This window comes from Mustela nigripes, chromosome 9 (genome assembly GCF_022355385.1).
Source record: "Mustela nigripes isolate SB6536 chromosome 9, MUSNIG.SB6536, whole genome shotgun sequence".
NCBI classification, from domain to species: Eukaryota; Metazoa; Chordata; class Mammalia; order Carnivora; family Mustelidae; genus Mustela; species Mustela nigripes.
The window spans coordinates 1,213,766-1,321,036 of NC_081565.1; the positions used below are offsets into that span (position 1 = coordinate 1,213,766).

General features: G+C 62.5%; 8 protein-coding genes across 24 annotated transcripts in view; 7 read left to right on the forward strand and 1 right to left on the reverse strand.

The window, feature by feature from the left end:
- The window catches only part of NOTCH1 (notch receptor 1), a 42,984-nt gene extending 37,321 nt beyond the window's left edge, over positions 1 to 5,663 (forward strand). The window contains exons 32-34 of the mRNA XM_059410296.1: positions 1,082 to 1,229; positions 1,318 to 1,415; positions 2,513 to 5,663. Coding sequence (XP_059266279.1) covers positions 1,082 to 1,229; positions 1,318 to 1,415; positions 2,513 to 4,033 — 1,767 coding nt within the window. The 3' untranslated portion in view covers positions 4,034 to 5,663. The remainder of the gene's footprint in view (positions 1 to 1,081; positions 1,230 to 1,317; positions 1,416 to 2,512) is intronic.
- Positions 5,664 to 14,144: 8,481 nt separating this feature from the next.
- Positions 14,145 to 47,003, forward strand: SEC16A (SEC16 homolog A, endoplasmic reticulum export factor). Of its 10 annotated transcripts, XM_059410313.1 has the most exons (33): positions 14,476 to 14,642; positions 18,239 to 20,774; positions 21,486 to 21,884; positions 23,692 to 23,828; positions 27,126 to 27,223; positions 28,279 to 28,405; positions 28,892 to 29,066; positions 29,165 to 29,339; positions 30,434 to 30,576; positions 31,136 to 31,197; positions 31,302 to 31,440; positions 31,817 to 32,062; positions 33,072 to 33,169; positions 33,803 to 33,884; positions 34,090 to 34,207; positions 34,389 to 34,500; positions 34,688 to 34,793; positions 35,376 to 35,516; positions 36,380 to 36,493; positions 36,699 to 36,891; positions 37,413 to 37,658; positions 38,139 to 38,221; positions 39,024 to 39,167; positions 41,113 to 41,193; positions 41,346 to 41,402; positions 41,508 to 41,619; positions 42,008 to 42,145; positions 42,355 to 42,449; positions 42,993 to 43,067; positions 43,555 to 43,614; positions 44,480 to 44,539; positions 45,065 to 45,262; positions 45,372 to 47,003. In XM_059410313.1, exons 2-33 carry the CDS (start codon positions 18,303 to 18,305, stop codon positions 45,438 to 45,440), a joined length of 6,555 nt encoding a protein of 2,184 aa, XP_059266296.1. In that variant the 5' UTR covers positions 14,476 to 14,642; positions 18,239 to 18,302; the 3' UTR covers positions 45,441 to 47,003. The 10 variants fall into 10 exon arrangements, with proteins under 10 accessions (XP_059266288.1, XP_059266296.1, XP_059266287.1 ...); XM_059410305.1 differs by lacking the exon at positions 14,476 to 14,642 and adding an exon at positions 14,145 to 14,227 and having other exon boundaries at positions 18,239 to 21,884; XM_059410304.1 differs by having other exon boundaries at positions 18,239 to 21,884.
- A 292-nt stretch (positions 47,004 to 47,295) lies between these two features.
- Positions 47,296 to 60,332, forward strand: INPP5E (inositol polyphosphate-5-phosphatase E). Of its 4 annotated transcripts, XR_009406197.1 has the most exons (12): positions 47,296 to 47,381; positions 48,181 to 49,229; positions 52,929 to 53,052; positions 54,262 to 54,359; positions 54,902 to 55,026; positions 55,138 to 55,257; positions 55,503 to 55,610; positions 56,165 to 56,326; positions 56,407 to 56,522; positions 56,968 to 57,104; positions 57,415 to 57,841; positions 57,964 to 60,332. XR_009406197.1 is itself a non-coding variant. In XM_059410315.1 (11 exons), the coding sequence occupies exons 2-11, from the start codon at positions 48,424 to 48,426 to the stop codon at positions 57,545 to 57,547; spliced, it is 1,929 nt and encodes a 642-aa protein (XP_059266298.1). In that variant the 5' UTR covers positions 47,296 to 47,381; positions 48,181 to 48,423; the 3' UTR covers positions 57,548 to 60,332. The 4 variants fall into 4 exon arrangements, 3 of the variants coding, with proteins under 3 accessions (XP_059266298.1, XP_059266300.1, XP_059266299.1); XM_059410315.1 differs by having other exon boundaries at positions 57,415 to 60,332; XM_059410317.1 differs by lacking the exon at positions 57,964 to 60,332 and having other exon boundaries at positions 57,035 to 57,104; positions 57,415 to 57,504.
- A 104-nt stretch (positions 60,333 to 60,436) lies between these two features.
- PMPCA (peptidase, mitochondrial processing subunit alpha) lies at positions 60,437 to 69,694 on the reverse strand. 2 transcript variants are annotated; one of them, XM_059410318.1, is made up of 13 exons: positions 69,583 to 69,693; positions 68,354 to 68,556; positions 67,866 to 67,945; positions 67,544 to 67,626; positions 66,577 to 66,671; positions 65,429 to 65,529; positions 64,738 to 65,001; positions 63,991 to 64,083; positions 63,792 to 63,910; positions 63,605 to 63,695; positions 63,412 to 63,474; positions 61,735 to 61,879; positions 60,437 to 60,737 (listed from the first exon to the last, which is right to left on the reverse strand). In XM_059410318.1, the coding sequence occupies exons 1-13, from the start codon at positions 69,657 to 69,659 to the stop codon at positions 60,568 to 60,570; spliced, it is 1,584 nt and encodes a 527-aa protein (XP_059266301.1). In that variant the 5' UTR covers positions 69,660 to 69,693; the 3' UTR covers positions 60,437 to 60,567. The 2 variants fall into 2 exon arrangements, with proteins under 2 accessions (XP_059266301.1, XP_059266302.1); XM_059410319.1 differs by having other exon boundaries at positions 60,642 to 60,733; positions 69,583 to 69,694.
- A 136-nt stretch (positions 69,695 to 69,830) lies between these two features.
- ENTR1 (endosome associated trafficking regulator 1) lies at positions 69,831 to 76,161 on the forward strand. The gene is made up of 10 exons (XM_059410321.1): positions 69,831 to 69,982; positions 70,129 to 70,278; positions 70,910 to 70,978; positions 72,025 to 72,140; positions 72,418 to 72,831; positions 73,356 to 73,429; positions 73,752 to 73,863; positions 74,077 to 74,139; positions 74,482 to 74,621; positions 75,167 to 76,161. Exons 1-10 carry the CDS (start codon positions 69,913 to 69,915, stop codon positions 75,261 to 75,263), a joined length of 1,305 nt encoding a protein of 434 aa, XP_059266304.1. The 5' UTR covers positions 69,831 to 69,912; the 3' UTR covers positions 75,264 to 76,161.
- Positions 76,162 to 77,287: 1,126 nt separating this feature from the next.
- Positions 77,288 to 96,910, forward strand: SNAPC4 (small nuclear RNA activating complex polypeptide 4). Of its 4 annotated transcripts, none has more exons than XM_059410324.1 (25): positions 77,288 to 77,357; positions 77,998 to 78,136; positions 78,859 to 78,905; positions 79,817 to 79,984; positions 80,133 to 80,258; positions 80,778 to 80,856; positions 81,215 to 81,296; positions 82,056 to 82,160; positions 82,246 to 82,318; positions 82,668 to 82,832; positions 85,381 to 85,528; positions 85,689 to 85,795; positions 85,912 to 85,978; positions 86,330 to 86,402; positions 87,590 to 87,684; positions 88,610 to 88,689; positions 89,003 to 89,479; positions 90,352 to 90,435; positions 90,571 to 90,811; positions 91,213 to 91,283; positions 91,739 to 91,849; positions 92,531 to 92,555; positions 93,096 to 94,756; positions 95,699 to 95,816; positions 96,698 to 96,910. In XM_059410324.1, the coding sequence occupies exons 2-24, from the start codon at positions 78,007 to 78,009 to the stop codon at positions 95,807 to 95,809; spliced, it is 4,326 nt and encodes a 1,441-aa protein (XP_059266307.1). In that variant the 5' UTR covers positions 77,288 to 77,357; positions 77,998 to 78,006; the 3' UTR covers positions 95,810 to 95,816; positions 96,698 to 96,910. The 4 variants fall into 4 exon arrangements, with proteins under 4 accessions (XP_059266307.1, XP_059266308.1, XP_059266305.1 ...); XM_059410325.1 differs by having other exon boundaries at positions 77,297 to 77,378; XM_059410322.1 differs by lacking the exon at positions 77,288 to 77,357 and having other exon boundaries at positions 77,853 to 78,136.
- Positions 96,911 to 97,724: 814 nt separating this feature from the next.
- Positions 97,725 to 106,611, forward strand: CARD9 (caspase recruitment domain family member 9). The gene is made up of 13 exons (XM_059410326.1): positions 97,725 to 98,751; positions 99,919 to 100,116; positions 100,291 to 100,428; positions 100,985 to 101,289; positions 101,361 to 101,540; positions 101,705 to 101,848; positions 102,131 to 102,256; positions 103,603 to 103,794; positions 104,268 to 104,309; positions 104,514 to 104,559; positions 105,772 to 105,848; positions 106,233 to 106,309; positions 106,404 to 106,611. The coding sequence occupies exons 2-13, from the start codon at positions 99,933 to 99,935 to the stop codon at positions 106,501 to 106,503; spliced, it is 1,611 nt and encodes a 536-aa protein (XP_059266309.1). The 5' UTR covers positions 97,725 to 98,751; positions 99,919 to 99,932; the 3' UTR covers positions 106,504 to 106,611.
- A 168-nt stretch (positions 106,612 to 106,779) lies between these two features.
- The window catches only part of DNLZ (DNL-type zinc finger), a 1,843-nt gene continuing 1,351 nt past the window's right edge, over positions 106,780 to 107,271 (forward strand). Inside the window, exon 1 of the mRNA XM_059410327.1 lies at positions 106,780 to 107,023. Coding sequence (XP_059266310.1) covers positions 106,823 to 107,023 — 201 coding nt within the window. The 5' untranslated portion in view covers positions 106,780 to 106,822. The remainder of the gene's footprint in view (positions 107,024 to 107,271) is intronic.

The window sequence follows — 107,271 nt, forward strand, 5'->3', positions numbered from 1 at the left end:
TCCGGGCCGGCGACTAGGCCACGGGGCACCAGAGCCCAACACTGAGTGGAGCCCATAGTATCCCGGCAGCCCTGCCGCTCCGAGTCCGGCACATGCGGGGATGGCAGGCTGGAGGGGGCCTGCAGGAGGCTGACGTGGCCCGGGGCTGGCGGGGGGGCCGGGGGGCTGGCTGGAGGCGTGGCTCGTGGCAGTGAGAAGGGCCGCACGGCTGTCGCCTGCAGCAGCGGCCCCAGGGCGTTACCTCGCAGGGAGCCCAGGGATGGGGTGTCCCTGCACAGACTCCCTTTGCAAAGCCACCAGCGGATTCCCTGCTACGAGTCCCCAGGCTCTGGGCGTCCTTGCCCCGAACAGGCAAGGTTGGGCACAAATGGGGGGGGGGGGCGGGGTCGTCACGAAGCTGTTACCGTAGTGGTTTGTGGTGCGTTCTCTTCCTGTAGAAGTAACGGAATGAGGCTGTTGAGGGAGCACCGGGCAGACAAGCCCCTGGACTCAGGCTCTGGCTGTGTCCACTCTGACGGCCTCTCAGGCGTGCGGACGTGTAAATCCCGTGGGCGCTCCATGGGAGTGAGGCCAGCCCTGGTGCTGCCCGGCACCCTGCCCCTTGCCCCACCAGGGAACCATGACCCTCCTTCCCGCCTGGGACCCAGGGCACAGCAGCACTTAAGGGACTGCTGGTGCTTCTGTGTCCTGCATCGACACAGTATAGCTCAGCAGTTCTCAGTCCGTGGTCCAGGCGTGGCTCTGCCCACTGTGGCTGGGCAGGGATTTAATCCTTCCGTGTCCTGGGGTGGGTGGGGAGGCTGGCAGCCAGGCGCAGGGTGAGGATGAGACGTCCTCACTTGGGCTTCGGGGGGACGGGTCCGTGTGGGCAGCATGGCCAGCGCCCCGGACCCTGCCCCCCTCCAGCTGTGGCCAGTGCAGTTCCACTCTTCCTATGCTCCTGCTGCCGTCTACACTGGCTGGGCCCGTGCGGACCCCAAGAGGGGCTCTGTGGCGCTGCGGGCTGGTTCCCAGGCATTAGTTCCAGGCCAGCAGCCTCCGACCCTGGTGTGCCAAGCCTGAGCCCTGCCCTGTTGTCTAGATCCTCATCCGGAACCGAGCCACGGACCTGGACGCCCGCATGCACGACGGCACGACGCCGCTGATCCTGGCCGCCCGGCTGGCTGTGGAGGGCATGCTGGAGGACCTGATCAACGCGCACGCGGACGTCAACGCCGTGGACGACTTGGGTAAGGCGGGCTGCAGCACGGCCCACGGGGGGGCGGGGGGGCACCGCCTCCAGGGCTGCCCCAGCCTAGCCTCTGCTTCCCCGTGCAGGCAAGTCTGCCCTGCACTGGGCCGCCGCGGTGAATAACGTGGAGGCAGCCGTTGTGCTGTTGAAGAACGGGGCCAACAAAGACATGCAGAGCAACAAGGTAGGCTCGCGGCCGGGGCCGGGGCTGGCGGGTCCCTCCACCCGGCACCACACCTTTCTTCTGAGCACGGCAACACCGCACCCCTTGTCGTAAACCCCTGGGCTCTGACTTCCAAAGCTGGGAGGGCCCCACGACGAGCCCTGAGCTCGGGGCCTGTGCACAGCTCACTCTTGGGCCCTTCCCGACGCCTTCCAAGCACTCGCGTGCTCAGCACGTGGCATGGCCATGGCTGTCCCGCGTCGCTGAGATCGGCACCACACCTTCTGTCCTCGGCGGTCACCAGGGTGTGGAGGTGTGAAGCCGAGTGGCCCCCTTCCTTCTGGTGGTACCACGGCTCCTGGGGCTCACCATTGCTCAGTATGTGCCCAAGGCTCAGGAAAGCCCATAGTCTGAGCTCTGGGGCTCACAGGGTGCAGGCAGACACCCCAGCTCCCCGGCAGCTGAGCCCTGCCTGCATCTCCCTGACCCCCCAGATGTCTCTCCTTCCTTCCTGGGGGACACAGCAGCTGTTGGACCCTGGCATTCCTGAGTCACCTGTGGGTGACATATGATCCCTACCCTCCCACTGGGGAGGCTGAGCCTCAGAAAGGCAGGGTCTGCCAGAGGGCATCAGGCTATGGCCAAAGCCTTATGTGAGCCAGGGAGGCACTATCCGGCCATGCAGCAGCCTCCTGGGGACGGGTGGCAGACAGGGAAACGGAGGCTCCAGGAAGGGACAGTCCCTTGGGGACTGTCTGGGATGGGGCACCCCCACCCTGGTGCCCAAGGACACACGGTGGGGTCCCTGAGCCCCTGAAGCTGGTGCACTCTCATGGCTGTGCTGTGCGGGTGGCCAGGGGGAGGTCCTGGTTATAGGCTCCCACAGGGTCTTTGTTCCCTATGCTGCTGAAGTCCCGGTGACTCAGGACGCAGGGTCCCGCCGACCGCCTCAGAGCGGCTCAGGAGATGGACTTTAAGGCTATTTGTAAGACCTGACGTGGGCAGCTGACCGTGGGGTTACAGGACAGGCCCCTCGTGAGCGTCTCTCTGCCTTGATCCCTCTGGTGACGGGGCATGGGTGCGGGTGACCCCTTCACCTGCCTGCCTGTCTACTCCAGGAGGAAACACCCCTGTTCCTGGCTGCTCGGGAGGGCAGCTACGAGACTGCCAAGGTGCTGCTGGACCACTTCGCCAACCGGGACATCACAGACCACATGGACCGTCTGCCTCGCGACATCGCACAAGAGCGCATGCACCACGACATCGTGCGGCTGCTGGACGAGTACAGCCTGGTGCGCAGCCCCCCGCTGCACGGCACCGCCCTGGGCGGCGCGCCCACCTTGTCCCCGCCGCTCTGCTCCCCCAATGGCTACCTGGGCAACCTCAAGCCGGCCGTGCCAGGCAAGAAGGCCCGCAAGCCCAGCACCAAGGGCCTGGCCTGCGGCGGCAAGGAAGCCAAGGACCTCAAGGCGCGGAGGAAGAAATCCCAGGACGGCAAGGGCTGCCTGCTGGACAGCTCGAGCGTGCTGTCGCCCGTGGACTCCCTCGAGTCACCCCACGGCTACCTGTCGGACGTGGCCTCGCCACCCCTCCTGTCCTCTCCGTTCCAGCAGTCCCCGTCCGTGCCCCTCAGCCACTTGCCCGGCATGCCCGACGCCCACCTGGGTGTTGGCCACCTGAGCATGGCTGCCAAGCCCGAGATGGCAGCCCTGGGCGCGGGCGGCCGGCTGGCCTTCGAGGGGGGCCCGCCCCGGCTCTCCCACCTGCCCGTGGCCTCCAGCACCAGCACGGTCCTGGGTGCCGGCGCAGGCAGCACCGCCGTGAATTTCAGCGTAGGGGGTGCTGCAGGCTTGAACGGCCAGTGCGAGTGGCTGTCCCGGCTGCAGAACGGCCTGGTGCCCGGCCAGTACAACCCGCTGCGCGGGAGCGTGGCGCCCGGCCCCCTGGGCACGCAGGCCCCCCCGCTGCAGCACGGGATGCTGGGCCCGCTGCACGCCGGCCTCTCCACCACCGCCGCCCTGTCCCAGATGATGAGCTACCAGGCCCTGCCCAGCACACGCCTGGCCGGCCAGCCGCACCTAGAGCCGCACCTGGTGCAGGCGCAGCCCGCGCCGCCGCAGAACTTACAGATGCAGCAGCCGGGCCTGCCGCCGCCCGGCGTCCCGCCCCCGCAGCCCCCGCCCCCGCAGCCCCTGCCCCCGCAGCCCCCGCAGCCGCACCTGGGCGTGAGCTCCGGCGCCGCCGGCCACCTGGGCCGGGGCTTCCTGGGCGGCGAGCCGAGCCAGGCGGACGTGCCGCCGCCGCTGGGCCCGGGCGGCCTGGCGGTGCACACGGTCCTGCCGCAGGACAGCCAGGCGCTGCCCACCGCGCTCCCCGCCGCGCTGGCCCCGCCCATGACCACCGCCCAGTTCCTGACCCCGCCCTCGCAGCACAGCTACTCGTCCTCGCCCGCGGACAACACCCCCAGCCACCAGCTGCAGGTGCCCGAGCACCCCTTCCTCACCCCGTCCCCCGAGTCCCCGGACCAGTGGTCCAGCTCGTCCCCGCACTCGCACGTGTCCGACTGGTCGGAGGGCATCTCCAGCCCACCCACCAGCACGCAGGCTCACATCGCGCACGTGCCCGAGGCGCTCAAGTAGACGGCGCGGGCGCCTGCGGGCTCTGCACCCGCACCCGCACCCGCACCCGCACCCGACGGACCGAAGGGACGTTTGCATAGGAAACGAGTTTTTATACAAAATAAAAGGACAAGGATTTTAATTTTTTTTTAGTATTTATTTATGTACTTTTATTTTACAAGGAAACACTGCCTTTTTATTTATACGTAATGTTTTCTATGGCTCCAGGTAACAACTTTTATCTGTTCCAAGAAAATAAACTAGTTCTCAGCCGTGGTTTTCCTACTTGTGATAAATATGGTTACGTATTTGTAAAATACAAACAAAGATTCATGATTTATAGATGCCATTTATTTATTGATTTTTTTTTTTTCCCTTCAAAATCCCAAAAGAAACAATGCTGGAGAAGGGAGGTTTGAACTGGCATGGTCCAGACTGCTGCCAGGGTGCCTGGGCCCGCTGCCATGACCCCGGATGCTCCCCACCCGGCATCCCCTGCTTTGTGGGAGATGCATCCAGACACAGTAAAAACCCTCGTCACACCTTGGCACATGGATTAATTTGCATCTAAAATAGGGACATAAAATGTCAAATGATGGGGTTTATACATTTTGGTGGCTTTTTTAAAATGGTTTTTTGGAAAACATGCTTTTAAAGATGTGTTCTTGGGGTATCCTGGAGCACACTTCCTGGTACTGATCATGAATCTTTGTTTCGGGTTCAGTATTATTGCCTAGTTGTGGATTGGTCTTGTGAGTTCCTGTTCCTTCCAGAAGTTCCTCTGCCCCCACGCCTGGATGTTCAGGCATGTGTAAGATGAGGAGTCCGGTGGCCGTGGGGCGCTCACCTGGGGTGCCACGTGGAGGAATCCTAGCCTTTTCTGGGGAAAGACACTGCCTGGATGACCCCGATGGGCCGGCGGCACCGGTGGGCCTGGGTTCAGCTCGCGGCCCGTTCCATTGAGAGACTTCCCAGAGCGACCTCTGCCCAGGCTTTGGAAAAAACGGCTGCATCTGGCCTCGGTTCACAGAGGCGGCTCATCCCAGGGCCCAGCGTGGCTCAAGGGTGCAAGCAGCTGAGACGGTGCCCCTTGGGGCACAGGAGCCAGCAGAAGGACCACCCCTCCCGGTAATGGGGGGGGGGGGCATGTGCCTGGGGAGGGAGCAGATTCTTGCAAAATCAAGTATAAGCCTGTGGCAGAGTAAATGTCTGTAAATACATTGTCAAAGGTGGATTTTGTTTAAAAAATCTGAATGAACGAGTCTGTCGGGGTCATGCTGACGAGGGATGTCAGGACATGGCTCTGCTTGCGACCCAGGCCTGGCGACCTGACCTGCAGCCGCCTGGACTGTAGCTCCGAAGAGCAAACCCAGGCGAGGCTCCCATGGCCTCCCCCAGGCAGCCTTCCTGGCCTTGCGGGGGCCAATGTTGTGCCATCCCTGGTGGGCATGACCAGACACGCCCTAAGATGTCGATTCTTGTTGTGTTTTGTAAAAATAGAGTGTAGTTCACAGAAAAAAAAAAAAAACTTTTTAAAAGTTATTTACGTGCAAAACTGTAGGTGATGAAAATGCTGTATTTTTTTTTCATCTTTTTTTGTTAACTGATATGCAATAAAAGTAATGCTGATGGTCATCCCAATTTTGCTAAACCTGGTGGTGGCATTGGCTCCCTTTCTTGGAGGAAGGGAGGGCAGGCCGTTCTATTCCAAGGGAACCAGCAGTTCTGCCCCCTCCGATCATCCAGCCCTAGTCTCTTAGAGGTTCTACAGTGTCTCTGCGTCTGTGTGGGCCGTGTGGGCCGGGCCCCCCTGCAGGGGCCTCCTGGGTCTGGGAACGTGGCTGTCATGACAGCAGGCTTGATTTAGGCTTCCCCCATCTGTTTCAGTCAGAGGGACAGGGTACCGCTTACCCAACCTAGGGATGGCAGCCAAGAGCCCACTGTGGGCAGGAGGTATACGGGGAGGGGCCCAGAGACCACAGTGGGAAATCCAGACCCCAGTAGGAGGGCAAAGGGGGCCACAGAAGCGTCCGAGCAGGGGCACCACGGGGGTGATGGGGGGAGTGGGGAAGGTTCTGTGAAGCCGAGGGAGTACCACCGAGGAGGCCTCCCCCTGCCAGGCACCCTCAGGGGCCTCCCCTTCTCCCTCCTGCCTCCACCGGACCCCACCCCAGCTGGTGGATCCAAACCAGATTAACAGAGGGAAAGTCTGGCATCCCCTTCTGTGGCAAAGTGCCTCCCAGCCTCCGCAAGCCCAGGTGCGAGCCCAAAATCTCCTCGCTGAGTTTGGAGGCTTCATTCCCACCTGACGCAGTGTCAGGCCCCAGGCTGTGTAGACTGCACAAGAGGGTCCAGGAAATGGAGTCCGGTGAGCAGCCCAGCAGTTGTGCACGGAGGAAGTAGACCCGGTCTCAGATCTGCCTCAAGATCTCCCAGCACCCCGTGACACAGATCCTAGGTGTACGCGCAAAAGAAACACCAATGGGCCAAACAGGTCCACACACGCCCCTGTTCACGGCAGCATGAGTCAGAGCAGCCAAGAGGTGGGAACGGCCCAAAGCCCATTGGCTGGTGCATGGGTCAATGATGTGTGGTAGGCCACGCCGTGATGGCTCATTTTATGTGTCGGCTTGGTTGGGCCATTTGGCCAAACATGAGAGTGTTTCTGGATGAGATGAACATTTGAATCTGCGGCCCTCAGCATGGGTGGGCCTTGCGCCATCAGCTGACGGCCCGCACAGCCCAGAAGGGCTAAGGAGTCCTTCTGCCTCACGCTTGTCCGGGAACACAGCTCCTTTCCTCTCTCTGATGTTGGACTGAAGCATCCGCTTTTCTTGGGACTCAAGCCTGCTGACTTCCCAACAAAAACTTAACTGTCAGCTCTGCCAGTTCTGAGGCCTTAGGACTCAGGCTGGAAACTCCAGCACCCACGGTCCCGGGGCGCCAGCTTGCTGACCGCAGACCTGGGGACTCCTCGGCCTCCATAACCTTCTGAGCCAGCTCCTCATCAGAAATCTCTCGATACCTACGTGCAGCCCTGCTGGTCCTGTTGGTCCAGAGAACCCATGCTGAGCACACGGCAAATACTCTTCGGCCCTGGAGAGGAGGGAAGGCCTGACTCACAGCGTGGAGCAGCCAGACCCCAACACAGGAGGACAGGAGGAGGCTGAGCCGGACACATCACTGCCCCGGACAGGGGGGCCCAGAGAGACAGAAGGTGGACTGGGGGCCCCGGGACCTGCCTGCAGGGTCTGGGGAGCGACTGCGGGGCCACGAAGCGTGGGCTCTGCAGAGCTGCAGGCTCTGTCCTGCCCTGCCAGCCCAGCAGTCTCTTCCCCAGGGACTCATCCCCACCCACCTGGCTCAGAACCACTGGCTGAGCTTCCCACCCGTTTTTCTCCCTGGGGCCCAAACCTGCTCCCTGACTCGAGGCCCCCCGCACCAGCGGGCTCTCCCTCTACCCTGCGGTCCTCCTTCCCCGATGTCCGCGCTGAGCCAGCCTATTCTCAGCCAGTCCTCACCCTCAGAATGATTCCCGTCTAGACACCATGGTCCTCCCCGAGAGGACACGGGCCCTGGCTTGGGGCATCTGTTAGGGCTAAACTGTGTCCCCTGCAGAGTTTCTCAGTGAGACCCGAGATCTCGGAATGTTGGGACGTGGCCCTATGGGGAGAGCGAATGAAGGTAGACTGAGGCCATCCGGGTGCACCTCCTCCAGTCTGGCCGGTGTCCTCAGGAACAGAGGAGGACAGAGACACGCACAGGAGACCACCAGGTGGGGACGCGGGAGCACATGGCCATCTACAAGCACAGCAGGGAGACCTCAGGAGGAGCCGCCCTGACTGCGCCTCATCCCAGATGTCCAGCCTCCGAGAGGTGAGCACATTCACTTCTGTTAACCCCAGCAGACGATCTGAAGGGCCAAAGGCACATGCCAACGGCCAGGGTGCCGGGAGCCCCTGCCCGCGGGTCCCCTCCCTCCTCAGGAGGCTCGCACTCTGCGACACTCCAGCACGTGAGACCAGCACCGGAGCCGCCTGCCCGTCCCTGAGCCTTCCTTTGCGGGTTGGAGCGGGGGACCTTCTTTGGAGCTGCGTCTTCCAGCAGAAGTACAATGCAGCCCACAAACGCAATTTTAAATATCTCAGTAGCCACATAAAAAACAGTGAAAAGAAACCAAAAAAAGCTTATTAGTACATCTTAGATAATCCAATATATCCAAAATATTAGCATCTCAACGTGTAATTGACATAAAGAGTTAACGAGATCATTTGTGTTCTTCTCTCTCTCATACTACGGCTTTAAGACCCAGTGTGTTTTGGTCTTTCAGCACACCTCCGTGTGGACCGGCCCCATGCTCAGCTGCCCCGTGTGGCTCATGCCCGCCACACTGGACGGCACAGGTTCCCAGGGGGCCTCCCGGCACCTGTCGGCACCCAGGAAGCCCGAGACACGGCATCGGCATGGTTCTTCCAGCGCGATCCCCAGATGTGGCTCTGCCCCCTTCTGGCCAGAGCAAGGAGGGGACGGCATCCGTGCCCAGAGATTTAACAGCCCTGCAGGGTTGCCAAGGGGCTGAGCTCTGCTCCATGGCCACTGACAGCCTCCAGAGCATATTGGCTGGCCAAGACTGGGCTCGGTGCTGGAGCCCATCTTCACGCTGGTGCCACTCGGGTCCCACTGCAGACCGGTGACGGGTCTTTCATGGGCTGGCCTGATCTAGAAACCAACCCAGAGCCCCGCAGGAGGAGACAGCGCTGCCGGCACAGACGGGCCGTGGAGGGCATCCCGGGGCCACTCCTTGTGGGACCACCCCACAGTGGGGGTCCCTGGCACAGTGCCAAAGAGTTAGTCTGTCCAAGTGCCTCAAGCAGGAACCTAAGCAATGTGGTCCGGCTGGACGCCAGGGCACACGGAGACCATAAGCCCCGCATCTCAAAGTGTTGCCTGGGGTCACAGTGACGAGTTTGGGAAGCCCTCGGTCGGGCTTGTGTGTCCTGTGGGTCTTGGAGAGGGCCCCCACACCCAGCGGGTCCCGAGCGGATGCAGCCTGAGGGGCCGCCCCAGGTGAGCCCAGGCTGCAAACACGGCTGCGCCCGCCTTGTGTGCCTGGCCCCACTTCCCGATTTGTGTCATTTCGGTTTCACCTTCCTCATGGCCACCGTTGGACCAGAGGCGGGTGACTCAGCACCTCTGAGCCTGGGTGTTCTCAGAGGTAAAGTAGGAGCTGCTCGCAGCCTCCCTCCTGAGCATGTGGAGGGGACCTGTGAGGTCGCCGACAGAAAGCTCCCGGTGTGTGACTAAGGACGCAGAAACGGCACAGCCGCCGTTATGATGAGTTCTAAAACCGTTGTGCTCCCCACGCTTGCACGCCCGTGTGGTCCTGAAGCCCAGCGGCAGCCCCGGGTCGGGAGCCCCGGGTCGGGAGCCGAGGTCCTCCCCATCTGGCATTTGCACTACAAAAACGTCGCTCTGGGTGCGACAGGGCGAGCGTGCAACGGGTCTGGAGGCTGGACTGCGAGGTTCTCCATGCAGCCCTGGGGCTGCTCCTGGACCAGAGAGCCCGTGACATGTGCCCAGTGCTTACTGCAAATCTAGGCTTCTCTGTGGTCCTACTTACTGCCCATCCAGTTTTATGTTTTCGATGACATCGCAGCGTGTCCACGGTCAAAGTGCCTCTGGTCTCAGAGCAAACACACCACGTTAGACCTTCAGTCACCCTGTCTGGACGTTGCTCCTTCCTAAGCATTAGCCCCAGGAGAGTGTGGCCTGAAGTGAGTCACCTGCTCTCTCCATGTTTCCTTGTCTGTAGGACAGAGGAAAGGGAGGCGGCTGGCAGCACCTGGCGAGGGACAGGGTAACGCAGAATGCAGGGGCTCTATATGGGAGAGAAACACTTTTCAGCCCCCGGATGAGGATGAAGTCGGTGCGCGCAGCCGGAGAAGCACAGGCTCTCTGCCGTGCCACCAAGCCCAGCTCTGGGAGGACTTACGGGGAACCTGCTGTATTCAGCCCACCAACCCCCGCTCCCGGGGCCAGGGGAGTCCAGAGAGGAACAATGCCCTGGAGAGGGCCGCGGTCGGGTGGTGATGTGAGGAGCCAGAATCTTTCATCCTGCTGCACCGGGGCCAGATCCCACAGGAGCCCGAGGTGCCCCTGATGCCCGCACCCTGAAGCCGGAGTTCCCCTGGCGCAGGCGTGCAGGGCCCGCCGACTCAGAGGCGGCTCTCTGCTTCCACCTGCTGGCAGCGTCCAGCTAGTGCCCCCTCGGGAGAGCAGGCGGTCCCACCGGGACTTGACTTCTGCTGCTGCTCACAAATCACTCACAGTCCTCCCTTGAAACCCCGTTTTATGGAGAAGCTGAGGCTTAGAGGGGCAGGTGACTTCCCCAAGTGCACCCATCTGAGCCAGGGTGGGTGATTCTCCTGGTCCATGTTCTCATAACCTTTCGGGAAGACCCACGGCTCAGCCACATCACTTGTAGACAAGAACATGAATGCTCAGGAGTTAGTGCTGAACCCAGCGTGGAACTTGGCACCGGGCAGTTCTGGGCGTTCTCCTGTGCTCTAGGTCAGCCCTTCTGTCTTCCCAATCCGCAATGCCCCAGGCCTGAAAGTACTCCCCACGGACGCTTGGGGCTCTTGCCCTCCTGTCTTGCATGCTCCTTTGGCTGACGTGTGTGCTGGTGCTGTGCAGTGGGCCGCAGCCGCAGCCGGCAGCGAGAGAGCTGGGTCCTGCCCTTGGGAGTCACCAGTCTGGCCCAGCAGCCTAACTGCTCCCCTGAGGCCCCAAGGCCACCTCCTGGGCTTCTGGCTCTCAATAGCACCTTGCCGGAGCCAGGGAGAAGCCAGACTGATGATGTCATCCCTGGTGGGGAGACCCCGAGAGCCTTCTTGCTTTCAGAAATCAAGTGCAGGACCTGAAGAGCCCCGGGCAAGGCACTCCCGCCTGAGGCCACCTCCCACTGTCTGTGTTCCTGCCCCTTGCCTCTACAAAGCTTCTGTTTGCTTCAGCCACAAATGCACCTTTTCCTCCATCTCTGGCTCTACCCTGTCACCAGCAGTTGGGACCCAGGCCTTGCCAGGTGCGCCCACACTGAACACGTTGGCAGGTGCCCAGTGTCCATGCTCCCCAGGGCAGAGGCCTGGCCAGTCAGTCCCCCAGCCACAGTTCCTAGCCATGCCTGGCACACAGCAGCTGCTCAGCAAACGACGCATACAGTTTTGTGAAAAAGGTCTCTTTCAGTTTTTCCCCAGGGCCCCACGGGAGCTACTGGGACACGACTTACTTTCTCGCCTGGCTCTGTGGCCTGCCTCGCGTGGATTTAGCGTCCTTCTTGCGCTTTCTAGGACACCCCTCTCACTATGTCACCTTACATGTTTAGTACTTGGCTCAACAAGAAAAGAACGTTCTCCGAGGCTTGCAAGGTGCCAGGAACGTTTGCAGGTGCCAGGGAGGAGAAAAGAGAGAAGGTGCCATGCTTGTGATTAGCCAGGGTCTGGATTTTTTCCTGCGAGGTGCCCCCTGGGGTCTGGGGTGGCTCTACTCCTGCTGACTTTCTCCCCTAGCTGCCCCCACAGAGGTGCTTCCCTCTCCTTATACTCCTTACACACCGCCAACTGGCGCTCCACAGCATGGGGGCCACAGAGAAGGCGTGAACACCCAGCTCTCTCTGCCCCCCGACCTGTACACTCCTGAGGGAACGAACGTCCCCGTCCTCTGCATTCAGACCTGCTCAGCTGTGCGGCCTTCTCTTCCAGAAGCCCTCCCTGCCAGCTCTTCCCACCTCTGCAGCCCTAACGTGCTTTTCCCCTGGACCTCTCAGCTGGCCCTGTCTCACAGGGACAGCCCCTTGCTCTCTCCAGGCTGAGTCAAGCAGGACCCCTCCTGTGCCCCCAGCCTCAGTGCCCAGGACCAAGGGCTGGAGTCAGAGGCTGAGCAGAGCACCTGGTAGGAAGCAGAGCTGCGCCGCCAGCACCCACTTACACATCGCCCTCCTGCAACTGCTTTGTGCCCTGCAGGCGTGAGGGGCAGAGGCTCGTGGCTGTGAGCCACCAGCCTTCAGCTGCCACATGGGGGGCCCCTGACCCCCTCCCACAATGTGCTCAAGGTCTAGACCAGTGTTGTCTGATGGAAATGGGCCAGGCACGTGTGGAACTTCAAACTTCCGACAAGCTACATTAAAGGAAACAGATGAAATAAACGTAATGGTTTATTAAACTCAATATACCCCAAATGCTGTCATTTTCATGTGTGACGGAGAGCCGCCAGCGGGCTCTCTGTCGTGTACTCAGCCTCTGTCGTGTCCTAGAGCCCGTCCCCGCTCCGCCCAGCCCCGCTCGCAGGTGCTCAGCGCAGCCTTCTCTGGACCGCGCAGGCTGCTGGGAGCGGAGGACGGCTGTGCTGGCCAGCGCGGAGCCCTGGGTCCGGGCGCGCTGTCCACAGGGCTGCAGCTCGTCATGGAGCTTTGTGTGAGGAACTAACGACCACTCAGGAAGGGGCGACGGACTGCAGCCCCCACAGGCGGGCTTCAGGGAGGCGGCCTCTGTGGGCCAGGAAGCAGGAGGAGGGAGAGAACAGGGACACGCTGCCGGTCGAGGGAAGGACTGTGCTCAAGCAGCTGTGGCCAAGGCGGTGCACCCCCCTACCTGGCGCAGGCCCCTTGCCCCTGACGGGCCCGGGACAGTCCAGTTCCTGCCTGCTGCTCGGCTAAAGCACCAAGAGCACGTTGTACAGGTGCTCACCCCGCCGGGACTCCCGGCTGGTGAGGACGGGATGGTCAGGAGCAAGGAAGCTCAAAAGCGGCGGACCTGGGGCTCAGAGCCCAGGCTGCCTGACCTTTGGCTTTCCTGCGGGCCCAGATCCCTCTCCTGCACACCAGGCCACGAAGGGCCAAGGCCGTGAGGACCTCTGCTCAGGAGACTTAACAAGAGGGGGAGGGCATGGGCCCTTCCTGCACCTCTGCCTCTGTTTCCCCCTTCCCGGGGAGTTAACAGGGACCCCGGTCTCTGCGAAGCCGCTTGTTGGGACAAGGTGACACAGCAGGAAGTGAACCGAGGGCGGCCGGGGCTGAGTTCCAAAGCACGCGGACTCTGTGTTCAGATCGGTTGGGACCTTGATTTCTGCAAGGCAAATGTTAGCTTAGCAGCGTGGCCACGTCAGATGGGCTGAAAGTCCCCCGGCAGGCCCCGGGGCCCTGACAGCGTGGCCGCTCCCGGCCAACGTCACAGCACGCAGGTGGCTGAGGCACACTCCTTCCTCCTTCCCAGGCTCCCGAGGCCCACGGGTGACCAGGGAGTCCTCCCGCCCCGGCAGGCCTCAGCGGCTGCTGCTGCACGGCTGCGGCAGGCGGCGCGGGCTCCGGGGGCTGCTGTCGGGTGGGCAGCGGCGCGCGTCTTCCCGCCCTGCGGACGGAGCCGGGGCAGGCGCGGGCGGAGCCGGGGCAGGCGCGGACCGAGCCGGGGCAGGCGCGGGCGGGCGGCCGCCCTCCGCACCAGGCAGCGATGCAGGTGAGCGGGCGCGGCCTGGTGCCTGCTTCCCACCGACCGCCCTCCCCTCCTCGCGGGGAACCGAGGACACACAGGGCAGCACCGCCTCGTCCCCGCGGGCCTCCACGCGAGGGCCCGGACGCCGCCGTCCCCGGGCAGGAGCGGCAGGCCAGGCGCGGCGGCCGGTCCCGGGGCGGGCGCGCGCAGCACGGGGCGCCGGCTCAACGGCCGCGGGACGCCGAACCCGGTCCCGGCTCCCGCGCAGACGGAGCCGGGGGGCCGCGGCGGGCTCGGAGGCAGGGGACAGGACGGCGCCAGGGTCGGGCTCCCGAGGCCGCGCCGACCGAAGCGAACTTCCCGGGCCCAACTGGAACCCCGAGCCGCCGGCGGCCGTAACCAGGCAACCCGCGAGCCGCCGCGAGGTGCGCAGGCGCGGCCCGCCGCGTCGCCGGCGCATGCGCGGCCACCTCCCGCCGGCCTCCAGCCTTGGAGCAAGTCCAACGGCAGGATGGGAGGGTCGCGCCTGCGCCAGGGCGCCGCCGAGTAGCCGTTGTCGGCGGGGGCGCCCGCTGGCCTCGGTCGTTCAAGGCTGGTTCTTCGCCTGCGTCTGACGGAAGAGCCCCGACTCTCCTCCCACCCTAAGACGAGAAAAGACTGGGAGAAAGAGGCGGCGGAGCCAGCGCGACCCCTCCGAGCCGCCCGCCGCGCGCCCGGCCCGGCCCGGCAGGTGGGCGAAGGGCGGGTCGCAGGGGGGTGGGGCCAAGGGGCGAGGCCAAGGGGGCGGGACGAAGGGATGAACGCCGAAAGATTGGTCGCAGGTGAGGGGCGGGGTCAACGGGGCGGACGAATGGGTGGCCGGCGAGGGAGGGGGCGGAGCGAACGTACGGGGCGAAGCGTCCCGGAAGCGGCTGCGATGGGCGGGGCTGATGGGCGTGGTGGGCGGGCGTGGCGCGCGCTGACGTCGCGGTCGGACACGTCGGCGGCGCGGCGGCCGGAGCCGGATGTGCCAAGATGGCTGCTGCGGCTGTCGTGTCTGCGCTCGTCGGTGCAGCCGGGCCGGTTTCCGCCGGCGGCTCCTGAGGGCTTGGCCGGGGGGTCGCGGACGGGCCGGGCGGCAGCCCTGGCAGCCCTGTGGCGCGCCGGTGAGGGCCGGGGTCGAGCGGAAGGGGACGGCCGGGCCGGGCCCAGCCCGGAGCGGACAGCGCGTCTCCGGGTGCCGCCGGGGGGTCGGGCCGGGGGCGGGTGGGGACCCGCGGGGCCGGCTGGGGCCGGGGGGGCCGGGCGCGCGGACCGCCTGCCGCGGCTCTGGCGCCCGCCTCGTCGGACTCGAGGTGGACCCCGCAGGGAGGGCCGGCGCTGTGGCGGGCTCGGCTGTGCCGACCCCTGGCTTGGCCCCGGAGGCCTGCGTGGAGGCGGTGTCGCGATGGCTGGAGGGCAGAGCGGGCCGGCAAGTTTGTGAAGAGTGCCGGCGTGTCCGGGACTTCTTCGGTGCCGAGCGGTGCTGTCCGCGTCGGTGCTGGTGAGCGCGCGGGCTCGCAGCGCGGGTGCCCGTCGGGAGCTCCGTGGCGGGGCGACCGAGCTGTCGCGGCGAAGGCCGGCCCCCGGGTTTCACGCCGAGGCTCAGAGGGCTGCGGGACAAGCGCTTCACAGCTCTTGGGGCGCAGACGTCGCGGCCGCGGGTCTGCGCGCGCCCCAGCCGCTTCGGGTCGGTTTTCGCCGCTTCGCCTGCAGACGCTCGGAGACCCTCGGAAGTGCCCGGCTGCCGCAGGTGCGCGGACGTTAACGAGCGCTGCCCGCCGGCCGCGGGGGCGGCGGGCGCGAACCGGGTCACGCCTGCTGTTGCTACATGGGTGCTTGTGCGAGTTGGGCGCCGCCGGCTCCCTGCAGGTGTTCCTCCCCTGCCGCTTCCTGCAGTTCGGGGGCTGTTGTCTTCCAGAGATGAGGCGGGGGCATGTTCCTGCAATACAGTCGCCCTAAGTAGGAGGGATTCCCCAAATCGTCCGGAAAGCACTCTCTAGCGTAGCCTGTTGATTTTAATGATTCCTTCTTGCTCTGTAAAGCTCCTTCCTGAATGTCAGCGCGTCCTTTAGGATCTTTGTCACTTTTTTAAACTTTTTTAAAAAAAGATTGTATTTATTTATTTGACACAGAGACACAGCGAGAGAGGGATGACAAGTGGGGGGAGTGGGAGAGGGAGAAGCAGGCTGCCTGTCGCGCGGGAGCCGGATGTGGGCCTCCATCCCAGGACCCTGGGACCAGGACCTGAACCAAAAGGCCCATGCCTAACGACGGTGTCCCCCAGGCGCCCAGATCTTTGCCATTTTTAACAGTATTTAGACTCCCTCCTCTAAATGTGTTTGATCCTGTACTTAGGAAGGTTGGAGTTTATGGTGTCTTTGGGTGGAGTGTCCCAGAGTCTGACAGGGCCATCCACACTCACAGTTGCCGAGAGGGAGATGGTAGGCAAAGGGTGGTCTCCCAGGTGCCTTCTGGCACTCCTGTGGGTTTACACACTCCTTGCCTGAGGCAGCAGCTCTGAGTGGATAGGTGTGGGCTTCAGGCATCTCGGTCCCACAGTCAGGAATTTGTAGTTATGCCTCTGTAAGAGCAGCCCCTGGTGCCTCTGAAATACTGCCTTTTTAAGTCAGGTGACCCGAGGTTACAGGATGACTTCCTGGAGGGAGTTGAGCCCCCTGGGGTCAGGAGAGAATGTTGACGGTTGTTCTGGATGCAGTCTGCATACTGCTTAAAAAGCTCTCAATTTCAGGCTTGGCGGGGAGAGTAGGGGATTCTACTCTATAGGGAAGTGATAGCGTTTGCTTATAAAATGGTTTTTAGTCTGGGAGAAAATCGTTTTTAAAGAAAGTTTCTTCAAGGAAAGCGTGTAAGTATAAACCTGTGCAGTTTACATTTTTGATGACATTTCCCTATTAAACAACAGTAGGGATTAAGGCATCCCAGAATCTGCTGTGGGTAGAACTTTGCAAGATAAAACTCAGAAGAAACCTTGGAAATTGTCATATTGCCTCTCTCACTTTACAGATGAAGAGACGGGTCACAGAAAGGGAGTGTGCCCAGCGCCATTCAGCTGGGCAGCCAGCCTTGCTCTCCCAGTCACACCTCCGCTGGGTAATCCTCTGGGCCTCTGCCATGTGTGGTTTTTCTCTTCTCTTTTCTTTTCTTTTCTTTTCTTTTCTTTTCTTCTTTCTTTCTTTTTCTTTTTCTTTTTTAAAGAAAAGCTTTAAAATGCTGCTTAGAATGGCCGAGGGTCCTCTGCTAGAGCCTTGCGAGGAGGAAGTTGTGTCTTGGAGGGTGCCTGGGAGAGGCTCTTTTCCATGGAAAGCTGAGCTGTAAGCGTTCTTGGTTTTGAAACAGCGGCTTATAACCCGGTGAGGTCTCCAGTGCTGATCTTGATACAGTGCATTAAATGTGAGTGAGTTTCAGCGTGCTCTTCCCCAGGAAGGTTTCCTGTTGGCCTGGGACAGGGCATGTGTGGGCAGCAGTGGTAGTGGACTAATGGATTCCTGGGACTAGTTTCCAGAGAGACATAGGAGCTTTAACTTGTAAATAGCTATATTTAAGAGACTTTCATAAGTGCGTTCTTGTATCTGGCTGCCAGAAAGATTTCCAAGAGCATTAATGTTGTACCTCTGCAGAAACATGTGGGTTAGGCTCTGGAGTCCTTCTGCGGTTTCTCCCTCTGATGTTGACTTATCCCCGTGATAGGCTGAGCGTACCCTGTTTGTTTGTGAGGGCGGTACTAGGGGGAAGGACTTACACATAGAAAAAGACAGTGACTGGGTTTTTGTCTTAAAAGTACAGGTTAACTGTTCAAGATTATGCTTAATGTATTTTATTTAGAAAAAAACCCACCCCAGCAAGAAAAAGTACTGTAAAGATGAGTTTGGTCCTTTGTTTTCTATAAAAGTTTTGTTGGCATTCTGTTATTGAAAATTTTTGAATGAAGTCAGTTGGGCAGTTTTAAAGCTGCTTTAAGTTTACTTGGGGTTTTCACCCCGGGCATAGTTGTTACAGCTCTGGTGGGCAGAGGCCACTTGTCCTGCTGATGCTCTTCTAGTAGTCATCACACAGAAAAGGAGACCTTTTGCACAGGGGCATAAAAGGCGTTTTTATTTATTTTGGATTTTGCAGCTTGTACTGATTTGTGCTCTATAATGCTCTTTCGTTAAAATGGCAGTATAAATCTGCAACTTGTGTTTTCCAGATTTGACGTTAGCCTGTGTGAGAAGTGTGATGTGCAGTGTTAATAGAGGAGGAGGCTCTTTCGGGGTCTGGTGGTCATTTGGGGAGTTACCAGCATACCTGGTGGTAAGACCAGCAGTCCACTTGTATTTCATCTCTGCCTGCTCGGTGAGGGTGTCACGGAGGCATCAGGCATTCTGCGCTGGTATTCAGTTGGGTTACGAGCCACAGAGAAGGCAGTGACTTGTGTGAAGTCAGTCCAGGAGCTCCGGGCGCGGCCTGCGTTTGCACCCGGGCTGGTGTTGTCTGCCTTCTTGCCTGCTCACTCAGTGGCCCTCGCAGCAGCAGCAGCCCCTCCAGGCCGCAGTTCTGGACAGGAGGGGGTGGGAGCAGAAACAGCTGGCCTCGGGACCGAAGACGCAGACTCTTAAGTGGTTTCCAGCCTCTTTCTGTTTTTTTTAGTTTTCCTAATTCTGTCTGGGAGTTTGAATATATGGATTTTATGCTAATTTCTTCTTTTTCTTTTTCTGTTCAGATTAAGGAAAACCTATATCCTGCTTCTTTCTGTAAGCAGCATCTAATTGTGCAGAAGATCAGTCATGCAGCCGCCGCCGCAGGCAGCCCCGTCAGGCATGGTTGGGCCTCCTCCAGCTGGGACTCCTCAGAGCATGTTCTGGTCCAACAGACCGTACAGGAGACAGGCAAATAATAATGCACCCGTAACTCCGATCACCTGCCCGCTGCAGCCGGTGACGGATCCGTTTGCTTTTAGTAGACAGGCGCTACAAAGTACATCCTTGGGCAGTTCGTCCAAAAGCAGCCCACCCCTTCTGCAAGGCCCGGCCCCACCAGCGTTCCTTCAGCACCCTGGTCTGTCTGTGGCTCACACGAATGCTGAGGATACTCCCCAAGGACCGATGTCGCAGCCCAGAGCAGATGGCAGTCTGTTTTCCGGTGTGCTGACCCCTTCAGTACCATCAGATCCCGAGGGGAACAGGAGTACCACAGTGGCTCCCAGCTCAGAACCTGAAACTCAGACTCTGCCACATCCTCAGTGTGTTCCAGGAGCGGGTGTGGACAGCTCTCATGGGGGCCGTCCGCATACGAACACGCTTGGGCCCGATTGGCCCCTGAGTAGGCAGAACCCACACGACAGTGCCACGGCATCAGCACCATCCCCTTTCTTCCCTCAGCCTCGTCAGCAGATGCCAGGGCAGTGGGGACCAGGGCAGGGAGGCGCACAACCCTCAGGTCAACATTATTGGCCCCGCCCGGAAGGACCTATTCAGAATGCGCTGCCCCACACCTCCAGCGTTTCTCACTTCCCTGCTCCGTCTACCCTGCATCATGGTCCCAGCCACGAGCAGCTCAACCCACTGGTGTCTTTGCCAGGACCCTTAGCCAGTGATGGAAGCAATGAGGCAGCCTGCCTGCAAAGTGGAAACCGTTCAGCAAATAACTTTGATCCTGAAAATGTGTTCAGGCAAAATTCTAAAGCTGGGAGTACTCGGGCGAGCCAGGAGCTCAGGCCAAATCCAGGAGTGAACAAAGAGCAGTTGCCGGACCTTGCTCTCAGTAATCCCCTCACTCAGGGTACTAGCCCAGAAAGCCATTTGCACTGCCCCCCAGGGGCCGGGACCAGCCGGGCCGTGTCAGAAGTGGACTCCGGGGCGCTCCCCATGGTTTTCCAAGGAGGGGAGACAGAAAATGAGGAGAACCTCTCATCCGAAAACACCGGCTCTGCTGGTCGGTCTGACTTTGGTGGCTTCTCCCCCAGCCCCGCACTTGGTCACCCTCCTGCACACGTGGGAGCAGGTGGCATCTACCAGGCCTTTCCCAGAGGTTCCAACAGCGAGGCCACGCAGCAGGGAAGACACCCGCACCCTTACCTTTATCAGACCGCAGGCGCCCCACCTGACCACCCCCCCGCAGCAAGTGCTCCCGGGACCGCGTGGGGCGGTGCACCCGGCGCAGGGGTGCACGCGACCAGCAGCACGCAGTCTGAGAATGTAGAAGACCTTGAATTCATTCAGAATCAGGAAGTTCTGCCAAGTGAGCCTCAGAGTTTGGACCTTTCCTCCCCCAGCGATCAGGTCAGATATGGGCCCTTGTCCGGGCCAGCCGTTCCCAGGCTCGGCGTTGTGGGCCACTCTGGGGGCGGGGGCCCAAATCTCGAGGCCCCAGATTCAGCGCCGCACCCCGTGCAGTCTGATGGTGTGTCATCCGGTTACAGCAGCAAGAGCCACAGGAATCTCCCGAGTGTAGCCAGGCCCCAAGATGTAGGCACTTTCATTCAGCAAGAAGTTGGAAAACCTGAAGATGAGTCTCCAGGGAGTTTTTTTAAGCAAATTGATTCTTCTCCTGTGGGAGGAGAGACCGACGAGACCACTGGGAACCAGAGTCACCACGGCAGCCTGTCCCAGCCCTCAACCCCAAGCCCCCCAAAACCCACTGGAATATTTCAGACAAGTGCAAATAGTTCTTTTGAACCAGTGAAATCCCACTTAGTTGGAGTCAAACCCATCGAGGCCGATCGCGCCAACATGGTGGGTGAGGTGAGAGGGGCCATTGCCCACCAGAAGCAGCGCAGACCCGCTGCTGCCCCGCCTGACACCTCCCCCGGCAACCTGGAGCAGCCCCCGGACAACATGGAGACCCTGTTCACGCTCCAGGCCTGTTCTCCCCCCTTTTCTGTACCTGCGGAGCCGGGGCACGGGCTCATGCACACCGGGGGACCACCCCTGGAAATTCTGCCCCTGGCAGCCGAGAAAAGGCCTTTGGCCAGAGCCCAGGGGGTTGTGAAGTGTGAGAGCCCAGTGACGACGTTGTGGGCGCAGAACGAGTTGCCAGATTTTGGAGGCAACGTCCTTCTAGCTCCAGCTGCTCCTGCGCTGCACATGCCTGTGAAACCGCCGCCGTCGGAAGTGATTCAGCCTCCAGATGAGGGCGTGTCCGCTCCGCAGGCCCGGCAACCAGGCTCCGGCCTTCTGCAGAGTGGGGACAGCACTGGTGCTTCTGAGAACCTCGAGAACCCTCCCAAGATGGGAGAAGAGGAGGCCCTCCCGTCCCAGGCAAGTTCTGGCTATGCCAGTCTCTTATCCTCGCCGCCCACTGAATCTTTGCAGAACCCACCAGTCTTGATTGCCCAGCCTGATCGAAGCTATAATTTGGCTCAGCCCATTAATTTTTCTGTGTCCTTACCGAGTCCTAATGAGAAGAATCATCCCTGGAGAGATGCTTTGGTCGGGGATAAACCCTTGGCAAGCAGCTGGGCTCTGGGGGGGGACTCTGGAGACAGCACCCCTGTGTCTGGGAACACAGCCGGCCCTCTCACCCGCTTGCCTTTGCCTAACAGTTTTGCGCACAGTGGTTTTCCACAAGTTCCTGGTACTTCAGAAATAGCTTCTAATCAACCTGCTACTTTGCTGGTTCAGCCACCACCTCATCCAGTTCCAAAGAACTTGGTTTCAGAAAGCCAAAATACTGACAACGCAGAGAACGGTTTTCCCGAGTTGGTTAGTGGCCCTGCTGGAAGCACAGGCGTGACGTTGGTGCCGCCTGCGAATGCTGCCACAGCACCTGCTGGCCATAAGGCAGATCGCGCCAGTCAGCGGGAAGAAACTTCTGGAGCCCTAGACCTCACACCCAGTAGGACTTTGGAAAGTTCTCTAAGAATGTGTAGCCCACCCCATTCTGACAGCTCCGCGTGTCAGCACGCCGCCAGCAGTCATCCGAGGCCACCTGGGCCAGGGCCGCGTAACTCAGACCATTTCTACCAACAGGTGATGAAAGACACTCAGGACCAGCGTGGCCTCGAGAGAGCCCAGCAGGAGCCAGCACCGCCTCCTCCACAAGGGCCCAAACTGACATGTTCAGAACCTTCAGACCCGGGAAGTCCACCTGTGCAGGGACAGCCCCAAAACTCGGTCCCACCACCCCCAAGTCCAGCTCCGGCTGACACAGGTCAGCCGCTGCCACCCCGGCCACCTCGGTCTTCCAGTGCATCAGTCGCGTCTGCCAGCTCGAGCCAGGCAGCCGTGCGGTCGGACCAGCCCTGGCTGCAGCCGCCGCCTCCAGACCTGGCATCTTACTACTATTACAGAGCGCTGTACGATGGCTGCCAGTCCCATTACCCCTCGTCGTACCCGCTGGAGCCTGGCGCGGCCCCCCTCTATTACCAGGTACGATCAGGCGCTCGCACTTGACCCCTGCGACCAGTGGTTCCTTTCTCTCGAGTTGTGGGCCCTGGTGGGCTTCTGTTGCTCAGTTCAGAAGTGATCCATAGTGCCACCACCGTGCCGAGTGCCAGCTCCAGGCACGGTGGCGGGGGACGAGTGCGCCTCTCACAGATGACCAACGCAGCCTGTCTCTTGGGAGTTTACTCTGCGCAGCTGTGTATTGCGTCATAAGGGGTACCTGATTATCTATTTCACGCGGTATCCTCCGACTCCCATGGCTGAGAAGCTGTCTGTCTCCTGTCCCAGTGGCGGCTTCTCTGTGGAGAAGCTTCGGGCAACCGGGATAGCCCCTGCGAGCTTCAGCGTGGTTTTGGCGTGGAACACCTACCTGGCGAGTCGCAGGGATCTGTAGTCGTTGAGGTCCCTCCTTGAGAATAAAAACATTCAGAGGTAAAAGTGAGGTCTGGAATGGCATCCTAGTGAAACAGCCAAGGGGGGTGAAATCATGCAGACTCGGAGGCGTGTGGGGCCCAGCAGCGGGGTGGGGGCGGCCGCCGTGCCGCGTGGGAGCCTCGGCCTTCACGGTGGCACGCGCTGGCACGTGAGCCTTGCTGCAGTTGGGTTCTGCCTGGTCTGTGTCGCTCTGCAGCGCGTGCTTCGAGCACACACATTGGATCGCTGTCTGTGTCTCGTGCCGTCTAGTCGCAGCCCGGCATCACACAAGGTTAGCCGAGTTCAAAGGGGTGTGCATTAGAGGTTTGGAAAGCATAGTCCTCCTGGGCAGGGGCGGGTGGCCCTCCTGGGCTCTCGCAGTCAGAGGCCGATGGGGTTGGGCCAGGCGGCAGCCCCCAGCGACAGGAGGCTTAGGTCTCCTTAGAGGGCTTTGAGCATCTTTGGAAATGTATGGAGAGCGCACAGCTAACCACCGAGAGCAGCAAATCCTAGATCCTGGAAGGAGCCCATAGGACTCCTGTTGCCACACGTCGAAATTGACTTCCAATGCGCCCAGAGAGAGCCCGAGGGTCTGGCAGAGTGTGAGGGGGTCAGTGTACCTGCTTTGGGTCCTTTGTGCAGTGGCTACGTGTGCATCCCGGGAGCTCCAGCCAGAGCCTGGCGTCACCTCTGGGATCCCGCTTCCTGGTGCCCTCTGGCTTTGTTGCCACAGCCTGTGGCAATGGTCAGGAATAAGTCCGTTTTACATGATTCCTCCTCTTTTGCTGGGTGATGGCAGAGAGTCCGGCTTGTAGACCAGAGGACTGGTTCCATCTCCTGCCGGGATCCCTTCATTCCTGCCCCCGGTCTTTGCACAGCTGCCCCTTAGAGACAGAGCCGTGGCCATTCATTGGTCCGCAATGGGGCTGAAAGCCTCAGGAGAGGAAAACGTGATCCTCTCTTGGAGGCTTCCTGGAGCTCGGGGACGCACTGAGGTGGAACCCTGGGTAGTTTTCTTAGCTAAGGTGGCATCTGAAACAGCACAAACTTAGGGGGTCACAGCACCTCCACTTTGGAGACCTCGGGGACCAGAAGCCCAGTGGGGCCCTCTAGAGTCTCCGCGGCTCCATAGGGGCTGCTCGCTGACACACTGGTTATCTGCTGAGCAGGCCCAGGGCGGTCCCTTCGAGGAGGATCCTGCCGCCCAGCGGCGGCCGCAGATTTCTGACTGTAGGCTTTCTGTTTTGCATGAAAGAAGCCCCACGTCTAGTGCTCCTCCTGGAGGGCCGTCCCTGGTGCCGTTTAGAGCTGGTGCCAGTGGCTTGATGCATTGTCTCTTTACTGGTCTCTGATGTTACGCACACCCTTCTTCCAACAGGACATCTACGGCCTGTATGAGCCCAGGTACAGGTCCTACGACAGCACGGCGTCTGCCTATGCTGAGAACTACCGCTACTCCGAGCCTGAGCGACCCAGCTCCCGAGCAAGTCACTGCTCAGACCGGCCGCCTGCCAGGTGATGGGCCCCGTGGCGCTGGCTGTGGGAGGAACGCGGTGCCCTGAGAAAGACGGCGCTCGTGAAGAGTTGTATCAGCGTGTTTCTTCTGTGTGTAATCAGCACGGGCAGAGCGCACAGGCACTTTGGAATGGGACAAAGCCCTCCCCTGCGGCTATGCTGTGCAGTCAGCCAGTGCTTGGGCGGGCAGACCCTTGGCGGGGTCCTCTCGGGGCCAGCTGGTCACCCCACTGCCGAGGCACGCACAGCTCTGGCGTTCGGCTGCCAGGGTGTTTGGGGCCCTTAGACCGTGGCAGCTTTGCCCTCGTGGCAGCTTTGCCCTCGTGCTGCCACGCCACTAATCACCGACGTGCTTGGTTCTTTGGTCAGGACGCCTGCCCATGTCCCTTTCCCAGCCCTGCCCCGTGTGCGGAGGCCCCCGTACACCTCTGTCCCTGTCCTGCTGCTCTCTCTCTCTTTTTTTTTTTTTTTAAGATTTTATTTGTTTATTTGTCAGGTATAGAAGGAGAGAGAGCCAGCGGGCAGAGGCAGAGGGAGAAACCGGCTCCCTGCCGAGCAAGGAGCCCGATGTGGGACTCGATCCCAGGATACTGGGATCATGACCTGAGCCGAAGGCAGCTGCTTAACCAACTGAGCCACCCAGGCGTCCCCCTGCTGCTCTCTCTTGCTGACCAGGCACATCTCGGCTGTGGGGTTATAGATGAGGGGTTCTTTCTTTCTTTCTTTCTTTTCTTAAGGTCTGTTTATTCGAGAGAGAGCAAGAGTGTAGAGGGAAGGGTGGGGGAGGGAGAATCTCAAGCAGATTTCCTGCTGAGCGTGGAGTCCGACGCAGGGCTTGACCTCACGACCCGGAGATCATGACCTGGGCTGAGATCAGGAGTCAGATGCTTAACCAGCCGAGCTTCCCAGGCACTCCTGGATGAGGGATTTTGAAAGATCCCTGACTTAGCCAAGCAGGACCTCAGTGGGTCCCGGGGCTCCCACTCAGAGCCACGGGTAAAGCCGCAAGGGGCAGCAGGCATGTTTACAGTGTGGGGTGCTGCCTGCCTTCCAGAGCCTTCCCCCGTACTCGCCCATCATCAGGTTATGGGGGGACAAATCACGGGGGTAGGTTTTACTACCAGAGTATGTGGCTTACTTGAACTTAGAATAGAGGAGGTCTGATTGCTGGTGGAGACCTCATGTGTGTGCTGCCTTTCAAAATCGTGGGGTCCTTGATAGCTTGTCTGCAGATGAGGTTCTGTCTCCGTGAGCCTTTGCCTTTTGAGCTGCCCTCTCCTTGCACCACTGACCTGCACATGGCCCAGCCTTCTAGGAACTTCTGTAAGAAAGTTCCCGAGGGGTTAGCTCTTGGATAAGCACTTGGAAGGAGAGGTTTGAGGTTAAGTATTCCGACTCGGGGAAAGCCGTGGCCAAGTGATTCCTAGAAACCCGTAGGCATGGAGGAGGGCACAGCCAGGGCACAACTCGCCATCCCGGTTCCTGTCTGCTTGCCCACCTGCAGGTTAACATGGAACCTATTCTGAGACACTGAAGATGGCCCCGTGCTGCCCTTGAAAGTCGCCCAACCGGAGGCTGGGCCGGGTTGCACAGGAGTGGGCCCGTCCCATCTCACAGTGTCTCTGTCCTCTGTTCCTTCCCTGCTCTCCTGTGCCGGCTCTGTAGAGCAGCCTGTTCTTCCTGCCCTGCTTTGGTTGGCGGATGTGTGTGCGTGTGTATGTGCACTTGGGCCTGGTATGAGCACGTCCCTGCACGGACGTGTCTTTCGTTCTTGCGGCTGTCTTTGCTAGTGGATGAACGGGCTTGGGTGGTGAGGGCAGCGAGGAGGTGGTGGGCTCTTGGTTCTGCCCTGTGTCAGGTCATTATTCTGAGCCCACCACTGGTGTCCTTGGGGGCCTCTGCTCTGCAGATGGGTGGGGTGGAAGGTTCTCCTCCAAAGCCCTGGGAAGGGGCCTTGTTCCTACAGCTAAGCCATGGGAGGGTGCTCCTCCTGGGCCGCCCGGCCTCAGCTGAGTGAGACATTCCTGAAGAGCCATGAGAAAAGTCACGCTTTAAATATCAGATATTGTCTAAAACTTGTTATTAATAAATACAAATGGGCGCCTGGGTGGCTCAGTGGATTAAGCCGCTGCCTTCGGCTCAGGTCATGATCTCAGGGTCCTGGGATCGAGTCCCGCGTCGGGCTCTCTGCTCAGCAGGGAGCTTGCTACTCTCTCTCTCTCTCTCTCTGGCTGCCTCTCTGTCTACTTGTGATTTCTCTCTGTCAAAATAAATAAATCTTTAAAAAATAAAAAAAAAGAAAAGAAAAAGTCAAGGCTTTTAAAAAAAAAAATAAATAAAATAAATAAATACAAATGCTAGCAAGTGTTCCCGAGAGTCTGACTGCCCCGGAGGGTGGCTCAGTTGGCTCAGCGTCCAGCTCTTGATTTTGGCTCAGGTCTTGATCTCAGGGTTGTGAGATTGAGCCCCCCCCATAGGGCTCTGGGCTGGGTGTGGAGTCTGCTTGGGATTCTGTCTCCCCCTCTGCCCCTCCCCAGTGCTCCCTGTCACCGCGTGCATGTGCTCTCTCATTCTGTTGGAGGGAACAAAAAGGAATCCTACTCTGTGGAAGGTCTGACAGCTGACATCACTACGTTCTGCTTTCTGTGCGCTGAGTCAGACTAGTAGCTTGGTTTGCGAGGCCGGCCTCCATCAGGTGCCTTTTCGGCCTCACAACAGTCACTTTTAAGAGGCCCACGCCAGAGGCTAAGCCAGCCACAGCCCCGCACCTGGATGCACAGCGTCATGCGTTCAGAGGACAAAGCACATGGTCTGTGTGCGTGGGTTTAACGGCTCCAGGCGTTTCGCTCCCGCTGAGTGCGATCCCAGGGGCCCGAGAACTTGTTTGGCCTCGGCGTGCAGGGCCCAGTGCTGAGCACACAGAGGGCGGCCGGCTCGTGGATGCCATGTGGCGCTTAAATAGGTACCCCAGGGGGGTTTTACAAATCCTGTGCATTTGTCAGAGAGCACAAGCCAGGGGGGCAGCAGGCAGAAGGGGAAGCAGGCTCCGTGCCGAGCAGAGAGCCCGATGCAGGACTCGATCCCAGGACCCTGGAATCATGACCTGAGCCGAAGGCAAACGCTTCACCGACCGAGCCACGCAGGCGCCCCGAGAAAAGCTGTGTGGGAGGGGTCCCAGCCTGTCCCCGTGACTGTTTGGGATTTCCGGCTCCGCGGCAGTCGAGTGCGTGGCCCGACGTCCCAGCCTCATCTCAGAAGGGAGTAGGCGGTTGCTTTAATGGTGCTGTGTGCTTTCAGGCACGGGTACCCCGAAGGTTACTACGATTCCAAAAGCGGATGGAGCAGCCAGAGTGACCACTATGCGGACTACTACTCCGGCCAGTACGAGTATGGAGGTGTGTGTGGGCTTCTCTGTGGCCCCCGTGGGTGCGGCCCGGTGCTTGGCTCTGCTCTGCGATCGCTTCTCAGGAGACTGTTCCGTTTGTTCTCGTGTGTTTTTAATCCAGGTGCCGAAAGTAGTTGAAAGTAAGCTGTGTCTGGAAATACTTACGTCGGTGTCTTTCATTAGGAAGTGATGATTTGATTCTAGCGTGAATGTCTCTATCACGTTAGTCGTTTCCTTTGACTTTCTAGCAAAGCGTGGTGATGAGTAGTTCCAGAGCAGCCTTGTCTTTATGTGGTTACTTAACTGATTAAAATAAATAAAGTGGGGCACCGGCTTCTGGATCGCACTGGCCATGTCTGCCGTGGCCAGGGGCCTCCTCCTCGTGTGGTGCAGACATCGGGTGTCCCCACCGTACCAGGTGCTGTCTGCTGGTCTTGGTGTGTTCCTGCTGGGCCTCACATGCCCTTCAGTGGCCCTGCCTCTCCCTACTGTGTGGTGCCGGGAAGGGTCCTGGGCCCACAGCCTCTTGGGTGTCCCAGCACGGCCACCCCGCCTGCTACTCCCCACAGGCCTCTTTCCCTCCTGTGTTTGTACCGTTGGAAACTCACACCTGGCACAAGTGAAGTGGCACATGTAGTTTACAATGTTAACATGTTTTGTTTTGTTTTGTTTTGTTTTGTTTTCAATTTTTGGGTTTTGGAATATTTCTTAAAACTTCTTAGGTCATGTTAGAAGACTTGTAAGGGAAATTTGTAGTCATGGGATTAAGTGTTAAAAAGTCGCGACTACAAATAAAATTTAACAGAGATGTCTTCTAGCGGTTTTTAATCGTGTGTGGCGAGAACACCCAGTGGCCAGCAGGTGTCACGTGTATAGGTGGGACACCACCCAGGCCTCACAGTTAATGGCCTCCAAGGTCATGCTGATTTTGGAGAGGAAAGCTGGGTTCCTTTAAGAGCCTAGAGGCATTCTTCAGTCCTGGGGTGGTGTGGTTTCTCTGGCTCGGCTTTCTGAGGAGTGTCTTCTGTCTCCTGTTGTCATAAACCATGAATCCCCTGCTTACAGACCCAGGTCGCTGGGACCGGTACCACTATGGTTCCAGATTCAGGGATCCCCGCACCTGTGACCGGAGGTATTGGTATGACGCTGAATACGATGCGTACAGGAAAGAGAACTATGCTTACGGCGACAGGTTGGTACAGCGCACGCACTTGATGAGAAGGGCTGCTCGTAGTCAGAGCTTTGCTTCTGCGTCTCTGCCGTCGTGTGTCAGTTACCCAAGTTGCCATTGTGTTTGGGATCCTGGTGAGCAGCTGACACTGGAGTCCCTGTCTGAAAGAGAACCAAGCCCTGCTGGCAGTTCCCACCTGGGCTGTGGGGAGGGGAACTGGCCTCAGCACAAGTGCTGGAAGTCGGCTCCTCCTCTTCTTGGGTCTGGGAGAGGCGCGGCTGCACGCAGCATGAACTTGAAGGATGTTTCTCCAGATCTGAAGGCAGGGATCTGAACTTGGGCTTGGGAGGTGGCCGCTTTCCCGAGGGTAGGGCCTGACTGGTCTTTTAAGGGTCACGATCCCCACAGGGGGTGACGACACAGTGCTTGCTGTTGGGTGGCAAAGGGCTGTCACCCTGGCGTCACCTACCCACCGTCCTCTTTCCTTGCCTCTGTCCATGGTTCCAGCAGGTCCGAGAGGTATGATGACCCCTGGAGGTACGACCCTCGCTTCACGGGCAGTTTTGACGACGACCCCGAGCCCCACAGGGATCCTTACGGGGAAGAAGCGGACAGGCGCAGCGTGCACAGCGAGCGCTCGGCCCAGAGCCTGCGCAGTAGCTTCAGCTCCCACTCGCGCCAGGTGGGGGCCCTCTCCCTGTCCCTTCGCACGTGACCGTATGCCTGAGTCCCCTGTGTTCCCAGGAGTTGATTTTTTCTGTTTGCTTGATGTTTTCCCAGAGTCAGATTTACAGAAATCACAGTGTGGCTGCCGCTCCCTATGAGGTCCCACCTCCTCCCGGCTCCTTGCCTGGCGATTATGCGTACGGCGCCTACGGCAGCAATTTTGGCAGTGCCCAGGGCTTCCCGGAGTACGGCTATGCTGCCGAAGCGGGCTGGCCCACCACGGAGCAAGGTGTGTGTACGCACGGCACCCTGTGCTCACACAGGTGCAGAGGGAGGTCGAGTCACACTGCCGGGGTAGCCTCTCAAGCCTAGGGTAGTGGAGGGAATGGATTGCAGCTTGTGGGAATTGCCAATGGCTTGGCCTGGTCTTCTGTGCAGAATAAGGACTGCTGTGAGTCCCAGAGCTTGTGACAGCAGCCAAGAGCTGCCCAGCCTGTCCATAGTAGCCACATTAGTGTGGCTTTGAGGACAGGCTCCCTGCCAGCCTCTTGGGTGCAACCGCACTGTTTACCAGTGCTGGCCACTTGGGTAAGTAGTTTGCATGGGAAACTCCCTAATTCCTGTGCAAAGCTCCTGTGCACGGACTTGTCACCTGTGCCACGTTCTCAGCCCCTCTTGGAGACGATCCATCAGACGCTTTTCCTGGGAGCCCTCGACGCAGCGGTGTGTGTCAGCTCCTGTGCAGATCTCTGCGCTTCGGGCGTCAGCTGTTGTCGTCCTTGTGGGTGTCCGTGCTCGTCGCTGCCGGGTGAAGGAGGAGCTGGGGGCACGGACGCTCTGGGGGGGCCTCTGGCAGCCAGCGGCCAGACCTTGCTTCCAAGTAGCGTGTGCTCGATGCACGGGGCTGTTTTACAGGAGTTTTGTTTCTAGGAGAGAATAGTTCTCGTTCTCAGTTTTTACAGTTGAAACATTTTCGGGCACACACCTGAGTGCTCCTTTTTTTTTTAAGATTTTATTTACTCTTCTGACAGAGATCACAAGTAGGCAGAGAGGCAGGCAGAGAGGAGGAAGCAGGCTCCCTGCTGAGCAGGGAGCCGCTGAGCAGAGAGCCCGATGCGGGGCTCGATCCCACAAACCTGGGATCATGACCTGAGCTGAAGGCAGAGGCTTAACCCACTGAGCCACCCAGGCGCCCCCTAAGTGCTCCTTTTTGATGGGCTGTCTCATGATTAGCGCCTTCCGGTGGAAAGCCAGGTGGTTGTCATCAGTCCGACCTGGGGTGCCAGCCATATGGGCACTTGGAAACGCTGGACTGTCAAATTGGTCCAAAAGCAATAAAAAGTGGCAAGGTGATTGTTTGTTTCTCCCTTTATTTAAACGTAGCTCCGTCGAGACCAACTTCTCCGGAGAAGTTCTCAGTGCCTCACGTCTGTGCCAGGTTCGGGCCTGGGGGTCAGCTCATCAAAGTGATCCCGAATCTGCCCTCGGAAGGACAGCCTGCACTGGTTGAAATTCACAGCATGGAGGTAATTGTGTGAGTGGAAACTGAGTCACGGGACTGTGCTCTGAAGAAGTGACCTAGGAAGATGCTCTCTTCCCACGAGTCTTCGGTTCGTGGTGGTTGTGTTGTGCCGGGCCGTTTCTGCGTCAGAGGGCGGGGCGCCGAGTGCCCGGCGGGTGTCCCCTCCAACTTCGTTCCATTGCAGATTTGTTTTGGCTTTATTTGTGGCTCTGGCTTGGCAGGAAGGACCCTGCTGTGTTCATCTCGTGGCTTTTGGTCACGGGTAGAGGAGCTTTGTGATCTGGTGGCAGGTGGGGTGGGGGGCCCGTTCCACGGTCCTGGCAGGCCTCTTGTGAGCACGCGTGAGGGCCCTGCCTCCATTGGAGGGGAGACCTGGTTCTGAGTGCTCCAGAGAGAGTTTGAAAATCATGGTGGGACAGCAGACAGGCCTGCGCGGGTCGGGGGCTGGCGGGGATGGTGCCAGGGCCGGGAACTTAGCCAGTGCCGCCGCGGGCACGGGCGGGTGTCGCTGTGCGCCTGCCCCCCGCGAGCTGCTCTCTCTCTGTGCCCTCCGCCCGCCTCAGACCTTGCTGCAGCACACGCCGGAGCAGGAGGAGCTGCGCTCATTCCCGGGCCCGCTCGGCAAGTACGTTCCCCGCCGAAGCGTCCTCGGCGTCCGCAGGGAGGCGGCTGCTGCGCTGGGCCTCGCAGACCCGGGTGTCGCTGCTCACGGAGCGTGTGTCCTTGCAGGGATGATACCCATAAAGCGGATGTTATTAACTTCGCACAGAGCAAAGCGACAAACTGTTTGCAGAACCAGAATTTAATTGACAAAGAGTCTGCGAGTCTCCTTTGGAATTTTATTGTTCTCTTGTGCAGACAGAACGGGGTACGTTTCTGTAGCCTGCGGCTTGGTTTCCCCAGAGGACTTGGGTGGAATCCCGCGCCACACAATGTGTGGAGGACAGCGGTGCTGTCCAGGGACTCGCTCGGGGAGACTGTCCTCGTGGTGCTTTGGGGAAGCGGAATTCCAGGGCGTGGGGTTTGGGGTGAGGGGAAGTTCGGGTCTGCGTCTGTCTGGTCACCTGGGGTCTGTCCCTCCTGCTCCCGGCTGCGCCCCGACGTGGAGTTGAGGGGAGGGTGCTCACCCGAGGAGTCCTGTTCGGGGCCTCACCGGACCTGGACCAGCCCCCACCCACTCCCCGCCACAGGAAGTTCTGTGTGGAGTGAAGCACTTTGTTCTTCTGCTCCTGTGGCCCCTACAGACCGTGGTGGGAACAGACCTCGCCGAGCTTTTGTTACGAGACCACAGAACCGTGTGGCTTCCTGGGAAGTCACCCAACGAGGCCAACCTGATCGATTTTACTAACGAGGCTGTGGAGCAGGTAGAGGAAGAGGAGTCCGGGGAGGCCCAGCTCTCGTTTCTCACCGACAACCAGGCTGCTGGCAGCAACACCCTCGAGAAGGAGACGGAGAGATTCCGGGAGCTGCTGCTGTATGGCCGCAAGAAGGTGAGTGGCCACGAGCCCCCGGGATCCCCGGGTGGCCCTAGCGTGTGCGGTCCTGCTTTCGGGAATGGTGGCACCTTGACTGCGACCCAGGGCTAGTGTCTTTGGAGTCCAGTGTGTTCCCTCCTGGCAGCAGAGCCGTCTTCCGAGGGTTGCCGGGGTCGGAGACTTACCTGCCTGTGCACAGGTACGCCCCTGCTGTGTACACGTCTCAGACAGACTTGTGCGCGGGACTGAAGTCAAACTGTTCTCGCTCGGTTAGGCATGTCCTCGCTGTCACCTCAGGGGCGCAGGTGCCGGGGGGGGGGGGGTGCCCTACAGTGGCCCAGCGCCAAGCCCTGGCCATGGAGGGAAGCTCCCCGCGATCATGCAGGGGAGGGCTGCGCCTGCGCTCTGGCGGCTGGGGTCTTATGGGCCCAGAGTTCTTGGTACTTTGATCTCGTGATGGCAGCTGGAAAGCTCATATTTGGTAAATAAACCATTTTTCACGTGGACGTTTTACGACGGATCGGAGCTGTGGGATCTGTCAGCTTTGCTCAACGTTTCCCTCTGCTGTGAGCCGTCCATCTCTGTGAAGATGCTGTCCTCTGAGTGCTACCCCAGATGATTCTGGACGCAGGGGGGCCATATTAGTAAAGGCTCTGTCCGTGTGGAGGTGGTCATCGTGGAGAGCACAGTTGGAGGCAGCAGGACCGCTGCTCGCCCGTCTTTGTTCCTCATCCGGGCGCTTGCTCCGGACGCTGGCCGCAGGCAGCCGACCCAGCAGCACGGGCCTTCGCAGACTCGCTGCCGCAGCAGCTTTCTGGCTCAGGCAGATTGGGAAAAGCGGGCTATTGCTTCGTGTCTGAACTGGGCGCGTGTGTTGGCAGGCCTGTGACTCATGCACTCTTCAGTGCGCTCCGGTCCCTTGCCCCTGCCGCCCACCATGCGTGACGACCCCTGGGTGTGGCTTCTTGCTTGCGCACGTCACCGAAGTTCTGGGGACGTCGGTAACTGCTGACATGCTTTGCAGGATGCTTTAGAGTCTGCGATGAAAAATGCCTTATGGGGTCATGCTCTGCTGCTTGCAAGTAAGATGGACAGCCGGACACACGCCCGCGTCATGACCAGGTAGAGAATCTTGCTGTGTATACTATTTCTGGGCATGTCCTGCTGGCCTAGTCGTGCTGCCTGGTCAGCTCTTGGAAGCACCGTGACTTGCAGGGCTTGTCTTGGAAAGCTGGGGCGTGCCCCCTGCACCAGGCTGCTGTCACACTGGCGTGGGCATGCTGGGCCCTCTTCCCTGCGGTTGTACTGCTGACAGCCTGGTAACCGTTTTTTACCACAGAGTTTTCTGTGCTCTGTGAAACCAGCACGGATTCTTCAGTCTTTCTCAGTTCATTTGTCAAACTGCTGGGCTTTTTGTACACTGGGCTGGGGTCAGGCCCGCGACAGTCATCAAAGAACCAAAATGAAACCGGCCTTGTTTCTGTTTGTCATTTAAACAGAGTCAGCTGGGGCACCTGGGTGGCTCAGTGGGTTAGGCTGCTGCCTTCGGCTCAGGTCATGATCCCAGGGTCCCGGGATTGAGTCCCGCATCGGGCTCTCTGCTCAGCAGGGAGCCTGCTTCCTCCTCTCTCTCTCTGCCTGCCTCTCTGCCTACTTGTGATCTCTGTCTGTCAAATAAATAAATAAAATCTTTAAAAAAAAAGTTTAATAAAAAACAGGGCCAACTTAGCTTTTTCTCTCCTCGTGTCTACCTAGGTTTGCCAACAGTCTTCCAATCAATGACCCTTTGCAGACAGTGTACCAGCTGATGTCAGGGCGGATGCCTGCTGCGTCCACGGTCAGTGAACAGGGGCTCTCCAGGGTCCCCGTGGCCTGGCTTCCCGGCTCACTCTCGTGAGAGCTGGCCTCCAGGGCCACAGAGCCTTCGCTTTCTCTTGTCCCGGCTTCTGCGCTGTACTCTTGGATCTCAGCCGTGACGAGATGAAAGTGGTGCCCCCTTCTGAGGATAAGGGTTGGTTGGTTTGGCTTTTTTCTGACCTCAGTGTTGTGGAGACGAGAAGTGGGGTGATTGGAGGCCGCATCTTGCTATGGTTTTGTCCAATCTGAGCAGCAACGTGGATGTGGAGTCCAGGGCCATGGCCACCATGGGCGACACTCTGGGTAGGTCAGGTGTGGGCACGGAGGTTGGGGAGCCCGACACGCTCGGGCGTGAGAGCCACTGTTGGGTGTGGAGGGCCACGGGGTTTTGCCACTCGTGTGGCCCTTCTGGCGGTCGCTATGTGTTGAGGTTTTGGGGAGAACTCAGAGGTCCTGAGCCTTGGCCTGCTGTATGTCTCTTCAGCTTCCAAAGGTCTCTTAGATGCCGCGCACTTCTGCTACCTCATGGCCCAGGTCGGATTGGGGGTTTACACAAAGAAAACAACAAAACTTGTTTTAATTGGATCGAACCACAGGTGAGGACCATCAAGGTGTCTGTTGTCCTTTAGAAAGGAAGCAACCCTCTGTGAGCTGACCCAGAAACCCGTGCGCGCACACCTGGCAGCGGTGGCCTCCGGTCTTGGTGGGGTGCTGTTGGTCACATGGTGGGACGTGCTTCTGGGTGCCTTGTTCGGACACTGAAATTATTTCTTTTTTCAACAGTTTGCCATTTTTAAAGTTTGCAACCAATGAAGCTATCCAGAGGACAGAAGCCTACGAGTACGCCCAGTCTCTTGGGGCGCAGACCTGTTCCTTCCCCAATTTCCAGGTGTGCAGGAGCCACACCAGCCCGTGGTTTGAACGAGTGGGCGGTCAGTGCTAGCAGATGTTTGTTCGTTGAGGGCTTTTGAGCTCTTCCCCCCAAAATAATAGTTTTTGGAAATGCTGGGGAGTCCTTTGATCTGTACCTCTTGAGAAGTAAGTCCTATCGAATTGAGGATTTTCTTTGCATTTAAAATGTTTCCCAAGTGTTTGGTTTCCAGTGCTTCCTGTGCACAGTTTGGAGCGTCGTGGGGTGGGTGTTCTGTGACCCAGGGGGCGTGTGGGTATAAACACTGTAGCGCAGGGTTTGTGGGGACGACTGTCCCACCGTGCTAGCTGCTGGCTGGCCAGGGCACTTGTGGTGACGAGCCCTGCGTGACAAGCCTACAAAGTGTGCTAAAGAGGAAGAGAGAGTTTCTGAGAAGCTTAGTTGCAGCTTTCATGAGAAGTCCTCTGGGGAGGGGCTCAGTGCTGCTGGGTGGCCGTGAGGCACACGGGGCATTGGAATAGCGCCTGCTTTGGGGCTGTTGGGTGACACGGGGGCTGGGGAGGTGTGTCAGGACAACCGTGCTACACTCCCTGGTCCCAGGTGTTCAAGTTCATCTACTCCTGCCGCCTGGCTGAAATGGGGCTGGCCACACAGGCCTTCCACTACTGTGAGGTGATCGCCAAGAGCGTCCTGCTGCAGCCACACAAGCACTCGCCCGTGCTCATCAGCCAGCTGGCTCAGGTACGTGTTCTCAGACGCCCCCGCAGCGGCGGCGGATCCCTGCGCTCAGGCACTGAGGGGTGACCGTGTAGATGCTGGGGACTTTTTCTTGAGCAGCTTGTGGAATTCAGGCATCCTTGGGCAGGAAGTGGGTGTTTTGAACTTTTTGGGGACCCCAGCCCGCAACCGAAGCTGGGCCTTAGCTTCAAGAGGAGAAGGACAGCACGTCCAGGACGTCTCGCTCCGTAAAACAGACGCCTGCGTGCGGCCTGCGGGGGAGGTGCGCGTGGATCAAGGCTGGTCGTCGGCCGGTGCATGCGGCCAGTGCACCCTCCCCCCAGGACCTTCGTTCTAGGGAATGCGCTTCCGTGACCGCTGAGAGAGTGTCTTACTGTGGGGAGTTTTCGGCGTCCACGGACGGACACAGAACAGTCAGCACGTCCCCGTTCCTGCAGCTTCGGCAGCTGCTCCTCAGGGCCTGCGTTCCTCACACCCCCGTCCCGCACGCTCCCCGCCCTGTCCCTGCGCCCCCCCCAAGGCCTGTCAGAGTGTGCACGTCCCGGGTTAGTCAGTGTTTTGATCCCTGAAGGGCAGTCTGTGGAGTCGGGGACGGGCGGCAGCCGCCGGCCATGGGGGCTGCTCCACGCGGGCCGCCCGGCTCGCCAGAGCCAGTCCGGCTCCCACACTCCCTTTCCGGCGACTTGGCAGTGCGAGCGACGCGTCGGGCCGGGTCACCACCACACGCTTCAGAAACCTTGGGTGGCAGGAGCTATCCGACCGGACCCTGAAGATGCCTTTTGTTCCGGCTGGTGATGGCTTTTGAAAACACAGTCCCTTGTCACGCCAGGTAGTAACAGGGCCCTTTCCTCCCCGTGTGCGTCCAGGTCGCATCCCAGCTGCGGCTCTTCGACCCGCAGCTCCGAGAGAAGCCCGAGCAGGAGGCCTTCGTGGAGCCGGCCTGGTTGGTGCAGCTGCAGCGCGTGGACAGGCAGCTCAAGGTGCGGGGTGCTTCCGGTCTCGGGCCCGGAGTTCGGACACGCTGCGACCGCAGTGGTTCACATGCCCGCTGCGCGTGAGGGGCGGAGAGTACGCTCGAGGGGTGTGCGTGTTGGTCAGCGCGCTCCCGGGAGAGGGAGGGCCCTCCTGAAGCGCGGCCGGGTGAGGGTCCGGCTGTCGGGAACACCTGCCCTGTCTCTCCCTCAGGAGGGCGCCGCGGTGTGGAGTCGGGATGGGACCTTCCCCCAGCGCTGTCCCAGCACCCCGAGCTCTGAGGCCGGCCCGTGTGATGGGCTGGCACTCGGCCCGCCCGGGGGCCTGGGCGCCGGCAATCCGCTGCTGGCGCCGCCTGTGCCCAGCGCTGAGCACCTCGGCCAGGGGGTGCGGCTGCTGCCTTCAGGTGAGCCCCGCGCTGCTGGAGAAGCCGCAGGCCTCCCCACCTTCCCCTCGCCGCCGCCGCTTCCGCACGTGGAACGCTGCCCTCCTGCCCTCCCCACGCTTGCTCCCTCGATGGGTCTGTTGCGTCTCCCAGCCTTAAACAGCCGTCCGAGCGGGCGGGGGTCCTGCGGAGCTCTGGAGGGGGAGGAGGGGGTCAGAGAGGGCTCCGTGAACTCCGAACTCTGTTTTAGGCCCCTGCTCCCGGGTTCCGCTGGGGCCTTGCTGGGAGTCAGGGCCCAGGCCCCACGTAAGATTTGATGATGTCCTCCCCTTGTCCCTAAGAAGCGTATGTTCTGCTTTTCCCCCAATGACTGACGGGCCTGGCATCTTGCCGTGACAACTGGTTCTCTTACCCCGTAACGAGAGACGTGGCCCTGGGAGAGGACGTGTGACAAAGTGTTGAACGGCCGCCTGTTTGCTTCCCCAAGTGCCCAGAGTCCACACCAGTAACTCCGGCTTCTGTTCCCTGCTCTCTTGGTGCAGCTCCGCCGACGCTCCCCGACAGCCAGCCGGCCCTCCCCGCCAGGGTGCCATTGTTCCCGGTCCCCCCAGCCACGGGCCCCCTTGAGCTGGGGCCCAGCTGTGGACCCCCGGCAGCTGTCTTTGGCTTTCCAGAGCCCTCTGGGTCTGACCCTGCGGCTCTCTACATGGGGCCTGGCCTGCCCCCTTGCGCACCGTCTCTGCCGGAAAGTGAGCACGCACCCCAGGAGGCCAGGAGCCAGGACCCAGGTAGGCCTGCTGGAGCGCCAGCCCGAGAGCAGAGCTGGGGGGGGGGTTGGCATCGAAGGAGGAGGTTGGTGGAAGAGCCTTCAGTCATCTGAACCTGACAGGTTTTGTTTGTCAGCATGTGCGGAGGGTTCCGGAAGCCGTAGGCTGGAGGGCTCACTGATGTCAGTGCTGCCTTCCTCCGGGACTCAGCTGCGTGTCGGCGTGCGGGCAGGAGCAGATGTCCGGGGGCGGCGAGCGGGCCCCACGAGGCTTCTTGTGCCTGCCGTGGGCCTTCCTGTCTCTGCTCTTGAATAAGGTGCCGCGTGCACCCCGCTTTCCTAAAGAAACGTTTCCGAGAACCTTTCCGGTTTCAGACTCTGAGCCCCGCAGTGGGAGGCCCTTGGCCAGGGAGAAGCTGTGCCGTGTCGCACGTACATCGTGTCAGCTCCTGTCCTGTGTCGGCGACACGGAGCCCACAGTGGTCCTCTCTTCTGTTGACAGGGGCGATGCTTCCGGAGGCACTGGGTAGGAGCTCACTCCTGGAGCTGAGAGAAGAGGGTTTCGGTGGAAAATTTGCTAACCTGGTACTTGCCCTCTTTTTCCCCCCAAGCTCTTTTACTTAAGTTGCGTTGATTAGGAGCCCAGCCTTGCTGTTCTCCAGCTGTAATGGGAGAATCCGGAAAAGCGCGCAGCTGTGCCTCGTTGCTCCTCGGCCGGAGAGCCCTCGCTACGCGCAGGGTCACTGGGAAGGCCCGACGAGCTCAACCACTTAGTGGCGCACGGACAGCCCCTCTCGGGAGGCTGCGTTGCTGACGATGACTTTTCCAAACCGGAAAGGCCTCCCCGGTCCTGCACCCCTCTCTGCAGTAGGGTCCCTGACACCTCACTGTCCGTCTCGAGATTCTTGGCGCGTGTCTCGGCTGCTCTGGCCACAGCGGGGAGGGACACGTGCTTTTCTGCGCGGCGTGTCCCACAGCCGCATCTCCACACACCAGGGCTTCTGTGGGCACACTGCCACAGGCACTTGCCATAGGCCAGACTTCTGCTGGGCGTTCTTCCATGAAAATATTCTCACGTAAAGTGAGAGTTTATGGAAGACGGGGTCTTCGCTCAGTGATAAGCGAAGCGATAAACTGAAAAAAAAAACAAGTCTTTAACACACCTCCTCCCCGTCCGCAGCTAGCGTCCCCTCGACACACACTCTCAAACCTCTTCTTCCAGCCCTGTAGTGCCCAGTGCACCCCAGCACAGTTGCTTGCGGGAGCAGGCGGGAGGCTGGGGCTGCTGTCCCTTCCCCTCCCCCGCTCTGCTCTCATGGCTCACGGGTTTTCAGGGCCCCCAGGGAGGTGCCTTGGGTGAGCCTGCTCCCGTGTTGCCTTGGGACAGGGCTCCTCCGGCGTGTCCCAGGACTCTGACGCGCCCCCGGCGGGGGAGGGTGCTAGCTCCAGTGCTCTGCAGCCGCCGACGTCCGCTCCCGATGTGAAGAGACCCGCACCGGCAAACAGAAAAGACACTAGGGAGCCCAAGAAGGTGAGACATGGCCTGGCTCCGGCAGGGTGGGGGCTTGGGGTCCAGGGCGGAGGCAGCTCCCACAGAGCACTTCCCCACACTGGCGGCGGGCCAAGGCCTTCCTGTTGTTCTCGGCACCCACTGAAGCACGCAAAGCTCCCTGAGTGCCCGTGTGTCCGTGTCCTGTATGACCACTAGCCGGAGCAGTTGGAATGGGACCAGGAGGCCCCATGGGTCCCCATGGCCTGTCAGAACCCACCCCAGATGGTGGCCTCTTCAGACTTTGGGACCTGTCCCGTAACTTCCTGTAAAGGAGGTTAATCTTTCGAAATCATCGGGTCATGGTATCTGTTATAATGCAGCTGCTAAAATTTTATATTTCCTCTTTCTTGGTGATAGATGTTGGTCTTTTTTTTTTTTTTTTTTTTTTTAAGATTTTATTTACCTGACAGAGAGCGATCACAAGCAGGCAGAAAGGCAGGCGGGGGGTGGGGGGGCAGGCTCCCTGCTGAGCAGAGAGCCGGATGCGCGGCTCGATCCCAGAACCCTGGGACCATGACCTGAGCTGAAGGTAGAGGCTTAACCCACTGAGCCACCCAGTGGCCCTTTTTTAGATGGGTGATGACGTATGACGTGTGCTCCTTGTCTCTTTTGGCGAAACCACTCCTTCCTCTCAGGGCATGCCTAGGTCCGGGCATAGCTGTGTGTCCAGTGTGGGAAGGTGCGACCTGGCTCTTTTCCTAGACAGTTGCACGTGGTGACCCCAGCAGAGCCAGAGAGGCCCAGTCATTCCTTGTCACCAGCCCAGCTGGTGACATTCCTGGTTCCCGCGCACACAGGGTGGTTGGGCCGCCCACGGCGGCCTCTCGGCGGGGGTTGTGGTGTCTCCTGGAGCTTTCACTTCGCTCCCTGACGAGTGGGGGTGCCGGGCACCTTTCTCACGCGCCTGTCACCGCCTGTGTGTTTTCCTGCGTGGTGCTGGCTTGTCTTCACCCGTTTGAGCATCTTGGCCCCAAGTCCTCTGTGACATATGTGCGTCACCGGTGCTGTCCCCCAGCCTGCAGACCGTCTCTTTACTCTCTTCACGTGGGTTTACGCGAGACTTGTTCTTGATTTCCGTACATTTAGCAAATCGAACTTTAGTTAACTGTTAGCCTCTTTTTTTTTTTTTTTTAAGCTCGTGTTTATTTATTAGAGAGAGTGGCTAGCGCACCAGCAGGGGGAGGGGCAGAGGGCACAGGAGCAGCCGGCTCCCCACCAAGCAGAGCACCTGACACGGGCTGCATCCCAGACCCCACCCCGGCTGAGGTCGTGACCCGACCCGACACCAGAGTCGGGTGCTCAAGAGACTGAGCCGCCCCGGTTCCCCTTGACGCCTGGCATCACAGGGGGACACAGATCAGATTCCGAGCGTGCGTGAGCCTGAGCTAGAAGAGGACGCTGACCCGTCGTGAGCGCTGCGGAGCTCAGAGCGGCGGGTCTGCGAGCACACACACCCGCTGCCTCCTTGTCTGTGTTTCCGCTGAGGCACGGCCTGCCGGGATGGAAGTGAGCGTCCCTGACATGTGTGTTCTCCCGGCACAAGGCCACAGGGTGGGGGACTGTCCCCAGGGCCCACAAGGACATGACCGGTCTGCTTGCTGCCGCTCAGTCTGGGAGAATGCCAGAGCCTGCTGCTCGTTGGCATTCAGACAGGAAAAGCTCCAAAAGGCACGTGTTCAGATGTGAACCATTTTAACTGTTTTTAAGGGCAGTTCCATGGTGTTAGCTGCCCCCGCCCGTCTTCGGGACTTGTGTTCTCAGATTGGCCCTTGGCCTCGGTGCACACTGTGCCCCTCCCCTCCCGCATCTGTGCGTGCGGCTCCTCTGGGGCCTCCTAGGAGCCGGTCCTCAGGGCCTTTCGGTGCTGGGCTCCCCTCACGCGGCACCGTGTCCTCGAGGCGGTTCTGATGGTTTTCATGTTTAGAGCGGCGAGTCCTGGTTCTCCCGTTGGCTGCCGGGGAAAAGGAGGACAGAAGCTTACTTGCCGGACGACAAGAACAAATCAGTGAGTGCTGGGGAGCGCGGCCCCGAGGGGCATGCGCGTGCCCGTGCCTGGGGTCGCCAGTGCGCACGGGCCTGGTCACCCAGGCCCGGAGGCCGCAGGCGCTGCTTCCGCTCGGCTCTGTCTCCTGACATTACTTTTTATGATCGCGGCAGATCGTCTGGGATGAGAAGAAGAACCGGTGGGTGGACGTCAGCGAGCCAGAGGAGGAGGTACGTCTGGTTCCTCGCTCTGCTTGCCTGGGCCCTCGCTCCGCATACCGTCCCGGCGGCTCCGGGTCCACAGGCAGGGCTCTGAGCCGGCTTTCCCCTCCACAGAGGAAGGCTCCGCCGCCCCCACCCATCTCGCTCCCCAAGGCTCCGCTTGCTGCGCCCCCTGGTCCTGGAGGGCCCCCGAGGGCCTCTGTGAACATGTTCTCTAGGAAAGCAGGTAACAGAGTTGAGCCAGAAATCAAGAGTTGGTTTGAGAACTTGCTTGTTCTGCAGACATGCCGGAGCTTAAGGGCTGGAAGTACAGGGCAGATGGCAGTCTGTCTGTCTGTAAGGGGGGTCCTAGTTTTCCTCAGGCGAGTCTGCAGGGGGCCCCCCACCGTCTCTAGAGCGCGAGAGCCCTGCTCCGCAGCCCCCAAGCTGCTAGTGAGCAGCGCGGCTCTGGTAGCCTCGATGTGTAGAATGGGCACCTCCCCCGGGGTAGCAGCCGGGCTGTGCCATGTGGAGAGCTGCGTCCCCGTCTGCTCTTCCCGCTGGAGGAAGGGGGACCCCGGGGGAACAGGATGCTCTGGGGCGCTGACCCAAATCTGCCGCTCTTTCCGGTGCAGCTGGAGCCAGAGCACGCTACGTGGACGTGTTGAACCCCGGGGGGCCCCAGCGCAGCGAGCCGGCTCTGGCTCCTGCGGAGCTTTTTGCCCCCCTGGCCCCGCTCCCGATCCCTGCACACGTGTTCGGACCGAATCCAGGTGGGCAGTGTGGGACCTTCTGATCTCTGATCCCTTTCCTGAGCTCCTCTGGCTTTAATCTCCCGTAAGAACAGTGACCCGGCAGAGCCGGGGCTCATCTGCTCGTTCATGAACCCCCTTCTCTGTCCCCCTCGAATGGGACTGTGGGAAACGACAGGCCGGCGTTGTTGTGAACAGAACGACAGCTTCCTGCGCTGTCTCCTTCACAGACGCAGAGGAAGTCCCACCCGCAGGGGGGGTCGGCAGGGAAGGGCAGGTGCCTGCAGGCGGTCCGGCCAGCGCAGAGCCGGCCTCGGAGCCCCAGGTGAGCAGGGCTGCAGGCCGGGCGGGCGGGGAGGGTTTGCCCCACACCCTGCCTGGGAGATTGGCCCAGCCTTTGTGTCCGGCCCATTGTGCACCCGGGGACCAAGTCCGTGTGTATAGGAAGACTCCCTCTACAGATGGGGAGTGTGACCGTGTGCACGAGGCCTCGTGGTTGTCTCGCTGAAATCATAGTCGGAAAGGTGGTTTCTAATTTTGGAAACTGGGGTACGGAATCACGGAGAGTCTGGTGTCTGAGGGGACAGTGGATTGCGAGCCTGGGTCCCCAGCTAATGAGCTGCTTAACATGTAAGGCGTCACGTAATGCTTCAAAGTCTGTTTCCTGCTCCGAGTTGGGATGACCAGGCCGTCGTGGGCCTGGGATCCGCGTTCCTTGGAGATGGGCGGCGGAGCGATGGGCCCTGCATCTACTCAGACCGGTGCCTTCCGTGGAGCCCAGCACCTCCAGGCCGGGCTGGGCCAGGTCGGGGTGGGGTCCCGTGTGGTTCCACCGGTGGGACGGCTGCACATCGTCTTCCTCCCACAGGCGTTTAGCTCTGCCACTTCACTCGCTGGCCATGAGCTCCCACCCGCCGGCGAGGACGGCTCCCGCGGAGGAGAGGTAAGGCCCTCCCGCCAAAAGGACCTGCCCAGAAGCCAGGCCCGGCACGTCGCTCGTGTGCACTGTCCACGTGGCTGCTTCCTTTAAAAGCAAGTCTTGACGAGTCAGAAGAGACAGTTGAGCAGCCTCTTAAAACTGCCCGGTGTCAAGTTTGTACAACAGATGGTCCCACTTGTCTGTGCAGACTTGTCTGTCCCACAAGTCTGTCCCACTTGTCTGAGGGTCCCCACCTCAAGCAGGGCTGGAGTGCACCTGCCCCTGGCGCTGCCCAGCATGGCCGGGCCACCGCGGGCCCCCAGCTGGGGGTGTTTTCTCTCTAAGAGCTGCCCCCGAAGGCAGGCCTTGTAAGCTAACTCTGGCTCCTCTCCGTCCAGACTGTCCCGGTTCTGAGGGCATCCTGCAGCTCTCGGGGGTTACACGGACCGCTCAGAGCGGCAGCGTGCATGCTGATTTTCTATTTGTGTGTGTTTTGTATGTGTTCCTGTAGCTTTCACGCTGTAGTTCACTGAGTTCATTGTCACGTGAAGTAAGCCAGCATTTTTATCAGGTACCTGTGCCTGGCGGTTCTCACTGGACACGCGTTGAACTGGGTCGCCTTTGTGTCCCCTCTGAGCGCACTGTGCTGGCTGGCCACTGTGCCCGTGTCACTAACGCGACCCGCTGCCTCCCCACCCACCACACACCGGAGGATGTAGTGTTCCTTTCTCCCCAGGACCTCGGGGGGTCGGGAGCTGTCCTGAGGATGCACTGACGGGCACGTAGACCCCGATGTGCCTAGTGAATGAGTGCGGTCTGTTAAATGTTCTTTCTGGATTGGTTTTTCCACATGGCCAGCCTCCGTCGTGGCCTCACCGTGTATGAGTGGGTTTCCAAAGCCCATGGGGCAGGAGGGACTTCCGTTCTCTGACCAAGTGTGAGACGGCATCTCATAGGCCAGGCGGGGGGCGGCAGGAAGCTGTCCTCCGGCCAGTCTGGGCGAGAGATAAAGGAATGTGTCATCTTTCCTGTGTATCGTGGGACAGAGCTTCCGTTGGCTCAGTAGAAGGCTTCGTGTCACCTTTTCCTTTGCACACTAAAGCACTGGCTTTCGTAGCCGGGCACTGAGGTCTGAAGTCCTCAGAAGCGTCTGTTAACTGCCCCATGTCGGCACGAACGGGACATCTTGGCGCCGCGCACTCCTTGTCCCCGCATGTTCTGGTTTCGAGGCCCTTCTCTCTGCATGCTGCTTTACGTGTCACCATTTTCCCGTGGACCTTGGCGTAATTACGTCCAGGGCTGCGACAAGTGTCTCCACCTGCGTCCGTGGCTCCCTTAGAATCAGTGGGAGCGGTCCCCAGGAGTGTGTCTGTTCACAAAGGGAGCGAGTGCAGCGCTGTCGCGGCGGTGCTGACACGGCTCTCTGTGGTTCTCAGGCTCCCAGTGACCACCCCGGGGCAGCCGTGCCCTTCTACAGCCCCGCTCCGTTTGCACAGGTCAGTGCCGCCCTGGCCCCCGCCCGCGCCTGCTGACCCTTCTCCCTTCTCGGTCAGGCCTTTCCCGCTCCCGGCTCCTGTGCTTTCCGGCCGACACGCTGTGCCGCGGGTCTGCGTCTGACTCCCACGCGCGGGCCTGGGCCCTCCTCTTGGCCAGCCCGTGTCCTGCATGTGGGGGCTGTTGCTGAACGTTCCCTTCCGTTTCTCTGCCTCTGCCTTCTCTCTTCTCCGTGCCCAGTTTTTGCCTGTAGCAGACAGACTGGCTGCCGGTGTGGGGCGAGCCAGGGCGGGGTGGTCCTGGCATTTAGGATGTAAACGCTCGCCTGAGCCCAGGTGTCCTGGTGCGGCTCCTGTCCTCACGGGCCGGGGTGACCGGGCCTGCTCCCTCTGCACCTGACTCTCATCCCCCTACCAGCCCGACCTTAGGGCTGCCGTGTCCCACCCAAGTTACAGCCTGGCCACCGTGCACCTGCTTTTCCACTCCCACGATGTGCTTTTTCCCACCCTGTTACCGCCATCTCGTAGCCATTATGTTACCCGAACTCTCCGGTGCACACTCCCGGCGGGCTGCGGCGAGGAGGCTCCGGCAACGCCCACGCGCCGCCCGCAGGCTCTCCCGGCGCCCGCTGCGGCCGGCTCCTCGCTTCACCGCCTGGCCACAGCGCAAGCCTTTCAGAACGACTGATTTGGTCCTGGCCTGGCCAATTACCAGGGGGACTGCCTGTGGGTTGGTGTAGACGGTCCCGCCCCCCCGAGTCTCGAGGTGTTCCCGGGGTGCCACCGGCCTCGGAGGCCTCGGGCACACGGAAGTCAGCGCTCTTCTTGTCTGCAGGCCTCGGCCCCCTCCGGAGGCTCCAGGATGGGGAGGATTGGCCAGAGGAAGTACCCAGCGTTGAGCTAGAAGGGTCCCCACCCTGGAGTAGCATCTGGAACCCTGAAGCCATCATTCCGCTCCAGCAAGAACTCAGATGGATCGCCTGCACCGTCCCCGCGTCCCCGAATGAGCACGCAGTGATGCCACGTGATCGAACCTGTTCTTCCGCCGCCGTCTCTGAAGGGTGGCCGGAGGCAGGTGCGCAGCCCCTGGAAGCCGCTGGCTGGAGCAGGGGCGCTCTTGGCTCCTTCATTCCCCAACGGTGATTTAAGGGTAAAACTGTCCGTCCTGGAAGAGCGTTGTGCCGGGTGAGGCTGGAGGCGTCTTCGCTGCAAGAAGATCTCGCTCTTGAGGAACCCAGGTGTCTCTGCAAACCTAACCGTGCTGCCCCCCAACCCCCCCGGGGTCCTTTAAAATGCCGAGTGAAGAGTGAGCCTTGGGCCCAGGAGAGGCCCCACCGCCTTCCTGGTGGCCGTGGAGGTCCTTTCTGCATCAAAGTCCCCGAGGAGCTGTGGACTCGGTGGCAAGAATTCGGTTAGCTTTCGAGAGAGGCCCGAGTCACTGAAGCACATCTCTGCCGGGTGGCAAAGATGTTTCCAGCTTCTTTTGTGCCCCGTGCGAGCCAGGGGCCCGGCTTTGCCCGTCCATGGGGGGCGGCCCTGCAGCTGTGCCCCCCGCGGACTGGCCCCCATCGGTCCACGTTACTGAAACTCACTGTGACAAGTTGGACGGGGCTTTCTCCAGTCTGTGACAAGCCTGACGAGACACCTCGAGGGGCCACGGTGCCCTCTGTGTCACCGTCGGCGCTGCGCTCTGTCCTGACTGGTCTTCACGGTGCCGTCCAGTTGCCTTGCTTTCTCTCACCTGGTTGCCGTCCTCTCAGGGTGGTGGCATCTGGAAGAGCGGGCGGAACGGACTGTTGACGCGCGCTCTGAGTCCAAGGCTCTGTTCTTCCCGCACCAGCTCCGCAGGTGCCGTGCGGCCCGCCAGCTGCGGGGAACCACAGAGGGGACCCTCCCCACCGGACTCCGAGCTTTACGGCTTTATCGACTGTTCAGAAAATTCCTCTCTCGTTCTTGTTAGGTGTGAAGAGACTACAGAAAAGATTTAAGTATTTATAAGAATCATTAGAAAATAATTTCTGTAGGTTCCCCCGGGGAGCGTAGTTTGCTTGGGGTCTTAAATCTAAATGCAGAAATGGTCTAACTGTGGAATCCGTGCAGGCTTCCTGTTTCCCCCGGCCCCTGGGTCATCTCGGAAGGGCCACGGAAGTTGTCCCATGGTGTCGCCCACACGCACGTCTGGGTGCGTTTGTTCACTTGGAGAGAGGCCAGGACTGGTTGACGGGGCAGCAGCCTCTTGTGTCCGTTGGTCCGCGCTCAGTGGGGGTCCTGGGATCCCAGACCCTCCTGGCGCCATGCCCCTGGCTTCCTCCGCTTGGCCTGCCCACCGTTGCCCGCACCGGCTGCCAGCGACTTTTGATTCAAGAAGCTCCCTGCCAGGCCAGGCGGGAGCTGCTATTTTTCCTAAATGCAAATTGTTACACCGCAAATTGGTAAATAAAGTATTTTGCGCTCGCAAGCGCGGTCATCTGTTGCTTCCTTCTGTCTGTGGGTCACCGTGGATGGTGGGGTGGGGGGACCAAGGCCCCTGCCTGGGGCTGCGAGCTGGAGGGGCTTTGCTTTGGCCGGGGGTGGGTCGGCTGGGGAGCCCCCACCCCCAACCCCCCCCCCCACCCCCCCCCGACAGCAGGAGGGGTGCGCCCCTCGGGGAGGCCTGCCCCGGAGTGGGGGCCCCCGCGCCTGGCCCAGGAAGCTGCAGGGCGGGGAAGGGGGACGGCTCCGCGCCCTCGGGCGTGCGCTGGGTCCTCCGGCCGCCAGGGGCCGCTGCGGGGACCGAGCCCCGCCTTTCTCGGACGCCCGTTGCCGGGGAGCGGCCGCAGGGCCGGTGAGCGGGCGGCGCGTTGAGGTGGGTGCAGGACTGTCCCTGGGCCAGGCGCGGGTGCAGGGCCCGGGGTGGCCCCTGGGCGGGTATGCGGGGCGACCTCCAGGCAGGGGTGCGGGTCTGGAGCGCGGCGTGACCCCTCGACGGGGACGCGGATCCGGGGCGCAGGGCGAACCCTGGGCGGGGTTACGGGGCGCAGGTCCGAAGCGCGGAGTGACCCCTGGGCCGGGGCGGGGGCGGGGGCGGGGGCGGGAGTCCAGGGCGTGGGGTAACTCTCTGCAGGGGCGGGGACGCGTATCCAGGGTGCGGGGCGACCCCGGGGTGGGGCGGGGGCGCGAGCCCAGAGCGAGGGTTGATCCCTGGGCGGGGGCTGGGGACACGGGCCGGGGGCGGGGTCCTCCTGCGCTGCGGTCGTTGCCCTGGGGCCCCGCGGGCTCGCAGGTTCTGAGCCCGGGCCTGCCGCGGCGGCGGCGGCGGGCGGAGGGGCCTCCCTCGGGGCGGGGTCTGCGGGAGGAGCGGCGGTGATGGGCACGCAGGTCAGTGAGGGTGTGGGGACCCCTCACCCCTTCCAAGGCTGCTCCAACTGGCCTTGACTTTTGGGTTGTGGTTCTGCCCTGGTCCTACCCCAGAGCCCCAGGAAGGCACAGGTCCCCTCTGTGCGGTGGCTTCCTGGGAGGGGGCGGCGGGCGACTCGTCTGAGTGTGTGTGCTCGCTGGACGGCTGCCGGCCTGTCCCTCGGTCTCCTTGCACTGCAGTCCCATGGGAGCGGTCACGGGGCACGGGGTCGTGGCTGTCCCGGGCTAATAGCTCGGTTTTCCTGTAGGTTCCTGTAGGGGACCGCAGGACTTCTGGCTTCCCAGCCATGGAGCAACGGACCCTGTCCCCACCGGCTGGCCCCGGGCCCAAAGGGAAGCCCCTACGCCTTCTCTCCTCTGCAGCTGCCCGCCACGGTCTGGCCGTGCATCCCTGACCCTGGGCTTCCCTGGGAGCCCAGAGCGGGAACTGTCCCCCAGCAGCGGGAGGGGGGCGCTGGCTGCCAGAGCCTGGGAGAGCCGGCCCCTGGACTATGCCATCCAGGTTAGAGGGCGTGGGCTGTTCAGGGGCGTCTCCCCCGCAGCCCGCCGCCCAGGGCCATCTGCAGCCTGAAGACAGAATGCTCAAGGGACAGCTTCCAAACACGGGCAAAGACCTCGCAGCCCACCCAGGGTCCCCACCTGCCAACAGCGGTGAGGGCCCTGAGAAGAGCCCAGTGCTCCCCCCGAAACTTCCAGCACAGATCAGCAACGAGGACCCACAAGCCAAGGCAACAAGCTTCCCCCCAAAGCCGCCGCCGAGGCCCCGGCTGGAGAGAGCTCTGTCCCTGGACGAGAAGGCGTGGAGGAGGCGGCGTTTTCCAAGCAGCCACGAGGACCTGGCGGCTCGCGGCGGGGCCAGCCCCAGTAGGGGCTCCTCACAGGACGAGGTCCCCAGGCACCCCGCCCACACCGACTCCGCCCCCTGCCTGAGCGCCTCCTGGCAGGAGATCCCCACGTCCCGCAGGGCCCAGGGCAGTGCGGGAGGGAGCCCTTCCTCATGGGGTCACTGTATCTCCGGGATGATCAGCACTTCCCTGGACGTCCTGCACCGGGACGGGGCCTCAGCCCAGAGCCCCGCCAGGCTGCCCACTGTGGACCAGAAGGTGGCCTCCGGTTCCCGGCGGCCGACCGACCGGGTGGACTCGGGTCAGGCTGACCTCAAGGCCCGCCTGCCGAGCAGACTGTTCCGGGCCCACAGCAGCCTGGGCCCCGGCCGGCCCCCGAGCCCCCTGGCCTCTGAGGCCAGATCCTCCTTTAGCCTGCTGGCTCCCATCCGCGCCAAGGACGTCCGGACCAGGTAGGGCCCCAGGGGGGCGGGGCGTGGGCACCATCAGTGGCCTTGGCTTTAGCGTTCGCGTGCGGCCTCCACGAGAAGCACGCAAAGGTTTTCTCACAAGACTGTGCGGTGTAGAGGTGTGGAGCTAACCCCCCAGCTCGCAGCTCCTTCCCAGAGGGTCACGCCTTCCAGAACTTTCCCTCTGTGTTTCAGCACCACTCAGGGCTGCGTGCTACGAAACATGGTTCAGAGGCGTGCGTGACCTTCTCCCCACAGCTCTGCGTCTCGCTTGCTCTCCCTTGTGTGTGTCGGGACAGGCTTCTGAGGCTGCTGGCTGTGCGCCCCACTGGCCATCGGCTCCCATCGGCCCCACAACCGCAGAGGACACTTGGTTTCCAGGCCTCACGGGACCTGAGAAGCTAATGTATTTGGCCTTTATTACAGCTTATAAAAAACCTAGCCAGGCGCTCCCCCCCCCCACCCATGTCTCTCCTTTGCGCCAGGGTCCCCGATACTTCTGAGCCCAGCCTGTCCAAGCCCACAGGTCTGGTCTTCTCCGGGGTCCTCACTGTGGGGCCCATGCTGCGGCTGGAACAGGCCTCCCCTGCCTGCTCCTCCGGTGCCAGGCCTGGCCGCTGACCGCTCTCGACACTCCTGCCACTTGGCCCAGGCCTCTGCTCCCTGCTTGGGCTGGGCCCATTGTTTGAAGTACACACAGGCCCCGACTTGGGGGTCCCCACGCCACCCACTCCCCAATATGGCACCCAAGGCCCCAAGTGAGGCCCCGGCCCCACTTCCCTCACCAGACTTCTCACCACCACCCCACCTGCTGCCCTCTCCAGTCCAGACCAGGCCGGCACCCGCCCAGCTGGACACAGAGTCCGCAGAAGGTGGGGAGGTCACTGTGCTGGTGTCTGCCACATGGGACCCCAAAGCAGAAACCCTAAAACAACAGGACTGTGTTCTCTCCCCCTTCTGGAGCCCTCAAGTCAGAGCCCACGGTGCCACAGGGCTGCGCTCCTTCTGGAGGCTCCAGGGGACGGTCCTTCCTGCTCTTCCAGCTCCCGGTGCCCTGGTGGCCCGCTGGCCTCTGCCCGCACGCGGTGCTCCGCCAGGGTCTGTGTCTCTCCTCTCACTGGGGCGCTGGTCGTTGACTCTAGCATCCAAACAAAACCCGGGACGCTCTCGGGTGGCTGTCCTTCACTAGCCACACTGCAACGCCCCCATGGCCCCAGAGGTCCCCCCCGTGCGCTCTTGTTGTCAGGAAGGAGGAGAAGCTGGGGGCAAGCATGGCTGCGCCAGCCAGAACCGGGCCCGCCGCTAGGGTTTCGGGCACGTGGCGCGCTCTGCGCAGCTGCGGTTACCCGTGTGCGCGCACCACACGGTGCCGAGGACAGGACTGTCGTCTCAGAACCGGCTCCTCGGTCCCCACTTTCAGGCAAGCAGCAAGCAGTAGGTTGGTGGGGATCCCTCAGCCCAGATCCGCGTGCAACGACCCCATCTCCAGCCCCTCAGCGTGCCTTGGAGCGGGTGTGGGGTGCGCCGGGCCCAGGGAGCGGCTGCTCGCAGATGGGGGCGGCCACACTTCGCGTGAGGACACTGACGCTCGCATTCTGTCATTTTCCCATGTCACCAAACACGGGGTTTTCTTCCCCAGCCGTTTGTAAGTGTGAAGACAGCCCTTAGCTCGTGGTCTGGCCACAAACAGCTGGGACGTGGGTGCGGTCGGAGCGGGCGCTCCGCGCTCAGGGTGCTGCAGGCCGCAGGCACCACCATGGCTAACCCCACGGCCTGTGGGTCCTGAGAGCATGCTGTGCCCTCAGGTGCAGAGTGGGGGATCCTTTGGGGGCCCCGAGGCCAGGAGGCAGGGGCTCTCTGGGTGCCTGACTGTGGGGTGTGGCCACAGCCTGCCGGGGCTCCTGGAGTGGGGCTGAGGCAGCAGGGCCCCTGTCTGGGCACGATCAGGTACATGTCCTGCACCGCCCAGGGAGGGTGTGGGAATCGCTCCTCCCGGCTCCGGAGAACTGCCTTCTGCTCACAGCGGTCAGCTGGGGCTCACGAGCCTCGCGGGCGATCTGACTTCCTTCAAAGGAGCGGGTTCCTACTCGCAAGACTAAGCTGTGAGGTTTTCGTAGTGAATTGGGGTGAAGAGTCATCAGAGGCTTGGAAAGTCCTCGGGGTGGCCATTACAGATGCTGGGTTGGCTTCTCAAGGCTGCCGCAGAATGGGCCATCCATGGGGAAGCTGCGGTGCCGGGCCAGGCCGGCCAGTGTGAGGCCTGCGCCCCAGGCATGGGCAGGGCAGCATGGGGGGCAGAAGCCAGGTGTGATGGGCTGTGCCCGGTGGCCCACCCCAGTGTTCGGAGCCCACCACACCGCCTTCCCGCACCGCAGTGCCCAGCTGCCAGGCCTTGGCACAGAACCCCCTTGGCCCCCACCCACCCCTGACAACGGGACTGGGGCAGCCCTGCCAGCTGCCCCGGAAGGTGGAAAGAGCCCTCATTTGCACGCGGCCATCAAGGTGATGGCTGATGAGGGATGTTCTCGTGGACAGATCAGGGTACCAGCCCATCATGGTGTCGCCGGAGTAGGGATAGGATCCACGGAGCTTATCGGGGCGCATCTGTAGGGAAGGGGGAGGGAGTCTAACACAGCCAGCACTCAGGAGGTGATGAAGCTCCCCTCTGGGCACTAGGGGGACCCGCGGCCAGTGTGTACAGCAGATGATGGCACTGGGGGCGGGGGGCGGGGAATCGGTGGTCAGTGTCTGCAGCGGATGGATGGCACTAAAAAGACCTCGGAGACAAAATGACCGAAGGCTGGTGTGGCTGTCACCTGGGTGCTGATTCTGGGGATGTCCTGATCTCCAGCTGGGTTGGAAGAAGGTTCTGGAAGGGGAGCTCCCAGCAAGAGGAGGACCCCAGACAGCTGGAGAAAGGCGGACTCGTGAACACCGCGCAAGGAGAGGTGGCAGGGACGCTGGCGTTGCACCCCTGTGCGGTGACCAGGCCGTGTGCGCGTGCTGGGCTTGCCCTGTGTGCAGGAGAACAGTCCGGGGGCCACAGCTAGACAAGTGTGTGAGCGCAGTTTTAGCACACTTTGTGTGATCCGCTGGCTGAGGACAATTTTTTCATGGTTCAAAAACCTGGTCTAAAGTCTCTCGAGACATGAAAATTACACATCCGAGCCTGCAGGCCCCTGGTGACACTCCATCACTGCCCAGGCTCGCCCCCCGCGAGTGGGCTCCGCGAGGCTGCTGTCCCCAGGGTCCGACGCAGCTGGAACCATGCGCGTGCGCACTCTGTGCTCCGGAACCCTTGAAGCAGGCATGACCGGTGGTTGTTGCAAGGGTGGACATGTCCCCTGTAGCTTTCAGGTCCCTGGAGGCCACGCTGAGGTGGAGGTCACGCATCCCCCTGGCTGCTGCTGTCCAGGGCAAAGAGCCTAGATGTCCCCCTCAAGCTGCTTGTCTGAGGACGTGATGGAAAACTTGAATGCGTGCCGGCGTTTGTAGAATGGGGAATGGAGATGGTTTTCCGAGAGGGCAGTGGACCATCGTGCGCTGTGCCCCCTGTCGACCCGCGGGCTCTCGGGAAACCCCAGCTCTGGGAGAGCCTCCTGAAAACGGGGGGCGGGGGGGTGACAGGTGTGGCTGGGCGGTGTCCCCTGCACCTGGGTCCGTCTGTTCGGATCCTCGACCCCGGCTGCTCACTCTCCGCAGGAGCTACCTGGAGGGGAGTCTCCTGGCGAGCGGAGCCCTCATGGGGGCGGAGGAGCTGGCCCGGTACTTCCCGGACCGCAGCATGGCCCTCTTCGTGGCCACCTGGAACATGCAGGGCCAGAAGGTAAGCCGCCTGCTCCCGCTCCGGTTCTCTCCCAGGGCTGTCGGCCGCACACGGTCTGCCTGGGCTCTCCCCAGCAGCCGGGGCACCCAGAAGGCCCCGGCCTCACCCACCTCCCCACTGCCTGCTGGGGGAGGATGTGCTTTTCTGACACACGTGTTTGTCTGCTGGGGAGCTTGTGGCTCCCAGCAGATGGGCAGGGGACAGAGACCTCCCTGGGGCCCCCACCCCCATGCACAACCTCCCCCCGCCGCCCCTTCCACCCCCCACCGCCGGACCGGCTGTGGCTGTCGGTGAGCCCACGCGGCCTGGTCTGGTTCTTGTCACCTTGGGGTCACTTTGGGTTTCATTCATTCGGCCACCTGTGTGTGGAGGTGACAGTGGAGACCTCCAGCCACTCTGCTGTGACGGCTGCTTTGTGTCCTGACCACCAGTCGCCCAGGGCCAGACTGCACAAGCCAGAGGACTGGCTCTTGCTTCAGGGGAGCCGCTTGGACCCCATGCTGGTGGCTTTCTCACCAGCTCAGCCGTCTCTCCCTGGAACGACTCCCCACGGCAAGGACTGTCCTGGGTTGGCGGTCTCCATCCCCTGTATGTGGGGTGCTCTGATTTCTGAGGGCTGGGCGTGGGCTCCCTGCACTATGGGCGCACCAAAGGGTGCAGCAAAGGACACGGTGGTTGTCACGGTGGCAGCACAGAAGGACCTTCACTCCACAACGAGGTGGCCCGGGCTGGCCGTGGGGGACGGGTGCTGGGGAGGAAACAAGGCAGGGCCACCTCCTGCTCAGGGTTGGGCTGAGTGACCAGGAGTCCCAACAACACAGGCTCGGGAGAGAGACAGAAGTGATTCTCCCTCGCGCTCAAGGAGGAGGCAGGTGCCCGGGCTGATGGCCCACTGTCCCAGGGATACCACCGGGCCTGTCCAGGGGATGGCGCTCTTGTCCAGGGCCCTGAGGGCTCGGAGGCTATGCACATCCAGCCACGGGGAGGAGCGCTCAGGTCCAGGGCCACGGCACCCGGCCCGGGCAGCACCACCTCCCCACCCAGGGCATATCTGGTGGTGCGGGGCACAGAGGCAGGCATGGTGGTAACCAGTTGGGCTGGAGGGAGGCCTGCCTGGAGGCGTCGCATGGGCCATGCTGGTCCCGGGCTGTGGGAGAGGCTGGGCCGCTGGCCCCGCAGGAGGCCCTTGCTACACACGATTCCCTGCAGGAGCTGCCCCCGAACCTGGACGAGCTCCTGCTGCCCGCCGAGGCAGACTACGCCCAGGATCTGTACGTCGTCGGGGTCCAGGAGGGCTGTTCCGACAGGTAGGGAGCACCCCTGCCCTACCTACGTCTGCCCAGCCCGTCAGCCCCGTGGATCCCTGGGAACGGCGCTGAGGTGGGCCTTAGGGGCCAGGGCTGCCTGCCAGAGCCACCTCCGGGCCCATGAGCAGCTCCGAGAGCTGAGAATAAAAGAGCTTCGCTTGCTGACGCATCACTGATGGAGAGGCCGCGAAGAGCAGCGGAGCCCCGGCTACAGCCTAACCCCTGCGTGGGCTCCTAGGTCTGCAGCGTCCTGGCACTCGGGTGCCCCCCTCAGGCATCCGCAGGAGGCCTGCCGCGTGCAGGTGCCTCCGACCTAGGGGAAGGGGCCGGGCTCCAGGCCCCCAGAGTAGCCAGAGAGCACGGGCCTGGGACCAGTACTGGAGATGGACAAGGTTGTCTGGGGCCCTCGTGTTGCTTGTCTGCCCACCACTCACCCTGCAGGACGCGGCTGGACAGCGGGGCTCTCTGGGCTGCAGGGTGAGGGGCAGCGGGGCTGGGGGTTCCAGCCCCCTTTCCCAGGCTGTCCCGGCCTCCGTCCACAGGCGGGAGTGGGAGACGCGCCTGCAGGAGACGCTGGGCCCGCGCTACGTGACGCTGTACTCGGCGGCGCACGGGGCGCTCTACATGTCCGTGCTCATCCGCAGGGACCTCATCTGGTTCTGCTCAGGTAGGTGGGCCACCATGCTCCGCGCCACCACCCGGGGCAGCCCCGGCCTCAGTGCAGCAGGGGCACGCAGGGTGAGCAGGACCAGCCGTGTCACCCCACTTTGTCCCGCAGAGGTGGAGAGCTCCACGGTGACCACCCGCATCGTGTCTCACATCAAGACCAAGGGGGCCCTGGGCGTCAGCTTCACCTTCTTCGGCACCTCCCTCCTCTTTATCACGTCGCACTTCACCTGTGAGTCCCAGGCGTGCGGGACACCGCTCCCCGTCGCCGCCGGGAGGGGCCTGGAAGGCGGAGGCCCTGCTACCTGTGACGGTGTCGCCCGGTCGTGCCCGGTTCCGTGGTGGGCGCCGGGGAGGAGGCCGTGGGGCGGACACCGGGAGCACCCGGCGGTACACTGGCTGGGGGGCAGAGCGCACACGGGTGCCGCCTGTGTCTGCGAGCCCCACTGCAGAGGCCCCCACGCTCTGTTCTCCCAGCTGGCGACGGGAAGGTGAGCGAGCGGCTGCTGGACTACAGCAGAACCGTCCAGGGCCTGGCCTTGCCCAAGAGTGTGCCCGACACCAGCCCCTACCGCTCCGACGCCGGTGAGCTCCCTTCCACGTGCTTCTGCCTTGTTCTCCAGGTAGTTCAGTGAAAGTAGACTTTGGGAGCTTTTAAGAATCAAGGTCAGAAAAGTCTAGAAAGTCACCAGGTAACAGGAAAAAGACCGCCCTGAGGCCTGGCAGCGGGCTCCTCACGAGCTGGGGCGGTCAGCCCGTTCGGCGGCCGGCGTTCACCAGGAGCCCGGCCTCGCCAGCCCGGCTCTGCATTCCCCGCTCCCGCACGGGCCCTCCTGCCTCCCGGCTGCTCCACGGGGGCAGCGCCCTGGTGGAGGCGGCGTTTGTGGGAAGCATGGGCTCCTGTGAGCGTGGGCCGTCACGCGGTCCCCGCATGGCTGTTGCTATGGGAAATGAGAAGCGTGAGCCTGACTGTCGAGAGGCCGCAGGGCGCTCCTCCCAAGGCCGGGGCGGCAGCGCCTTCCCTGGGGGTCCTTGCACGTGCACGTGGCTCTGGCAGGACACCGACCAGACCAGTCCCCGTTGCTAAGGCGTGGTGAGCGCGGGGAGGGCTGGGCTCACGTGCTTTCCCATTTGGTCAGCGGACGTTACCACCCGGTTCGATGGGGTGTTCTGGTTTGGAGACTTCAACTTCCGTCTGAGTGGCGGGCGCATGGCCGTGGAGGCCATCCTGAAGCAGGACCTGGGGGAGAAGGTGTCTGCCCTGCTCCAGCATGACCAGCTCACCCAGGAGATGAAGAAAGGTGAGGGCCGGTGGGTGGGGGCTCCCCGCCCCCGAGAAGGCATGGCCTGTGGGGTTGACACGGGGCTGGGACTGTTCCAGGGTCCATCTTCAAGGGTTTCCAGGAGCCGGACATCCACTTCCTTCCATCGTACAAGTTCGACATCGGGAAGGACTCCTATGACACCACCTCCAAGCAGAGGACCCCCTCCTACACGGTGAGCAGTCCCCTGGGGCCAGCCCGGCTCTGCGGCCGAGGTCTGGGGCGAACTGGAGGCTGCGGACTGAGGCCGGGCTAGCGGGCAGCGCCCTGGGGGCTGCTGAGCCTGCAGGGTGCGGTCAGACTCGGGCCGAAGCTGCCCCAGGCTAGCGACCACAGCTCTTGGAGGCTGTTGGGGCTGGGGGCGGTGCCCTCTGACGGAGGCCCTCCTAGGGGTCGGCTGCCGGTCCCTGGACAGCGAGGCACAATCTGCATGCTATCACTTGGCTGAGTTGCTTGTGGCGGGACCCCCGCGGTTGGCTCCGGGTTTCAGGCCTGAAGCTGCTGTCTCGGCCTGGTCCGCACCCAGTGCCCACACACCGGTCGGTGCCCTGGGCCCGCAGGCCCGCAGGCCAAGAAACCAGGGGGCATCGGGGCCCCCATTTGTGGGCTCTTTTCTACAGGACCGGGTTATGTACAAGAGCCGCCACAAGGGGGACATCTGTCCCATCAAGTACTCCTCCTGCCCAGGCATCAAGACATCTGACCACCGCCCCGTGTACGGCCTGTTCCGGGTCAAAGTGAGGCCGGGGAGAGACAAGTCAGTACCCCGGCCACATGTCCTCACATGTCCCGCTCTCACGGCCCAGGGCGGGGGGAGGGGAACGGGATTCCTGATCTGAAGTGGCTGTCACACAGGCGACACGCCCCGGGTCGGGGCTGGCCGGCTCTTCCTGCCACGTGTGCAGCAGGCCTGGTCTGGGTCACGGAGGGGTTTCTCGTCGTGGATGGTGGCCACGCTGCAGTGTGCAGCGGGTCCCAGTGGCCCACAGGGAACAGGCGTCAGAGTTGACCTCCCAGAGGCCGCGGAAACAGCCGGGCCCTGCCAGCTGACCCCCTCTCTTCCACAGCATCCCACTAGCTGCCGGCAAGTTTGACAGAGAACTGTACTTGATAGGAATTAAAAGACGCATTTCCAAAGAGATCCAGAGGCAGCAAGCGCTGAAGGGTCAGCACTCGAGCAGCATCTGCACTGTGTCCTGAGGGCGCCTGAGGACCCTTGTCACCCACGTGGGAGGTCACTTGACCAAAAGCCCCTAAAAAGACAGAAGAGGTTGCTGTGTGGGACTTTTCCTGCTTCTGGGCTGCGGACGGACCAATGCTCGAGGCTGACCTGCTTCCTTACCAAGAACCCCACGGGGAGGCCAGAAGACCGGCCAGGCGGTACCACAGCCCCAGTGCCCGGAATGGAACCAGCCACGCTCCCGGACGCCACAGCCCGCGTCAGGCCCCATGCCGGCAACGCCACACGTGTGGTCCCTCGGGGCAGGTGTCCAGGTGGGTTGTGGTGGGGCCTGGAGCGGCTCGCTCGCCCACAGCTCATGTTGGCAGCGCTCACCTTGTGGACCTGCCGCCCCGGCAGTGCTAACTGGGAGGTGCCCTTCTCCGTCTGAGCACAGGGGTCCTGGTACTGAAGCTGGTGAGCTGCTCCGTGTCTCCGTCCCACCGGTGCTCGAGGACCAAGCCCAGGCCCAGCTGGACAGGCCAGAGCCAGCTGACTTCCAAGGAGGGAGTGCTCTCCCACGGCCCCACTGGGACAAGAAGGCCTGGCCTGTTTCTGGGCTGCCTCTGGTCTTTGGGGACCTGGCCCAGCCCCTCCAGCCATGACACCATTTCCCTGCCCTCTTCTGGTTTTGGTGATTTCAGACCATTGGCACACATAGCGTCAGCCACAGATAGCGTTAACAAAGCTTCGGGTGTCCCCACCACATTCTAGATCTCTTCTTTCTCCTGGGGCTGAGCCTGTGATCACCCACCATGGCTCCTAAAGATAGCCTCTGTACGTGGGTCTGTACGTGGGAAGACCAAGGGGCACTCAATCTAATCTTAAATTATTTATTTTTTGATATTTATATTTTTAAATAAATCCATATATTAAATCTTAAACTCTTTCTGGCCAAAGACTGAGTCCTAGGAAGAGCTCATCTGCACGCTCTGCCCATTCTCCTGACCTCTCAGAGAACAAAGTTGTCCAACAGCAGGTCTCGCATACACTGTGCCCAGCTGCCACCCCGACTGTGGGGCTGGCAGGAAAGGGACTTTTAAGGGAGAAGGGGACACCCCAGACCTGAGCGGAGGAAACCGGGCCCCTTCCAAAGGCAGGTGTACCGGCTTCATGAGCGCCCACTTCCACAGCACGGAGCCAGGCACAGCCGGTCTGACACGGGAAGGTCTGTTCATGAGACGGTCCAGTCAACTCCATCGGACCTGAAACTTGTCTGTCTGTATAAAATTTTGCTCAAAGAAACGTGCTGTTGAGTTTTGAATTGTGAACTGAAAATGTCTGTCACAGATTTTTGTGGTGAGGGGCCTGGAGAGGCCTTTTCATGCACCTTCCTGGGTACCGTCCTGACGATGGGACCGAGTGATGGCGTGGCGTGTAGACAGTCTGGCCTGAGACAGGGCTTCGTGTCTTTGGGGATCAGGACACAGGTCACGGGTCCCAAGTCAGGACACTCGCTTAAGAGCAGCCAGATCTGAGAGAAACAGGTTTCACTTGGAAAGTCGGGTTAAAATCCCGACGGGTGCGGAAATGCGGGCCAGTCTCTGAAAACCAGCTTCAGAGAGTGGAGCACAAGCAGGAAGAGGTTCTCATGACCCGGCTCTCATGGCCTCCCCACACTCTGCTCGCACCAAGCCTCCCTCGGGCACCTGCTGAGCCTACGGCAGCCACCCTGAAAGCCACGTTGGGGGTCAGGGAAGGAGCCAGCAGGAAAGCAGGACAGGCAGCTTGGCACCAGCTTCTGAACAGACTCCGGGGCCTGGGCAGCAGCCAGATGTGGTCAGAGGCTCAAATCCAGCTGCATGGGCGCTCCGCCAGACCCAACACCCACCAGGGCCTCGGTCTTCGCAGGCTCTGCCTTCCCACGCCCCACCCCACAGCACACCCACCATGCGGCTAAGCTTCTGCCCTCCATCTCCCTTGGGTGCCGCCCTTCCCCTGGGTAACCCGAGAATGGCACAATCCACACTGCCCACCTTCCCTCCGACTCAGGCTCGTCTCCCTCGGCCCCACCCCAGTGGGCACAGAGCCTGGCATCCACCCCCCCAAATGCAGGCACCGGCGCGTGTGCTGGAAAAGCATGGAAATGGGACGGCGGCGCCGGCAAAGTGAAGGAACATCGACGCGTTGGTCTCCCCAAAGCAGCCCTGCCCTCTCCACCCGAGCGGCCGAGGCTGGGCTGCAGGCTCTGTCCCCAGCTGCCGAGTGCTAGGGACTGCGGCGGCCCTGCAGCCACAAGGTGGCCCGCATGGACTCCGGGGACTCTACGTGCATTCTTGTCTGAGACCTACAAAGCTACCGCACGTCACTGGCGTCACGGGCCCCGCGGCGCTCCATATCTGGCCACGCGCCCGCAGGGCCTAGTGCTCCTCCGCCTCCCAGCAAGCTCCGAGCTTCGCTCCCCCACCGGCCCCCGAGTCTGAGAACCCCGCCTCCCGTCCTGTGCGCTCGGACGCATCTTACAGGAAAGGACGAGAGGCCTCCGCTGGGAGACCGCTCGCTTGCCCACGTCCAACCCTGTTCTAGGGCCGCTGCTGACTGAGACACCCCATCCTCACGACGACGGTGAAGGCAAACACTGTGCTGAGGAAAACGCTCCTTGAAGCCAACCAGGGGCTCCTGCCCTACCCCGGGGCCTGTGGGGAGGCTGGGCGGGCTCATGGGCCTCGTGGCCTCTGTGGGGAGACAGGCACTGACCGACGCATGACGGCTCACCTCCGGGAGCACAGGACAGAAGGAAGGGCGCTAACCTGCTCCCCCGCACCAGCTGGCCTGGAACTTTCCTGTGAGCCACCAGTTTCTAGCCACACTGAGGGCAGACCTTTGCTCTACTGAATGGCCTAGTCAACAGCGAAAAAGCAGAAGCTCGATGACATTAAACATGTTCAAATTTAAGAGAAGAGTCCCGTGGTTTGCACCGTTTATCAATCTCCGCACTAAACTCACACCCGAAAACACACGCTGCACCCACCGCCCAGTTGGGCCGCGTCTCAAACGGCCTCTAGCGGAAGAGCCGGTAGGTCCTGGGCAGGCGCCCGTCTCTGCTGGACAGCGCCGCCTGGATGTGCTCGTAGGTGGGCAGGTCACTCAGGTCGCCCAGGGCGGCCACCGCGGGCTTCCTGCGGAGCATCTGCGAGGCAGCTCTCCGGATGTCCTCTGGTTTCACGCTGCCTGGCACAGGGAACAAAAGGACCTCAGGAGAACGGCCGCTTCCTGCACGGACTCCATCTCCCTGCGTGGCTACGGCCACGGAACAGCCCCAGGGGTCCAAGGCCGGGCTGCGGACTCCAGACTCCAGAGGGTCCAGATTCCGCTGCGAGGCAACGACAGGGTGAGTGAGGCTGAGGTCAGGGAAGTTTTCTTGGCCAAGGGGGAAGTACCAATGGTTTTAAAGGATTTTCAAATGCAAGACGTGTCAGTTCCCAGAGCAGCCGACACCCCCGAGAAGGAACAGCTCAGTCGGCGCAGCAGCCCCGGGGAGAGGCTGCAGGGAAGGAAAAGCACTGCCGCCCGGGGCTCCGTAGGGCAGGCGGTCACACACGCCGCCCTCCGAGGCGGGACCGGGGGCCTCAGCATGCGTGGGCATAGAAAGCGCAGTGTGGGAACACGGCGACCAGTGACAAGGTGCTACTACAGAAGATGAGGCCTTAGGGAGAGCGGTGTGCTGAGCGCCGCGGCCTGAGGGGCTCCCCAAAGCAGGGTAAGGATGCACCTGTGGACGAGGCACACGGGAGCTGCCATGAGGTAACAAACGTCACCACGGAACCACCGTCCCAACCTTGTGGGCTCACGGACCCTCTGAGGAGCTGATGCAGTGTGGACAGATTCGTCCCTCAAAGCGGGAGGGACACACAGAGGAAACTCAAGGACTTCCTGTACGTCACTCTCGGGAGGTCATGGCGACCTTGGTGCAAGTCACAGAGGGAGCCCCCCATGAGCTGCATGTGGAGCGTCTCTGTCCGTTACCTCTCAGTGTGCCCGGAAGCCCCGTGTGGCAGGCACGGCCCCTCTGTGAGGCACTGGAAGCCGGAGTCGCGGGGCTTGGCTCTCAGGGACGGGAGGCAGGGCCGGCCCAGGGCGAGGGCTCAGGGGTGCGAGAGCCACAGGTCAGCAGGGCCGTGTGGTCCCCTGGGAAGGAGCCTGAGCTGGCCGGCAGGCCGGTACTCACGGATGAGCGCGCACAGCTCGTGCGGCAGCTTCCTGGAGCATGTGGCCAGCACCTGCCTCCCCACGTCCTCGAAGATCACAGGCCTGGACTCGAGGTTCATCATGAGCATGGACATCAGCTGCGTCTTGGCCCGCTCCAGCTCCGCCTGAGACGCAATCCCCCGCCCCACGGTTCAGCTTGAGGTGGCGCCTGTGCCGTCGCCCACTCTCGGCCACAAGCACGAGCAAGATGGATCCTAGAGTTGGGGTCTCCCCGCTCCCCCAGGCAGCTCCGAGGGGACCAGCTAGATCTACCGCGGTCTGGCCTTGAGCCGCGGACCACGTGAGACGGACACCGTGACTCCTTCAAGTTCTGCTCCCAGCACTCCACCAGACACTGGAGGGCACGGAAGGTCACACGCGGTGACAGGCGGGGCGGGCGCGCGAGGGCAGCGCATGCTGGGAGACAGAGCCAAGATCCCGTGCGGTCGTCTCCGCGAGGAATCCTGATTCCTGACGGGTTCTCCCTACTCTTCCTACTGCGGGCAAATACTTAACCCTGACCTCAGACTAGTGCAAGTACTTCCTAGTAGGCCACCAACGAAGGCCCAACATAAATTTTTAAATATGTGTTCTTAAAATGAGTTTTTGGAAATACATTTTTATTAGAAATGACTTTTTTTCCTGACTAGAAAGGGGACCACGTGATTACTGCAAAAGCACAGAATGAGCAGGAAAGATCTGCGGGGGACAGCCGTCCGCCCAGCCTCGCGGGCACTCAGGCTGCGCGCTGGGGCGCTCTGCCCGGGCCTTCTACGCACGCGCACAGAACCTGCTTATTCATGCAAGCGCTGGTCCAGCAAGAAACAAGATCTCTAAATGAGTAAAGTGACAAAAACCAACTTCCAAAAAACAAGGAAACAAAGACGTAGGTTAAAATACGAAACGGGAGGGGGTGCCTGAGTGGCTCAGTGGGTTAGGCCGCTGCCTTCGGCTCAGGTCATGATCTCAGGGTCCTGGGATCGAGTCCCGCATTGGGCTCTCTGCTCGGCAGAGAGCCTGCTTCCCTCTCTCTCTCTGCCTGCCTCTCTGCCTGCTTGTGATCTCTGTCAAATAAATAAATAAAATCTTTAAAAAAAAAAAAAAATACGAAACAGGAGCTCAGCGCACCCGGTGTGCTCTGTCCACAGAGCATGTGGCTTTCGGTCTCGGGGCCGTGAGCTCCAGCCCCACACTGCGGAGATTACCTCAAAAATAAAATCTTTAAAGACAAAACCAAACCAAACCAAAAAAGCAAAATAAAAAATACACTGGAAATGAGGGGAGAGCCTGAGAACCACCTGAGCACCTGCTCATCCAGTGTGACGCGGCTCTAACTCACACGGTCCACAGGGCAGCCGGACACAGGAGACCGCTCGGCCTCATTCCTTCCCACAAAACCAAAGCCGAAGGAGGCCCCAGGCCAGGCAGGCGTGAGCAGGCCCAGGGCGGGTCAGGCAGCAACTGTTCTTGGTGCTGACAGCAGGGAGCAGGCGGGGAGCTTGGCCGTGGGCCTGGGCCAACCCAGGGGGCTGCACTGTTCTGAGATGCCGGCGGGGCTGGGAGCACGGGGGACGGGCCCACTGCCAGCCACCCCCACACGTTCTCTAACCTGCTGACACCGCGGGGACGTCCGGAGATGGCTCTGTGCTGTACTTACCACATCCACAGTTCCAGCCATTAAAATAAATTCCTTCGTGAGGATCTCCACCATTTCTCGAACCTTTAAGGAAGAGGGCACAGATGAAAGGTGTGATCCGGACTAAGAGCCTCTCTTCCAATTCAGAGGAAACGCCCGAGAGCCTGGCTGTGTACAGGAAGCGGAGGCTGCCAGCGTTGGGCCCAGCCCTCACCTGCCGGGGGTCGGCGCTGGCGTGCACGCACAGGAGGCCCGTGTCCTCGTAACTGTGGTGGTACGAGGTCGCATTGTACATCCAGTGGTGCCTGCAAAGGACAGGGACAAGGCGGTGGCACAGTGCAAAAGGGCCCTCAGCTGGGCCTGATGGCACAGGGACAGCCAGTGAAAGCAAGTCAAGCTACCTGTTGAGCACATTGAGGTAGAGCCTGGTGAACATGCCTTTGCCAGGCCCGCCAGCGGAGAAGGAGCCGCCGCCTCCCATCATCATGTTGAGAACAGCGAAGGGGATGAAGTCCTCCTCCTGCGGGAGACGTGAGGGCAGAACTCGGCCAGGAGGTGATGCCAGACTCCCTGACGTGGTGGGACCCAGATGAAACTTACCAAGAAGGAACAGCTCTCCAGTCCTATCATGATGTGCGTGAGCTCGGGGAACGGGGCGGGGCCCAGGCTGACGTTGGACATGTCTCTCTCCAGCTACAAGCAAAGAGTGAACAGTGTGCCTACACGGAAAACAAGCAAGCCTCAAAAGCCTCTCAGGTCAGGTCAGCCCAAAGATGCTCCACGGGACACCTATGTGGTTCAACTGAGTGTCCAACTTTTGATCTCAAGGTCGTGAGTTCAAGCCCCACACTGGGCTCCATGCTGGGTGTGGAGCCTACTTTTAAAAAAACAAAGCAAAAGACCCCACGAGGGTTCTACAGAAACCACGCATGAGCGTAAGTTCCTTCAGACACAGAAACGATCCTGCAGCCTTCCACAGAAGCTAGACTCATTTTTTTTTTAAAGATCTTATTTATTTACTGCAGGGAGAGGGGGAGAGAGAGAGAGAACAGAGGGAGAGGGAGAAGCAGACACCTACTAAGCAGGGGGCCCGATGTGGGGCTCAATCCTGGGACCACGACCCAAGCCAAAGGCTGACACTTAACCGACTGAGGCACCCTGGGACCCCTAAACTCCTTCTTAATAAGCTCTCAGCTTTGAGCAAGAACATGTCCTGCTCCAAACCCAGAAGGTGTGTCGCGGTAAAGCCATGAATGTGTGGCTAATTCTAACACCGGCGCGATAAAGCTGAGAACATGCCAAAAACAGAAACTAAACAACACATACACACACCCCACCTCGAGTTACCTTGACCATGCCCCCAGTGTACTGTGCTACTGATCTGTCCACGTCCACAGCCTTCGCACACCCCCAGGCTGGCCGGGTTCCCTGGAGGTGCTTTCTGGCACATTCCACCAGGTGCTCATGCTCCACACCCACCCCTGCCAGCACCATGCGGTCGGGGGTGTAGTAGTTTCTCAGGTAGGAATGAAGCACTTCTCGATCAATCTTTCCTATGTTTTCTGTGGGGCAGAAACGGTGGAGGCCAACTGTGTTTTCCTGATAAGCAGCCTAACAAAAGAAGGGAGAAACACAGTGACAGAGAGACCAGGGCCTGGTCTCCCCCTCAGCGGGGCCTGCTGTGACACCAGCTGTGACTGGAAAGGCCCAGAGGAGCTTAGCTTTGCTAGCTTGGCAGGAACAGTTTCGTGTGTTTGTAAAAGCAGTAAAATCTCTCTCCAGAATGAAGCCTCGAAAAAAAGAGAAAAACAAAAACAAAAACCCAAAAGCATGTCAACTAAAATGCTCATTCTGGAAATGGATGACGATCCTGTCCAAGAATGAGGACATGAAGAACACGCATGAGTCGCTGGTGCGGGAATGACAGAGCTTCTGTCCATGCCTGCAGGACGGCAGACGCGCCCTCCCGACCATGCTGGTGCGGGGCCGGGGGAGGGGGGCACTGACGCGGAGGCAGGTGCTGTGGGTTCTCTAGTACCTCGTGAATCATCTCCGTGAGAAGCGGTTCCGGGTCAGGCCGCATGTTAAGGTCCTCCAGCTCAAACTGGACAGCCATTCGTGTCATGTCTATTTCTTCATCTGCAAGGAACCCAGACAAGGCTCAGACCGCACAAGCCAAGAGAGAAATGGCACTGGGCCCACACCACCAGGCTGGGCCAAGGGTCATCGGCAGGCAGGCACCAGTATCTCCTTGGCCTTCGTCTGGGTGGACCTGGGGGTGCTTGCATAAGTGAGGGGGTCAGCAGCACGGAGCAGGGCCCAGAGACATTGGGCCTCTTCTCCGGCTTAGCCATGAGGCAGCCACGTGGACCAGCCCCAAACCCCAGCTTCTCAGGAGAGGCACCAGGCCCCTGACCCGTCTGCCCCAAAGCACAGGGTAGGAAGGATTTACAAAAGAGGCACCACTCGGCATCGCGCGGCCGCTTCGGTAGCTTGTTGGAGCAAGTACTGGAAGGACTACAAGGCCAGGCTGATGTGGCCCACTCCGGCCCGCCGCAGGCACAGAATTCAAGGTCCTGCCACCACCAAGCCAAGGAAGGGGATGGACACAGGGACGTGGAAGCTTCCGGTAGCGCACCAGCCCAGAGTTTACAGATAGTCTGAGGGGTGCCTGGGTGGCTCAGTTGCTAAGCGTCTTCCTTCGGCTCAGGTCACAATCCTAGGGTCCTAGAATGGAGCCCCACATCGGACTCCCTGCTCGGCAGGAAGCCGGCTTCTCCCTCTCCCACTCCCCATGCTTGTGTTCCCGCTCCCATGGTCTCTGTCATAATAAATAAAATCCTCCCCGGGACACCTGGCTGGCTCCATCGGAGCAGCGTGCAACTCCTGATCGTGGACTGTGAGCTCCCACGCCATGCTAGGTGTAAAGATGAATTAAATGAATAAATAAAAACTTAGAAAAAAAAAAAAGACCTAATTTAACTGAAAATGTCAAAAGGCACAGAATTACATCGAAGTACTAAACATGAAAGACTTTCCCGACCATCAGCGTTATTTCCAAGGAAACTGTCAAGTCACTGGCAGCTGCGCACAAGGGCTGCCTACAGCGCTCTTCCCCCGGGCCAGCGCCTCCACGTGCCTCCCCGGGGCCCAGCCTCCAGCCCCCCCAGGCCGCCCAGGGCCCACCTGTGAGTCTGGGGTGCAGGACCACGTCAGCCAGCAAGCCAACCACTGTGTCCAGGCCTTTAGAATCAGCAGACACAGCATACATGGTGGTGTCCCTGGAAAGCAGCAATGACACCAGGCACTGAGGTCAGCACAGGTGCAGGCCAACAGGGGCTGTTCCCTGCCCCCGGCATGGAGGACCAACACACACTATGTCCCATCTTAGTGGGACTTCCAGCATGCACCGGAGTGACAGCAGCTGTCTAGTCAAGATGGACAGGAGCCATTCTGAGACATTTCCACAAGCACAGGACCCCTGCCACGGGGAGCCCTTTTATCACGTGCTTCCTGAGCATCTGCTGCCCCGACCCGCTGGTCAACGTGCAGTGCACACGGCCTTCCCCGGCTGAGGCCAGAGCCACACGTGGTAGACAAACACCTGCCCCATCCGTTGCACCCTGATGTCTGTGTGCTGGCTGCAGACTGGACCTCCCCGTTCCCAAAAAACCCGCTGCCTCTTCCTGGCTGAGCCTCTCCCCCTGCTGTCCTGGGCCGCCTCCTCCCCTCAGCCGCTTTGGCAAACTCCTTCCACACCAGTCCAATGACGAGTTTGCTATGGTTCCTTTCCCGACTCCACACCAGGTTGGCTGCCTTCCCCGTGCTTCCACCAGTCTCGGTTGCTGGCTCTCGTGTCCGTGACCTGTGGTGCAGCGCTCTGCCAGATACGTGAGCGTATGGGGGATGGGGCCTGCTGTGTCCCTAGTGTCCAGCCGGCAGTCTCTGGGCACTACCTGGCTCCGCAGCACGCTCTCTGCTCTAAACGATGCTGCCGACGTGCTTCCCCACACAAGTCCTCCCCCCAGCCCAGCCCAGGCCAGGCTCACCTCCCACCACTAACCCCCACAGACTCTCCGGGGTGGGTTTCAGGGGGACTCCGACCGAGGATAAGAACCACAGTTCCATGTGGGTCCAAAGTAACCTGACATACCTTGATGTCTGGCAGTCACAAATACCCCCGTGCTTTTCCAACGTCAGCAGAATTTCATCTTTACTGTCAAACCGATCTGTCGACTAGTAAAAATAAGCAAACCTAAGTACTCAATCCAAAGCAACCTCTAAAATACATTCTTTGAGAAAAAAAACTTGTTTACTTTAAAAACATGTAAAATCAAGTATCTTTTAACCTAAAAATCTTTTAGTAGAATTACCTTAGCAGCTTAGCCACTTACTGAAATAACCATTTTAAAGAACATAGAAACCGATAAATCCTTCTTGGATCTAGTCTCAAAGATTACAAATAGGATACTGACCGAAAATGCCAACTTTTCCAAAAAGTGAGCAATTCCACTAAGGTATTTTGCTTCGTATCTTGATCCTGAATTAATAAGAACTGGCGATAAAAAGAAAACGGACAGGTTAAGCCAAACACTGAAGAGACTGGACGCAATCTAGAGAAACCTTGAAAACGGATGGTAACCAGACAGGCCGACCTAATTCCGTGAGGATGCCGGTGTGTCCACCACTGGGCTAGGTCCCAGCAGCCGCACACCACGCCACACTGACGGAGTTGTGTGCGTCACGTGTGCGCTGGGAAAGTGTGAGGTTTCTAGGAAGGCAGAAAGGGGAAGAGCCCACCAGCAGCGCGGCAGCTCATGGCCTGCAGCCGCGGCTTTCCCGGCCTCTGCCATCCTGCCCGCGCCGACCCGCCCCAGCACAACTCAGGCCAGGGTGTTAAGCTCAGCAAGTGTGGGGCGTGGAGACCAACCGGATGACGCGCAACACCAGCAACAGTACTTGCCTCCTACTGTGCAAAATTGTCCGAATTTGTTTTGGGAGGCCACACGAAGCCCATTCTCCAGCGTGGTGACTTTGGTTTCAAACTTTTCCTGCCCATCGACCGTAGCAAACACAGGCTCAGGCACACCGGGTAAGGGGGATGAAAGCGGGACACGGGGGTAGGCGCTGCCGCTGCTGAACCCTCTGCGCGCAGGGGCTCCAGACCTAAACACAGAAGACGCGCGGTTACACAGACCAGAGACCCCCGAGCCTGGGGTGGCCATCTGGGCGCCGGCCATCTCCTTCCGTCCACACCAACGGTGGATAGGCCCCTTTCTGCCTGTTTCCACAGCCCTGGAGACCACACCCAGGGCTGACGAGGATCACCCGGCTCGCTGCGAATCCCGGCTGGGCCCCGGGGCCTTGCGGCAAGCCGGTCACTTCTTTGGACCTCAGCTGCGGTCTCTTGCACAGCAGCGACCGCACCACACTGTGCCCGGGGCTGAGCCGAGCAAACAAATCTCCCTCTGCCCCACGGCTGCAAACAGAAGCCTGACCCCTGCGCCGGCCCAGAAGCGCTGCTCCCTCCCCCGGTCGCGCCTCCGAGCGCTCCCCTGCACCCCCGCGAGGCCCCGGCCCGGAACACGCTCGCTCCCCCAGCTCCAACGCTCCCGACCTTCCCGTTCGGGCCCGGCCGGCGCTCGCCGGCGCTCGCTCACCCGTCGTCGGCCGCCGCTGCGCCTCCCCAAGTCACACGCCCCGGCTGCCCCGGGCCCGGCGCCGCCCCCCGCCCGCGCTCCCGCGACCGCCCCGCCCGCGCTCCCGCAGCGCCGGCCCGCACGGAGGGCCGCCCCCAACGGTGTCCGGGTGGACGCGTCCGCGGCCAGGAAGGCGGGAGAGCGAGCGGCGGGCGGAGAAAGCGCGACGGCCCGAGGCCCCGAGGCCCCGCGCGCTCGGCCTCACCCGGGGCCGGGCGGAGGCGACACGTGGCCGCCGGCGGGCCCCATCGGCCCGGGGGCACAGGGCGGGAGAAGGCCCGGCGGCGAGGCCGGGCGAACGGTGCTCGCGGCCCGGACCCGGGGGCCCCGCCACGGAAGCGCCCTCCGCGCCTCGGACGCAGGGCCGGGGTCCCGAAGCCTGAGCCCGAGCCCGCGGCGCCACGTCTGCGCGTGGGGAAGCCGCAGGCGGAGCGTCCGGGCTGACGCCCGCCGCCCCGACCCCCGGCCGGCCCCCGGCGCGACCCCGGCTCACCTCAGCCGCGAGCGGCGCCACGACCCCGAGCCGCGCAGCAGCAGCCGCCGCGCCGTCGCCAGGACCAGAGCCGCCATCTTGGGTCCCCGCCCCCCGCTTCTGTCGTCACGTCCGGACCCGCCCCCGACGCCCCGCCCCTACGGCGCCGGCCCGCGGCGTCCGAGCGCGCGCTTCCGGTGCCGGGAGCGGAAGCCGCGGCGAGAGGCTGGGAGCGGCTGCCCGGCGGCGGGCGACGGGGGCCGGCGACTCGGGCCGCGGCCGGGGCGGAGCCGGGGCCATGGGGCCGCCGCTGCCGGGCTAGGAAGGGCCGGCGCCGCCGGGCCTGCGGCGATGGCGGGCTATGCGCGCCGCCCGGGCGTCCCCCCGCTGTCGCGAGCCCGGAGCCTCGTCATTCCGGATGGTGAGCGGCCGGGCCGGGCGGCGGGGCCGAGCCCGCCGGGCCCCCGAGCCGCCCGCGCCCGCGCCCGCGCCCCCGCCCCGCCGGACCGGGCTGCAGGTGAGGCGGGCCGCGGGGCGCGCGGCCAATCGCTGTCGTTGTTGTTGCAGCCTCCGCGTTCTCTGAGCGCCGGTCCGGGCTGCCCCAGCTGGACTGTGAGCGCCCCCGCGGCGGGGGCCTGGACTCCCACTGCCTCGGCATTCGGCCGGCGTTTATGTGCTATGTGCCCAGCCCGGTGCTAGCTTCCGTGGGAGACACAGGTGAGACGCCAGCCTCAGGGAGCCCCCGCCGGCCGGCCCGTAGGCCCTCGCCGGCGGCCCGCTGGCTCCCGACCCGGCGATGGGCTCCCGACCCGGCGATGGGCGCCCAGTGCCGCTGAGTGCGGGCCCCTGGGCGCGCGGGTGCAGAGCGGCCCCTCCCCGCACAGACCCTTCCAGTGTAGGATGGTAAGTGCCGAGAGAGAGGTACGCCCCAGGGGAGCACCGCCAACCACCCCTTTCCCAGGAGAGGTGGGGGACATGGGACAGTGTCCGGCCTTAGTGCGGGGTTACTCTCCCTGGACCAGCCCTGCGGCGGGGGCGAGCCCTTAGATGGGGTCTCATCAGGTCGCCCCGGGAGAGTGGCGGTCTGTGAGGGTGTATTCAGAAGGCATCACAAGGCAGAGGAGGACACACGCAGCCTCATCGGTCATCCGAGCTTACTGGGAGCTTTTTCTGAAGCACACAAGCCGGGGCCCACGGAAGCCACAGCATCTCCACCAGCAGGAGCCGGGGGCTTGTGCTTGAGCAGTTCCCCGGCCTGTGGCAGTCACTGGGACGGAGACCCTGTGTTGAAAAGCTGTTGTCACAGAGGCCTCTGTGATCACGCTAAGGTGATGACATCTCTTTGCAGATTTTGGCTACGGAAAGGGGAAATGTACTAAGCAAGGTCTGCCAGGAGCCCAAGAGACACATTTTGGAGGTAGGGTGGTTGGGCAGTCCTCTCGCTTTCCCTCTGCCCCGCACAAAGCGCCAAATCAGGTGCCTCCCGGCAGGTTGTCAGTCTGACAGCGTGTAATTAGTGTGCCAAGTGGTGGAGGAGTCCCGCAGACTCAGCCTTAACCCCAGTGTAGGAAGGGCGTGGCTACGAGGACAAAAAGTGAGCCTGATGTGCAGGCCGAGAGAGACGTGGGAAGGCACACCACAGGGGTCTGAAGAGGCAGCACGGGCTAGAAAAACGGGAGTCAGCTTTGCACAAGGTTGGCGCCTGGGCTCGGATCGTCATTGCTGGTTAGGGATGGGGAGAGCGGGAAGCAGGTAGGGAAAGAGAAAGGAAGAATGGGTGAGCAGGGAAAGGGATAGAGGTAGAGCAGGGTTCCTTAAGCTGGCTGCGCTGTTGGAGCTTCTAGACGGCCCCCAGCATGGTTATACCCCAGGGCAACTACCTGAGTCCGTGGGAGTGGTCTCCATGGGCAGCAAGGGCAGGAGCCGGGGGGTTGGAAGTGGGAAGGAGAATTGCTTTTTTTTTTTTTTAAAGATTTTATTTATTTATTTGACAGAGAGAGATCACAAGTAGGCAGAGAGGCAGGCAGAGAGAGAGAGGAGGAAGCAGGCTCCCTGCCGAGCAGAGAGCCCGATGTGGGACTCGATCCCAGGACCCTGAGATCATGACCTGAGCCGAAGGCAGCGGCTTAACCCACTGAGCCACCCAGGCGCCCTGGAAGGAGAATTCTTAACTAAAACTCTGCCCCCAATAAGGGGCTCAAACTCATACCCCGATGTGAAAAGTCACCGGTCCTACTGCCTGAGCCAGCCAGGCACCCCAGGAAGGAAATTTGGAATGTGGAAGGACAGCTGTTTTATTGGCTAGGTTTTTCACGTCCTAGCGTCGCTGAATTCTGGTGGGATGAAGAGGGTTGTGGTCCCAATTTTAGATGTGGTTGTGTTCTAAAAAAAAATAACGGGGAAGTTTCTTTTCGATTACTTTTGGGAGACTTTTGGCAATTATTTCATGTCCTACTGTTTCAGACGATAAACTTGAAGACCTTGCAGAGGCCAATCCGTTCTCCTTTAAAGAGTTTCTAAAAACCAAGAACCTCAGCTTGTCAGGAGAGGATCCAGGCAACAACAGAATTTATTCAAAGGTAGATCCAAGACGTCGTCTGCGATGACTGTACACAGAGAAACGTCCAGAGGACATCTCTCTTCCGACGTGGGAGACGCTGCAGGAGCTGGGGGGGCACAGGGAGCCGGCAGCTAACGCCGATGGGAAACTCGGGTGGAGAAGCTCCCGGGACCCTTCCCGGCTCTTCTCTTTCCTGGTAGACAGGACGGGGCTGTTCTTTCCACTGCCGAGCCCCTCGGAAGACAGGCTTCCAGCAGCTTCTGGGTCTGAGCTGTGCCTCCGGCTGTTTTCTTTAGGAAGCCACGAGACACACACTGGGACTTGGCCGCAACTCCCCGACCTCCCAGACCGTGGGGTATGGCCTGGAATATCAGCAGCCATTTTTTGAAGACCCCACAGGGGCTGGTGATCTTCTGGACGAGGATGAAGACGAGGATGAGGACGACGGGTGGAACGGAGCCTACTTGCCGTCCACTGTGGAGCAGAGCCGCCCCTCGGGGGTCACCGCCAGCACATCACCCTGCAGCACATACATCTCCTTTTTCTCCACCCCGTCGGAGCTGGTGGGGCCTGAGACCCTGCCCCCGTGGACGCTGAGCGACTCTGAGTCTCGTGCCTCTCCACCAGGGAGCCCCAGCACGGACTTTGCGGCCCACGGAGAGTCCCTGGGAGATAGGCATCTCCGGACGCTGCAGATTAGCTACGAAGCAGTAAGTGAGGGACTCTGAGTGGCGCCGCATGTCCGAGTGGCGAATTCGCAGACGACCCGGAGCCTCCCGGTGGCCTTGGTGGCCTGGGGTCTTGGCACCAAGGACCACACGGTCTGCGGTGCGCCCTATGTGGCGGCGCCCCACATTGACCGATTCCCCACGCGCCGCACCACTGGCAGAGCCGTGTGCGGGGCAGTGGGCTGCGGCCCAGCTGGGGCAGGAACCTCGGAGACCCTCCCAGGTCCCCCCCTCAGGAAAGGGTCCACTTCAGGCGCCAGCTCAAGGATGTCTCGCTGTGTTCTGAGTAGAAGAAACATTTATAGGAGAGATTATCACTTAAAAGAAGGTCAGGAGTGAAATGCATGTCCGTGACCCTAGGCCTTTAAAGGGAGAGCTTTCCACTCCTGGTTCTCTTCCTCTCCGGAATATTCGTTTATTGAGAAGTTGCAGGACCAGTTTGCAGAAATGCAGCCTCCGTTTGAGTGAGACACAGAGTTTCTAATAGGGGTTTTCTTCCTCTGCAGTTGAAAGATGAAAACTCAAAGCTGAGAAGAAAGCTGACGGAGGTCCAGAGTTTCTCTGATACTCAAACAGAAATGTACGTACGCCCTGAGTCAGCACTGCTTCCAGAATGCCGGCCAGCACGCCCATCCGTCTGCTGTCTGGGACAGGGCGCCAGGGCGGGACCACGTTCGGCTTTCCCTGTCCGCGGGTCACCCGCGTCACACACGCTCCTCGTGTTCTGAGTGAAAGCTCAGACCCGACGCCGCGCCCCCTCCAGCCGCGCTTGCTGAGAGCGGCAGAGCTGTGGGTCGCTGGCCTCGTGGTGGTCAGCCGCCCGCCCCACCGAGCTGCCTCTCAGACACATTCGGACAGTGAGCTGCGTGGGTGATCGACAGCCTGGTCTTCTTTGTCCCCAGGGTGAGGACACTGGAGCGAAAGCTGGAAGCGAAAATGATCAAGGAGGAAAGTGACTATCACGATCTGGAGTCCGTGGTCCAGCAGGTGGAGCAGAACCTGGAGCTGATGACGGTACAGGGGCCGGGAGGGTGCGTGGGCATAGTGACGTGCTGGCTGTGTCCCCTCCTCTGCCGTCAGCCCGCAGAGGTGCAGCGCCCGGAGGGGGCCCTCACGGTGCGAGCCGGAGGCCCCTGGGTGGGGGCAGAGGGCCACCTTCACTCTGTTTCCACGTCTTGCCGCGTTACGTGGTGCTGGTGCTTATTTGTTTCTTTTTTGTCGGGACAGAAACGGGCTATGAAAGCAGAAAATCACGTCATGAAGCTGAAACAGGAGGTCAGCTTGCTCCAGGTGCGTGGCCAGCACGGGCTTAGGGTCTGGGAGCCTCCCTAGCAGCGCTGGCTCGCGCAGTCCGGCCCTGCCGGCTCTCCCCCTGCCCGGTCCTCCCGGCCCTGTTGGCTCTGCTCAGCGGCAGGGTGCTGGGCACGGGCTGCACTGTCCGGGATGGCACGGGGCCCCGCATGAACTTCCCGATGCTGCGGAGAAGTGCTGAGGGTGGATCCACGGACGGGGGATCCGGGTCCCGGGGGAGCCCCCTCAGGAGACGCCTGCCGCGGGGGCCAGCCCATGTTCCCTCACTACCTGTGCCAAGGCTGTGGTCGCCAAACTGCTTCCCTGCTCCCGCCGCCATAGGCACAGGTCTCCAACTTCAAGCGTGAGAATGAAGCCTTGCGCTCTGGCCAGGGCGCCAGCCTGGCGGTGGTCAAGCAAAACACCGATGTGGCCTTGCAGAACCTCCGTGTCGTCATGAACAATGCCCACTCCTCAATAAAGTGCGTGCGGGGGTGCCAAGAGCATTGGGCATGGGCAGGGGTGAGGCTGAGATTGCCAGCGGGCCTGGGGGGAGGGGGTCTTCAGCTCGGTGTTTGAAAGCACGACCGCACTAGACACAGCAGACAGGGCTCTGGGAGCAGACGTGCACTTGTTGGCGCTGTTAACCTTGAGGTTGCACCTCGTGTGCCCGGCTAGCAGGCGCTCGGACCATCTGCACAGTAAGGGGTTTTTACCGGAGCGCTGACCTCACACAGGTCGGAGTCCCAGCTCCGTCACCTGCCGCACACTTCTGTTCTGCACGGAGAGGAATAACAGTGTTTCCCTCTCATAAGAAGCAGATGAGTTCGTTGGAGAACCCCCCGGAGATGGCCGCTGCAGTCGCTCCCCTTGGGTGCCCCAACTGCCTACCCTAGGGCCGGGCCCCTCTGGGAGGGAGCGGCAGCTGCTGGAGTCTACTTTCCCCCCAGGGGCTGCTTTCTGGCTTCTGTCGGGGTCATCAGAGAGTCGTGGTAGCTGGCCCGTAACAGCCATGTTTCCGTTTCAGGCAGCTGGTTTCGGGAGCTGAAACGTTGAATCTTGTTGCTGAAATCCTTAAATCTATAGACAGAATTTCTGAAATTAGAGATGAGGAGGAGTCTTGAGAACCCTGACATGCTTCTAGGCCGTAGCCTCGCTTACAGCCAGACGTCTCTGCTCACCAGATTTGGAAATGCTGTTGTGTCTTTAAAATATGTCGTGCTCACCCGTAGTAAAGCTATTTATCATGACCTGCTGATTTCGTGACCTGCGAAGTGTGAGCAGCCTCTGCAGGGAGAAGCAGCCCCAGTGTGAGAGCCGCACCGGCTTCTCCGCAGCCCTTCTGGGGGCTCGAGCTCCCGCTACTTCCCAGAGTAATGCTCTATCGGAAGACATTTCTATAAAAGCCAGTGATTTTTTTTGAAGTTACTAAACTGAAAAGCACAGTTCTGTAATGAGTGTCTTCCGTTCATTCTGGAATGTTAATTATAAGATAAGTCAATGGCTCGTCCTTAATTTCGACAGGAGAGAAAGCAGGGGAGCCGCGGTCAGTAGCTGCTTCCGAAGGCCTAGGGCCCTGCAACCTCCCTCGGGGCCCCTGCCGGCTCGGAGTCCACTCTTGCCGGCCTGTGGGCGTGCCTGCCGTGGGAGACCTGAGCACGGATGTCCCATGCGGGGCCCTGGGTCACCCAGGCAGGCCAGTGTGTGCGGCCATCTAAGTGCACCTCTGTGCCATGGGGCGGGTTTGAAAGAGTGCTTTGGCTGGAGGGTTTCGATACGTGTTTAAAGGGGGTTTATATCATGACATTTAGGCTTCAGGAGTTCAGAGTGCAGAGCCTCCCTGTGTTGGCACAAGGCCCTCCACGGAGCCTTTCCAACTGCTTTGCCAGATAGGGCAGGCGGAACATGCACTGCGTGCCTTCTTGCCTATTTTTCTGTAGATGTTATTTTTCTAAATAAATTTCCCTTTTCCCTCCTCTTCTAATTGACAGCTTTTCTATTTAATAAATTGTAAAACTCCTATGAACTGTCCTTTTTTTCTGACTTAGCCAGGTCTTTATGCTTGAGAAGCATGGTATTGTCTTCTGACTTGAGGGCATGCATCTTGTCGTAGGGGGTGATTTGTGCTGATAAATTAAGCATTAATCCGTGGCCTGTGGCGTCAAGGGTAGACTCACACCACGCTGCGGGGGCCTGACCACGGTGGCCCGCACACCAGATGTCAGAGCTGCGTGTTTTGGAGTGGGCGCCGTTGGGACCTCGGGGCGGAGCATCCTTCAGTCCCGCAGCCCAGCTTTTTAAACATCGCAGCCCGCGCTCCCGCCTGCCGCGTAGAAGTGGGTTCGCGGCTCTGGTGTCAGAGGCAAAGTGCTAGGGAGAGGTTCTCTTCTGGGTGTGCAAGGGGTTGGGGTGCTATGAGAGGCCGGCCCTGACCTCTGCCCCCCGCAAGGGCAGGCAGAGGGCTGGCGGGAAGCGCGGAGCTCCTCCCGCAGTGCTCCCCGCCGAGGCTTGCTTGTGCGCACGGCCGGCGCCGCCTCAGGACTTCCAGCGTCACACGCGGCCCGTCAGTCCAGTATGGCTCTCCGGGGTGTCCCTGACCCTGACCCTGACCCTGAGCCTGCTCCGTCCACCAGGGGAAGGCGCACTCCCGCTTTCCAGCGGACCCGGTTGAGTCCCGGAGACGCCCCTCAGACGGGGGGGGGGGGGCCGTGGCGCCCCTGCCCTGCCCCCGCCCTGCACACGCCCCCGGAGGAGCCACTGCACGCGGGCCGCGCCGAACTCGGGTCGCCCCCCGACGGCCTCGAGGTCCGCGCGGGGCCCCGGGGTTGGGGTGGGTGCTGAGGCGGGCTCCGGCTCTGGCCGCCGCGGTGCGGAGCTCTTGTCCGCTTGGCTCGCCGGAGCGAACAACTGACCCGGATAGAATTAGCACAGGCGGAGACCAGCGGGGTCCGGCGACGCGGAGGTCACTGCCAGGGGAAGAGGGGGCGGTCCAGCCCCGCCCACCGTCCCCGCCCACCGTCCCCGCCCACATCCCCGGCCCGGGCCGGCGCTCCGCAGTCCCAAGGGCGGCCGCGCGGGGGCAGCACGTCCCGGCCCCGGCCCAGCGTGCCCCGCGCTGTGGCCGCGGGGCGGGACTTCCGGTCTCGCGGTCGCCGGAAGTGTGGGGGGCGGCGGCGCCGCGGAGGGCTAGGTCGGGGGTGCGAACGGCGGGGACGGCGGTGAGGCCGGCGGGGTCGGCGGTGAGGCCGGCGGGGCCGTCGCCGGGGAGGGGCCCGGGCGGGCGGGAGGCGCGAAGCCGGGACCGCGCCGCGGCGGAGGCGGCCGCTGGGCTCACGGCGGGTCGGGCTCCCAGGCCCCCGGCTCCGGCGTCGGGCCGCGCTCGCGAGGCCGCGGGACCCTTTCCCTGCCGGCCCCCCGCACGGGCGCTGCTTCAGGGAGCAGGTCCCGCGGGCGCCCTGTGGGTGCGGGAGCCCCGCCGCGTGTCCCCGGGGCCGGCCGTGCCTGTGCTGCGCGCCGGGGCCTCGCCCGTGTGCGCTGGTGACCCGCGTCCGGAGTCCGGAGCCTGCCGCGTCGGCCCCGGTGCCCGTGCGGCCGTGGGAAGACGGGCTCTGCGGCCCTGCCGCTGCCCGCGCCCCTGCCGCCCGCCGGTCACGTCCTCTGAGCGGGCCGGCCGCGTCCACATGGCCTCAGCGCCTGGGGAGCCGGCAGCGGGTGCTTGTGGGGTTTGGGGGCGTCCGGCCACGGCCCAGGCCCCTCCCCCACGCCGGACCGCCTGCTCTGGCCGGTTTCTGTTGTCCCCCCACGGCTGGCATGTGCGAAGGGCGGGTCTCTGAAGGCCTGGGGCCTGTGCCGCGGCAGGTTGAGGTCATGGATGTGAACGCGGAAAGAGAGAAGATAGCGAAGGAGATTGCAGAGCTCGAGCGGATCCTGGACCCCAGCTCCTCGGGCGCCGCAGTGGGCATCTCAGCATCCGGCCTGGGCTTGGATTCCGATGCAGGTGAGCTCTCAGGGGCCGCAGCTGGAGCCGGCCGGCCCCTCCAGGCCAGTGCAGTGCTCGGCCACGCTGACCTCGGCCTTTACTCCCCGAGGCGGCCGTTAGCGCTTGTCCTCAGAGGGCCGGGAGCGAGCGCGTTGTCCGGTGAGGACGGCCAGCTGTCCTCCTCAGTGGCCGGAAGGTTGCAGAGCTCAGCTTGTCAGTGGCCATCGTGCCGGGCAGCTGAGAGCCACCCCCACGCGCTGTCCTCTGTGCTTCCCTGGGCCCAGAGGCCCCTTGCACAGCTCTGATTGGGAACCTGCTCACGGGGTCAGAGTCTAGGAGAAACTGGGCCCTCAGGCCTCTCCGCAGCCTCGGGGGCAGCTCTGAGGCTGTTCCGCAGAGTTTCCAGCTCCTCCAAGCCCTCAGCCCTGCCCCTGCCCCCAACTAACTCCAGCACCCCTAGGACGGTGCTGGCCCCTGCAAGCGCTCCCTGCGTGGTCCTGGTGCATCTGCCCTCTCTGGGCTGACCCTGCCCTCGGTTCGGGGCCCGTCTTGCCTATTGGTGAATAGCGCTCAGCTGCTGGCTGCTGGGGATGCAGGTGCACTTCTGTCCCGAGGCCCTTCAGCCCTTCCGCTGCTGGTGGCCATCAGGAAGCGACCCTGTGTTGCACCTGCGCGTCGTTTCTGTGGTGGCTGTGGGCTCCTGTCGCCATCCCCTGCACAGTGTGTTTGTGTTCCCACAGATTCGCTGCCAGACGAAGACTCGGAGGCTGCGGGATCCCCAGGCTCGGTAACTACTGGCCTGAGCTGGCTGTGGTGCCCACTGAGACAGACGCCACCCATGCCAGTGCACCCAGGACCAAGGGGGGGTTGCTCAGAGCACGTTTCAGGTTTTCCGTGTCTTTGGTATTGCCGGTGATATGTCCCCAAGTATTTGTCACCAAAATTGAAATTGCTCCAGGATGACCTTCATCTGAGGCTCGGCATTCATGTCTCCTGGCTCTGCCGAGCTTCCTGATGCGTGTGAGCGTGGGCGTGGAGCCACACGTGGAAGGTTTCCGGCGTGCTTGCCGCCCGGGTCCGGCCCCGTGGTTGCTTGTCTGTGCCCCAGTTTCCAGCGTGCAGTGGGGCAGTCACAGCACAAGTCAGTCCTAGACGGTGCTCGGCACGTAGACCCTGCGTCCGGCCGGTTTTTAGTGCTACTTGTGTTTATTTTAGGATCACACGTAAAGTCGTCAGAGAGTTTTTATAGTTTGTTGCGTGTTCTTTCACGAAGGCAGTAGGTGCAGAATTAATTTCCGTGTTTAACGGCAGGATAGTGCCCCTGACGTAGATTTACTGTAGTTCCTCGCCCGAAGGTCCTGCTGGCCATCCTCACACGTGTTGTCCCCTGGTGGTGGTAAGGGCACAGGGGCCTGTCCTGAGCCTTGAGTGCTATGGAAACGCCTTTTGTGGAAAGAGGACGGTAAAGAGGTTCCTCGTACGTTCCCACCCGAGACGTATTCCCAGATGTTTCTTTCCTGTCTGAAGTTATGGAATGGGCACGCGCTGGACACAGTCCCACATCGGGGGTCTCCTGCTGGTCCTGGGACCAGAGCATGAGCTTAGATTCTCGTTGCGCTGCCCTGGGTCGCGGGCTGGGGGGTCGGGGGTGGCGGCTGTGTGCCTCCTTCCTCAGCAGCAGTTTCCTCCCGTAACCAGGAAGAGGAGCGGTGGGGTGAGGCCAGCAACGGTGAGGATGACCCCAAGGACAAGACCCTCCCCGAAGACCCAGAGACCTGCCTGCAGTTGAACATGGTCTACCAGGAGGTCATCCAGGAGAGGCTGGCGGAGGTCAGCCTCCTGCTGGCCCAGAACCGGGAGCAGCAGGTAGGACAGGTCCAGGCCCTAAGAACGCCCCTGGCCAGACACCCCAGAACCAGGGCTTTGAGCTCTGCTCCCTGACTGCCCAGGTCCCCTCATCCGCAAAGGGAGTCACTGCCGCCTGACCCCAGAGGGCCCCTTGTATCTGCCACAGGAGGAGATCCTGTGTGACCTGGCAGGGTCCAAAGGCCCCAAGGCAAAGGACGGCAAGAGCCTGCCCCCGAGTCTGTACATAGGGCACTTCATGAAGCCCTACTTCAAGGACAGGGTGACCGGAGTGGTGAGTGGCGGGGGCCCTGCTCTCATCGAGGAGGTTGGGGGTGGGCAGCAGGCTGTGTGGAAGGAGCGCTCATCTCCACAGCTGTGGGTGTTGGGAAATCCTGGGACTGTCCAGAATGATGCTCTCCACTCTCCTTAAACTCTCCTCGGTTGCCGGCGGTGAAAGGGTCTCCGGCCCTGGAGCGTGGCCTGCTAACCTCAGCTTCACAGATCATCCCCGGGGATATTTCCGTAAGAGGTGGCACCATGGGCAGGGCAGCTTGGACGAGTTGTGCCGGCCTGGTAGCGAGGTCCTGTGGAGCCGCCGAGCCCACCCCACACGCCTCTCGGCCCCCAGCCACTCCCCGGGGAGCAGCTCTGGCCCCAGGGGTCTGGTGTCGGGCCTCCCACGTGGCCGAGCTGCTCGAGGAGGCCAAGGGAAAGGCTCCAGCGTCCTAGTGGGGCCCAGAGCGACGTGCTTGGCCCGTAAGGTGTACGTACCTGGGTCCTGGCCACGACCTGACAGTGCTTTATCGGGCAGGGGCCTCCTGCCAACGAAGAGACTCGGGAGAAGGCCGCCCAGGGCATCAAGGCTTTCGAGGAGCTCCTGGTGACTAAATGTACGTGCCTCTGTTGGGTCTCAGCGCCCCAGCCCTGTCTCTCCTCAGACGCCCTCTTGCCGTTCTGTGAACTCCTTTGCGCCCTGACCCCTGGGACTGGCCCCTCAAAGCCCCTGCCTGGCTCATGCTATGTGGGGACCCCCTTTCCTACAGCTCACCGTCAGGTCTCCCTTTCTGAAAGCCCAGCCCCAGGGGCCAGCTGTGAGCTCGGGTCAAGGCGTCCAGCTCACTGGGCAGAGGGCCCCCTGCCCGCAGCCGGCCCCCCCGCCAGCCCTGTGGTCCTGGCCTGGTTGTGTGCCCACCACATCCTCGCATCAGGGTAGGGGAAGGCGCTGCTGACGTCGTCGTGTCTCGTCAGGGAAGAACTGGGAAAAGGCCTTGCTCCGAAGGTCGGTGGTCAGCGACCGCCTGCAGCGCCTGCTTCAGCCCAAGTTACTGAAGTAAGTCTGAGCACAGCTGCGGCCGCCAGCCTCCCCGGTGACTGGGGGCAGTCCGGGCTGGATGCTTGGTGACAGCTACTCCGTGTGGCCACGTCCCTCCGCTCGAGCAGGAGAGGCGCTGATCCCTGGGACTTTCCCCCAAAGAGGCATCTGTGCTTGAGGTCGGGTGTGCAAGACCCAGGCAGGCCCAGTCGTGCAGTCGTGCTGCTGGGGCAGTTTCTCTGGTCTGAATGCGGATCGTTCATGAGATGGTCTTTTTACGTTGTGCTGGTGTGACACCATGTGACCATTTCACATGCACCTGTGGCTGGGCCAGGGGTCCCAGGGGCTGCCTCTGGTGTCACGGCTTGATGTGTGGGTCAGGATTTGTTTTCAGGGATGGTTTCCTCCTCCCTGGCCTCCAGAAGGGGCGACCACAGGCTTAAGTAGGCTTTGGCTTGTCGCCAGGCCGCCCGCAGAACCTCTCCCTGCATACTGCCCAAGGCGGGCAGCTGGGACTCTGGCCAGTAGTCATTACTGTCTGGGCCTGATGCGAGCATGGTGACAGCCAGGAGAGGGAGCGCCGCTGCTGCCCGTGGGCAGTTTCCTGCTTGAGGTCGGAGCCAGGCTTTGGCATCCGCTCCCTGACACATGGCTTTATCCTGTGCAGGACACGCGTGCTGGTCCTCAGGAAGCCACGCTGGCCCCAGCACGCCCACCCCTACCCCCCAGAGTGCGGCCCTGATGGGGGTGACTCTGGTGTGTCTGCCTGCCCCGTAGGCTTGAGTACTTGCACCAGAAACGGAGTAGGGTGACAAGCGAGGCAGAGCGGCAGGTCCTGGAGAAGCAGAGCAAGGAGGCAGAGAAGGAGATCCAGGAGATCCGGTGAGCTGCGCCTTCCAGGGAGGGTGTGGCCTGGGAGAGCTGCGGAAGGCCTGGCGTGACCCTGGCCGCCTGTCCCTTCCGCCAGGCAGCTCCCAGAGGAGACCTTGCTGGGGAACAGGCTGGACGGCCACGACTGGGAGAAGATTTCCAATGTCAACGTGAGTGGGGGCAGCACTGGGCTGGCGGCTCACGGCCGTCCTGGCAGCTGAGGGCAGGGGCTGGGATCATCGGCAAGGTCAGGTTCAGGCAGTCAGGCTGTGTCCCCGGTGGCCGCACCTGCCGCGAGACCTTGGGCAACCGCATGTTGGGCCCGCCCCACTGGGGTGTGCTGCCTTTTCTGAGGCAGACGAGTGGGAAGGTTCAGGCTTTATGCTTGGAGCCGAACCCCCACTTCTGGCTGTGTGAGTCCTGGCAAACTGGACGGGGATCCCACTTCTTCCCGGGTGCCCAGCCGCCAGCTGTCCGTGAGCGATGGCCCCTACAGGTTGGGTTTCTCTGCCGGTGCAGTTCGAGGGTGGCCGCAGTGCGGAGGAGATCCGGAAATTCTGGCAGAACTGGGAGCATCCGAGCATCAACAAGCAGGAGTGGAGCGGGCAGGAGGTGGACCAGCTGAAGGCCATCGCAGCCCAGCATGGCCACCTGCAGTGGCAGAAGATCGCCAAGGAGCTGGGGGTGAGGACTGGAGGGGCCTCGGGTGCAGGTCGGGGAGGCTGGGCAGGTTTGGGGTTGCCACGGGCCACGGGTCACAGCCCAGCGCTGGGAGCCTGCAGATTTCTTCATCCTGCCGCCCTTGAGGGTGTGGCTGGCAGAGAGGACAGCCTCTCCACCGCTCTCTGGGCTGAGTCTCTGGAAGCTTACGGTTCCTCAGCCTCCGGTCTCCGAGTGCTCACCTGCCCTCCACCTCCCTCCCAAGGCCTGTCTCTGGCTTCCTTCTGGAGCCTACCTCGTTTTTATCCAGCTCAGGAGTTGGTTCTGATGGGTTCTGAGAGGAGCACTTTTCCCAGTTTTCTCTGGGCTCTTGTGCTGTTTCTAAGGTGAGGACCAAGGGCTTCACTTGGCCTGTTTGCGCCGTGCAGGTGTTGGAGGCTCGCTGTGCTGAGAACGGCTCTCTGTGGCTCTCGCCGCCTCTGTGGGCCTTAGCGTAGGGAGGTGCTTCTCTCGTCCATGCTCAGGCATCTCCGGAATCCTTCAGGTGGTGCCCTGGTTTGAGTTTCAGCGGCGTGGCCTGGGAGGCTGAGGAGTGCAGCCCCGTTTTTGAGCTGATCGCTGCTGCGGACAGGCAGCGCGATCACCGCGAACTGAGCTAAACTGAACTGAAGCCAGAGACCAGTGTAGACCCCGAGGGTGGCAGATGGCCTGTCTGTCCTGCTGAGCTCGGTCCGTAGAGCTGCTCGGTCAGAGCGCCATGCCGGCATCAGAAAGGCATGGTCCGTCCCCCCACCCCCGACCCCCACCGTGTCTGCTGGCCACGCTCCGCACACGGAGCCGCTGAGGAAGCTGGCGCACGCGCACTTAGGCTGTGTACTCTCAGTAAGTCAGGCTTAAAGTCGTTTTTAGTCTTTTTTAGTTTCTGGGGTTTTATTTAGTGCGTTGGTTGAGAACTGTGTTGGTTCGCAGTAAACCGAGAGGCAGGCACAGGGCCTCCCCGTCCGTCCGGCGCCCTCGCCATCGGCGCCCCAGCCAGAACGGCGCTTCCGTGTAACCCGGGATGGGCCTGTGCTGTTGCGCCGGCGCCTGAAGCCGACCGTGGCAGGCAGGGCTGTCCTGCGGGCTGGGTGCCCTGTGTGGGCGTGGGCAGGGCATGGGGACACGCTTCTGCGGGGTGGCCTCGCACACTCGGGTGCCCTGCCGGCCTCTTCCGGGATGGCCTGGAGCCGGGTCCTGCCGCGTGCAGCCCATCCGGACAGCCCCGTCCTCTCAGGAACAGGTGCTTCCGGGCCCTCTCCCGGCCTGGCCGCTCGTGGTGCTGTGGCGCTAATAACGTGCTGTTTTCTGGGTGGACATCACTTTGTCCCTCCAGCTGCTAAGGGCATCTTGGTCACGCTTGGGATCCGGTGGCTGGGAAGCTGCTGTTGAGGTCTGTGCGCAGGCGTCTGTGGAGATGTGAGTGCTCAGCTGCTCCGCGTAAACGCCAAGGAGCCGCCGCATCCTGCGGACGCCTGGTTCCGTCCTCCACAGTGGCCGCCCCATGCCGGGACCCCCAGCCACAAACGAGGGTCCTGCTGCCTTGTGTCCCTGGCATGTGGCGGCATCCAGGCTCCAGACATGGCCGTCCTCACAGGCGCGTGGCAGCGTCACATTCGCGTCTGCGTCTGTGTGGCTGAACATAGGACGCTTTCGTTCTCGCCCGCATGTCATTGCTGGCTTGGTGCCCGTGGAGACTTGTGGTTTATTTTTCATTGTTTTCTGATGAGTCTTAAAGACCGTCCTGTGCGTTTGGAATCACAGGCTTCCACGGGTTTTTCTCTCTGCGCCTCGTCTTCTCGCTGCCCTAATCTTGTCTTCCGCGGCCAGCAGGACTCTGTCCTCGCAACGGCCCGCTGCCCTGGTCTTTCCGGGACCGCGCTCTTGGCATCGTGTCCTAAAAGGTATCCCCACACCCAAACTTCGTGAGCCTGCAGGCTGCACGTGTCCAGCTGTATGTGTTCTCTGCGCCCCGAGGGTTTTCTTTAGGAGAAAAGAGTTCAAATCGAAGCACTGGTTTTCCTGTCAGGGCACGAGTGAGGGGACAGGCTTGGGCCCCACGTCTGCTGTGGACACTGGCGGCTCACGAGCCGGGCGGGCGCGCATGTGGGGGCCAGGCTGCAGTCCTCCCCAGAGCTCTCCTAGGACGGTGTCCCCCCCCCCGCCCCGACGTGCAGGCACCGCTCAGCCGCCCTCGATGGAGGCTTCAGGGAAGCTGGTCGGTGCCCAGCTTAGGGCATCAGCGCGGCCCCCGTGGCGTCAGAGGCACGTGTTCTGCGGGAGGCTCCACCCCCAGCTGCGGAACAGGGCATTTCCCTGAGGAGCCCAGTGTCGCTTTGGGGTCACGTGGATGCAGCGTCACAGGCTTTCAGGACGCGCTGTGTGTCTGTGAGCGCACAGACTGAGTGCTTCGTGGCCTTCTGGCCTCAGGCCCTCCGCTGTCCCCGCGGGGTCTGGTGGGAGCCGCTAGCTCACTGCTCTGAGAAGGGTGCATGCCAGTGACGCCCACTCTGCTTTGCTCTGGGGCCTCGGGAAGACCAACCGCAGCGCCTTCCAGTGCCTGCAGCAGTACCAGCAGCACAACAAGGCCCTGAAGCGCAAGGAGTGGACGCACGAGGAGGACCGCCTGCTCGCCCAGCTCGTTCGGGAGATGCGCGTCGGCAGCCACATCCCCTACCGGAGGAGTGAGTGCCTGCCTGGGCCCCTGCTGCGGCTCGCAGGGCACCCCCCCCAACCCGAGGCCCCGCCTGGGCAGAGGCGGCACGGTCGCGACCAGCTGGTGGGGCTGGAGGGGGACGTCCAGGGTCACCCACCCTCTACACCGCGGGTCCCGTCTGTCCCCAGTTGTCTACTACATGGAAGGGAGGGACTCCATGCAGCTCATCTATCGGTGGACCAAGAGCCTGGACCCCAGCCTGAAGAAGGGGTTCTGGGCCCCCGAGGAAGACGCGGTAAGTGGGCGGCCGCAGACACCCAGGGGAGCCGTCCCTGCCAAAACAGACTGACACGGCCTGGGGAGCTCGCGGTGGCCTGCAGAGGCTCACGTGTTTGCCATCCTGTCCTGCAGAAGCTGCTTCAAGCAGTTGCGAAGTACGGGCAGCAGGACTGGTTTAAAATCCGGGAAGAGGTGCCAGGTAGGAGCGATGCCCAGTGCCGAGACCGGTGAGTTGGACCTCTCTGGGGAGGGAGGCCTTGCTAGGGTCACTTCCGGGGAGGCCAAGAGGGTGGGCGAGCCGTCTGTGGCCCCAGATGGTCTGTTGGTGGAGGCTGGGGTGGTCGTGAGAGCCCTGCATACCCGGGGTGGCTGGTCGGGAAGCAGGATCCCTGTTTTTTCGAACCAGGCTTTTGTACAGGCACAAGCCACAGTGGCCCGGGGACATTACCCTGAGCCTGTGGCTAAAGTCCGTTTTCCAGATCCCTGACTGCAAGGTCTCTGGAAGGCCACCCGGGCAATCTCCTTTCTTCAGCCTGGCTTTTTGTAACAGTTCCTAATGACAGAGTCCACGTGTCGTATGACATGTTCCCGCGAGGGGTATGGTCCGGGGATCACTGTCGTCGGTGAGCTGTGCGGCTGTCACCCCAGGCACCTTCAGAGCGTGTGATTGGCCCCGGGGAAATGCTGTTTCCTCAACAAACAGTTGAGGGCTCAAGCCGGGCCTTTTCCGGAGAGCACAGGAGACCGGGCTCGCCGGCCTCAGTCGCTGTGGAAACACCAGGGCGGCAGCGATCTGGCACCTTGTGCGCCTCTGGACGGGCGCTTTAAGAGTGTGCCAGGGGGTGGGTGTAGATGAGAGCACGAAGCCGCACCCACGGAGGACAGCGTGAGCTTCCTCGGGAGCTGGCTGAGCCGCCGCACGGCCCCCAAAACCGGGCACCTGCCCGCGTGCAGTCAGAGCTGCGCCGCTCATAGCAGCCACATGCGGGAACAGGGTGTCTGTCAGCAGGGGAGCAGGTCAACAACAAAAGTTGTTTTGGGGTCGGACGGACGGTAGGGTACCTCTCGGCCTTAACGATGCAACCCAGGGCGGGCTCCTGGTTGGTGCGGTCAGTGGAATGTGCGACTCTTGATCTCGGGGCCGTGGGTTTGAGCCCCATGTTGGGTGTAGCGAAGTTTAAAAAGATACGTGGACGACAAAGGCCTGACGCTCCCCCTGTGGACGCACCTTGACGACGGGAGCCCGTACACAAGCATCTGTGTGGATGGGCATGCTAGTCACTCCTGGGTGTGCGCCTGCGAGTGGGGTTTCCGGGACACACAGGGCTGCCCTGGTCTCCCACAGCGGTGCACCCACGGGAGGCTCTGGGAGCTCAGCACCCCCGGCAGCTCCAGCCGGCGCAGGGTGGCAGGTGGTGTCTCAGTGGCTTCTGTCGGTGGCCCCTGGCGTTGAGCATTGGTGCGTGGACCGGCCCTTTGCATGTCTGCTCTGGAGAAACACCCATTTATACCGTGCCGCCCGGTCACGAACCATGTTGTCCGTGTGTGGTGGCTTTGTGTGCACGGATACGTGCTCGGCTGCTAGTCCCTCATCCGGAGCCGCGTCGCCGTGGCTTGCCCAATGGCGTCCTATAGACACGCTGAAAAGGTTGTTGACGGAATTCAGTTCATCTGAATTTTCTCTTTAGTCATGAGCTTTTGGTGCCGGGTCCCAGAGCCCTTGCCAACAAGGGGACAGCCGTGGGAGCGGGGACAGCTGCAGGAGGGCATTGTGGCGCCCAAAATATCCCCGTGTCGTTGCTGCCCGCAGGTATGTGCGGCGGCTGCAGGCTGGCTTGAAGAAGGGCCGGTGGGCCGCCAGCGAGGAGGGGAAGCTGCTCGAGCTGATCGGCAAGCACGGCGTCGGTGAGTCCTGGGCCTGCTGCCCGGAGCCCCCGGGAGCGCGGCTGGTGGCGACGCCAGCCCCTCCGGTCCCCGGCATCTCCCCAGCTTGGGGCAGCGGCTCTTCCGCCTTGTGCGCTGACGCGTGGTCGGAAGGGAAGGTTCGGGAGCGCCTTGGCTCCACTCCTCCCCTGGAGACGGCTGCTCCCGGCCGCACACGCCTGCCCGACCCACTCTGGGCCCGTTTCTGGGGCAGCTTCATAAAGCTGAGGCATTCGATGTGAGCTCCCGGGTCCCGCTGTTTCCCGCTTTACAACGTAGCATTGTAGTCATCCGTCGTGAACCTTCGGTCTTCACGCGTCCTGTGCCTTCCCGCTGTTGTCGACAGCACGTTCTGTCTTCCTGAGGAAGACCCCAGAACGGCCTCAGCTGCCCAACCGCTGACGCGCATTTCCATGCTTTCTCGTTTCGGCTCCAGAGCCGGCCTGAGTCTGCTCGCTGTGTGCGGTGTTTCCTAAGAACAGACCCGAGGTGTGGGTTTGCCGGCTTCGGGCACACGCGGAATGCTGACTGTGGCCCGGCGTCCCCCTGCTCTAAAAACAAGGCACCGGTCTTCTCCCGCCTGCGCTGTCGGGAAGAGAATAATTTGCAGTGTTTGGTGTAGACGCCGGGGTGTGGCAGACAGGCAGGGGCCGTCTTCACATAAACGCAGTTGGGTTCTTCCCTCCCGTCGTGCGTCCCCTAGACTCTTTCTAAAGGCCTCGCTGTGCGCTGCGGTTCGGAAACTGCTCTCCCGCGGGGGGCCGTGCGCGGCGGGCGTGCATTCTCCGGGAATGCGACGCAGGCCATGTACAGAGGCGGCACGCGTGCGAGAAGAGCCTCTCACTCAGGCCGTGAGCTTGTCGTCAAAGACTGTGGGAAGCAACTTCCACGCTGTTGTGCTTTATAGGTCACTGGGCAAGGATAGCGTCTGAGCTGCCGCACCGGACGGGCTCCCAGTGTCTGAGCAAGTGGAAGATCATGGTCAGGGTGTGTCTCCACCAAAGTCCGTCCCAAAGCCCCATCACCTGTGGGGCCACATCACTGCCGAGCGGGGAGTGGAAGAGGGACATCTGGTTTCTGGTCCTGGTGTCTCTTCTTCCCGGAAGCTGAGGGCAGAGAGCCCTGGCCTCTCCCGATAGCTGCTGTCCCCTCAAGGCAGTCAGGGGCCAGGGGGCCTGTACTCCCAGTGCTCCATGTCCCAGCCTGCTTGGGCTCTCCCCAAAGGGCTAGCCTGCCTGCTGGTTGCCCCTGGTCCGTGAGCCCTGGGCAGCCGAGACCTCCAAGTAGCCTTTCCCCACAGAAGAAGCAGAGTCGGGGGAAGAGGAGACGGAGGCCCCTCCGCAGCGTGCGGTGGAGCTCCAGCAGTGGGGACAGCAGCAGCGGGGACAGCGGTGGCGAGGGCGGAGGCAGCGGCGGCAGCAGCAGGGACAGTGAGGACTCGGAGCCAGAGGAAGCCCCGGAGGCCCGGGCGGGTGACCAGGAGCTCCCATCGGCTCAGCACACCGTGCCGGACATGGACCTGTGGGTGCCTGCCAGGCAGAGCACCAGTGAGCCGTGTGGAGGGGGAGCCCAAGGCTGGCCAGGACGCCGTGCTGCCTCCCCCCACCCTCCCAGGGGCTCCAGCGAGGCTCAGGAGAGCAGCAGAGCCAGTCGCCCCACTGAGGAGGCGGGCCAGGCAGACGCTCCCTCCGGGACCCACAGCACCAGCACGAGAGGCATCGGGTGCCCAGACTCAGCGGACACTGACGTCTCAAACTCAGAGGAGCCAGCACACAAGGTAGGCCATGGGCCCTGGTGCTGCGTCCCACTTGCTGCTCTGGGGTCGCGAAGCTGGAGCCGAGGCACTGCGGGCCGGTCTGACCTCACATCGGTGGACTTCCTGGGTGCGGCAGAGCAGATACCCGTCCCGGCCCGATAGAGTACTCGCTTCTGGCTGTCTCAGGAGAGTCATGTCCAGAGCAGCCGCCCCTGTTTCCCCATGGGTTCGCTTTACAAGCCGAGCAGGGGAGCTGCTGAGGGTACTGCCTGGTGGGCCCACGGACTTGGAGCCGTTTCTGATCCATACATCCCTGAGCAGCGGCGGGGTAGGGGCAGCAAGCAGGGGGTGTCCTCCTGGCTTGCAAAAGGCCAGACACCTCCCCCGTGCAGGGTCCCAGTGTCCACTTGCATGGGCCCACCTTGTCCGGCCCCGTGTACGCCCGTCCGGTCCGTGTCCGCCGTGTCGGAGCCCTGGCCGCCTGCCTGGCTCCAGCTGCGCGCAGGGTTGCGGCGAGCAGGCCGTGTATGCTGGGAGAGGTCAGAGACTCCCCTCAGTGGCACCTGAGGGGACGGCAGGCTGTCCGAGCGTCTGGACAGAGTGTATGCACCAGTCCCCGCTGTGCGTGGCTTCTCTGCCACATTTGTGACCATCAGGCTCCTGTGGTGCCATCGGCAAGGGGCGCCAGCTGGAGAAGCAGGGACCTCCGCCAGTGCTGGCTGCAGCCGAGCCTGCCAGGCACGTGGGTGCCAGGCCCTTGGGACCCACTGAGGCCACCTCACTTCAGGACAGTTCCCACCACTCCGCGCTGGGATCTGGGTGCGGGGGTGTGCACGCTGCCCTGCGGGCCCTGTGCTCCCCACAGGCCCCGCCTCACGCCATCTGTCCCTCAGAGCGGGAGTCGTCTGCTGAAGGTGCCGCTGGAGACCGTGCTGCAGGTGCTCAGGACCAACACAGCCCACCGGCGCCAGACGCTGGTAGGGGCTGGCCCCCACCGCCACTGCCCTGGCGGCCCAGGGCTCCTCCCCAGTCCAGGGAGAAGGGGGTGTGGCATGGGCAGTCTGGGAGCCAAGCCTGGCCGGGAAGCCCAGGTGCCTTTCTTCCTTACTCAGGAGAAACTGAGGCAGCCGTGCCTGCTCAGCTCATCCCTGGAGACCAGTGCCAGTGACGGTGTGGCCGGGCCCCCTGTACGGCAGCTGTGGCACAGGACAATTGGGAGCAGGCGGCGGTGGCGGGGACATGCCCTACAGAGGAGGCTCCTTGAGCGTCAACTTCTGATGGCCGTGAGCCCATGGGTGGGTGACGTCGTCCTGCCGTGCTTCCCCCGGAGGCCTGCCACCGTACCCACCCGAGGTACTGCCCCTGGGCTCCACTGAGAGCCTCCTGTGGAGCCCGGGAGTGGGGAGACCCCGGGCAGATGGAGGGTCACTCTGCTGGGACAGGGAGGTGCATAGGGAGGTCCCCTCGGAGGGCTGATTGGGTTTTGTCTCCAACCTGACTAGCCCAGGGGAGATGGTCTGGGATTGACCAGCATTCAGGCCTTAGCTAGGGTCTTCTCAGGGCTCAGGCGCACAGTGCCTGCGTGCAGGTTTCTGGAAAGCTGTCTGGGGGGCTCCGAAGGCCAGTCAAGGTCAGCCTTCTCTCCGGGCTCCTGCCCTTCCTTCTGGCTGAGCGTGGTGGCAGATGGATGCAGGGTTCTCTGGGGCCCGAGACGAGGGGCCTTGCTAACCACACACGCACGCTCGCTTCCTCAGCCGATGGCATCCGGAAGCAGCTGGAGGAAGCCCGGCTGGCCAGCACCCCTGCGTTCACCCTCTTTATCCAGGTGAGGAGTCCCGTGAGGCAGAGCCTGCCTCGGGTGAAGCCGGGCCCACTTCTTGAGGTCTAATTCTCTGAAGGTTCAGAGCCTTGAAAGGGTCTTTCAGTGGCCTGTGATGCTTGGCAGGCTGGTCCCTGTGGAAGGGGCAGCCCTGTCCCTACCACCATCAGTTAAACTCCTTGAGAAGGGACGGGGTGCTGGGAAGTGTGGAAGCTTGGGGGACGCACACCCCAGCCCGGTGGGGGCTCTGCTCCGATGCCCCCAGGCCCTGAGGCCAGGCAGGGCCTGAGCGAAGGCGTCGTGGTCTTCAGGGCCTGTGCCAGCCTCCAGACCTCCCCTGAGTAGTGGTCAGAGCAGGCTCAAGTTCGGTTACAGACGCCCTCATCATCTCAGTCCCGGACAGGGAGGGGGGTGGGCTCTTGTCCGGCCTGTGCCATGTGCTCATCACACGCGTCCCGCAGTTGCTCCAGATCGATACTGCTGGCTGCATGGAGGTCGTTCGGGAGAGGAAGGCCCAGACTCCTGCCCTGCTCCAGACTGGCGCTCGGGACCCAGCGCCTGGGCTGCTGCAGGTGAGGAGCGGGAGTGAGCACTGGGCACAGGCTCACCTGGCCTGTGTCACCCCTTCCTCCCCTTCCCAACACCAGGAAGTACGGGACAGGACGTGTTCTTGGGTCCCTAGAGGCAGGGCCCGTCCCTGAGAGCAGCCCTGCTGGCTCTTGGCCCCCTTGTGCCGGCCCTCCTGGGAGGTGTCTCCCTGTCTGCCTGCGGTCCTGAGGGCGTCACGACACGTCCACAGGGGCAGAACCAGCGCTGGTACCGCATCGGCCCTGCGTGGAGGCTTCCGAGCCCTTGGGCATCTACTGTTCTGGGCATCGGCCCTGCTGGGGTGGGATGCCAGGCATGGGGGTCTGTCAGCGAGAGGCCGTGTACCTGGGTCGTCACAACTGAAGGGAATGACAGAGTGACCGGGTTGGCCCTTTGGAGCCCCATCCAGGCCCCAGATCCCCCGAGTTCTGCCTGGAGAGCCAGGCCCCTGCTTCTCCCTCAGACCACACAGCCCTGACCCCACCATGATGAGCTCACCCAGTGGTTCCTGTAAGAGGATGTGGGGAGGGAGGGAGGCAGGCCTTGGTGCCCGGGGCCCCCACTCCCCCTCCCACTGCAGGTGAGGGCAGGAGGAGGGTCTTGCTGTGGGTGGAGAAGTGGGCCTGGGCCTGGGACTTCCTGAAGCGCTGGCTCTTGTGTTTCAGATGTCACCGTCACAGGACGCCGCAGGTACCGTCTGTCGCCGCTCTTGTTTTCAGCACCTAGCCTAGTGGGAAGGGGCGTTGTGCCTCGGGCTCTGAGCAGCACAGCCATGGCCTCGGTGACAGGTCTTGTCCGAGTCCCACGGTGGGGACAGTAGCATGCCTGCCAGGAGTGGGCGAGGCAGCTGCTCAGGCTCCAACCTTCCCTGCACATAAGCCAGCCCTGGGTGTTCGGGCCGCCGCCAGCCTCCACACACCAGCAGCATCATGCAAGGGTCTGGGGCCCAGGGAGACCCTGCGAGGCGGGTGGTGGTGCCCAGCAGTCGTGTTGGAGATACTGAAGGCCGGCACCCGTGTGCAGTACAAGCTGACCAGTGCCCAGCAAGCCCTACTGCCCTGGCCACGGCAGGAGCTCCGGGAGGTCTGGGAACGTGCGGATGAGATCCTAAGGCTCTTGCTCTGGGCCCCCAGCAGCCGCCCTCCCTCCCTGCGGGCCCTCCGCTGGGACATCTGGGAGGCCTGTGCACAGTCCACTCACGTGGAGGTCACCTGCACGTGTCTCCTGCAGGCCGCGGCCTCCGGAACCTGCCAGCGCAGGAAGCTGCAAGGCAGAGCACCAGCCAAAAAGGGAGCAGGGGGTTGCGGCCCTGCCGAGCTGAGTCCGGTCTGCAGGCGCCCCTGCCAGCTCTGTGCGGCCCCCGCCCCAAGCCCAAGACTGTCTCCGAGCTGCTGCGGGAGAAGCGGCTTCGAGAGGCCCGGGCCAGGAAGGCCGCCGTAGGCACCGTGGCGCTCCCGCCACAGCTGCTGCTCTCCCCACTCGTGCTCCAGCCCTGTCTCCCAGAGGCGCCCCCTAGCCCCGCAGCCTCGGGCCCGGCTGCCGCAGACCCTGCAGCCACGGGCCTGAGCGCGTCAGCGGAGGACAAGCAGCCCTCCTCCCTGCCCGTCGGGGCCCGCGGCCTGGCCTCCACAGAGGCTGCTCCCGCAGCCTGCAGAGCTCCGGTTCCCAGCCAGGCCCTGGGGAGCGGCCATCAGGGCGGCCCGGGACAGGCTCGGGCCCCCGCCGCATCCCGGAAGCCGCGCCTGCCGGAGGTGCCGCTCGTCCCCCCTGCCGGCTCCAGCCCCGTCCAGCTGCCCGTCCAGCCCCTCAGCCTGACGCCAGCTCTGGCCTCGCACCAGGGCGGGCCACACGTGGCAGCCGGCACCTCTCTGCCCGTCACCTGGGTGCTCACAGCCCAGGGACTGCTCCCAGTGCCGGCCGTGGTGGGCCTTCCTGGGCCAGCGGGGACCCCTGACCCCGAAGGACTGTCCGCGCCTCTGCTGCCCGCGCTGCCTGGGATGCAGGCAGGCCGGGGCCCCAGGCCCCCTGGGCAGAGCCACCCTGGGCGGCCCCCAGCCACCGTGGACACAGGCTCAGATCCTCCCTCTAGGACAGACCTCGCGACCCTTCCAAGGTTCTGCCCATCCCAAAGTTCTGTGGAAGTGGGCAGTGACGGGTCCCATGCCCGTGGGGGATCGTCCTTCCCTGGAGAGGCCCAAGCGGCCAGGGAAATAGCCGAGCCCAGGATACCCTCTCAGACCATGACAGCTGACCGCCCTGAAGCCAGACACCCCTCGTGCAGCCGGCTACCTCTGCAAGCGGGCACTGGCCCTGGGAGTGGCCCAGGAGGGACACCGGGGTCCCCAGGGCCAGGGGGACTCACAGGGCCTCTGGGCCTGGAAAGGCTACCCCCACCCCGGCCTGGGGCTGAGAGGGGTACCCTGGACCTGGACCTCCTGTCCCAGGAGAGTGAGGCAGCCGTGCGGGAGTGGCTGAGGGGACAGCAGGGGGTGTGTGTGCCCCCACTAGGGACCAGGCTGCCCTACCAGCCCCCTGCCTTGTACAGCCTCCGGGCCTTGTCGGGACTCCTGCTCCACAAGAAGGCCTTGGAGCAGAAAGCCACCTCCCTCACGTCCAGTGGGGCGGCTGGAGCCCTGCAGGCCTCACTGGGACAGGTGCACCGGCAGCTCCAGGACAGCCCGGCCTACCTGCTGCTGAAGGCCCGCTTCCTGGCCACTTTCACCCTCCCCGCACTCCTGGCCACCCTGTCTCCACACGGCGTCCCCACCACCCTGTCCGTGGCCACGAGGGCTGAGCCCGAGAGTGAGAGTGACCTGGAGGAGCTGGAGCTCAGAGATGGCTGCTCCGCAGGAGGTCCTCAGGCCGGGCCGGCGGCCTCTCTCCCCCCTCAGGTAGGTGGCCGTGGGCACAGAGGGCCCCCCCGCCCCGCCACCAGGGGCAGCGCCCGCACCCAGTCGGGAGTCCTGGCCCGCGGGTTGCTGAGGAGGAGGAAGCAGACTCCAGGTCTGCACAGTCTGTGGACGAGGCCCTGAGGCCAGTGTGGAAAACAGGAAGGAAGCTCTGTAGCCCCTCGGCCCCTCTTGGGGCCCCACCACATAGCCTCACCAGAGGGAGTGGGTTATTTTGGGTCCCGGCACCCCATGTGCACACAGACCCTCCACTGGGGCACCAGCTATGCAGAGGTGGCTCTGCGTGTCTGGGAACACCGAGATTCTTCCAGCCGCCAGCTCTGGCGCTGTGTACCCCAGAAGAGCTTTCTGAGCCACGGCTGCAGACTGCTTCCCTTCTTCCCTGGCAAAAAGCCTGACAAACACGGGAAGTGGTGGCCCCGGGGCTCCTGGCAAGGTGTCCTCTGGCCCTGTTCCTGGGGCCAGCAGGGGAGCTACATCTCTCACTGTGTGCCACAACAGGGAGGCTGTGGGGTCTCCTGCCGCTAGGACTCCACCTTTGTGCTGTCAGGACAGCAGAGGGAGGGCTGGGGCTGGGGCTATGGGAGGGAGAGCTTCCTGTCCCTTGTCCTGCCTGCAGGCTCTCTACTGGCAGTCACCTGTGTTCCTCGGCGCTGCCCTGCTGGCCTGGCTGGGAGAACCAGGACATGGGACGCTGGCTCTGGCGTCACCAAGGGAATTGGAGTCCCCAGGTGGGGATGCCCAGGGAGGGGGACATGTCTACACTTCTGTGGCTTCCATTCATCCACAAGCCACCCTATCTCCACAGGGACAGGTCTGGGGAGCCGTGTGTCCCTGGTGCTGCGGTGTCAGGACACAGCTTCCTCCCTGGCATGTTCTGCTGGGGAGTCACTCTTGTCCTTCTCTGCCTGGGTTCTGTTACAGGAAGCCCCAGACCCTGGGCAGGGCTCTTCCTGCCTAGACAGTTTAGACAACCTTGATGTGCTGAGAACTCGGCATGCCTGGCATGCCCGGAAGAGGAGGCGGCTGGTGTGAACGCAGGGTAAGCGCGGGCCTTCCCTGTGGCCATGCTCTGGGCGTGTGGGAGCCAATAGCAGTCCAGGTGCAGAGTAGGCTGGCCCTTTGGAGCTCCTATCAAGTGTGATGATCTTAGGTTGGGTGTGGGTATATACAGGGCTCTGGGATCTTGGAGGCCCTGGGGTGGGCCATCTAACCTCCCTTTGCCACTGGGTTCCACGCCTCCAGCTGTGGTGCTTCCTGCTTGCTAGCATGCGTGTGCCTCAGGGCCTTTGCACTGCTGTGCTGTTTGTCTTCTCTGTCTGTAAGGCTTTTCCCTTATTTCAATCATGTCTCTTCTGGTCAGTGGTCAGCTGCTCAGAGATGCTACCCGTGGCTTTTTTGAGGTAGCGCCACAGTCCCGGCACCCGTCTGTGTTGCTGGCACTCTCCTCTCTACACTTGACGTGTTTTATAAGTGTCAGCTGTGGCATGAATGTGCGCCCATGCAGGCAGTAACGTGGTTGGTGCTGCTGGGGCCTCAGTGTGCGGATGGCAGGCACCAACTAGGCACTCAGCACAGATAAGTTGAGTTTATGGGGTGGAGATCCCGTGGAGGGAAGGACGTCCAGGTCCACAGGTTCCCAGAGGTAGGAGTCGGCTCCTCTGAGCACGGTGGGGGCTGTGCCTGGAGAGGTCCTAGGTCTGGGACTAGGGCAGATGGGTCCACAGAGGGGATGCTGGCAGTGGGGGATGGGATGTCCCATGAGAAGCCCACCCAGGCTCCCGGGCCCGCCCTCAGCAGGGTCCCTGCATGGACTGCAGGTGGGCAGCCAGCCTGGTTCTGTGGGGCACGGTGCCTGCCTGTGCTTCTTGCCCTACAGTGCCATCTGGGGGTCCCCACCATCCAGGCTTCTCTGTGTTCCAGGATGCAGGAGCTGTGCTGGACCCTCGTGAGCCTACCCACCCAGAGAGCCCCGCACCGACGCTTCCGGAGAAACAGCCAAAGCAGCTGGAGGCTGGGGAGGCTCCACCAGCAGGGACCATGTGACCACAGGGGTTGGCTGGCCCTCGGGCACAAATTAGGACGTTTGAAGGAATAAAGGAATAGCTAATGTTTTTTATTAAAAGGCAAGCCCTAGGCTCTTGTGATGTCCTGAGAGACTGGGCGTGTGCAGAGGATTGGAGTCTCCTCCGGCCATGTCCGGAGCTGGCTGGCTGGGCCCTGAGTCTGAGGAGCCCCTTGAACCCCAGGCCTCAGTGTTGGGGGGGGGGGGCTTTCCACAAGACGCTCTTGTGCCTTGGACCGAGGGACCTGCCACGAGCTCCCAGGTGGCCGCTGGTCTTGGTGCGGCCACGGGGCCTAGAGCGGACCCACCGCACTGCCTTCTGGACCACACTGCCCACCGAGGTGGGTGCCTGGAAGCAGCGACAGCCTGGCTGCCCACAGAGCCCGCAGCGGCCCCAGGCCAGCCTGCCTCCCGTGCGGCTGCTGCTTGGCAGGAGCCCAAACCCCGGCCCCGCCACGGCTGAGGGACGCTCAGCTCTGGTCTTGGTGCGCAGCCTTTCAGGGCGCTTGGTTCTAGAAGCTTTGTTCCTGCGTTCCTCACGCGACCCTCCCCCGGGCACCCCGTCCTCCACCTGCGGGGGTGCCCCCCCACCACGCAGCCTTGGGAACGCCCTTTCGCTTTCCAGTTTGCACCTGGCACTGTTTCAGCTCGTGTCTCCTTTTCCTGCGGGCGTCTTTGGACGCGTGGTTATTTAGAGGTTTCTGTGTAATTTTCAAATGTTTAGGGGTTTTCCAGTTAGCGTTTTGTTACGGATTTCCAGTTCCTGATAACATGACGTTTCCATCGTTGAGTTTTTACAAACACCCACTGTGACAGGGACACTGGTGGTCGCAGTTCCATCAAGGGCCCAGAACCAGCTGGTCCTGGAAGCGTGAGGTCAGCCTCTGTCCTCCCGGAGACCCGCGGGGGTGGGGGGTGGGCGTCAGGCTGCCCGCGCCCGCCAGACTCCGACGCGCCGGAGGCCCAGGGACGGAGGACGGCAGGGAGCTGGTGCGGTGAGGTGCACTGTCGGGGCGGTGGAGCCCGGAGCCCTGGTCTGGACCTTCTCCGCCTGCCCGGCCTCTCCCTAGCTGTTGTCTCCACCTGGCAGCCAGCGCCTCCAGCCGGCGACGCATTGGCCTGGGGCTTTCCCCGGCAGGAGCGGGGCTGGGGGCCTTCTCCCCTGACGGTAGGCCCGACCTCTGCCGGCGGGGGAACAGCGCTTATGAAAGCAGTTTGTGTGGCGTCAGGCTCCCAGGAACCTGCTGCAGAGAGCTGGCTGAGGGGAGACGCTTCCTGGAAGAAACGGGCTTGTGCTGTGCTGGCTGTGGTGCAGGCTGGAGACCACATGGGACAAGCGGGGCCAGGTCCCTGGCCTGCCGGCCGCAGCGGCCTTTCCAGCTGTGTGCCCTCTGGACGCTGCCCTCCTAGGATCACGTCCCCGTGGTGGGCGGCTGCACGTGTGGCCCCCGGCGGAGTGCCCGGAGCTGGGACTCCCACCCTCCTCTCGCAGGTTGCCCGCACTGCTGGTTCCCAGCCAGTCCCTGCTGGAGAAGCCTCTGGAAGGCGGCGTCCAGGCCAGAGCAGACTGGACGGTGCACTGGTCTCCTCTGGCTCCAGGGAGGGTCTTTGCTCACACTTCCACTTAGTGGGCGCCAGGGCTGGGCCTCCAGGCCTCTAAGCAAGACTTCCACTTCCCTCCGCCCCGCCTCCCGGGCTCTGCCAGGCAGGCGAATCAGAAGGCAGGCCCCAGGAGCGGCTCCCTCGGGGAGGACCTGCCAGGCTCCGTGGAGCTCCCCAGCACCGTCAGGAAGGCACGGTTCTCCTCCCGGGCTCTGCCGGCTGGCCGGCAGCACCTCCTCCCGCTCATCGGACGAGGGTGGCCCAGGCTGACCCACATCCCACCGCGCAGGGGCCCCTCCAGGACCTTGAGGTAGGCAGGGCTGCTGCTCTTTCTGAAGGTGTCCAGGAAGACGCCTGTCCCTCTGCTCAGGGCTCCTGGGGCACAAACCCCAGAAGGGCAACAAGTGACCTCAACTCTTCTGCCTCGTCTGCCTTCACCGCCACATGGCACCTGCTCGTTCATCTCTGTGCACTCAGCTGCAGGGGGTCAGCTGCAGCAAAGGCAGGGAGCAGGCTGAATGTCCCAAGGGCCATCCGCTGAGTTGCTGGCCATCCGCCTCTGGCTGGATGGCGTGACTGAGGGCCACGAGAAGTCAGACTCCTGCGAAGACCCCTCCAGCTGCCCCCTGGAGCTTGGGGAGTGCTGTCTAGCTCCTCTGGCTGGAAACCACGTTCCCACGCCAGCTGAGGGCTCTCTGAGGCGGCGGGTCAGCAGCTCTGGTCCCGCCACCAGGAGCCGGCTTCTGGCTTGGCCCAGGCCTCCAGACAGTGGTTCCCACTCCCGCTGGTGGAAGGGAGCCACAGTGGATGGTCCCCCCAACACGGATGGCCCCTTTGGCGAGCCGGCACGATGGTGCCTGAGTGGGAGAGGGAGAGGACCCCCGAGGTGTCTGGCACCCGGGACCTGAGAGCCCACAGAGGGCACCAGAGCAGCAACTGGGGCTGGTTGTGGGCGATGCAGTGGCCCCTCCCGGGACGGCGGGCCTGGCTGTCCCGTGGGCGGTCCGTGGTTGCACCACCAGCCGCCTGCGGCCGCCGGAAAGAGAGGAGGTGGTGGGGCTAGGCTGAGTGGGTGCCACGTCCAGGAAGGAGGAAGTCCCCCACAGCCCTGCCTGGCACGCAGGCACAGGCGGGCGAGTCACTGCCTCAGGCTCGTGGCCTCAGCCTGGGGAGGCCCAGCCAGTGGGTAGGAGGCGGTGGCCCAGCAGCCCCACACGTTCGGGATAGGGAGTGCAGAGCCCAGAGCCGGGCCACGGTGCGGGGCGTGCGGTGTTCTCAGACACCAGCGGTCCCTGGAGCCCTCCACGTCTTCCCCCACCATATCAGAGCGACTCGGGGACAGAGAGAACCTGGGCTCCAGGGGAGTGGCAGCAGGGCCCAGGTCTCGGCACCAGCACAGAGCAGGGAGGGCCGGGGCGGGTGAGGCCAGGGCCCGGCGTGCAGCTGTCCCTCCCAGCAGCTCTCCCGCTGACTGCAGCCGTGACCATCACCATGTCAGACTACGAGAACGAGGACCAGTGCTGGGGCGCCCTGGAGAGCTTCCGCGTGAAGCTCATCTCCATCATCGACCCCTCCCGCATCACGCCCTACCTGCGCCAGTGCAAGGTGCTGAGCCCCGACGACGAGGAGCAGGTGCTCAGTGACCCCAACCTGGTCATCCGCAAGCGGAAAGTGGGTCAGTGCTGCCTCAGCCGGGAGCGCCGGGCACAGCAGCGGGCACCCCCAGCACCCGCACCTGGTCCTGCCTGTGGGGAGCGGTGGCGCTTCTGGGCACAGCAGAGGCCCCAGGGGAGAGCCCAGGGCGGGCGGGCAGGACAGCCACGGCCCAGCCAGGCCCTGTGGGTTTCAGGTGTGCTCCTGGACATCCTGCAGCGGACTGGCCACAAGGGCTACGTAGCCTTCCTCGAGAGCCTGGAGCTCTACTACCCGCAGCTCTACAAGAAGGTCACGGGCAAGGAGCCTACCCGTGTCTTCTCCATGATCATCGGTGAGGCATGGGACCCTGCAGGCAGGCCACCGAGGCTGGCCTCCTGACGGACAGACCGGGGACAAGAGCGAGTGTAAGGGGCGCAGGGCTCCGTCCTGCTCCTCTCTCTGCTGGAGGAAAGGCAGGCCCCCGCTGGGGGGAGTGGCGGGGACAGACTGACTTACAGGTCAGAACCCCTCTGCCTGACCCCACCAAAGCCTCGGCTCCTAGAAGGACGGGCGTCTACTGGCGCTACCAACGGGCAAAGCCACGCTTTCCCCAGCCTAGACGCATGTCCTCTCGCCTCCCAATCAAGATCACGACAGAAGCAGGAGTGTGCCTGGCCTGAGGGCTCCCGTGCTGGCGGTGGGCCAGGGGGTGGGCCCCGGCCGGGCCGCAGGGTGGGTCAGGGAGGCTCCGCTTGCATCCTCAAAGGGGAGCACCAGCACCTCGGGGTGGCCCCTCGGCCGGGCCCCTCCAGGAGACAGGGGGCCCGGCCGGCCCTCAGGCCTGGGGTGCAGCAGGGCGGGGCGGCCCCAGGCTGGGCGGGCCCTCTGACGCGGCGGAGCCGTTGCAGACGCATCGGGGGAGTCGGGCCTGACGCAGCTGCTGATGAGCGAGGTGCTGAAGCTGCAGAGGAGGGTGCAGGAGCTGACGCAGCGGCTGGGCTCCCGGGACGAGCTGGCGGCCGAGCTGCGGCTGAAGGACGGGCTGCTCCGCAAGCACCAGGAGCGCGTGCAGCGGCTCCGGGAGGAGTGCGAGGCCGGCGCCCGCGAGCTCCGGCGCTGCAAAGAGGAGAACTATGACCTGGCCCTGCGCCTGGCCCGCCAGAGCGAGGAGAAGGGCGCCGCGCTCACGCACAGCCGCGACCTGCAGCTCGAGGTGCCCGCGCCCCGGCCAGAGGGTGGCCGGGCGCTGGGGCGAGGCGGGCCGGCTGACGCGTCTGCCCGCAGGTGGAGCGGCTCAAGCACTGCCTCATGAAGGCAGAGGACGACTGCCGGGTGGAGCGCAGGAACACGCTGAAGCTGCGGCACGCCGTGGAGCAGCGGCCCAGCCAGGAGCTGGTGTGGGAGCTGCAGCAGGAGAAGACGCTGCTGCGGGCGCGCGTGCAGGAGCTGGAGGCCACCGTGCAGGTGGGGGGTGGCCGGCGGGGCAGGCCCTGCCAGGAGCCGGGGGCCCCAGGTGGGTGGGGGCGGTGCTCAGGGAAGCTGGACAGCCCTGCAGGACGCTGGTCCCAGAGCAGGGCCCGCTCACGCTTCGCTGCTTCCTGCCGCTCCGTCCTGTTCACCACCCCCAGGAAGGGAAGCCAGACAAGAGCAGCCCCTACGTCCAGGTGCTGGAGGGGGACTGGAGGCAGGCGCTGCGGGACCACCAAGAGCAGGCCGACACCATCCTGTCTCTGCGCAAGGCCCTGCGGCAGGGCGAGGCCGTGCATGCCCGGGTATGTGGCCGGCTGGGCTGAGGGACTGCCCCGTGTCCACGCAGCCCCTGGGATCCACACCCCGACCTCACCCCTTCCTGGAGGTGCAGGGGCATGGACTCCTCACCCCACTCCTGGCCCGTACTCCCCCAGGATGGCCAGGCCCCGGCTTTGATCTGGAAGTTCAGGGCTGGCAGGGACCCAGGGGCTCCTGTGGCCTCCCCCTACCCCAACTGGGCCTGACTGGGAGCCAGAACGGGCGGGGGTGGGGCCGGGGCGGGGGCTAGCCGCCCGCTCCCGCAGTGCGTGGAGGAGAAGGAGATGTTCGAGCTGCAGTGCCTGGCCCTCCGGAAGGACTCCGAGATGTACAAGGACCGCATCGAGGCCGTGCTGCGGCAGATGGAGGAGGTGGCCGGTGAGAGGGACCAGGTAGGCCGCCTCCCACCCCGGGGGCAGGGTACCTCACCCTTCACCCTTTCAGGGGAGGGCGCTTGTCAGAGAGCTCGGGGACAACTGGGAGCACCCGGAAGGTGACCCCTTCCCCCGCCGCCAGGAAAACCACTCCACCGGCGGGTCGTACCTCCAGATTCTTTCCAAAGTACGTATAGGTCCATGTTTGTCTTACAAAATGGGAAGCTCTCTTGTTTGGCAAATAGGTTTTTTTTTTTTTTAATTTTTTAAAAAGATTTACTGATTTTAGAGAGAGCGTGAGTGGGTTGGGGGGGCGAGGGAGAGAGACTCCCAAGCAGACTCCTGGCTGAGTGGGGCTCGATCTTGCCACCCAAGACCATGACCTGAGCCGGAATCAAGAGTGGGACACTCACCCAACAGAGCCGCCCAGGTGCCCCAGATATAGCTTATTTTAACTTCAAACACTGTTGGCCATTTCGTGGGCTGGCTGTGCTCCTGGGGACCAGGGGCGGGAGTCTGTCTGGACTGGTTCCCCATCACTGCTTTTCGCCACCTTCCCGCCACATCATGTGGGGTCCTCTCTGGTCAGATATGGTGGGTGCTTCAGTGACCATCCAGAGGGGACCGGCAGCCTGTGCTAGGGACCTCTGGCTCCTCAGTCCCATGTCAGAAAGCCGCCCCGTGGGGGCTGGAGTGTGCAGAGTGAGCTTGGGGCACGGGAGCTGCCTTAAGGTGGTGGGAAGCGGGAAGCAGCACTACCAGGCCGGGGAGCGGGGCTCCCACCTTCCCTCGGGGGCAGGCAGAGGAGGGGGTCACTGTAGCCACCAAGGCAGGCCACTAGCCAGGGACGCTAGAGCCGGGCAGCCCCGGTAAGCAGCTAGGATTCTCTCTGGCTGGTCCTAAGTCAGAAGCAGGGACAGAAATGAAGGCATTCGCAGTGATTCCTCCAGTCCCGGCTGCTTCAGGCCGAGGGCCCCACGGGACATGAGTTAGCCTCCGGGAGGCGGGCCGGCTCCCACTGGCCGCTCGGCGGGGGTCAGAGTTGTGTCCCCAGGTGTGGTCTGGCCAGTGTGCGCAGAGGGACGGGCGGTAAAGCACAGGGCACGCCCTGCTAGCCACCGAGTTAGTCCCCTGCAGGCCAGCAAAGCCATGCGAGGGGCATGAGTGCGGGGGAGGGAGGTGTGCCCCTGGGCTGCCTGGGGGCGGGCGGGGGCTCTTCTGGGTTTGGGGCTGGAAGATTTACCCACACGTTCCCGGCACCCTCGGCTTCCCTTACTCCTGCGAGCCTTCAAGCACAGACTGGGCTGCGGGGGGTGGGGAGGGGGGCTCGGGGCTGGGGTCTCCCAGCGCCGGGGTCCCTGTAGGCCATCGCCACGCGGGAGGAGCTGCACGCACAGCACTCGAGGAGCCTGCGGGAGAAGGATGCGCTGCGGAAGCAGGTCCGGGAGCTGGCCGAGAAGGCGGACGACCTGCAGCTCCAGCTGTTCCAGCGCGAGGGCCAGCTGCTGGCCGCGGAGGGCAGGCTCAGGCGGCAACAGCTGGACGCTCTCGTCCTGGTGGGCCTCCTGGGGGCTGGGGGCCTTCGAGGGCTCTGCCCATGCTCAGAGCTGCAGCCCTGCCATAGTAGAGCCCAGGGGACTGGCCCTCAGGGGCAAAGGGGTCCCCAGAGACACCAGAGCCCAAAGGAGGGGACTCCAGGCAGCCCAGGTCCAGGCCTGGATTGGCTACTGCACCACGGGTGGCCCAGGGCAGGCCCCAGGCCTTCCCGAGCCCCCTCTGTCCTCTGTACAGGGTCCTCCTCCTAGGAGGTTGGAGGGGGCACAGCTCAGAACCTGGCAGGCCACTCTCGGGGTCAGGAGGGGGAGGGAGGGGTGTTCTGGGGTGCCAGCGCCGGCCACGGCCTGGAGAGAGGCCCCCTTGAGGACAGGGGCTAGCCTGGGACCCCCTCACCAAGCCCCACCCCACCCCAAACCCTGGGGGAGGCTGGGTTTCCCCCCAGCCTGCTGACCGACTCCTTCTGTGACCACAGAGCTCCGACCTGGAGGACAGCTCACCCAGGAACTCCCAGGAGGTGCGTGTGACCCTCGGTGGGCTCTAGGCCACCATCCCCTACGGGAGCTGGGCCAGTTGCTCTCCTCCCAGGCCCCAGCTGGATGGGCTGACCGCCTTTGGGTCCTTGGGGCAGGAAGGCCCTTCCTGCCAGGTCGCTGAGAAACCGCGCAGTGGGTCCTGGGGGGTGGCGGTCTAACTGGACGCCCATCTCTCTCCCTGGTAGCTCTCGCTCCCCCTGGACCTGGAGGCCATCCAGCTCTCAGACAAAGGTGAGGCGGGGGACAGCTTCTCATGGACGAGTCTGGCCGAGGCCTCTTTGTCACCTTACTCAGCACCAGTCCTGACAGGGGGCAGCTCTCTCCCACTGACCTCACAAGCCTGCTTTACAGATGGGGACATTGAGGCTTAGAGGGACAAGTGACCCCCAGGCTCCCCAGTAAGCAAACAAGAGCCAGGTGTGGGGGGCCTGCACCCCAATTCTGATGTTGAGAACGCGTCCCTCCATCGGAGCCCACTCTGGGCCCAGGAATGCAGCGCTGAGGCACCCTGCTCTCCCTGAGCTTCCGCTGGGGCGGGGAGGGGTCCTGGGGGGAGTCTGCCATCGAGTGTGGGAGGTGCAAACAGGGGAGAAGGGAGCGTCTCAGGGCCAGGCACAGAGATGGCAGAGGGATGGCCTGGGGAGTGACAAAGGGTGACAAGGGGTCGAGGGGCTCATTCTAAAGGTGGCTGCCAGAGGGGAGGTGGGGAGGTGGCGTGGGAAGCCAGACAGACCTCCTCAGCCTCAGACCTGCCACCAGCCTCCAAGGGAGGCAAAAGAGGGACAGCCAGTGCAGAAGTGAGGGAGCAGAGCAGTCCAGCGCTGCCCAGAGACCTGAACTTCAGGCCATGGAGCCCCAACGTGGGGACAGGTGGGCAGGACCCAGCAGGCAGTGAGTGGTAGGCGGAGACCCTGGGAGCCCCGGCCCAGGGTTGGTGGGGCCCCTTGAAGGAGCTGGGGCGGGCTAGAGGGTCAGAGGCCGAGGAAGGGAAAGCGCCAGCCCCGGGAGAGACCCGGATTGGGGTCTCTCCCCCTGTGATGTCCATGAGACTGGATGTCCAGGCTCCCATCCTGGCCAGTATAGGAGAACCAGTCCATCTAGCACCTTCCTCTGACGGTCCTGAGAGCCCTGAGCCTGTCCAGGCCCTGGCAGATCTTGAAGGGACCAGGCAGCTTGGAATGTTGTGCTCCCAACTGCTCGGAGCAGAGCTCAATGGTGGGGCCCTGGTGGGCTTCCAGCAGCCTCTTGCCTGCCTAGAGGGTCCGGAGTGGGCACTGACATCTGAGCTCCAGTCCTCTTGTGTAAACAACGGGAGGCCTTTTGGGGTTCAAGCGATGCCCCAGGAGATGGTGCAGGACTGGCTGGCAGCTTCTGGGGAAAGGAGGCGGCCAGGTGTGGTCCCAACAGCTGGGAAGGACCCACAGGCCTCCTCCTCCATTCCAGGTGGCCCGGCCGACGGGGACAGCCCACAGCAGCCCTTTGCGGCTCTGCAGGAGGAGCATCTTTCCCTGACCCCCAATGTAAGGCTGCCCCGGGGTCCCTGCTGCCCAGGGGCGCCGCTGGCACGGGCCTCTGTGTGACCAAGCTGGGAAGGTCAACTCTTCAAGCTGGATGCCTGGGGGTGATGCCAGGGGTCTCCGCCCACGGGCTCTGGGCTGCACAAGCCGGGAGCCGAGTCCCCCCTTGTCGGCGGCAGCGGGCAGGGGGCAGCGGGCCGGGCGTGGCAGCCGTCGGAAGCCCGTGTTCGAGGCCCCGGGGCGCGGCGGCACCAGGGCTCTGGCCCGCGACGCGGCTTCCGGGCGGCCGTGCGTCCCGGCTCTGCGCGGTCCCCCGGACGCGGGCTGCGCGGCCGCGGGGCGGGGACCCCCAACGCTCCGGCGGCCTGAGCCCCGCTCCTCCCCCAGGACGCGGGCCCGAGCGGCGGGGAGCCCCCCGAGAAGGAGCGGCGGCGCCTCAAGGAGAGCTTCGAGAACTACCGCAGGTGCGCCGCGCGGGCTGGGGCGGCCCGGGGGCGGGGGGCGGCGGGCCGGGGGCGGGGGTGCGGCCGGCCCCGCGGACACGCGCTCGCCCCGCAGGAAGCGCGCGCTCCGGAAGATGCAGCCCGGCGCGCGGCCGGCGGAGGCGGACTGGGAGAACACCACGGGCAGCGACAACACCGACACCGAGGGCTCCTAGCCCGCCCGCGCGCGGGGACCACGCCGGGCCGGGGGCGTCCTCTGGGCGGGCAGCGCGGTCACATGCAGTGCCGTGAATAAACGACCGGGCTCCCGGCACCGTGTCCTCCGCCCGCCTCGCTCCCGCGTACACCCCGAGCCGCGCGCGCACCTCCCGCCTGCAGGGGGCCGCACAGCGCGGCCTGCCCGTCGGCGGACGGAAGCCGAAAGGGGCCGCTGACGCCGCGTGCCCGCTTCCAAGATGGCGGCAGCGCGGCTTCAGCCGCGTGGAGGCAGGGGCGGGGCGGGGCGGGACGGGGCAGCCGACGTCGGAGGGCGGAATGCTGCGGGCTGCGCTGAGCCGCGTGCCGCCACTACTGAGCCGCAGGTGGCCCCAGGGGCCCGGCCTGAGGGGGTTGTGGGGACGTGGGGGCGGCCCGGAGGCTGCGGAGAGAAGGCAGGCCGGGGTCGGGGTCTGGGGCTGGCGGCGTTTGAGCTCGGGGCCCGGGGCCGCGCACTACCAGCTTGTCTACACTTGCAAGGTGAGCGTGCGACGGGTGCGAAACTGGCTCCCCGGGACCCGAGGACAGTATGGAGGGGCGGAGCCGTCCCCGAGGACGGGGTCTTTCCGGGAGAGGGGTGGAGCTGTCCCTGGGGGCGTGGCCTTTCCGGGAGAGGGGTGGAGCTGCCCCGAGGACGGGGTCTTTCCGGGAGAGGGGTGGAGCTGTCCCGGGGGGCGTGGCCTTTCCGGGAGAGGGGTGGAGCTGTCCCGGGGGGCGTGGCCTTTCCG

Coding starts and splice junctions, on each gene's coding strand:
- SNAPC4 (XM_059410322.1), top strand. CDS start 77,950: ATGTGCGAAGGGCGGGTCTCTGAAGGCCTGGGGCCTGTGCCGCGGCAG. Junction 80,259..80,777: donor AGGACAGGGTGACCGGAGTG/GTGAGTGGCGGG, acceptor TTTATCGGGCAG/GGGCCTCCTGCCAACGAAGA. Junction 88,690..89,002: donor AGTGGAAGATCATGGTCAGG/GTGTGTCTCCAC, acceptor CTTTCCCCACAG/AAGAAGCAGAGTCGGGGGAA.
- PMPCA (XM_059410318.1), bottom strand. CDS start 69,659: ATGGCGGCTCTGGTCCTGGCGACGGCGCGGCGGCTGCTGCTGCGCGGC. Junction 66,672..67,543: donor TGTGACTGCCAGACATCAAG/GTATGTCAGGTT, acceptor GCTGCTTTCCAG/GGACACCACCATGTATGCTG. Junction 60,738..61,734: donor CGAGCTGTGCGCGCTCATCC/GTGAGTACCGGC, acceptor TCCCTGTGCCAG/GCAGCGTGAAACCAGAGGAC.
- INPP5E (XM_059410315.1), top strand. CDS start 48,424: ATGCCATCCAGGTTAGAGGGCGTGGGCTGTTCAGGGGCGTCTCCCCCG. Junction 49,230..52,928: donor GCCAAGGACGTCCGGACCAG/GTAGGGCCCCAG, acceptor CACTCTCCGCAG/GAGCTACCTGGAGGGGAGTC. Junction 55,027..55,137: donor CCTCATCTGGTTCTGCTCAG/GTAGGTGGGCCA, acceptor TTTGTCCCGCAG/AGGTGGAGAGCTCCACGGTG.
- SEC16A (XM_059410305.1), top strand. CDS start 18,303: ATGCAGCCGCCGCCGCAGGCAGCCCCGTCAGGCATGGTTGGGCCTCCT. Junction 29,340..30,433: donor CTGGCCCACCACGGAGCAAG/GTGTGTGTACGC, acceptor ATTTAAACGTAG/CTCCGTCGAGACCAACTTCT. Junction 43,615..44,479: donor TAAGCCAGCATTTTTATCAG/GTACCTGTGCCT, acceptor TGTGGTTCTCAG/GCTCCCAGTGACCACCCCGG.
- CARD9 (XM_059410326.1), top strand. CDS start 99,933: ATGTCAGACTACGAGAACGAGGACCAGTGCTGGGGCGCCCTGGAGAGC. Junction 103,795..104,267: donor AGCTGGACGCTCTCGTCCTG/GTGGGCCTCCTG, acceptor CTGTGACCACAG/AGCTCCGACCTGGAGGACAG. Junction 106,310..106,403: donor AGCTTCGAGAACTACCGCAG/GTGCGCCGCGCG, acceptor CTCGCCCCGCAG/GAAGCGCGCGCTCCGGAAGA.
- ENTR1 (XM_059410321.1), top strand. CDS start 69,913: ATGGCGGGCTATGCGCGCCGCCCGGGCGTCCCCCCGCTGTCGCGAGCC. Junction 70,279..70,909: donor AGCTTCCGTGGGAGACACAG/GTGAGACGCCAG, acceptor ATCTCTTTGCAG/ATTTTGGCTACGGAAAGGGG. Junction 72,141..72,417: donor ACAACAGAATTTATTCAAAG/GTAGATCCAAGA, acceptor TGTTTTCTTTAG/GAAGCCACGAGACACACACT.